This window comes from Impatiens glandulifera, chromosome 1 (assembly GCF_907164915.1).
Source record: "Impatiens glandulifera chromosome 1, dImpGla2.1, whole genome shotgun sequence".
NCBI lineage: Eukaryota > Viridiplantae > Streptophyta > Magnoliopsida > Ericales > Balsaminaceae > Impatiens > Impatiens glandulifera.
In genome coordinates, this window is record NC_061862.1 from 82075675 (window position 1) to 82219853 (window position 144179).

Below are 144179 nucleotides of genomic sequence, written 5' to 3' on the forward strand. Positions count from 1 at the left end.
TGCAAAGCAGATGGAATACGGACTCTCGTTCTTTTGTTATTGGGGAAATGCACATATGCCCGACGATAGAGGACTTTGCTTCAATCCTTAGGTGTGGTAGTTTTGCACTCATGATTTTGCCTGTCAATCAAGATCCTCATAGAGCATTCGAAATTTGCCACAGCTTCTATGGAGGTACAATGTTTGACGCTGTTTTATTTACCCTCCAACATGAATTTCTCAATATGACAAACATAGACGAGTACATTTGGCGTGTCCAGGGAGCTGAGAGGACCATCAGCCACACACAAAGCAAACTAATCATGCTTGTGGTTCTGGCTCATTTTTTTGTGTCCAGCTGCAGGACGACGGCCTACGGATAGGCTCCTAGAGGTAGTTCCTGCACTGATGGGAAACGCCCCAAACATGGCTAGCCTTGTACTTGCTGAGACATTACTTGGTCTTAACGAATTTGTCCTAGAGGCAAATAACTATTCCCGTCGTGGATCACCTTTGGTTATTTACCTCTGGTTGTTAGACAAGTTGCATTGGTTGCCCCATCCTTCAATTCCCTACCTTTCCTTTGCCAATCTGCAATTGCAAAGGGTCGCTGGAATCGTGCTTGAGAATTCTATTTCGGATATTCACCCAATTCGGTTCATTGTTCCGTGGTATCTCTTTAGTCAAATGATGTACGAGATGAGGGGTTCTCCATTCATCATTGTGTTGGGCCTGGAGGGAACTACCTCCTACTGCACAACTGTCATATATAGACAATTTGGCCTACGGAATCCCCTACCTTCGAATGGACTGAATCCTCCGGAGGACTTGATGCATATTCCTCATCATCTTTACCTACAGTACGCATCAATAATAGATAATTCTTTTACGGTTTCATTCCCCAATCGATGGATTAATGCTGTGAACGAAGCAATTCAGCTATACATTCCACTCGTCATCGAACAAGAGATCGTGTCGATGACAGGACCGATTGACGAGTCATCCTCTGATGAATCAGACTAGAGCTTAATTTGTATTTTTGAACCGCTATTTGGTTGCTTAATCTGTGTAGTACTTATGTAAACGGATTATGAAATGTTTTTGTGTAGTAATTATATTCTAAAGTTATGTTTGATTATATTCTGAAGTTATATTTTACATTATGTAGTAATTGTATTCTGGAGTTATATAAATCGAATCATTGTCGTTATGTTTGATTGTTTGATTGCAATTTGGATGTCATTTTCAATTCAAAGTATAATGTAAAACAACTAATGTGTTCATGTAAACCCTTTACAATGATATATCGAAGCGTTGTTCTCTTCATAACACCGTATCTAATCAGTAAATCGAACGGACGTATCTTCGTTTGTTTGTTAGTGTATTACCTTAAACCACGTGCTTGAAAACGAAGATTAATTCGCCTGATAATTTTATTTAAATAATATTGTATTTGTGACATGTTCATGTAAAACTCTAAATATTTTATGAACGAAGATTCATTCGCTTGTTAGTTTCTTCATTAAACCAACCCGTGTTAGGAAACGAAATACAATTCGCTTGATAATGATATTTGAAAACGACAACATTGAACGAATATGGATTCGCTTATATATTAAATCACATCCATGGTTAAATGATTGTGAAGAAGCGCCAAAACATTTTACATTACATGTCACTTCAGATTACAATTATGGCAATGATTACAATTATGGGAAACGTATACTTAGCCAGAAGTACATATTATAATACTTTATTATCTATGAAAAATTCGTGCCTTTAAATATGTTTAATGAAATCTGAAAGAAAATATATATAACAAATATTTTTTATAATTCGATGAACAGAATTTTATTACAACGTTTCATAAACATTTCTACGTTTCATAAACATTTGTACATTATAACAATATTCATCTGCATCTCCAACTTCAATGCATCTCCATTGAAGCGACCACAGCGGATCTCTCACGCATAACTGGGGTCATACACCTGTTGAGTTATCTCTTGAGATGTTTTCCATCCCAGGGAATCTCCCAAAGTTGGCGCTTCCCACCAGCAGTGGACACGAATGATCTTCATTTAATCAGTAGTTTCTAGTTGAAGTATGAAGAATTTGTAGTAACTGAAGATGTTTTCCACCAGTTGATCTTCATTGAAGAAGTTTTCCACCACATAGAATCTCCCAAAGGATAGATCCAAACAAAATCTCTTAAAAAAACACACACTCTCAACAGAAATGATCAAGCTCACGAAATATTTCATGTCGACCAAGATTGTTTATGTAATCCCTACATTTATAGCAAACAGAAAAATATGGTTTCTTAAATTTTTTTTATATCTATGGATTAAGAAAAAGTAATTTACCCGTGCTCAAATATCAAATCGGAACAGTATGCAGTCCTTTGTTTGGTCACATCATTAATAAATTATATTTCATTATTGAAAAAGTAATAACAATAGCATTTCTATGTTTTTGTATAAAACCCTATATAGAAATTATTTCATATCTATGGATTCAGAAAAAGTAATCAGCCCGTGATCATATATCAAATCGGAACATTATGCAGTCCTTTGGTCACATCACATAAATTATATTTCATTATTGATAAAGTATTGTTACAATAGCATTTATGTGTTTTCCTATATAGAAATAATTTTATCCATTAAAACAAATAATTCAATATTGTAATTAACATTATATTAAATAATAATTTATTTCTATATAGATAAAATTATTTTAATAAATAAGTATAAAATTATATTAAATATAATATTATTTCTATATGAACAAAATTATATCGAATATAAATAAGATTTAAAATATAATTAATTAAAGAAATTCATAAAATTCAATTATAGCGTCAAAACAATTTAATAACCCAAAAACTACCAAAATGAACATGAATTTTGAAGTTCTGTGTATCAAATGCTAAATAAATTAATTGGAAATGACATGCAGCGAAGAAATCTTCGCTAAAATTACTTCATGTTTACGTTTTATTTTTTTCAAACATTTTTTTGTACGGGGAGTCGTTCGGAAGCGAAGAAATCTTCGCTTCATTATTTTTCACATGTCCTACATGTAAACCCACCAACACAACCATGAGAAGACCGTTTGTCTGTCATGGAAATACACTTACCCTTGTATATAAAGGCCAAAATTAACATGAATTTTATATTTACATTTATTAATTATGAATTCAAATAATTAAAGATGAAATGCAGCGAACAAATATTCGTTTTTAATGAAAATTGTAATTTATGAGGAGCATATTTAAAGCGAATAAATCTTCGCTTTAATTATTTCTAACCTGACGTTCATGTAAAACTTCCTACCCTTCCATTAGAAGACCGTTTACCTCTGATGTAAGTACACCAACGCATGTATGTAAAGACCAAAATTATTATGAAAGTTATTTTTCCATTTATTAATGAAATTTATTGGAAAAGACATGCAGCGAATAAATCTTCGCTCGAATCACTTTAAACTTTTTTTTAATTCACACTTCATTCGTATTTTTAATTCATTAATGAAATGTTTTTTACGGTATATCATATCTTAAAGTAATCATGAAATATCAAATCGGACCAGTCTACAGTCTTTTTGACAGGAAACATCATTCATAATTTATATATTGTTAATGAAAAAGTAAAAACAAAAATTAGGTGATGTTTGATCTTGGTGTGTTTTTTTATAAAACCAAAAATTTCTCCAAATACACGCTCAATCTTCTAATCATAAATCAAATAATTCCATATTTTAATTAACATTATATTAAATATTAAATTATTCATATATATAAAAAAACATTATATTTATTACATCAGTGTAAATTAAAATATATATTGTTATTTATATCTAAAGAAAAATATATTAAATATAATTAACATTTAAATTATATTAAATTAAATAAATAAAATGAAGCGCCAAAACCTTTTTGTCATGTCAATTCACCTGTCACATAGTCTCAAGCTTTGTGACTACGGCAAGTCATTTCCATTGCTACCATCCAATCAAATGTCAATCCTTCAGATTTATACGATACGTTAGATTTGCTGATCGAAGATTTCTTCGCTTCTTCCGCATTTAGAAGCGAATAGTTGCTCACTTTTGGAAATTAATTTTTTTTATAATGTTGAATCATGTAATAGATTTCCTGAGCGAAGATATATTCGTACAATCCGACATTCAACACGAATAAATCTTCGCCTATTATAGTATGTTTTATTTTCATAATGCAGAATTATATGTCACATGTAATGCTTCGACTCATATGAAGTTCATGAAAAACTCGTTATTCATGTTTGTAAAAACCGATACGGCCTCATGAAAATACATTCACACTAATAAATAAATTTAGAAAATATAATATCTCAAGCTCGACTCCGGCCGTCATACCCCTAGGTTACTCTACTAATTGACCTAGCGCTGTCGTCTCCGGTCGTTCGACTACGAATCCATTTCTCTTCCGGTTAGTATCTTCTGCTGCTGCGAAAATGGTAAGAAGTGTTTACGGTTGCATGCGTGGGTCTTTTTCGTTTGCTTATTTTAGTTCGTTTGAATCTAATTGTGACTCTATCATTTCAGAATCAGGATTCCGATAAGCAAATAGTTCCATATACTGAATCGACGACGGAAGTTAACACACTGAGGTAATTACGCTAATGTTAGAAAATGTACATATTTGCCTCTTTTTGGATTATGTAGTTCATCGAATTTTTGGAATAAACGTGTGCACCATGTTAATGTAGTGTTCAACAAAGGAAAAGAAAACCCGAGGCATCAGGCACGCCCACGACACCACTGGATATTCTGGCCAACGCTGCTAATGAAGCACTTAATGAGAACCAGGTTAAGAAGAAAAGAAGAAAGACTCGTGACCCTGATGTTGATTTCAAGAGCAGAACCTCTCCATCGCGCCTTCATTACCTGATTAACAGGTTATCCGAAGAACAGAAGGATGCTGTGAGGGACATAGGATTTGGTTCCCTTCTTTCACTGGGCATATCAAAATGCCCACTTGAATTCTCACGGTGCATTGTGAGTCTCTTCAATCCCAGAAGGAGGAGCATCGTCCTACACAGTGGAGAGGAGATGCAGATTGATGAAGAGGATGTTCAATGTGTATTGAACATCCCTAGAGGGGAATTAGAATTGGCAGAGTGTTTAGGAATTCACACGGACGACAAGGTGTACAAGGACCATCTCACGGCGTGGAGAAGGAGATGGGGATTCGAGAACAGTGGAGGTCCTTCGACCTACCAAATGCCGGACAAAATTCTACAGAATACAACCGGAGACAGTAACTTCAAGATGGACTTCGTGGTGTTTGTTGTATCTAGTTTTTTGTGGACATCCCAAAATCCACAGTGCAGGTATACCCAAACAACCTAGCAATAATTCTGTAATTTCATTTAGAACTTCAATGTCATTTTAACTGATTTGAGTCACTCCTTTTTTATGTACAGATTCAAAATACTGAAATCCCTACAGGATGTATCTAAAATCAAAGACTACAACCAGTGCAAGTTTACGTTAGACGGACTAGTTGACAGTGTTTATAAGTGGAAAGAAAAAAAGACATCCTATTTCCATGGACCATTAACGTTTCTTTTGGTGAGTGTAGAAATCTATTTGCTGTAGGTTGTACCTTCATATTTTTTCATTTATTTTAACGTAACATATATTTGTTTATGCTAATGTATCAGTTGTGCTACTTGGACCGTGTGGTTGAGTTCAAGGTAAACAGTCAGATCTCAAGGAATTTTCCTATTTTGGGATATTAGGACGAGAAGAAGATGTACGAAAGGGTTGAGTATGAGGCTGCACAGGGGGGGTTTGGACATGGTAGGGTAGTTGCTCGCATAGCCATTCCGAATGAGCAACCACCGATTCAACAAAATGTGGAGCCAACACCACCACAATCTGGGGATGACAATCTTACTGAGCAGCCACCAATTCCACAAAATCTTGCATCATGTTTGAGGAAGGTTGCGGCCGCTGCAGACGAATTGGCACAAGGGGCTAAATATCTAAATGAGATGTACCAGATAAACGCAATGGAACTTGTACAATCTGCATTTGAGCCATTGACAACTGTACTAAACTCCCATTCAATCCTGAGGGAAGGCTTACAAAGGAGCTTGGACAAAACAAAACATCAGCAGCCAAGAGGAAGTGGCATTAACCCCAACACAAAAACCACCACCCAAGTCAAAGCCAACACCCTTCCTCCTACCACCGAAACCAACACCAAAGGCAACACCCAAGCCAAAGCCAACACCATTCCTCCAAACACCCAAGACAACACACAAACCACCCTCACTCCAACGGCCCAAGCCAACAAGAACACCATTCCTCCCAGAACAGAAACCAACCCCAAAACCACAACCACTCCAACCGCACAAGCAAAAGCCAACCCCATTCCTCCCAGAATAGAAACCAACCCCAAAACCACAACCACTCCAACTGCACAAGCCAAAGACAACCCCATTCCTCACAGAATAGAAACCATCCCCAAAACCATAACCACTCCAACCGCACAAGCCAAAGCCAACCCCATTCCTCCAAAAACGGAAACCAACCCCAAAACTACAACCACTCCAACCGCACAAGCCAAAGCCAACCCCATTCCTCCAAAAACGGAAACCAACCCCAAAACCACAACCACCCCAACCGCACAAGCCAAAGCCAACCCCATTCCTCCAAAAATGCAAATAAACACCAAAACTACAACCACTCCAACCGCACAAGCCATAGCCAACTCCATTCCTCCCAAAACAGAAACAGACACCAAAACCACCCTCAGTCCAACCGCCCAAGGCAAAGCCAACCCCATTCCTCCCAAAACAGAAACCAACACAAAAACCAGCAATCCAACCGCCCAAGCCAAAGCCAACACCATTCATCCCAAAACAGAAACCAACACGAATACCAGCATTCCAACAACCCCAGCCTCCTACCCAAATTATCCTAAAAACAGAAGAAGCTGGACCATCAAAGGCCTTAAATGTCTGCAGAAAAGTCCCCCGAAATTTAAAAACGGATTGGTTAACCGAGGTCATCAACACCGAAACCAATAACAACTCCCCTTCTTTGGCGATATTAAAAATTGAACCAGAAGAATGTATCTCTAGTCTACCACCGCCACTTCAAACTGCCTCTTCTCGTCCATAAATATAATTGAAAGAATGTCTTAAAGCATTGGAATTGCCTCTAGTATTGAAAACCCCATATTACAGTAAAATGTTTAGGGATGTCAAACAAACTACAAACATTCAGAAGATTTTTGTGGGTTTCATATTTGCTACAGGACTTGATCAAAGGTAATGTTTTCTGGACATACTTACTTATTCCTAAAAAATATAATTTGTACCCCATTCTGAAACATGTTTTTCTGGTTTTATGCAGTGAAATGTTATTTTTTGGGGAGAGACTAAGTCTACACGTGACGCGCGGGGACATGCTTACAATGGCTGATAAAACCTGGGTAGACAGTATGATTATTGACATTTGGTCGTACATGTTGAACGACCTTTGTAGGAGAAATGTAAAACGTCGTTACAATAAGATTTTCTACACAACTGCGCTCACCGTAAGTTGTACTAGCACTGTTGTTTATCAATTATGTTATTCGTGTGAGACTAAAGACTATGCTGTAAACAGATTTTTCGTGAAGGTGGGATAACTACCCTAAACCAATTCAATGAAAGGTTCTGTCGTGAAGGTCGGGCTTTCGACATTTCGAAAAGGGACCTCTTGGATGTGGACCTCGTAAGTACATCTCTTGCTGTGATATCTTATAATAGCATGTACAACTCTATGAAATCTAATTTGTTTTAATTCTATTCACAGATGTTTTTCCCAATCATTGATGACAGACATTTCTACTTGGTTTGCTATAACTTCATACAAAGGCAATTTCAAGTAATTGACAACAGGGAGTCACCTATGCAATCGCCCTTCGAAAGAAGATATAAGAATGCACAAATCTTGGTATGACACTAAACTTTGATTTTCAACTAGTTCAATGATTGAATTCTATTAGCACTAAATTACATTACATCATGTTGTTTGTAATGATGTATCAGGATGACTACATTCAACAATATATGAACGACGTAGACCCCGTTCTTGCTACAAAATATGGCAGTTTGGAAAAGACATGTTTGAAATTGTCATGGAAGGATTCCAAGAATTACACTGACTGCGGCATTTTTTGCATGAGACAAATGGAGACGTATGAAGGTCAGGTGAAGGGTTGGAAAAGTGGCTTCGGCGTTAAAAAAAATGTACGGGACCAAATAAATACCTTGAGGATGGAATATTGTTGGCGTGTCATTGGCTCGGAGCTCAACAGAGTCAGGAGCAAGGTCTACAATTCTTGCAGTGAATGGATTAGTCAATGAATTTGGAAATGTATACAGATTGTGTAATTAAAGTTTACAAGTAATTTTAATTGACATTTGTACAATAATGAAGATGCATACAGATTGGGTAATTAAATGATTCATATAATTTTAATTCATATTTGTACAATACTGAAGATGTTGTGTAATTTAAATTTTCAAAAAAATGTACTTCACATTTTGACAATAATGAAGATGTATATATACAGATTTTTTTTAATGAAATTTGATTTTCAAATACTTGTTCATTTATGTATTAAATAAATTAATTAATTGAAAGAAACATGAAGCGCATAAATATTCGCTTCAAATACTTTTTGTTTATTTAATAAATTATGATAAAATTTATATGTGAGGAGTCGAATTGGAGCGAATAATTTTTCGCTTAAATTACTAGTTTTTAGTTTGACAATATTATATGAAAACTTTGAATTTAGAGTAGTCGAATTCGAGCGAAGAATTCTTCGCTTCATGTTATTTTAAATCTGACTTTGATGTAAAACCCACACCCCACCCATGAGAAGCCGGATTACTTGACATGTCATTACACTTACCCTAACATGTAAATACCAAATTCTACAAAATATCAATTTCATGAAAGAAATATGAAGAGAATAAATATTTGCCTCAAATACTTGTTTTTATTGAAGCGAATAAATATTTGCTTCAGTTTTAGGTTTTAAATTCTCAATTTTTAATTAAAATGATAATTAATAGGAGTCGACTGGGGGCGAATAATTATTCGCTTGATTTATGTGTTTTTATTTTTAGAAATAAATTAGTGTTGTCATTCATTTGTTATTATATAAAACATTGCATGCATACATTCTACCTTCTTCCTGGTTTCAAATCAAATATACATACAAATACATATCAGATTTCACATGAAACTGGAATTCGATAGTTGAGATGACAAAAGAACAGTGAACGGAGTATTGACGTCCATGCTGAAACTTTCGTCCCATTGTTGAGGAGTTGAGAACTGAGGAGTGGTTGTTGGCATTGCATTTGATGGCTGGAAAGGTATATCAATTTATTTAAAAGTATGTTAATAAATGAATAGTAATAACCCAATTATTAGTAAAGAAGTTAAGTCAGCAAATTCATACCGGATTCTGTGATTCGCTTGTTATTCTTGTTGATTTTCTTTTTCTTGAGTTCTTCTCTAGTCTACCTTTCCTTCTCTTACCAGACTTTGTTGGCTTCTTAGTTTTGATTCCTTTCGCTTGAACATGGGCACCCTCGGCAGAACATGATACACCGATTGGTGGAGTTTGCATATTTATACTCTCATGTAATTTTTTATCCACAAACGTACATTGGCTAAGCATAATTTCTTTGACATGCCTATACGTGTCATCTCTTTCGGCTGTCTTGGTAAATAAATGCATGGACAAGCCACACAAATCTCTGTATCTTATGTTATGAAGCTCACTCGGATCAACATTACTATTGTCCACGATTGGATCAGTTCCAAATAATCCATCTTTGGCTGTTCTTGTCCACCTCTTCAATATCAACGCAGGAGGAATCTTCAATACGTCAATCGTAGTGAAAATCTTTAGGATGTGAGCACACAAAATCCCGCCAAATTCAAATTTACAGCAGCTACACTCGATATTCTTATCATCATTCTTATGAACTGTAACTGTATGAGAGCACCTCCTAGTGTGGGGTGTTACCTTATATTTTCTGTGTGTGTCGACATCCTCTAATATTTCTACACCACAATCATGCGACATAAACCATTGTTGTTCAAAGCACTTAAATACCTCTGGGATGTAAACTTTGTAGGCATCCTTTAAGATCAAAATTGGATAGTTCAGACTTGGTTGGCTGGTAATTGATTTGAAATCAGCCTTCAACATATCATATCTTCTTTCATCGATTAGTCTTTCAAAGTGTTTGAAAATTTCTAAAAACTTGTGTTTGTAGGAGCAGTACCTTTTCAACACACTGTTCATACTCTCATTTCTATGTGTTGTCGTCATATCAGCACAAAACATTTGTCGTCCATAGACTAATGCCCACTTTCGCCTAATGCAAAATATACGTTTCAACCAGTCGTTGTTTTCAAGCCCGTAGTTTGTCAACATTTGATTCCAAGCTTCAACAAACTCTATCTCTTCTTCAAAATCATATATACATGAAGAAAAATCCTTCGAAAATTCTCTAAAATTATGGAACATGGAGCTAAGATGTATGGCTGCATTTTGAAATATGTGTCAAATACATAGACGATGATTTGTTTCGGGCCATGTAGACGACAAGGCCTTAGCCATGGCCGCGTCTTGATCTATAAGAATGGTTTTTGGTTTTTTCCCACGCATAGCTTTGGTGAAAGTATCAAACAACCATTCAAAAGTCATTGCAGTTTCATCGTATAATAAGCTGTACCAAAAATAATTGATTGTTTGTGATGATTCACACCTACAAAAAGCGCAATTGGACGACCTTCCTTATTCTTCTTGTAGGTGTTGTCAAAACTGACAACGTCTCCGAAGTATGAATAATCAGACCGCATGTTGGAATCACACCAAAAAATATTCGTTATCAAATCGTCCACATCAAGTTGAAAAGCATTATAAAAACCAGGATCATTTGATTGTTTTTTATGCAAATACTCTAATACACCCCCTGTTTCCCCAAAATTACAGTCTCTGGTTCTTTTCGTTCGCAGGTAATTTTTGTAATCCTCAGGAAGAAAACCTAGATTCTCCCTTCCACCGATTTGTTTAGACATTAGAGCATGTGATGCCTTAGGAGGAATTCCCACGTTAGTGGCCATCTCGATATGTAGCCTGCAACTGCAGAAATATTCCTATGGCATCTATACAGGTGAGTTTTCTTTGGACTTACAAGAGGATGACAATGCTCACTAATAAAATTTACCACTTGGAACTTTCCATTATCTGCCCTCTTTATCCTCAATTTCACTTCACAACGGAACCTCGTCAAAGAATGGCTACGTCTCACATAGACATCACGTTTGTCTTTTACCCGTTCACCCTGTGCACTACAACAAAAAACTCTATCCAATATTTTACCATCGTTGTCAACATGTTTTGAACTGCGCCTTATACCAAATCCTATTAGTTTAGCGTATGCTAAATAGAATACGTAGCCTTCTTCTTCACTCTCAAATTCCCTACCTAAATGTGGAATTAAGTTGGCTTTGATGTCCTCCAAAGGTTTGCCGTTTCCATCGAAATTCAATTGACGGCGACAACTAGAGGATTCACTGTTAAATTTGAGAACACGTGGAAAATAAATCTTCAACTAACCAAAACTTGTAGATGATTGTAAAATGAAGGCAATATAAGAGAAGAGCGCATCACTTCAACATTAATCACATTGAAATATTAGGCGAAGAGAGTTTCGCTTTATAAGCTATTATCAAAAATCCTATAAGTGAAGAGATCTTCGCTTAAATATGAACGAAAAAAATTAGAGAAGTTAAACAATATACCTTAAATCATTAATATCATTCTCGTTCATATCATTCTCGCTCATGTGTATTCCTTCCTGATAATCAACAAGAATAGAACATTTCATGTCGAGTATTCAAAAAACATAAAAAATGTTGTGACGAAAAGTATAGAAGGTAGATGACATTAAAAAACATACAATTTTAATTTAGGAAGATGGATTGATATTATAATGAACTCTCCGGCGAAGGAGAGGTCGATGGTAGACAATGGAGTATCACTCTGGCGAAGAAATGGTCGACTGCTTCTCGTACAGGTGGGAGAGAAAATAGTACAAACTTTGTCTAGCTTAAAAGCATGGCTTGCTGCCATGCAGCATTTAATGAAAAGGTGGCGGTGAGGTGACTTGATAAAAAAATATTTCATTTTAATAATTAAATGAATAAAATTATTATGAATTAATATTAATCAATCAATCAGAAAGCGAAGATTGCTTCACAATATTATTTTGACAATTGTTTTAGAAATATTATTTTGACAATTGTTTTAAAACATATATAAATTTATCACATTAGGGGCGCTTAAGTTACATAGATTGCTATGTATTAATAAATGAATAAAAATTTATACTTCAAGTTATACATTATTTCATGTTTCAAGATTTCGTTTAATATAATGCTGCTGTTTAAAAAAAATACAATTCTAAGAACAAAAAAGAGAAATCTGAAATAAAAAATAACATTAACAAATTCAAGAATGCCAAATATTCAAATATTCAATTTAAAACCAACACATGTCTATTACAACAACAAAGGCTGCAAATCACAAGCAGCAATGGATTCAAGCAAGCTTGTGTGAGGAACACCAAATACATCCAAATATGTCGTCAAAGGATTCACTGCCTCAAATACCCAAACAAGTTCATTAACATCGTGCCGAGACTTGTCGTATACAACTATAGTTTTGTCGTCCTCGGGCTCAACAAATGGATTCTCCATTTCTTTAGTCGTACCTCCTTCATAAATTACAAACCCCATAAGATCCTGTTTGTAAGCCGGGATGAATTCCCCTGCAAATATAAAGGTGTAACTGTCGAACAGTTTCGGCAGCTGAAAGAAAATACAAAACATTTTTAGTAATCATGGAGAATTGAATATCATATGGAGGAGTAGGAATCAGACAAAACTTACATTGTTCAAATACCGCATTCTGCTAGCTCTTGGACCGCCCACAGTCCCATGATTATCTCGCTGCACCTCATACGGTTCCTCGTTCTCGTAACATTTAGATCTGATTGATGATTTTATCCCTGTACAAAAGCAATTGTTATTTTTAGTTTCATATATGTGAAAATGAATATTGAGTTAAGAGTAAAGTGTTAAGAATAACAGATTCTCACAATCAATGGTAAGGACCCAACTCCCGTTCAATATTGCCTTCAATACTTTGATAGTGCGACCACATCCACCATTAGCATCGGTGGATGCTATGACGTGGGTCACATCGTCTCGCCACCTCATTGTCACCGTGGCATCACATGTGTTAGCATATTGTTGCATCAAGTACTGTTTAAGAACAATCATAAATATTTCAGATAAACAGGATGAAAACTTAAACAATATGGAAAAAGGGATATAAGTGAGGAATAGTACTATATCTTCACTTGTTAATTGATTTGGGCATAAAATCCAGTCTTTGCCAAAGTTTTGGACGGATGCTTTTGCGGTTGCCTGCACATGCATGAAAAAAAACAGTCTTTGTTAGTAATTACTAGGGTTTCATGGAAATAATATCCTAAACCCTAACACTAGGTAAGTTTTACTAAATACGATGGATTTTCATTGAACGTGACATTTTGAGAGTAGGGTTTCCTAAAGATTAACGAGACAACGACATCACATAACATAATCTAGGGTTTAGTGGTTTCATAATCCTAAATATGAAAAGTTACTATTTAGGAGTACGTACCATTGTGGAGACGTGAAGATGTTGCTTCTGGTCTGGTAGACGGGGAGTCGGTTGCGAATCGCCGTGAAAGGAGGCAGGAAGAGAGAGAGATGAATCGGGCGGAAATGATTATAAAATAATCATATTAGGGTGTATATATATTCATGGAACCTGGGCGAACAGGTCTTCTCTCGAAAAACGACTATCCATTCCATTTCACATGACACCTAGACCAGGGGCGAATAAGTGTTCTCTTGAAAAGCGACTATTCAATCCATTTTACATGGAACATGGTCTAGGAGAACAAATATTCTCTCACAAAGCGTCTATTCATTCCATTGAATCTGGGCGAAGGGGTATTCTCTATGGAAATCAATTAATTGAAGCGAATAAGTCTCCCCGCAAAAAAAATTAATAAAAAAATAAAATTAGTGAAGTAATTGAAGCGAAGATTTGTTCGGTTGCTGCATGTGAATTTTAATAAATTGCATTAATATTTAATAAATGGAAATATAAAATCCATGTAATTTTGGTCTTTACATACACGGGTAAGTGTATTTACATGACAGGCAAGCGGTCTTCTCATGGGTGGATTGGGGGGTTTACATGAGGTTTTTATTAAAATTAATTGAAGCGAATAAGTCTTCGCTCCTGAGCGTCTCCCCGCAAAAAAAATTAATAAAAAAAAAATTAGTGAAGTAATTGAAGCGAAGATTTGTTCGGTTGATGCATGTGATTTTGAATAAAATTGAATTAATATTTAATAAACGGAAATATAAAATTCATGTAATTTTGGTCTTCACATACACGGGTAAGTGTATTTCCATGACAGATAAGCGGTCTTCTCATGGGTGGGTTGGGGGGTTTACATGAGGTTTTTATTAAAATTAATTGAAGCGAATAAGTCTTCGCTCCTGAGCGTCTCCCCGCAAAAAAAAATTAATAAAAAAAAACAAAAAAAATAAGAATGAAGTAATTGAAGCGAATATTTGTTCGCTGCATGTCATTTTTAATAAATTGAATTAATATTTAATAAATAGAAATATAAATTTAATGTAATTTTGGTCTTTACATACAAGGGTAAGTGTATTTACATGACAGGCAAGCGGTCTTCTCATTGGTAGGTTGGGGGGTTTACATGAGGGTCAGGGCTCCTGGGCGTGGAAATTTTCGCTCCCTTCGCTTCTCACCCTTCCCTCTGACATGGTGCCCGGAGCGAAGATATCTTATCCGGATCATATGAATATTATATTATTTTCTGACGTTAACAGGCCCTTCCGTTAACGGCGTCTAGTGTGAATCCGGAATGAAACCCGGATTCCGGATTCTCCGTCTCCTACCCAGATTGATTTATTAATATAATAATAATTCTACAATTTGATTGGTCCGCAACAGGGGAACACGGGAATTGGTATCAGAAAATCCGGATTGATAAAAAATTGATACATTTAATACTTTTTTTTTTATTTTTATTAAAAGGAAATATTTATTTATTTTAAAATTTTATTTATTAAATTATATATATATTTAAAAACTAAAATTAAATAAATCACTATATAAAAAGTTGTTTTTCTCTATCAAAATTTCTTACATGACAAAAGCTATTGTTTAATGTGCATAATTTATATAATATATTATGTCACAAATTTAAATACAATTCTACATATAAATTAAAAGATTGTTTATAAATATATAATGATAATAAATGGAGGTGAGAATATTGAGTATAATTTATATAATCTAAAAAAAGATAGATTATCAGCGACGGCATTATGCTATCGTCGTCGCTGATAAGTTATAATATCAGCATGACATTCTCATTTGTCATCGCTGATATTCGGATTTTACTACCGAGTTTTTGGATCAATTATCAGCGACGATTTTAAGTTATCGTCGTCGCTGTAAGTTATAATATCAACGACGACATTCTCGTTTGTCGTTGCTGATATTATGGTTTTCCTGCTGAGTTTTTGTATCGAATATCAGCGACGGCGGATGACAATGTCGTCGCTGATAGCTAACAAATAATTAACATGAGTGTGTCAAAACATTATTGTGTTGACACGATGATAAAATCTAGTTGGAATAACACGAATCATGAATTTAAACACGAGTTAGCACGACACGAATAAACTCGTAGACACGAATAACACGACACGAAAGAGTGCATGAATCATAATATTTTGAGTGGGTCAAGACATAATACAATACGGATAAGATTGAGACACGACACAACACGACACGATTAAGAGTCTAACACGACTTGCCCGAGTCGAATACGAACGTTTATGCACAATGCCCAATTTTAGTTCATACTATGAGTGTAATCAATTTTTTATAGACATCTATATAACTTATGATAAAATTGATGCTTGTAAGAATGATTGTATGCTCTTCCGTAAATAAGATAAAGATTTAAAAGAGTGTAAAATTTGTGGTGTGTCTAAATAAAAGATCAACCAATCAAGTGATACACTTCAGAAAAAGGTGTTACGATATTTCTCACTTGCACCAAGGTTGAAAATGTTGTACATGTGCTCCAAAACCGCTCCTTAGATTAGATGACTTGACATAATGATAATATTAATGTTGATGATGAAGTCTTAAGGCATCCATCTCATTTAGTGATAGAGATGCACGTAGAACAAGATTCTCTACGAGCATATATCGCTATAATTATGTCTAGGATGCCCCATCTAGGTTAACAATGATTGCCATTTTTATATTAATATTATTTGAGATATTTGTATTAATACGAATTGATTTTTAATTTTGAATGATTTTTTTGTTAATCGTAGTTGAACATGATATAAAATAGGTTAAAACAGGTTGCTCTCTACCAAAAATGTGTCAAAAATATTCACTATTAAAAAATTGATTTTTAAAGAAAGCAAAAACTCTCCGAGAAAGTGATAATGCATTCGGTGATAGTGTTCACCGAGGGCAATAAATGCTCTCGCAACATCTCGGTGATACAACTGTTAGTGAAAGAAAAAAGAGTAACTGCAAGAGTATTTGTAGCTCTCTGAAATAAATTATTACCGAAGGTGAAAGGCTTTTGCCGAAAATATTAATAATTATCGAGAGCTAAAGCTCTGCTCTCGATGAAAATGCTAAATTATATAAATTAAAACCAGAACAACAAATAGGATAACATATATTAAAGTCAAGGGTCCCACAACACAACTACATAATCATTCACCAAGTATCTGTTGATGCTTCTTATTTTTACTAGTAAGAGAAATTATTACCCATCTAGCAAAAACAAGGGTCTTGCAAAACAATAGAGACTTACATGATCCTACCCCCTGTCTTCAGACCAAATGTCGTACCTAGACCATAAACCTTAAAATAATCAAACCCCCATTCCAAATAAGCAACAACAACAATAAAGCAGAATATAGTTTTTTAAAGAGTAAAAAAATTACTAAATTTCCTAACAAAGAATAGTCCACAATCAGATATGTATCATTAACTAAAAGACTGATGGTTAAAAAACATTGAAACAACCCAATAGGATTAAAATAAATAGAAAATCATTAGGTCTAATTTGAAATTTGATCATTAGGATAAAATATGAAGCTTCTTAAGCTACCTATACACATATAGATTTGAGATAAATGTTCAATAAAAAAACACAAGAACTTGCAATAACTTTTAATCAAATCTGATGAAAAGATAACAAAGAATCATATCAATAAATACATATTCATATGGAAAATGCTACTAGCTCATTCCTATAAATATATATAATATGAAACTGGAAAACATTAAAAAAACATATAGAATAAGAAACAAGAAAAATAAAGGGAAAAAAGATGTGCAATAATTTTTTTAGTCACCTCTACAAGTTCCTTCCCCATATATTCATATTCAGAGTTTCTAGACTCATCCTCCAACAATGATTTGATCTGGTAAGAAAAATCTAAAGGAGTGTTACTAAGAAGGCAGAATTAAGGTCCTAATTACATGCACAATAACCGATTTAATTAAGCATCTAAGAACCTAACACGTGAAAAATCATGTGCAAACAAAACATTACAAAAAAATGATGTCTGCCTAAGAAAATTGATAATTCAACTTTCACATGTAAAGAGACCAAACAAGAAAGCAGCCATTAGAAGGCAAATCAGTGATTCTTGTTTCACTAAGGGGCTTAATGACACCATAATCAAAACTATCCATTCAATAAGTTTATACAAAAGGTGTTCTAGGGTTCCATATTGCTAAGAAGCGGAAATGAGTATATGAATGGAGTGATAGAAGATCATTGAAAATCAGATAGACATACAATCAAAGAAATATGAAGTTGTTTAGTCTGAATCACATAAGTTAAACATGTTACATATCTTATGATGATGAGTCATCTTTATTATCATCCCATGGGATATCTTCATGGTTCAGAGACGGTAGTGAATGAGAGATAATAACACAGATTAGTTGCCATGCTTAACCATGAGGCTTTTACAAATATGAACAAACCAGGTTTACGAGACTAATGAATGCTCCGGTATACCATACACAAAAGGTACAGGGTGGGTAGAAAACTTTAATCTAAGATCATCAAAAAGAAACAACTTTTACTAAAGTTAGTTATTTTGAGATAAACTGACAATTAACCTCTAGAAAACTGAAGAAACCATTAAAACAGATGAAACCATTTGATTTTGCTCGAAGAACAAAATAAGTTACTGGGATATGATGGAAATTTGCAAGCAAAAATTTTAGTATGTTATTGACGTTCAATTTTCAACAAAAATGCAAGTATAATAAAGCAGCAAACCACAACATGTATCTATCACTAAAAACGCATATTTTCATATAGATCAAGACAAGACCTTATGAAAACTTAAGGAAATACAACTTCAATCTTAAAACACAAATAATTAGTAAAGTCTATAGAAGAATATTCACAATAGAGTCTATATTCACAATAGAGTCTAAAGAGAGTAAATAAGATTTCACCGTATACAAGAGGAATTGGAGGTGCTCTTAACCTTAGACTGAACGAATTCAGATTTCAATCTGCCGAATCTATTCAGGGAAGTCAAACCCTATTACCATGCCTTGTGTTCATCTGTAAGACGGGGAAATCGGGGAGTTGAAGGAGGGTGGTAGAAATCGGGCACTAGCAAATAATTCCTCAAAATTTTAGTGGACAATGTGATGAATTCACCAATTACTCGTCTAAGAACATTACATACCAATTGGATACATAATTCACAGACTAAACTAACTAGAGTTTTGTCAATGTATAATCAGAAAGATAATGTTCAACTGAAGGTGTGTGAAAACTCAAAGAAAATCACTAAGTCCAAGATTACAAATTTACAAGTAGCAATCAACAACAAAATGCAAAACAAATTTGTTGCATGTTCAATCTTGAACTCACCAAAAAGTTATGATAGATGAAAGCCCTAAGTTCTTAAGAAATGATTTCCAACAACTACTTTTCTCTCTTCTCCATTTGTCCTGATTTCTATGTCATTATCAACCAATAAAACAAACATCTGAATTGTAAACTCATGCATAAAGGAGTGAAAAAAGAAAAAGGAAAAAGCAAAAAAACATACAAGAAGAGTTTAGCTTTACGGCCAAAGTGAATTCGATCACGGATCGGAGAGGAATCTTCATAAACAACAGGGAAAGAGAATTTTGAGAGTGAGAAGCATGAGGAGAACTAGATTTAAAGTTAGAAGCATGGAGAGAACAAGCGGGACAGTCGAGGTAGTCTGATACGAACTGTAACTACAAAGGATCCGACGGAGACTATGGAGCCATGTGGCAACATCATAGTAACCTGACGAAGAATATCATTTGTTTTTCTTTTTTATTGTCTTTTCTATTTTAATGTTTCTTTATTTCTGTTCCTGAACTTAATTTCTTTCTTAAACTCTGGTCCAATCAGTTAGACCAGTTGTCATTGTTATAACCCAAAAGAGAATATGTTGAGAATATATAATTAGTAACCTCTCTTTACAACACTATTAAGTATTTTCTAAATGAACGAGCAGTTGCTCATCTCTTTTCTCATTTTCTTTAATCTTTACTGATCTTCATCGTTGGGTGAAACAATCTCTTTTCTCATCTTCTTTTAAAAACGTATCAATTGGTATCAATTATTCCCTTAATTGATATGTTCTTTAGAAGATGAGAAAAGAGATTGTTTCACCCAACGATGAAGATCAGTACTACCTATATTTTTATCAAGAATTGAACCCTAATATTTTTTCTCAATCAATTAAAAAAATTATGATAAAATTAATTATAGATCAATAATTTATACACATTAAAAAAATAAATTAATCATCATTAAATAAACACAAATTATACTACACAAGTAAGAAAATTACATCAAACAAAAATTATTAAAAAGTAGTTTGTACACATATAATAGACAATGTATCAATTTTGAGAATTTTTTTACTCCTCCCACATATGATCATTTAATGCATTACGAAGTGCAATGTGAGTTTCTTTAATTTTTATTGTTTCATATCGAGATATGAAATTGAGTGCTCTCATCTATCACCATTTCAACCTCCCGCAAAAGCGTTTTCATTTTAATTTCAATAGGTGCATTAACACTAGTAAAAAAAGGGGTATCAGTAAGGGAAAAACTGTTACTGAAAGTCTCAAAAGTCGTTACTGATAACATTCTGTAACGGCGAATAAAACTGTTATCATTCGTTACAAAAATGAGCATTATTGATACTCTTCTAGTATCAGTAACGGATTTTGAAAGCCGTTACTGATACTCCTCTAACAACACTAACGGTTTTAGCCAAGGTTAAACCGTTACAGATAAAGCATTAGTAACGGTTTTAGTCAAGATTAAATCGTTACAGATAAAACATTACTGGTAACGATTTTCTTATTTATAAAACCGTTACTGATATATTACTAGTAACAGTTTTCTTATTTATAAAACTTTTACATATATATTACTAGTAACAATATTCTTATTTTTAATACTATCTAAAAACATAATCGTTTTTTTTAAATATTTTATATTTGTACCTATATAAACAATAATAATTATCTATTTTGCAAAACCATTAATATATTCCAAACCATAATCATCAATCCAAATACCATAATCATAATCCAAAAAATGTAACAAATGTACCCTACATTAGCAGTGAGAAAACAATTACAACATTAAACCAATCAGAAAACTTCTGAAGCACACCTTAGGATAATATGGCTCCTTATATCAAACAAACCATATAACAACCAAAAATGCAGAAATTTGTAACGTAGTGAAATAACAACAGAGAATATAGGTATAAACATAAGGAAATCTTGGACAACTTGAGCATCCTCTCTGATTCTTAGATTTTGTCCAGCTGGATTTAACAAGTCATTAATGACATGTGGTTGAAGAATGTTAAATCATGTTAGTATTACAGTTGTTCCAAGAGTAAGAAGTTACATCGTCGTAGATAGATTAGTTAAAACAGATACAATGAGCCCAACACATTTACATGTTACCATTGAACACAAAATAATTCAACACAGTAATGCAATGATTTAGAACAGATTACAAAGTCAACAAATAGAGAAAGTACATGTAGAAAACAGAACAGATGGAAACACAAAGACTAATTACCTCCTCTCCCAAGTGAATTTGGATACCAGCAATATATAAACAAGTGAATTAGCAATAGAATCAATCTAAGTCGGCAGAAAAAAGATAGAATCTTGAGCATTAACAAGGGGTTTCAAGTCAAACTAATGACTACACATTTCCAGAAAAATCATTGTCCAACAAAAATTAATAGTTCAAGCACGCAAATTATGTACATACTGAATTACTCACAAATACTTCTAATACATGATACGAAAACGCAAATACTACAAAGAAGAACCAAAGACCAATTTTCAAGAGTTTGACATAAATATCAGAAGATTACCTCGTTATATATCTCCAAGTATGAGACACAAAGAAGAAACTCACAATTTGGAGTCTGACACACATAATTTCATTGGTATTTTTTTTATCAGGTGTAATTATTGTAGGATTCCACATTACAAATGAATTACCTCTTGAATGATACTAAAAGTGTCTTTCACAACTAATAGAATAATACTCGGAGACCTCTAATCCCCCTGTTCAGTAGTAGCCAAAATGTCACTAGATTTAGATTATAGTTAAGAACTTTTTAAAAAATACACTAACCACATTTTACATTGGTCTAAATATGAAAGTGAGAAACACCTTGCTATTGCAATGCTAATACAATTGGACAAACCCAAACACAAATGTGATGATGAAAGGAAGAGATCTTACATGAATAGTGTGTGTCTTTCCACTGCTTGTCACACCATATGCAAAAATGGTGCCTGGTCTTAAGAGAAAACATAAAAATAATTACAGTTTACCTAGGTCAAAATCAAGAGTAGTTCAGGAGCAAGTTGCTAATTATCATGTGAAGCAATTTGTTGAAGACACAAGCTTCTGTATCCTCTGACAAGCTAATCTCTAACATAGACGCACTCTCTATTGATGTGGAATTATTAGCCCCAATACAGATTTTAAGGTCACTCAATAAGCCGCCTTTTTGTTGAGAAGGAACGTGGAATAACTTTTCTTGAATTGAACGACACAGATTCTCCAAATTCTCCAAGCTAGTATTAGTGGATTTCAACTATAAAAATGGAAAATAATTATTTTTGTATAAAGTGGGTTTGACATATAGATAGAGGGGAATAAGAACATGTTCAGTGAGATACCTCAAGCTCAAAATAATTCCCGAAATGTGATATTAGATGTTGAGGACTTTCAATGCATCTTAGCCGGCCACCAACCTTCAGATGTATCAAAGCAAAGAATGTCTGATGAAGTGTACATTTTGCATGATGATAGAAAATCAGTAAACAATGAACACCTAGTAAATCCATCCATTAGATACCATTATTCCAATTTTGGTGCATAGGGCTTATAAGAAAAATAAAAAATGTGTCACATGGAGTGGCCTTATAATTTTGAGTAAGTATAAACGCAAAAACCAAATGCCCGGTGTAGGATTAGAAAACTATAGTTCAAAAAGAAGCCTACTATATGATCAATAAAACTCCCAAGTTTATCCTCCTATACTGAAGGTCTGAATCGGTACTATTTGACAGCCAAAAACGAAGAAGTTGTTGTCTTAAGAAAAGTAGAAGACAATTAAATCATTTCTAGATGGCTCATCAAGAATAACTATAGGAGGAACTCCAATCATAGAAATTGCAACAGACAATTTAAATTTTTTTCCACCACTAAGGGAGAAAGAAGGCTTGTTGGCATGCTTCAACAAATCAAACTCTATTAATTTCTCTGTAACCACCTGCCAAATATAACTATCATTATCATTCATCATGAAACTAATATAAATACTAATGATGGTTTAATAACAAAAATACTAGGTGGTCTTTGTCTGCAGGACAACTTATCAATGAGATACATTAATCTAGCATTTGTCCCAAGTTACCTAATCAATGTGATTAATAATGAAACTTAGTTTCCTTTCTTGTTAGGTGCTAAAAAGTGAGATAGCTTAACCCTTAACTAAAAGAAATTGAGTTAATAAGACTTTTCCCCTCTAACATAAAATTTTAACTATTCCAACTAACATATTACAAATGTTATATAATCGCATTCAACAGTTTAATAGATGGTTCAAGCATTTCATCAAACACCTGGTAGACAAGTTTTACCATGTGCTATCAAATAGTACAAAAACCTCAAGTAATCAATCAATCATTCTAAAATAACTACTACAGTATCAAATCTAGCCAATGATGATTAAATGATTCCAGACTATTCTAAAAGTATATCTTCAAGATAGCGTCCCTGTTATAGTCGGCGGCGAGAGCTGTTATAGTCGGCGGCTGCGATGGATGAGAATAAGAGATACAGACCACCGACAGTGTCTTCTAAAATAAGATGTTATCCTTAGTTGAGATTTGAGAACGAAAGAGAGGCATAAATTCATTATAGTGGTTTAACTTTTAATATTTGTAACGATTATTCTTAAAACTGTTATTGATACTATGTAGTAAAATAAAAAGTGAAGTCATATCAGGTTTTAAGAATAACTGTTACTAATACCCTTATTTAGAAAAAATTAAAATTGTTAGTATTTGTAACGGTTCTTTCATATACCTGTTAATGAACATTTTCACCAGTAATAGTGTTATATAGCCGTTACTGATATCTTCATAACAATAACGGTGTACTATAATCGATAAAAATTATCAATAAGGGCGTTATAGCGTCGTTACTAAACTTCGTTACCAAAACTCTATTTTCTACTAAGGTCGCTTCATCCTTAACAATCATGTTATGCAAAATTATACATGTAGTCATATCATGCAACACTTCTTTTCTCCAATACCGTATTGGTCATTCTACAATGACAAAACGTGATTGAAAAACTTTGAATGCACGTTTAACGCCTTCTCTATATGCATTTTATTACAAAAAAATGTCTTCGGACCACGTAACTCATTAATTGTTTGCACAATGGTAGACATTTTGGATATATGCTATCAACTAAATAATAACTCATGTATATTTTTCTTTGGATTACATAATGAGTTGGAGGAGAAATAGATTGAGTTAGATCTGAGAACATATGTGACAACTCTAACACGTTTATATTGTTGTTGGTGCTTGACAAACTAAAATACACATGCCATATCCAAAGATTTTAATCTACTACAACTTCGAGAATGATCGTAGGATTTCCATTATGGACTGCATATTATCCGGCCCAATTAGTTGAACAATTTTTCCACCTCCAATGCATTCAAAAGTTGCCCAACATTCTAGAAAATCCACATTTCATGCCAATATAGAGAAGTCTAGAAACTACTTTCTTTATCACTTTTCTAGAAAGCACCCGACCAACAAGACATGTTTTAACATTATTAGTTCCAATTTGGCTCCACAAGCAAACCACTTTATGTGAAAAACACAGTTGACTATCACTGAAATATCATTTGATGTTAGCCTCTAAGATAACACTCGCTAAATATCTCAACCACAACTCGTCATAATCTTTTTATTCTTTCAATTGTAGTAGACTCTCCAATTTTAATATACTCATATGTGACATCTTCTAGAACACCATATGCCAACATATAAAAAACTGATGTTATTTTTTGTATTGGAGATAATCCAAATTTGTATGTGTTGTTCGATCGTTGTTAGAAGTAGCGATCATGATTTTTGATTGTGTCAACAATTCAAAGGAGCAACGAGTGAGAAATTTGATGTCTCCGATGGAACATGGTCTCATTGTAGAATGAATTATCTGAAAATTAATCATTATACAACCTACAATCAATAATTTCCCGATCACGATTGATAACAATATGTCAAGGACTAAACCACCATCTAATATTTGGTGGTTTTGTTGTTCAAGAAGTTGTTGGATGGTCATGTTATTATTAGTGATAACACGACATAACATTTCTTATTTTTGACGAAGAGCGTTCATGATCAACATACTATCATCATTATTTGAAAAAGAAGATGAATCACTAACAAAATTCATTCGAGAAAATTGAAGTATTTGTTAATAAAACATATGTTATAAGTTATGAGTTACTTAATAATATCATGATAATATATTATGTATTTATAGTAGTGTAATTGCAATATGATGGTATTTTAGTGAACATCGCATAACAATTATTGACAAGAGTGAGCATATTTCTAGTGTATAATTAATGTGTATCAGGTATGCTCAGAGATGAACCCATGATTTAGAGTTTGGATGAGCTTGAAAAATATTTAAGGCGTGCCTAAAAAAATAACGATAACATTTTGAAATAAACGAGTGGATAAAAATAACTTTTTTTTAATAATTAGATAAACAAACCGTTAATTATATTTAATTTTTTTAATAAATTATGGGATATCACATTTCTACCGTAAAAAAGAAAAAAATAATAATTTAAAATTCAAGGTGGGCTTCAGTCCCTACATAGATTCATCCTTAGGTACGCTAAGAAATGTTGTGACTTTTGTAGTGTATAGTCATTTTTGAGTCAAATATGTTAAGAAGCGTAATGTGTAATCATTTTAGTAATAGTTGTGTTGTGATGACCTTTGTAGTGTATAATCATTTTCATGTCAAATGTGTTGAGAATCGTGATAAACTTTATAGTGTGTAGTTATTTTTGTGTCAGATGTGTGGATAATTTTGATAAGTTTTATCGTGTGTAGTTATTTTCGTGTTGGATGAGTTGAGAAATATAATAAATTTTGTAACGTGTAGTCATTTCCGTGTTAGATGTGTTGAGAAATGTAATAAATTTTGCCGTCTCAAATAACTTTCATGTCTCTATTGTTGATAAGTATATAATAAACTTTGTAGTGTGTAGTCATTTTCGTGTTAAATATGTTGAAAAACGTAATAATATATAACTAAATTATATAGAATAATTAAATATATAAAATAACACCCATCAATACTGAAATGACCAATTTATAGTTTAAAAAAAAATAATTTAAACTGTTTTTCCTATATATTGTTTTTGTAAGGAAATGTTAAAAGTAAAAATAATATTTATAAAATAAACAACTTAAAATTAATTAATTAATTAAATATAAAAAAATAAGTTCAAAATTGTTAATTATGTATGTGTAATAAAAGCAAAAGAAAAGAAAAGAAGGGGTTTGAGCCTAAAATCTTGTTTCCGAACGGAGGAGCTCTCATAAGCAAAAGGAGGAATTTCAAGAAGAGGCTGAAGAATCAATTCTCGACGATCAGGAAAACAAGAAAATGATCGGAAAAGAAGGAAGTCTGGAACTGCTTACGCTGCTCAACGCCGGAGACCATCGGACTTTCAATGAAATCTTCAATGATTTCAGTTCCAGACTCCCTCGCCAAATGCATTTCAAATTCTGTTGCGCCCTAGCCACTCTCATCCAGGCAACTCCCTTTCTCTCATTCCTTCTGTATTTGATCAGGTTTCCATTATATATAGGGACTGATTAGTTATTTCCCTCTGACGCCTTCTTCACTTGGGTGAACATACACTTATTAAGGCTTGCCGTCGCGTTATAATGTTTTTAATGTCTATGTGTGTGATAGCTTTCTGTATCAGGCTATTTGAAAGGGAAAAAAAATCCTAAAAAAGTGCAGATTTGAAGTTATTTTGCTAGATCTATGGAAACTTAACTGAATCAACTGACACGCCTTTGTATAATGTAGAAACTTCTGGAAATTTTATCATTGATTGGGAATCGTTATTGTAGGTTTTTAATTGTTGAAAGTTGATATATCAACAGGTGATTAATGACTTATCCTTGTTTATGCAGGAAAAGGAGATGCTTAAACCTACTCAGCGGTTGGTTGCATTTTCCATTCTTTTTATGAACTATTCTAAGCAGCATCCGTCTTTTAATCCATTCATACATATGCTTGTAAATGTAAGTGGGTCTTCCTTAAATATGTCACAAGTTCAGTCTTTGCTTATGTTTACTTCATTTTTGGTTTACACTATGCTTTTGGTGATACATTTTCCCAGAGATTCATGTCTTTTGGAGACTTCTTATTTATTTATTTATTTTTTTGCATGAATTTACATATAGTAATGCTAAATATGCATTTTGAAATGTACCTCTATCAAGTGCATGTCATATTCATATCATCTACAAAGCTTTTTTTTTTTTTTCTTGTTATCTTCACTACTTTAGAATCAAGCCTTGGCATTATGAAGGCTCTGCATTTTTTTCTCTCCATTCTAAGCTTTGGGAAAAGGTCCATACATGTCTGTAGAGGAAACATTATTTGCTAATTCAAATCACTACTCTTTTTTAGTCTAGGTATTTTTTTTTATTATACTTGTCCACATAGGAAGCATTTTCTACAGTTCTGGATTAATGTTTTCCCTTTCGATCTATGCTTTCCTTTGTTGAGATAAATGGCGCTTATAGGTTTTCCATAAGATGATTAGGTCTGGATGTTATGTGACACTTGGTGATATATGTTTTATCAATATCAAGCAATGACTGTTGTAGATCACACCTCTCACATAAAACAAACAAAATTGAAAGGCTGAAATTTTGTTTGCCCAAAATTTATCTCTTGACACTAAGATTCTTTATCCACCATAGGCTTGGACTAAAGGGAAAAAGATCATCCATTAGATTGGTTGTTTTTCTATACTCATTAGATAGTCTCTTGGATGACTCAAATAAAATTTAAGGAATTTTATGAACATCATTGGACTGGAGTAGCTGTAACTGTACTAGTTTAGAAGTAGTATAGGTTCTGAAAGCATGTTGTAGGATTAATTTAGAACAATTTCATATACTATGTATGATATAGAGAAGTGGTCCATTGGCTTCTGTGATTGGTTTGAAATGCTACATTCTCCTAGGTATCCTGTCAGAAACCTTATCAAGGGAGAAGTGGGATTTCTTGAACATGAGCAGTGTGATACAAGGAAAAAGGGTTAGGCTAATACCTGATGGTGGAAGTGTACTGTTGGGAAACTTAACGGTATGGTTGAAGTATTCAGTTGGGAAATAAACCGGTTAGGATAAGTGGCAGTTAATTTTTTATTTTTGAAAAGGTGGGACTTTTCATTAAACACTTAGTCATTGTGAAGATCGTGATTCGTGAATAAACAGGAAACATGATTGGAGGGATACTCCATTACAGTAGACAAAACAAACGGACACAGACATCCGTTGGAGGAGAAAATTCTATCCTCAATCAAGAGAACAACAAAACAAACGACAAATAAAGAAACAAAACTCATTTGCGAAAAACGGTTACATCGCTCAATTGAAAGATGCAATATACTCAACCAATACTACGTAGTCCTGCTCCAAACAAGGATTAGCTCATCCATCCACCATCATAAAAATAATGAAAAAACACACCTCCTACTCAAAAGATGAGATCTTCACCAAACAGCCTTTCAAACCTCCATCAACTTAAAAGCCAAATTCTCATACACCAAGGGTCATCACATAAGTGGCGGTTATTAATATAGTATATACATAGAATAATAGTTGTTATATCTTGTTAATGAAATGAATTAGTTGAATACTCTTTGTTAGAGTTCGGAAGCAGAATCAGAAGTGATTACAGTGAATCAGATCGCAACAACATAACCGTCGAATTGCAAATCGCGGCGATCTCGCGATTTCAACTGAGAGTAAAAGACGAATTGCGACGACCTCCTCCTGTAGTGATTTCTCAAAATAGGTCTATTTGCACTTGTGCTGCTTCCAAAAGAGATTCTGACCAGAGAGAAGTAGTAACTACTGATTCCGCTAGTCTTCAGTTTCAATCCATCACAAATCAGGTTCTTTGATTTCCATCTAAGATTTATTCGACATTAGCCTGTACCGAAACAGCAATCAAGTAGAACTTAAATGAACTTTTGTTGAATTGCTAATTGAACTGAGTATCCCGATACTTGTTGTCAATTGATGTTGCAACACCATTGATTCATTGTTTTCGATTGTACTCCTTATTCTTCTAAGTCATAGGTGAGGAAGTTCCAACCAAAACTGATTCAAAGACTGACGAAAATTCTTCTGATAAATGGAGGTGAGGCCTGATTGTTTTTGATCAACAGTAAGGAAGGAAGGTATATGAGAAGGTACAAAAACCATCGGGACTTCGTGATTTTTTTATTCTAAAGCAAAGAACAAAAGAAATGTTCATAATTTGATATCATGTTGAAGTTGTGCATCAGTTGAGGCCTAATTGATTATCGATTTGACGTATTGTTGAGACTTATTGATTTAAAAAGCTTGTTTGATTTAAAATCTGTTTGACATCAATGGTTATTTAGTTGAAGGACTTTGAAACAGAAACAGATAGGTGCTCTGGTTGATAGAAGGTCTCGTTTGAAGTACAAGCTGCCCAAGAGCTCAACTCGTCTGAAATGGTGGAACTCTAAAAGATGCTTTTGAAAACGAGCTAAAAGAGATGCTTTTGAAAACGAGCTAAAAGAGATGCTTTTGAAGCTCCAAGAAAGTGATAAAAGATTGAATCAAAATGATAAACAACTAGATCGAATAGAATAAATAAAGAACGAGATGCAGAAAGTGATAAATCAATTAGAGGAAAATGTTAAGGGTGGAGTTCTATACAATCGATGGACGTATTAGAGAAAAAACATTGGAAATACTTTGACGGATTGAAGAACTCAAGTCTGATTCCTCAAGTGTCCAAACAAACAAGTGTTGATGTAGAAAAAGTGGAGACTCAACAAGAATATGGGACAAAATGTGACGATTATAGGTTTGGAGAAGCTATACGCGGTAATGAAAATTTGTCAGTTATTTCCTTGTAAATCCCAAAATTGGTATCGGAAAACGGTATGTTATTAATGGTGAGTAACAAAAAGGAGGTGCAATCGACATACGCTGATGCATATGATCGTGATCAAGTTGATCGAGGCATAACTCATTTTGCTTTAATAATTGATGCATTTGAGAGTATATTGAATCTTGGCCAATGACCCTTTGTTTCAATCATATCTTGATTCAAGGGAAAAAGTGCTGTATATCTTGTGGTTTCAAGAACTACCAGATGATTGGAAGTTTTCTTCGAAGAAGTATTTTTTATAAGGTTGATCAGTTGCAAATAGTTTCTATTGTTCTAGGAACCACCTGATAGTCACATGAATCAATTTCGGCGATTCATATGGTTTGAGGAACCACCGGGTGCTTTGGAGTTTCAATTGATCTTTTGTCTATTGTCGATCGCGGACGAACAAATTGAAGGAGAGGGTATTGATACAAGGGAAAAGGGTTAGGGCTAATGCCCTATGGTGGAAATGTACGTTAAGGAAGCCTAATGGAATGGTTAAAGTATGTGGTTGGGAAGCATACTGGTTAGGATAAGTGACGGTTATCAATATAATAGTATAAATAGAATAATAGTTAAACTCTTGTTAGAGTTTTTATTTCTTCCTCCTCTGTATTCTTTCTAAGAGTTAGGGTTTTATCTTCTTCCATTAATTCACAATTGCTCCTAGTTTGCTAAGAGCTCTTATCTTCTATTCTCTACTATCTTAAACTCTAATTCTCTTATTTATGTAATTTCAAGATTTATACCTAATTCTAATATTATTTTATTATTATATTCACTGCCAGACAAGGCTTAGAAATGTATTATTAGGGTGTAAGGACCTTTTGGAAACTGCAGTGCAGATAACTTCAATAAACCCTGCAGGCCAATCAAGGTCTTCTCTTTTTGGCTGAAAAATGGTGTTCTTGTAATGTGAACATATTTAATTCATTTTCAAGGCTCCAGAATTAACATTTTATGTTTGACCATGTAAATATTACTAAATAATGACTACTACAGAACAAAGAAAGCAACCTCATTGCTCTACTAACTTCAAATCCAAGTAAATCATAAGCTGGACACATTTCTTGCTACATATGCTCCACATATAGATTCAAAATTGGATAAATAAGAAAAGGAATCCAGTAATATACTTTCGTGATTATTTGTTGGGGAACAACTTTGTTTTTTATTGATTAAACTTCTTCCATGTGTAGATTGCATGTGATGATGGTGCTAAAGATGTTGAACGTGCGTTTATCTTGTGGTTTCTCAATCCAACAGGCGATCTTAGAACAGAGGTCATATTTCTTATCTGTGGTATCTTTTCTTGTTTTGGAGTCTACATGAAAAATCATCACATCTTCTTTTCATCTTTTTCCACTTTGTTGTCATTAGATGTAATAATTTTTCTTTCTTAATATTTGTATGTAATCGATATGGAGGCATGCCTTTTCTTTCATTTTAAAATGTTAATTCCCTTGGGAAAACTTTGATATTGATCCATTTGGATCATGATATTATGAATGGTTTTTTGATAAAAAAAATGGTCATCTTTGAGGAGTAACACTACACAGGACAAATTTTAAAACTAATTGTGGAAGCAATGGCTAGGTGCAATTTCAATTAAATTTGGTAGTGCAATTGCACATTTGGTAATTGTTTTTGATTCTTGCCTCGTCTAGTTATAAAAAAAACACAATTGAGAGGTATAAACATAGTTGTTTAACAAGTCACTCAATTATTTTGGAAGGGGAAGTATTTTGTTCTTTTTATAATTTATACTTTTATAGTAGTTGTGTCTATGCTAATGGATGAGTTCCATATCGGCTTGACATTATGTAATAGTTGTTGGTCACTTTACTTTGTTGGCCCATAATTGCAAAATCAACAAAGTTCCATTCTAGTTATGCTCTTTTGATTCTGTTACATTGTTGTAGACTACATTTCGTTAGGGAATGAAAAGGGAGTTGCCACTTAATGTACTTGAGAGGTTTCTGATTGTGGATATATTTGTGAACCTATCTCATATGGGTAGGTCAACTCATTGTTGTAGATGAAATAATGTTTTCTTATGGTGAAAGAATCAAGACTATGCCAACTTTACCAATTTTGTTGTTGTTGATCCTAGATGAGTACATCTTATCACAACATGGGGCGACTATCGACCCCATAAAATTTGCAGTAGACACACAATTGACAAGCCCAACAACATTGAAACAACTAAGGGAGTTCTAGGTCTTACAGGGTACTAACACAGATTTGTAAAAAAACTATGGAATCGTGGCTAGGTCACTTACAAACCTCCTCAAAAAGGGTGAGTTCACTTGGACCATGAAAGTCCGACATGCCTTTGACTAGCTAAAAGATTGATGCGAGAGAGATTCAAAACATTCTCTAATCACACGTTGAAACCCAACGCCTTTACTTTTCACAACTCAAACCTTCTTGCCATGTGGGGCAACTCTTCTATACTTCTCTAACCCACTCCTATCATTTCCAAATGAGACCTCAACTTTCATATTTGTCATTGGAGGCTTCAACGACTTAGTATCAAGAACATTCTCTCACCCTCGGTTGCTAGGCCATAATAAGCCGCTAGCCACCAACTTCAAGCTGATGACCCCACTTACTTGCCCAACTACGCACAACAAAGATTCCATTATCTCTTCATCAGGCTTATGAAAACAATCAACATTAGAATCCAACTGTACGAATTCATTCGTGAAAGATTTTTTTAAATACCATAAAAGCTCCACACATATTATCTCCTACATAACTCTCAAGGGACTTCGTATTGTCACTAACACATCCTATGAGACCATCCTTCTGAGAACTGATTTCTATTCATGAACTGTTAAACTTCCATTTCATCATCAAGAAATAGATCAACAACCACATCACTGATACAAATCAATCTAAGTCTAGGAGAATAATCGGGTCCGACGGCTCCAGACCTCCGTCCTTCTGCACCATCTCACCAAATGCCTACCAATCCGCCTTGAGATCAGACTACCCGATATGAGCCACTCAACTACAGACACGACCTTCTTAATTTTCTATGTTGATTTCATGAATAATAATCGTTTGCATGTTTGTTTATCAATTTCCTTTAAAACAGTTGTACGAGTCATGTATTACTAATGTTGATATCCTACATCAGTATAGTAGGTTAATGGAAGGATATAAGTCTATTATTGTGAGCCATTCATATCTTTTTTTAGAACGCTGGGTTCCGCTTCTTCTTCGGAGTGCGACTAATCCCCGCGGGTGAAGTACATAGCCTGCAAACACACTCAACTAATTTAACTAGAAGCTTCGTCTGACTGGATCGAATTCAGGACCTCAGGCTAGGGATACACTTTTGGGCTAGCTTATGATACTTATCATACCTAAGTGTACAAGTGTTAAATAGATTGAATAAGCCTCGTATAAGTCTATGAAGTTTTGATTGTATATTTTTTGCTCAAGGAGCATTTAAATTTTTTGAAGTTACAACATTTTTTCTCCATGTCTTCAATGAGTCCATCTTGTATGTACATAATGACTCCCCATATGTTTAATTTTTATTGTCCTTAACATGAGAATCTGTTGTTATGCAGATTCCTGGGATGTCCGCCACATTCTATATCAATGCGTTTGATCCTTCCTTACTTGTAAGCTTTAAATGCTTATATAAGAAGTTATCTTATATTATGTTATACTATATTTTCACTGTCAACCTGACTTATCTGATTTACATTTGAATGTTTTTCGTGATTTAATATGCATTTATGCTCCTTGGGATTATATCTGTTAGTTTTTTTCTTCAAACCATCTTCAGGTATTGCCTCAAAAAGAGCAGTTGAAGGAGCAGTACTGTAGGGAAGTACAACCGGAGCCTTTTAGCTTTTTCAAGAACACTTATGTAAGAAGTTTTATTTCGGATCCTGACTTGCCTCGTGGTTGTGATGCAAATTCACAAGAGTATGTAGAGTTCTTTGTTTGTTCTATTTTTTGTGCAATATTGTGTTTCATATTCATAGTTGTAGTGATTGAAAAGTCAGTACCATACTTATGCATTTCTCCCTCGTATATTATGTGATGGTTTTTGTAATGGGATAAAATTTTAGGTTTGAACTGCGTCCTGGAATGAAACCTAAGATTGGTTCTGGAGACCGAAATGAAACCTTGTCTGAGTTGTTGCAGACTTCATCATTGGAAGGAGTCGGTCCTCGTTGGATTAGACCTGTTCCACCAAGGCTTCCTGTACTAGATGATGAAGTGAGACATGCCATTGGTTATATTTTAATTGCTTTATGAAATTTATTCCTTTACAAACATTGGTGATTTATGTTCTCCTGGCAGTTGGTTTGGCTCAATCCTGATAATACTCATGAACTTTTATGGGATTACGGAATGTGTGCTGATGCTAGTAGAGGAGCTGCTGTGAGAGATCTAATTGCAAAAGCCTTAAAGGGGCCTCTGACACCTACTCAACTGGAGGTGCTTGATCTACATATTCCATATTCTTCTTTTATGGAATATTCCTTGTATGAAATATGTTTAATTCTGTTCAGCTACGATGCAATATAGTTGTGAACAAAATATAGTATCAACATAAGCATGATCAATACTATTAATTTTGTGACTTTAATGTATTTTATTATTTATGATGTTGATATATGGTTGCTATGGGGATTTTGGATCTTAGGCATTGCTTGTATTCTACTTTTCAGCAAGTCCTGGTGGAGTTGACAAATGATCCCAAGCTTGTTCATCACTGTGGTGTGACACCAAGAAAGCTTCCGGTATTATTTCCAAAGTTAATTCTAATGGCGTCTCTTATTTCTCATGCATCTTATGCTGCATATAGGAACTTGTAGAGAATAATCCCATTATTGCAGTTGAAATGCTTTTCAGATTGATGAATTCACCTGAAATCTCAGAGTATGTCCTACAAAGAGCTATCCAGTTTTTAATTTATAGTTTACTTTCATGTAAAATAATGCTCCTCTTGGGTTATTTCAGATATTTCACTGTTCTTGTCAATATGGAAATGAATCTGCATTCTATGGAAGTGGTAAATAGGCTGACCACGGCAGCTGAGCTTCCAACTGAATTTGTACACATGTACATCACACATTGTATTTCATCCTGCCAGAATATCAAGGTCTTCGTTTAACTTCGGTTTCTTTTTCTATTAGCATTTAACTGACTTACTTAGATGTTTGTTTTTGTTGATTAGGGGGGGTAGTTCCTTTAGTAGAGTCTTCATAAGCCTTTATTGTTAGTATTATGCACAATATTGATGCCTAGTTTCTGTAAACATGCATTGGTTAATTAGAGGCGAAATAGCAAAATAATAAGCCCCCTGCTTTAATTAAAAAGTTCATATGTTCTAACTAAGACAATTTATTCAAGCTGATTTCTACCAATGCCTCAATGAACATTAGTTGATCACTTGATCTGAGTTGATTCATAGTAAAACTGGAGGTGTTAAATATTGTGATATGGCAATTGCAAAAGAAGTTTAAGCCACTTCAGCTCCATTTGGGTGTCTGGACTGTTATTGGATGAATCACCTACTACGGCTCATTATTTTTGTAAAGGTAGAAGAGAGAATTCCAATAGTTTGCTGTTTACTTTACTTTTTTCTCGGCCTGGCTATGGTTTATATGTTAAATTAGAACTTATATACATATATATATATATATATATATATATATATATATATATATATATATATATATATATTATGAAATGTCAGAAAATATAACCTGTTGCTGAAAGTTACTTCAATACAAACAAGCCACGATCAAAAGAGAAAATAAATAAAAAGAAATAAGGGATGCAAAAAGAGCATCTACACATTACTAGGCAAGGAAGCTCCCAAGGACAGAAGCTTCAAGCATTAAGAGGTACATCAAAACATGATAGAAATGAAGATACTAAATTTCATTGACCATAGCTCCTCTCATCAATGATCTCAATTATTACTAGCATTAAAAAATCCAGTTCTTCTCGACAAATCAACACCATCAAGTCATGTTGGTCCAATTATTTCAGCTTAACCACCATTGGAAACACTTCATTTCCACAATTAACCTTTCCTGTTCCACATGCTGTTTAAAAGACCATTGATTTCCTGCTTTATCCTGATATCATGGCACAACTTCTGTTAGGTTTGTATTTGCTATATTCTTTTAATGTAGTATGCTTAAAGGGCGAATGTCTTGGCATTACTTAGTTGCGAATGAAACAATTGCATAGTATAATATGAATAATCTAGAGGTTTCTTGGTAGGCTGGTAGCCTACTAGTATCCTCCGTGCATGCTGACAAAACCCACTAAGGTAGCCCAGTGGTAAGAGTCGGCTTAAGAGACCAAAAGGTCACGGATTTGATTCTATCTGGAAACCCTTTGAGTTTAAGCGGAGGACATGGCTGTGAGATATCATTCTAGTTCTCTTTCATTCACAAAAAAAAAAATCTAAAAGGAAATAAGGCTAGGCATTTTAAATCCATGTATAATATACATTATGTGATAACGTTAATAATAATTGAATAAATTCAATTATATGAATGAATGGGGAGCTACCTCTGATGGGCATATAGAAGCGTGATGTTGATTGCATGATTTAGTGAAGAACTGATCTCTGTTGAATCAATTTTGCGGCTTTCTCCCCTTTCCTTTCATTTCTTGCGGCTACTCATGTTTGGTCCTTCTTCTAATTTGCAGGACAAGTTCATGCAGAACAGACTTGTGAGACTTGTGTGCGTCTTCTTACAGAGCATCATCCGCAATAAAATCATCAATGGTAAAGTTCCTGTACTGTAAACTCTTACTTCTTCAGTCCCTTTTTTGTGTGTTAGAAATCTTCAACTGAACTATTACATAGTCACATGCATATTGTTGTATTTCCAGTTAATAATTAGTTTGGCTGTTGATGTCATATTGTTGAAGAATAAACAAAAAATAAAGGGAAAAAATCATTATTACTTATGGTAATTTTACAACCTTGTGAATAACTGCTACTTTGTACCCTCCTTTTGCCACAAACACCCTGTGGTGACAATTGGATTTTTAAATCTATCGTGATCACTTAGGAAAACATTTTAGTTATTGATTTTTGTCTACTAAATTTTGTTAGTTTAACAAAATGTTGAACTACTTGTCTTTAAATATTGTATTCCCATGCATGTACATGAAAAGGTAAATAAACAATATTGATAAGATTTACTCAAGTTAACTTGATGATATACATGGCTGCTTTTGCAAGGATGAATATCCCTAGTTTCTAGGATTTAAATTATTTCTTGAGCTAGATAGGAATCCTTGCATAATTGGGGACACCTCTTGATTTCCAAGATTAGTTAATAAGAGTTTGATATATATTCTTTTCTCTAGATTCAATTTCGGAAGGATTATTTTAGCACTTATAAATATATGTAGATGTCTTTAAGTAACTTCTGTTTTTGTATGGATCTGGAAATGGAAACCATGAGATCGGTTTGAATATTTTTTTAACATGTTGATCTGTTTTTATGTCTTCATTTTGGTGACGTGGTGCAGTTCACGATCTTTTTATCGAAGTTCAAGCCTTCTGTATTGAGTACTCGCGCATAAGGGAAGCAGCTGGACTGTTTAGGCTTCTGAAAACCTTGGAGTAATTCTCTCCATTTTTGGCCCATATCTACTAGTCATTCCAATTTGATGTATATAATATCTTTTTTTCTTGAACCATTCATTGATTGAATTGACATGTGCAAACAATCTGCACATCCATTTGCTTCCATTGATTAGTTTGTTTGTGCCTTTTTGGTTCTCCATAAGCTCCCATACAAAATGGTGTAGGCATAGTAATAAAGAAGGAATCTCATGGTAGACTTTATGTTCTATTATCAAGGTGTCTCAGCCAGCTTAATGTGTGCATGTTTTGTTTTTTTTTGTTTTTTATTTATTTATTATTATTATTATTATTATTATTATTATTATTATTATTATTATTATTATTATGTCGTGGTGTTGGCCAAACGCACGAACTTTGTGCAACTTTAAACCCTTTTGGATCAGGAATTAGATGTTTTTGTTTGGAATGAAAATCATGGGTTTGATTCAACCTAAAATCTAGGTTTTATGGTTCAACCAAAAATTTAGTTTGTGCTATTGCACAATTTATTTCATAGAACTATTTATACTAAATAAATTTTTGAAATGAAGATTATTCTCTTAGGATATTACTATTAGTTAATAATTTACTAAAACAAAGCTGTTATCACATGGGCTCCATAAAAAAAAATGCAGCTTACAATGCTTTTTCCAATTGTATTATTTTGAAATTCGTACACCTTGTTTTCTTGTCAAAAAAATTACTAATTGTGTTAAAAATGTAATCTCATCAAGGATTCTAGTGATTTTCTTAGTTAGATATAGATTAGTATTTAAATGTTTTGGGTATGAATTTAGAATAGTGTAAAAAATGTGAATAGTTATAATTAAGTTTATTTTTTTTAATATATATAAATTTAGATAAAATATGAATTAAAATATTTTCTTTGTTTTTGGACATTGATCTTGGTCCCATAATCCCATTCACTTAAAAGCTGGTCCTTTCCATATGGTCCTCCAATAGAATATTAAAAATTAGTTGTGAATGAGATAGAAAATAATTGAAATGTTCATAAACAAAGATATATTTTTTCTCCAGATTCTGCATTATCACATTAAGATACAACAATTCTCTCGAATACTCTTCCCAACTTGTTACTTGTTAGATCTTTAATTTTAAATATACTTGAGTAAATTGGGACAAAGCAGAAAGAAAAAGTGACCAAACCAACTTTGTTTTCTCCTACAGTAAGAGAGACAGTGAATTAGGTCATCAATTAAATTTTACTTGAAGAAGTATGTTCAAGTATATGGGTGATTTGATCCTTACTTAAATAGTAAATTAATTTATAAGAATGATGGTTATTTTTAATATAAAATAAATAACCATAATTTTTTTCTAAAATTTCTTAGAAAATATCAGTTTATAGGTTGATAAATTAGCTACATAATGGTTTAAAAATTGTCATAATTGGAGTCTGAACCAAAATATCAAATAAATTAAATCTCTAAAGTAAAAATAAAAAACAAAAAAGTGTGACACGATTGGAAAATATCAATTTATAGGTTTCTGAATTAGGTATGAAACTGTTAAAAAATCGTACTAATCAGAGTTCAAACCAAAAAATTATTAAATAAACAAAATCTTCACCATTTGCACCTTATACATATCTGAAGCATCGTGTGCATGCTCTGTTCAATTGTGCAATAAGAGGGACAAGGGATTAGGTCAACAAATTAAAATTAAATTATACTTGCAAGAAATCTGTTTAAGCATATTGGGTGATTTGTTAATGTATAGAGAGTGATTGTTTCTTATTAAATAAATAAATAAATAATTAAAAAAGTTTTCTAAAATTTCTTGAAAAATATCAGTTTATAATTATAGGTTTCTAAACGCAACTATTTAAAATAACTGCAATCAAAATTTAAACGAAAATTTTATTAAATAAATACAATTTTTTTAATTGAAGGAGAACTAACATGACATCAAACCGACATAACTCCCGCTTAAACTCAAAATAAACTCAAAACGCTTTCAGATGAAATCGAGAGGATGACATTTTGGTTCTTTAAGTCGACTCTTACTACTGGGTATTTTGATGAGACAATAAATATCATACTTAAAAACATATAATAATATGCACAATACGATCTTGACCGTCACCATATCCAACACTACCACGGGTCATATTAGATAAAGATGCTCAATGACCTTTTCATTAATTGAATATTATTATTTTAAATTAATAAATGAATCTAATACTGGTTCTTTGATTTAACACTAGTGTCTTAAAAAAAAGATAAAAAATATTTTTTTTTTATAATCATTATAATAATAAGAAAAATAATAATCATTATAATAATAAGATAAATGATTGGGAGAGGAATTTAAGAAGTCAAAAAAATAACAAAATTTATTCCTCTTCTCTTTTCCTCACCTTTTATCATTTTTCCAACCAGTGATATAGTGACACATCATTCCCTCCCTCAAATTCTCTCCTCTATCACTCCTCTTCTAATAATGATCATAAAAATAAGTCACTTATTATATTTCATAATGTACATATATATAAATAATTCATAATTATAGGTTTTTAGATTGAATTGAATTTGATTTAATACGGATTAAATTAAAATTATTTAAATATTTAAATAACATATATTTTTCATATTTTTTACTTATTTCACCCCAAAATATTATTTTATAATTTTAAGGTCTAACATTTATGCAATATAGTTTTTTTTAAATATATTATTTCCTTTAAATTCTCATCATTTAGGAAAAAAAATATTTTTTTTTTCTTTAGGTAACTATTTATAAGCAAAATTTTATATTTTATAAATAAGTAATTTATAATATATATATATATATATATATATATATTAAACACTAATTAACAAAATAAAAATAAGATAAATATATTAAACAATTAGATAATATATATATATATATATATATATATATATATATATATATATATATATTAAAAATTAAATTATTCAAACCATACCCAATCTAATCCATTCTAATCTAATATAAATCTAAATCTAAATCTAATTCCAAATCTAAATAGGTAAGTATGAAAATTTGAAATATCCTAATTTATGGTAATGTTTATAATTTTAAAATAATATTTTAAAGTTTTTAATTTAAAATAATTAATATGAGATGTTAAAATTAATTATGATTAATTATTGTGATAATTAAATCCTAATTAGAAAAATTAATTAACACACCAAAAAATAATTTGAAATTAAAATATTGTATTTATTTTACTCAAATTAAACTAAAAAAAGAATTTAATTATAATTTTAGACATAATTTATGTGTAATTTATATCCTAAAATAATTAAATAAATACTCTAAAATACCTAAAAATAAAATAAATTAACATAATTTTTATTATGTTGTCAAAAATATTTGTGTATTAATTTGGTGAAGAAAAATGAAAGAAAATGGTTAAAATTCAATTTCAAATAACCATTTTATTAAAAATAAAAAATGATGATCTAGTGTGGCCGAAATCGGACTTTATTACAATAGGAATCACATCCATCAAATCAGGATTAAATTATCATCCAACGCCTCACATGCTTCCACCCAACCGGTTGTAGCTGAGTAGTAGTGCACCCGGGTTGCACATGATCGAGAAACGGACCGCTAAGCGTCGTTGGCCAAAACGCCTCGAACGATTAACAGACCGTCAACAGATCGCAACAGAGCGTTTATTTAAACAAAACAACGTCATTTTGTTCTCTATCTCCGTTGAAAAATCGTGAACGCTGGAGGCTCGTGCTCGACGCATGCGACCTTCTAGAAAATCCATCTTCGCTTTTTCTCATTCTTATCCCTCCAAACTTCACCAACGTGCACGTCTCTCCCTAGCCATCCTTACCCTTAAGGATTGAAGTCAAAACATATCCTAGAACTAGACTAGCGAGGACAAAACAGAAACGAAGAAGAAGAGTTTCCGAAGCCAAATTCAATATGAATTCAACTTCGAAATCGACCTAGATTGAGTATAAATACTCCATATGTCTTTTTTTACAAATCATCGAACAAAATCCAATAATCATGGCCTTCTTAGATTTTCATTGGAGCTCCGGTGATTGGTTTTTGAAGAAATCATCCTAGTGATCTAAGCTTTGATCCAAAGCTTTGGAAAGTATTCTTATGATCATTAGAGTGTTCACCAATCACAAGTAAGCTTCCAGACCATCTGTAATTCAAGTTATTATTCAAAGTTAAAAAAATTTCAAGCTTGATCAGGTTGATTTATTTAGGGTTCAATTTCAAGATTTTTATAGTTGAAATCAATACTTAGATGATGTCCAAGATTTCAATTGAAAAAGATTTCAATTGAAAAAGATTTCATCAATTCAACTTCAAATCAAAAAAACGAAAAATTGATTTGAAAATCTGGAAAATTTGAAATTCGTGTTTTTGAGCTTTTAAGCTTGAATTTTGATCCAAATAGTTGCCTAACGTGTTTGTAAACATGTTAGGATGATTTTCAAATCATAAAACATGTATCCCGGTCATGTTTGATCGAACTGGAAATTTTGAAATAAAAAGTTTAAATTTTAGTTTTAAAATTTGTTACAGAGCTCACTTGATATTCTTTTTTTGGTCATGTTCGATTGTAAACATCATTTCGAAGCTATTAGAGCAAGAATTAGACCATGAGATGGCAGAATACAAAAGTTCTCAAATTTTCCATAGAAATCATTTTGAAAAACAATCATCTTAGGGTTCGATTGATCGGTTTTAGGATTAGGCCCTACATCCAATGGAGTTGATAACAACTATCATGTTTTCATTATATGTATCAATTTTTATACCAAATGAATAACACTCGGTGTTCTTGGACCGAGTCTTATAGGATCGTGGACCGAGAATCCTCGATCTAGACTGAGACCAAGGATCGAGAAAATTGACCTAGGCTAAGACCAAAGACCGATGTTATTGAGTTAGGACCGAGCCCTAGGACCGATGTTCTTGAGCAAGAACCAAGAATGTCGACCGAGAATTTCACCTAGGACTGAGAAATATGACTAAGGACCGAGACTCTCAAACTTAGGACCAAGAAGTCCAACCTTGGGATCGAGCCTCCCAAACCCTCGACTGAGAAACCTAGCCCCAAGCTAGTCCAGGACAGATAGGCTTTTACACCTAGACCGGTAATTTCAGCCAAGGGCCGGGAGTCCTTGGCACCCTAGTCTAGGAACTCCAGTCCTCCGACCGAGTGTCCCGCACACCAATCGAGTGCACCCTCGGTCTAGACCGAGTCTCTCCAATTCCAGACCGACAAAAATGGACCCAAGCCTTAGGACTCCGGTCCTAAGGCCTGTTTAGTTCTACTTTTCAAAACCTAAAATTATTTTTGTAATTTTGGAACCCCAATCCATTTTTAAATAATCCCGAGAGGTCAGAAAATGATTTCAAAATATTTTCGGGATATTTCTCAAACAAATATTTTGATTAAGGCTCTATTTGGATTTTTTAAAATCCAAATACTTTTCTGATATTTTTAGGTATTGCAGTCAATCTTTCATAACCGCAATCACAGTTACGCACTTTTAAATAATTTTATACAATTATTTATGTAATCTAAACTTATCCTTATTTAGGACCCGTGAGCTACTGATTAAATGAAATAAATGTTATAAATAAGTCTTTTGATAGCCTGACCTTTAAAAAATAAAACCGTTTTCAACGACCACAAAGGACATAGCGCGAAAGTCCTTTCTCAAGCGTAACCAAATAACGAACCCCTTATGGAAACTCTGGTATAAAGTACGTTTATACATGTATATTTTACTAATTTTTCTAAAATTATTTGATGACTCTGTTTTTAAATAAATAATATTTTATTGAATTAATTATATTTGATTAATTTAAACTGAATTTCAAATTAAATTGTCATTTAGTTACATTAAATCCCTAAATATTAAAATTTGAATAAATTTAATTACTCTTACATAATTAATTTTAAAATTTGTCAAGTACTGTAATAATCTTTAAAAATAATGTTTTATTTCAAAAAAAAAGTCTGACACACAAACCAATTTTGAAACCATCGAATCTTGAGCTACTCTGGATCCCCGTATTGTCATGTGTCATCCAACACGTGCTAAGCTACGAACTAGAGATTTCTCGGAGGTAACAAAATCCAAATCCCAATCCAATCCGTAATATTGAATTAATATAATTTGAATTTAATATGGATGGAATAAAACAAATTAAATTTAATAATTTGCTATCATATTTTACGATTAGGTTTTCCTTGCACGTTTTTATAAGATACTTAGAAATTATTTTATCTCTTATAAATATTGGTTTAGAAAGTGAACTAGTAGACTCTAATTTAATATTACACGTAATTATAAATGTTTAAAAAATAATGTAAAACTACATAAGTAACCTGTTAAATACTATTAACATGTAGATATATGATAATAATACTAACAATAAATTTGACTAAATATATAGTTAAATATTTTATATAAAACTTTTATATAACTTATACATCAAATTAGGTATAAATGTGTACCTAGTAACCAGTTACAAAACAGTATAAAAAATATTTTCATATTTATTCTTATATTTTTATTATAATTTTTTCGGTAGAGAGCAAGGAGGTTTTGACCGTAGATTTGGTAGTGGTGGAAGAGGCGGGTGACCATGGAAGATGTAGGCATCATGGACCTCTTCGTGAGGAGGAAGAGAAATGGGTTTCTGTCACTAAGCTTGGACGATTGGTAAAAGAGGGAAAAATCTAAAGCCTTGAATAGATTTATCTCCATTCTCTTCTTATCAAAGAACATCAAATCATTGATACCACTAGTAGAAAATAGGTCTTCTGTAACGACTCCTAGTAACGGCGTTCGAACGCCCTTACTAATAATTTTTATCAGTAACGGTTATATTAAGCCGTTACAATTATCTGTTCATTAGTAACGGTTATATAAACCGTTACAGATAAGGAGAGAAATCAGTAACGGATTTGGAAACCGTTACAGAAAGCGAGCCGTCTTTTCAACATATCTTCTAGTATCTGTAACGGTTATTGAGAACGCCGTTACAGATAAGACTTCGTAAAGGTATTTGTTATGGATATCTGTAACGGTTGTTAGAAAACCGTTACAGAAAGCAAGCCGTCCTTTTATTTTCTTTCCTAGTATCTGTAACGGTTATTGAGAAAACCGTTATAGATAAGGTCTAATTAAAGCTTTTTGGCGAGTGATATCTGTAACGGCATTTACAGAAACCGTTACAGATAACATAGTAGTAACGGTTTAGGGTTTAACCGTTACAGATAGTGTGTCTGTCTTTCCAAATTCTATATAAGTATCTGTAACGGTTATTGGCAAAACCGTTACAGATACGCATTAATAAACCGCGCCTCCTTTCTTTCTTTCTTTTCTTTTCTTTTCTTCTTCCGTTTTCTTCCGCGCCCGTTTCTTTTATTCTTCCGTCTGAAGTCGCCGCCGGTTATCTTCTTCTTCCGACGATCTTCTTCTTCCCCCGTTTTCTGATTCCGTCGATCAACCGCCGCATTAATCAGGTAAGTTCTCGTTCTCTTCTCTTCTTCCCTCTTCTCTCTTCTTCTTCCCTCTTCTCTTCTTTTTCCCTCTTCCGCCGATCATCTGCCCCGTCCGATCACCGCCGCGCGCCGTTGCATTCCGATCAATCAGGTTAGTTCGAATCACTAATAACCATTCCGAATCAATGGTTAGTTATTGGATTACACGCTTCATTTACAACTTTTTATTGATATATATCTTCTGAATATTTGTTTCGAATCAGGTTAATTTGCTGTCTGTTGTTGGAAGCTAACAGTTTTGAATGAATCATAAGGTATTCCTAATCTTTTGACCTTTCTTTTTAAGTTCTAAATTCATTCCGAATCAATGGTTAGTTCTAAAGCTTGTTGATCTAGGATAACATTTAGTTTGTATGCAACTGTATACCATGATGATCAATAGCTAGCATTGATCCTAGGGCTTTTATAGCATTGATGCACCGAAATCTCATCAACTTCAAGATACCCTGAATCTCAAATTCCCAAAGATTCATTTTTAAGTGTATATGGATCTGTGTATATGGATCTCTTTTAAATTTTCCATTATAATTAATAAAATACAATAATAATGATGTTTTGTCATCTTCCTTTCTCTTTGCTGGAAGTGGGGACATCACACAAATGATCAAATATATATAGATTATGCATGCCTTCGTGTTTGATAGATTTCCATTAATAATTTGTTTTAAGTTAATTTCTTGTCTTATAAGCCTGCGATCCTCATATTGCGGTGCTGTAGGATTGGACGGTGGCATATTGCTTGATTCCTGCCTGCAATTCTAGCTGTTGATTTTCTCATCCTAAGGTTCGAAATTCAATGTTAATCTTTCCTAATTTGTTATGTTGGTTTGACTGACAATGCATTTTCTCTTGGGTGCAATGCATTTTATAAAATATACAATTGAGAATGAGTTCAATCTTATGATTTTGAAACATTTCTTAATAGGCTTTGAGTTCAATCCAATGAATTGTGATTTTGATGCAATAGTTTGTTTATTATCTTATTTGATATGTTTAAGCTAAGAAATCATGCTAGAATTGAGCATAGAGTTTTAAATAGTTAAACTAGGAAGGTGCACATAAATCTTATACTTAAATATTCAATTTTGGTGCATTATTTCTCAATACTCTTTTTCCTTCTATTTTGCAGAATATTCAATTTTAATCGAATTTGCCCTTGCATTTCCTGTCGCTGATTGAAGTTTGCCTTTTCAAATTCAGGTTAGTTCTTATTTACAATCACCGTTTGATTGTTAGATTAGTATATTATTGGATTATAACATTGTTAGATTAGTAGATTATTGATGTTAGGTTAGTGCATAATTTGTATGTTAGGATAGTTAATATTGAATGGTAATTAAATTAATTGATGTTAGATTATTGGATTGGTAGATTAAGTTAGATTATTTGTTTGTTACATTATTGATGGATTGTTGGTTTATAACATTGTTAGATTAGTAGATTATTGATGTTAGGTTAGTGCATAATTTGTATGTTAGGATAGATAATATTGAATGATAATTAAATTATTTGATGTTAGATTATTGGATTGGTATATTAAGTTAGATTATTTGTATGTTAGATTATTGATGGATTGTTGGTTTATTAGGTTATTGCATGTTTGGATTAGTTGATTAATAAATGATTTGGATGTTTGATTATTGATGTTAGGTTGTTGGATTATTAATTTGTATGTTAGGTTAGATGGAAATCCCAGACAAAACATGGATGACTATACTTCGTACTGATCCTAAATATAGTGAGGGGGTTGACAAATTCATAGAATTTGCTGAAAAGTCTACGGGTAGATCATCGATTGCATGTCCTTGTGTAAGGTGTGCAAATCGAGTATATGAGAATAAAAGCGTGGTTAGATCTCATCTGATTGTATACGGAATAAGACAAAATTATGGTTTTTGGTATTTTCACGGTGAAAAGAGATCAATTGAACGTCAAATTGTAAATGCTGTTACCAAGAATGTGGAGAAAGATGAATCAGATGATGAAATTGAAGACGAACCGATCAATGAACCACCAACTAACGCGACTATCATGGAAGACGGACCTGTTGAAGTTTGTGAGGATCATCTGATGGAAGATATTATTGTTGAGGATCATCTAATAGAAGATATTATTGCTGATTTGTACCCTAATGTCAACATTGATAATGAACGGCATAGTGAAAATGAGCCTCCCGTTGATGATGCTAATACGTTTTACAAATTGTTGGACGATTCGAAACTACCTTTGTATGAAGGTTCTCGCATTTCCAAAGCCTCAACTCTTCTTAAACTTCTTCACATAAAGAATGTAGGTCAGTGGACAAACACGTCATTTGATTTATTTGATTTAGCAAAGTTCTTTCGGTTGCTTTGTCAAAAAAGTTTACAACGCGGGCAATTGGAAACATTACATGACGACATTGTCTTGACACTTTGCAAATTGGAGAAGATCTTTCCACCTTCTTTTTTTGATATAATGGTGCATTTGCCAGTTCATTTAGCTTTTGAAGCTTGTCTTGGAGGGCCCGTTCAGTATCGATGGATGTATCCAGTTGAACAATATATGAGCACACTCAAGAAATACCTTCGAAACAGGAACTTTCCAGAAGGTTCAATCAGCGAGAGTTACCTTTTGAATGAGAGTATGAGCATGTGTGCCCGATATTTGGACGATCAAGAGTCAAATAATGAATCCATAAATACAAGTACAACATTCTCCATTTTCATCACTATGGAAGACTTATCTAATGGCACATCCTACACATATGAACCGGGTGATCGTGAGCGTGCTCATTGGTACATTTTAAAAAATTGTCGCGAAGCTGAAGAATATTATAAGTAAGTCCATTAATGTCATTATGAGGTATGATTTAAGAAAGTAATAATTTAATCTGTCATTTGCGCAGCGATTTCGTTCAATCATGCCCTCCTAATATTTCCAATGAGGCTCGGGATAAACAATACGTTAGATATTTCCAAGAAAGAGTAAGTAATCGTCTCAAAAATTTTCTTTTTTTAGTATATGACAATTAGTTTAACAATAATTTGTAATGAATATATAGGTGGAGCAACTAACCGATGAATCCGATAGGACAACGAATCTTAAGATTTTAGGACGTGGGCCTACATTGTATGCAAAGAAATATAACTCGTGCAAAATAAATGGGTACAAGTTTAACACTGAAAAACATGACGAGAGCTTGACTACCCAAAATAGCGGGGTTTTGGTTGTTGGTAATAATGGGACCGAGACTATTAACTACTATGGAGTGATCAATGAAATCATAGAAGTGATATTCTTTTGTGGAAGACGAGTGATTCTCTTCAAATGCAAATGGTTTGATGTTTATCACAAAGATCGGGGCATTAAAGTTGATAAGTATGGTTATGTTAGTATAAATATCAACAGGATTCTACAGACTCAATTAAATGAACCATTCATAATGGCAAGCCAAGCACAACAAGTCTTTTACTCTACAGATATGGCATCAAGGCTTGAATGGAAAATTGTGACACTAATAAATCCCCGTTATTCTAATTAAGGTTGAATTATTTTCTATGAAGGGTTACTTGTAAATTTGTCTTATAAACATTACATTCAATATTTGCAGCTATCATGGCACCTAAAAGAATGCAAGGTAAGAGTTTAAACAGCGCGCTACACGACCTTATACAAAGGACCGAGGAGCATTCAGAAGATCCCGTGAAATTGTGTAACTCTGTCGGGGAAATTGATTTGGACCTTGATGATGTCATGAATGTTGATAGTGTACCAAACACTATCCCCGGTGATGATGATGATGATGAGACACAGCCCCCGTCTGAGGAGCAAGATGGAGGTACTTGTGTTTTTGCTTAAGTTAGTTGTTGTGATCCTATATAATTTTTTGTTTAATTTTAGGATATATTTCGAGAAGGAGACGGGGCAAGAATAAGAATAAAGTTGTTGGTAGATTGCAAGCGGGGCAAAAGATGACTCTTCAATTTAACCCTGTTGATGGTAAACCAATGTGCGAGAATAGGACAGCTTGGTCGAGGCATATTGGGAGTGTCATTCGAGACTCCAATGCACTACCTCATAGGACTTTGCGTTGGTCGGACCTGAGCTCTACACAGCTAGATCACATATGGATTGCTATCACGGTAACTTTTTATATTATTAAGTTCATTATGTATTCAACACAATCTATAATCGTATTTTAATGTTCACTATTTAGGATCCTTTCGTGGCTGTGGGGGATGACATCAACAAATATCGAAGACAAAGTTTATTTCAAGCCAACAAATTATGGGATAGATGGAGATGTCATTGGAATACCATGTACATTAAATCCCGTGAAGGTAATGAGCAAGCGATTAGGGCAAATCCCCCTCCCGAGATCGAAATTAGTGATTGGAATTATCTACTTGATCGTCGCTTTCTCACGCCGGAATTCAAGGTAAATTAATGTGTTTATAAATAGCTCTTACATTAATCATTCATTAAACACAAATGTTTTCTTATTTGCAGAAAACAAGTGCTGTGAATGCGCAAAATAGGTCGCATGTTGTGTATAAGAATCATGCGGGCAGCATCTCATTTTCGCAAGTGGAGAAGCAAATGGTTCGTTTTATCATTGAATAACAAAGTTTATAATTTTATTACGTTTTTATTAATAATTAAATTTTTACAGGAGAAGACTACCGGTATGTCGCCTAATTTTGCGGAATTATTTCTGCACACTCATACAAAGAAACCGACTCTACAAGATCCAAATCCGGAGGTTCCCCCTATTATTCAAGAAAAAGTGGTAAGTCATGTTTATTAGTTATATTTCTTTTATTTATCATATGTATGTATGTAATCAAATGTAATTTGTGTTTGTAGACTGCCTTGCGAACTGCTATAGAAGAAGACCCGAATAGAAATGAATTGCAGTTGGCTGAGTGCGCATTCGGGTCTCAGGGACATGGGCGAGTTGTGGGTTTGGGCTCCGGTGTCACACCTAGATCTTTTAGACCTGATACTCGTGGTGGTACTAGCACACAGCGCAGTGACACGCAAAACACCCTTTTACTTGAGGAGATACAGAGGATGCGAGAGGAGCGTGAAGCTGAGAAGCTTCAGTCACGGAGAGAGCGCGAAGAGGCCTTAATGGAGCGTCAAATGGAGCGTGAGGAAGCACAAAGGCAGCGTGAAATGGAACGCGAAGAGTTATTGATGCAGCGTGAGGATGAACGTGAAGAAGCTCGAAGGGAGCGTGAGAGAATGCGGGATGAGATGCTTGAGTTGAGATCGACGATGAAATTCTTATTAGCCAGGATTCCCCGTGATCAACTTCCACCGGCCCCTCCCACTCGAGATGATGCCCCTCCTACTTAGAGATGATCCCCTTCCTCGTGATCGTCGCTTTCCCACTTCAATTCTGGTTAGTTGAAATGTAATTTGAATTACGTTAATTAATGGTTTTTGTGAATTTGTGATACGATTGTAGTTTTTGGATGGATTATAGTTTTTGGATGGATTGTAGTTTGTGGATGATTATTGTTTTGAATTAATGATTGTAGTTTTGGGTTTTTGGTTATTGATGATTGTGTGCTTTTTGGTTATTGGTTATTGATTGAGGTTTTAAATAGGTAAAAATTTGTAAAAAAAAAAATCTATTAGGGTTTAGTAACGGTTAAATAATTTCAAATACCGTTACTATAAATCTAACTGTAACGGTTTAAGAAATAAAAAACCGTCACAGAAACAACACAAGAATCTGTAACGGTTTTCGAAAACCGTTACAAATAAAAACAGCCTTTTAGTAACGGTTTTTATCCGGCTAAAACCGTTACTGTTGTCCCATTACTATCTGTAACGGTTTTCAAAAACCGTTACAGATTCTCGTGTTGTTTCTGTGACGGTTTTTAGACGGCTAGAACCGTTACTGTTATTCCATGACTATCAATAACGGCTTTCGAAAGCCGTTACTGATACCTGTGAAGTTTCTGTAACGTAATTTTTAGTAACGATTGGTAACGGTTTTATTTGCCGTTACAAATATCTTTCAGTAACGGCGTTCGATGCTTTCAGTAACGGTTTTAACCCTTACAAATACCCTTTTTTCTACTAGTGTACATTGGTATGTTTGTATCTCAAGGATGAAGTTATGTAGATCATGCCTATGCAGAAACAAACCCGAGCTGGTCAGAAAACTCGGTTCAAGGACTTCGTTAAGTGCAACAAAAAAAAGTTACAACTGGAATTCGTGGTGCTATAATCCATGCTGAATTATTTGTCATTCATGTTAGAAGGGGTTATTGGGGTAACAAGATTGGGAAGCCTCACACTGTACCATGTAAGGTCACTAGTAAATATGGTTTTGTTACTGTACGAATGGTTCCGGCTCCTCGGGGTGCTAGTATTGTTACTACTAGGGTTCCGAAGAAGGTGCTACAGTTTGTTGATATTGAAGATGTTTTCACTTCCTCACGTGGATCTACCAAGACCCTCAGAAATTGTGTGAAGGCTACACTTGATTGTCTGCTTAAGACTTATGGCTTCCTGACCCCGAATTCTTGAAGGAAATACGATTCTCACAATCTCTGTATTAAGAAAACTCATCACTCTCGTGGGTGGGTGAAACTTTGAAAGGGTTGATGCCTCATCTATATCAATCTGTGGATTCAATTAAATTTATATAAATAGAAAAAGAAAAGATGTCTTTTACACATAAACAACATTTTTATACTTTGAACCAAACACAAAATTATAAATAGGAGAATTTATTTATTTATCTCTTATTAATTAGACTAAATATAATAACTAATTCCTATATTTTCTCAAATTAGTTATTTCTCTATTACTATTATAAATAGATAAATTATTGTAAAGATTACTCAATAATATTATTTCAATCTTTTTCTTCAAGAACTCAATCAAATAGTTATTATTTATTTTATCAATTCTAGAAATCAAATTTGGTATCAGAGCTTATAAGGGAAAACTCCCGAAAACGATTTCAATGAAAGAACAATATCACTTCTCAGTTCTACCAATAATATCTGGAAGCGTAAAGCTTGATAAACATAACTATATCTATTGGAAATCACAAGTTAGTACAATCATGATAGGTTATGATTTTATGGATATAGTAGAAGGAAATCTTGAAACTCCTCCCAAATTTCTTCAAAAAATAGATGGTCAAAATAATACAATTCAAATCAAGAATTCAAAGTTTAAACAATGGAGTATCCAAGATCAAAGGGTACTTGCATGGATCTTTTCAACATTAACCGACGAGATTCGTCAACAAGTCTCAAAATCATCTTCGGCGCAAGGAATTTGGGAAACCCTAGAGAAAATATACATTTCTCAATCAAAAAGCCGACTATTTCAGTTACGGAGTCAACTCCTAAACGCACACAAAGGTAGTGACTCTCTTCTTAACTTCATTCAACAAATCAAAAACTTGTCAGATGCACTTATTGCTGCCGGACAATATGTTTATGATCAAGATTTATAACTAACTCTACTCAACGGGCTTGGAGACAAGTTCGAGCCGATGATATGTGTTCTAACTTCCGGAAAAGATCTGTTGTTTAATGAAATGACAAACATCCTTCTAAATCATGAACAATGACTCATATTTAAGAAAAGAAAATTCCATTTGAAAATATTTCGCACTCAAACGTTTCAGAGAATGTTTCTTATATTTATGGGCATGGAGGCATAAAGAACCAAAGACAGAACCGAAACAATAATCGTCCGCAATGTAATTTTTGTCATAAAATTGGTCATCACTCCGAAAGTTGTTTTTATAATCCATCTTGTCAAATATGTAATGTACAAGGACATAGTGCTCTCGAGTGCCCTCGTTTTAATCCTTCTACAAATCCTACGACAATGTTAGTTACATCGTTACTATTGTAGATCCTACTTGGTGTCCAGATTCAGGTGATACGACCGACCATATTACATCCGATCTTAATAATCTACACGTACATGCTCCTTATACAGGTACTCAAACTATTAAAGTTGGAAATGATATGCCTCTAAATATTTACAATATTGGTACCACTAAAATTTTAAATCAACAAAAATCTCTCTACTTACGTAATATCTTACACATTACGGATATTACTAAAAATATGATGAGTGTCGCGAGATTTTCATCAGATAATAACGTATTTTTTGAATTCCACCCGAATGTTTGTCTTATTAAAGACCGGGATACGAAGATGGTGCTTCTTAAGGATTACTCAATGACAGACTTTATTGCATTGAACCTACTGAAAGTTTGTTTTCAACATGTTCTAATAAACAAATATTTATTGGTATTCGATCTCCAGCTCAAATTTGACATTCACAACTTGGACATCCTTCTAGCACTACTACATCTTTAGTTATATCACACTTTAAATTATCAGTTTCAGTTAGTAATTCTATTAATTTTGTGGATCATGTCAATATGTGAAAGCACATAAACTACTTTTTTCGGCTTCAAAATCTACATTTATGGCTCCTTTAGACCTAATTCATTCGGATGTTTAGGGACCTGCTCCTGAATTTTCGTTTACTATTTGTCGTTATTTCGTACATTTTGTGAATGATTTTAGAAAATTCACATGGATATATATCCGCTAAAGAAAAAGTCTAATGTTTTGAATACGTTTATCAACTTTTTTTGACTTGTTGAAAATTTATTTAGTCGTAAAATCAAAATATTGCAAAACTGATTGGGGAGGAAAATATAGAAATTTCAAATCATTAACGGATAATCATGGTATTTTACATCGTTTATCTTTCCCACATACAAATGAGTAAAATGGTATTGCTAAACGAAAAAATCGTCATATTACGGAAACTGGTCTCACTTTATTGGCTCATGCATCTAGGCCACTACATTATTGCAGAGAAGCTTTTGAAATAGACATATATTTTATCAATCTTCTTTCTACTCCGACATTACATCAACGTTCACCGTTCGAGACTATATTTAACACTTCTCTTGACTATAGTTTGTTGAAGACATTTGGGTGTTCTTGTTATCCACTCACACGGCCGTACAATCAACACAAACTCAATTTTCATACTACTGAATGCAGTTTCCTTGGTTACAGCTCATCTTATAAAGGTTATAAGTGTTTTCACATTCTGTCTAGACGAATATTTATCTCTCGACGTGTCACTTTTGAAGAACTCACTTTTCCTTTCAAAAGTAAGGACCTTGTGCACTTGTCTAAACCACAAGAAGATAATGAGACTTCTCTTCCAACAACTATATTTAATTCATCAATATCACCTCTATTATCTCATATCACTTCATCGTCTCTACCATCACCCTCTTCGATCTCCATAACATCACCATGATGGAAAAAATTTATCAGTATCCTAATCATGAATATAGACTATAATTATAATGCAGCGGAAGCGTACCTGAAGATGATCCCATTGTAGATCCGGATTGATCTGTTCTTGAAAGGAACGACTAGGTCTTCCAATACTAAGTATTATCCGTTCTCCTCTGATATTGACGGGGGAAATCAAAGGACAAGAAAACGGAGGAGAGTTGAGAAAGAGAAGGCATGAGAGTTCTTCTTTGAATCTCCCTCTCCTGTTTCTTAAATAATACTTGTCTCAGGGACCTAACCCTAGTTGAAGCTCATATATTGTTAAAGCCCACGATATAAAAAGGCTCACCATATTATTAATACTTGTTTTTGTCACGTCACCAAATAAACAAATACTAAACGGGTATCTACAATTATTCATTTCATAATCATTAAGCCCATGACTTTAATCTAATAATATGTTCTACAAATATATTTAAATCCAAAATCCAACAATCTCCCACTAGATTTAATATGTATCCGAATGAACACATTATTCTTCAAGAGCTCAATTTATCAGTCAATAAAAATAAAGGGCTTATAACAATCTGGTCCATCAATCATAGAAACATAGGACTAAAGAAGCATTCGTCATATTTATGGCTAAACTAACAATAATCACTGATACTACTGCAATCAAACGACATAAATCAATTATGAAACATGTAGAGAGAAAATCACATTAATGTGACCTGAATATGTCAATTTTTTCTGGTCCAAACTTGATGAGATCGTTATCTTTGAATATAATGTACAAAAGTGTCAAAAAAAATAAACTTTATTTCTGATCAGAAAAGTGCTTTAGAAAACATCGCGCAATTGACAAAAAAAATTGTAGCATACTCTTCCACTATAATGAAGCTTCCTTAAATTGTAACACACCCATACGTGCAGTATGCCCGTAAAATACCATAGGTGTTACACCTTTAGTTAAGGGGTCTTCTAACATAGATTTTGTTCCTAAATGCTCGATGCAAATCTGACCACTTTGTACCATTTCTTTCACACGTAGGTACTTAATGTCAATATGCTTTGACTTCGACGAGCTCCTATTGTTATTGGAATACAAAACAGCTGAATTATTGTCACAAAAAATCTGAATAGGTCTTTCGACCCCTAGAATAATGCGCAGCCTTGTGACAAAATTCTTTAACCAAATTCCCTGATTTGATGCTTCAAAACATGCCACAAATTCAGCCTCCATAGTAGAGATGGTAACAAGTGTCTGTTTAGTACTACGCTAAGAAATGGCTCCTCCAGCCAATGCATAAACGCAGCCAGATGTAGATCTCCTACTGTCTAGGCAACCCGCAAAATCGGAGTCAGAATACCCAACGATCTCCAAATGGTCTAACCTCCTATATGTGAACATATAATCCTTTGTTTTCTTTAGGTATCTCATCACCCTTTTAGCTGCTTTCCAATGATCCATTCCAGGGTTATTGAGATATCTGCCTAACACACCAACTATGAACGCAATATCCGGATGCGTACATACTTGTGCATACATAAGACTTCCAACTGCAGAAGCATATGGAATCTTTTGCATTTCCTGGATGTCTAAACTCGATTTTAGACATTGATTTAAACTGAATTTGTCTCCTTTGGCAACTAGGGTATTTCTTGGTTTGCAATTCTACATGACAAATCGTTCAAGCACTTTATCGATATAGCTCCTTTGAGATAACCCAAGAATATACTGAGAACTTTCACGGTATATTTGGATCCATAATACAAAAGATGCTTCACCAAGATCTTTCATTTCAAAGTTATTCGAAAGAAATTTCTTAGTTTCGTGCAAGAAGCTCATATCGTTTGTGGCAAGCAGGATGTCATCCACATACAAAACCAAAAAAATAAATTTACTCCCACTAAACTTTTGATAAACACAATTCATTTCAAAACCGTATGAAAGAATTATTTGATGAAATTTGTGATACCATTGGCGAGACGCTTATTTTAGCCCATAAATATATTTTCTTAATTTACAAACCATTTGTTTTGGGTCATCGACCTCAAAACTTTCAGGTTGTACCATATAGATTGTTTCATCAATGTCACCATTCAGAAACGTTGTCTTTACATCATCTGATGAAGCTCCAAATCAAAATGTGCCACTAGAGCCATGATTGTCCTAAAAGAGTCTTTCGAAGAAACCGGAGAGAAAGTCTATTTATAGTCAATTCCCTTTTTCTAAGTATATCCTTTAGCTACAAGACGTGCTTTATACCTCTCCACATTACCATTAGCATCCCGTTTGGTTTTAAAAATCCATTTACAACCTACGGGTTTTGCACCTTCTGGCAATAGGACAAGTTCCCAAACCTTATTGTTTTGCATTGATTTATACTCATCACGCATTGCTTCGATCCATTTATCCGAATTAGGACCCTTCATGGCATGACAAAAGTTGATAGGATCATCCTCAGTCATGCCACCATTGTCCTCATTTTCTTGAAGAAATGTCACATAATCATTTGGAATGGCATTTCTCCGTTCTCTAGTGGATCTACGTAATAACGTTGGCTCTTGAACAATATGTTCTTGAGTTTCTTGAGTTTGTTCTTCAGCTACAACTTGGTGTTCCCGTTCAATTTGAATGGGTTCTTCAATTGTATCTTGAAACTGTATGGGAGTCAGAATGACTAATCCTTCTTGAGGTGTCAGGTCAATCACTTTGGTGATTTCTTGATCCTCTAAAGAAAAGTCTAAAACTGTATTTCTCCCCCCAAACTCAACATTCTCAAAGAACGTGGCAGTACCCGTCTCAAAAATGTTTCTTGATGTGGGATCATAAAACTTATACCCCTTTGACCGTTCTGAGTAACCAATAAATTGACTACTCATCGTACGAGATCCTAGTTTTGGTTCATTTGGCATATAACACCTTGCCTCAGCTGGACATCCCCACACCCTAAAATGACGTAAGCTGAGTTTACGCCCAGTCCAGAGTTCATAAGGTGTTTTGATTGTCGCCTTAGTCGGTACTCGATTAAGAATGCAGACTGCAGTTTTCAATGCTTCCCCCCAAAAAGATTTTGGCAAAGTAGTTTGACATATCATACTTCGAACCATATCTTTTAATGTGCGATTACATCTCTCTGCAACTCCATTCATGTTAGGAGAACCCGGCATAATGTATTGAGGGACTATTCCACACTCTTTAAGGAAGTCAGTAAAAGGGCATGGACGTTGTTCACCCGATCCATCATTTCTACCGTAATATTCACCTCCACGGTCAGATCTGATGATCTTAATGCGTTTGTTAAGTTGATTTTCAACTTCAATCTTAAATGCTTTGAAAATGTCCACTGCCTCAGATTTTTCCCTTATGAGGTAAAGATAGCCATATCGAGAATAATCATATGTGAATGATACAAAGTATTGTTGACCATTCCACGAAGGTGTGGAAAATGGTCCACAAATGTCTGTATGTATCAACTCTAAGACTTTTGTAGCTCGATAAGCACATGTTCTCTTCACTTTGGTTTGTTTACCTTTAACGCAGTTAACACAAATCTCAATATCCGAAAAATCTATGGAATCAAGGATTCCATCCTTAATGAGTCTTTCAACTCGATTTTTCAAAATATGACCTAAAAGTTTGTGCCATAATAAACTTGAATTATTTAATTTTCGCTTAGTACCTCTCGTTTGCACATTTAGGGTTTCATGATATGAAGTTAAAGTGTCAAGCATGTATAAATTGTCATTCAACATAAAAGTACCAAAACCAACCAAATTTGAATTCAAAGACAATGTAACTTCATTGTTTCCAAACGAACAATAATAACCGAATTTGTCCAAATAAGAAACAAAAACTAAATTTCGTCTAAATGACGGTATAATAAAAGTGTCTTTTAATTCAAGAAAATGCCCAGTACTTAGCAACAATTTAAAATTGCCAACTGCTTCCACTTCGACCGATTCCCCATTTCCAAAGTAAATGCGTCTTTCAGCATCAATTGGGCTGCGGTGGCTTAGGCAACCATGCATTGAAACACTGATGTTAGTAGTTGAACCAGAGTCTAACCACCAAGTGTTTCGAGGCACTGAAGCTAGATTAACTTCAGAACAAACCAAAGTAAGAACAATACCTTTCTTCACACACCAATTGTGATAGCTGGTACAATCCTTCTTTTCATGTCCAGTCTTCTTGCAAAAGAAGCAAAATTTCTCCATAGGACGAGCCTGAGGAGCTGGGACTGGAGCCTTAGCAGTCTCAATCTTCACGGCTTTAAACTTTCTTTTATTGCCGCCGACATATTTCGAGGTTCCAATCATATGTACCTCTTAGGTCCTTTTGTGCTTCATTCTTTCTTCCTCTTCAACATAGTGAGAAATGAGTTCATTAAGAGTCTATTTCTCCTTTTGACAGTTATAACTAACTTTGAACTGATCGTATTGAGCAGGAAGTGAGAGCAGGACCAATAGGACTAACATGTCCTCTGAAAGGTCTAATTTGAGTGCTCTTAGTTTTGAAGCGACATTAGACATATTAAGGATGTACTCCATTATGTTCCCCTTCCCGAGATACCTCATGGTAATGAGTGACTTAAGAAAAGTACTCATTTCCTCCTTATCGCTTTTAGTAAAGCGATTTTCTATCTCGATGAGAAATTCTTCAGCCTTAGTGATATCATCAGATATCGTACCCTGAAATATTTCTGGAATGCTTTTCTTTATGATCATCAGACTTAAACGATTAGACCTTTCCCACTTCTCAAACATCTGCCTTTGATCAGCAGTGCTTACATCCGTAAGAGGAGCGGGTTGGTCTATCCTTAATTCTAAGTCCAGATCCATACAGCCCAAATGAATCAAAATGAATTCTTTCTAGTTCTTAAAGTTGTCCCCCGATAAAATGAGGACTGGATAGATAGCAGATATCAAAGAACCAGATCCTGAAGTTAACAAAAAAAATATAAACACTCACATTATTACAAATATTTAAATAATAAACAAATTATGGTTAACCTCATCGCAAGATACCAAACACAGCATTAAAACCAAATCTTTGGGTAATAATTTTAATTATAAGTAGTACTCTTGTTGCAATATTAAAATCTTGACAATAAATTCTGTAAAACTAATAAATTTATCTTTAGATAAAAGTATAATCCACATGAAAACTTTATAACTGTCACATATTTATTACCACTAGTATGTTTATATTTCTACCAAGTATTGATCAACCTTTGTGTTAATAAATAAACGCATTAAATAAAAAAAAATATATAACCATCCTTAAGAATTTAAATAAAACAATTACGAAATAGAGGTCACTTTGGTGACATCTGGAGATGAAATTATTTTATTTAAATGGAATAAATATTAGATTATTAATATTATTATCTAATTTAATAAAACAGATTCTAATAATTCATTTCTTATCCGTTAATATTATTTAATATAATATAAATTCTTTATTACTGATGATAAAAATAAATATTATATTATCAATTCCTTATTTATATAATGATGATAAAAATAATATATTTTATTTATTATTAATTAAAAAAATAAATAAATAAACCAATCCAGATTCAAATACGATCATTATAAAAATTATCGATTCATAAATAGGATAGCTCTGATACCAACTAATAGAAAAAAATTTATTAGTATCCTAATCATGAATATAGACTATAATTATAACGCAGCGGAAGCGTACCTGAAGATGATCCCATTGTAGATCCGGATTGATATGTTCTTGAAAGAAACGGCTAGGTCTTCCAAGACTAAGTATTATCCATTCTCCTCTGATATTGACAGGGGAAATCAAAGGACAAGAAAACGGAGGAGAGTTGAGAGAGAGAAGGCGTGAGAGTTCTTCTTTGAATCTCCCTCTCCTGTTTCATAAATAATACTTGTCTTAGGGACCTAACCCTAGTTGAAGCCCATATATTGTTAAAGCCCACAATATAAGAAGGCCCACCATATTATTAATATTTGTTTTTTGTCACGTCACCAAATAAACAAATACTAAACGGGTATCTACAATTATTCATTTCATAATTATTAAGCCCATGACTTTAATCTAATAATATGTTCTACATATATATTTAAATCCAAAATCCAACACACCAAACACTATATCATCTTCTTCCATTACTATTATTGTTCTTTCAACACAATCAATTATCAGAACAGTTAATGCACTTAAATCTTCCACTCATTAGATGATCACACGCAATAAAGCACGATCTATGTCCTCATTAGCTCTCATTGCTACTTTTTCCGCTACTACACCTACATTTTTTTTGGGGGGGGGGGGAAACAGCTTAGTGCCATTTCATTAAAAAAACCCAAAAGAGGGAGAAAAAAATACAAAAGTTTAAGATCAAATTTAGACAATTTCTAGATTTGACAATGAAACAATAATTGAATTACAGACAATAACAATAATCAATTAGCACCTACAATGTTTTTACTTTTATTTTACTTGTGACCTTCTCAAACAAAATATCTCATATCTGGCAGAGCTTTTTATTCTCTTCATTCCTTTCGATTCCTCTTAAGGATTGAATGAGTGCATTTTCATCTGAAGTTATATCTCTCCAAATATTTTCAGAGGTTCTACTTTTTCCACTGTGAGTTCTTGAATTTCTTTCTTTCCAGATATTGTAGATTACTGCTCCAAAATAGCATTTCAACATACTTACATAGAATGATCTTCCTTTTACTTTATTCTTCATCCACTCTTGGATTTCTTCCCATATTCTTGGAAAGTTGATGATATTCGTGTTTGTAGCACATATCCTCCAGATTTGTATTACAAAAGAGCATTCCCTAAATAAATGATTTATAATTTCCTCAATTCCCGAACATAGGACACAGTTGATATTAGGAATGTTTATATATTTTTGAATTCTCTCTTTTGTTGTCAACCTTTTCCTGTATATCAGTTAGAGAATAAATTGGTGACGAGGAATAATTTTTGGAGACCATACCACATTATACCAATCTACTTCCTGTCCTCTTGTTCTAACAATTTCTCATATCTTTCCTGTAATAAACTTCTCATTGCTTTCTGTTTTCCAGCTTATTTCATCATTATTTTCATTGAGTTGCTTCTGCCTCATTAAGTTTAGGATTCTATCACCTTCTGGAATACGCCTCAAAAGTGAATCACATCTACCTTCATAGACGTCTCTAAATGAGTACTTGATGTATTCTCTTCTAACTCTGTTTCCTTGCATTTCTTCTTTGAATATAATGGGAATATTATCCAGCCAAGGATCATGCCAGAATAATACCCCTCTTCCATTTCTAATTGTGGTTTTCACCATTTGAAAAACATCTTTTCTTGTTTTTAGGATTTTCTTCAATGACCATGCCATTCTTTCGTTGATGCTTAGTGTTCAGATACTCTGTTCTTCTTTCATAAATCTTGTATGCACCCATTTGACCCATAGGAAGTCCGCTTTTTGCTCCAACTCCCATAAGCTCTTGATGGTGAGGGTTTTATTCTATTCAACACAACTTTTTATTCCTAGTCCTCCTTCTTTTATGGAAGTGCAAACATCCTCCCATTTGACTTTTTTCCTCCTCTGCCTTGTGTTCCCCATATGTAGTCTCTCATGATTCTATCGAGTTCAGCCATTACTTTCTTTGGGATGACTATCTGTTGTGCCCAGTAGCCAATAATTCCAAAAATGACTCTTTTAACGAGCTCGATTCTACCTGCATAAGACAGTTTTTTCGTAGCCCAACCCAAGACAGAATTTCTAACCTTTTGTACTAGTTGTCTAAAGTGATTGTATCAGAGTTGTTTTGATGACAGGGGTACTCCAAGGTATTTCACTGGTAGTTCACCTTCCTTGATTCTCATAATATTGAAAATGTTTTCTTTCCTTTTTTCATTAACCCCTCCATAGAAAGCCTGACTTTTGTCCTCATTGATGTATAGACCTGTAATACTCGAAAAGATTATTAGAGCTTCTTTGATTATACTAACAGATTCAACATCCGCATAAGCCACAAAAAATAGATCATCTGCAAAACATATATGGGTTATTACTTCTTCTTTGCAGTACGGGTGAAATTTGAAATGATGACTTCTCAGAAGATTTTTTTAAAATGCAGTCAAGAATTTCCATTATTAAGACGAATAGGTAAGGAGATATAGGGTCTCCTTGCCTTACTCCCCTTTCACCCTTGAAAAAACCTCCATGAATACCATTCACGCTCACAACAAAGTGAGGAGTGGAAACACATTGCATAATTCAATCAATAAAAATAATTGGAAAACCTGCAACAAGGAGGAATTCGTGGATTGATCCCCATCTAATCGAGTCAAAAGATTTTTTTATGTCAATTTTGAAAGTCACACGTGGCGATATGTTTTTCTTGCCATATTCATTCAATAAGCTCTGCATGAGTAGGATGTTATGGGAAATAAAGCGTTTAGGAATAAATGTTGATTGCATTAATCCTACAAGTTTATTAATAAATGTTTTCAAACGTTGCGAAATAATTTTTGAAATAATTTTATAAATAACATTGCAGCATGAAATAGGACGAAAGTCCTGAATTTTTTTTGGAATTGAATTCTTAGGAATCAAATTCAACACTGTGACGTTCCATTGCTTCAACATTTTTCTGTTTTTGGAAGAATTCCAAAACCCTTTTCTTACATCTTTACCCACTATTTCCCAGTTTTCTTTGAAGAAGTTTGCTTTTATCCCCTTTCATCGAAAACATAGTTTTTCTGACTTCTTCCATACTGACTCTTGTAATCAATTGGTTACCACTTTCTTCACTAATTTTCCTTTGCACAATCTGTTGAAGCAATCTTCGGCTGTCCTCTATTATTGTGCTCGTTTCTATTTCAATCAGCTCTTTGTAGAAACTTATTGCTTCCTCATGAACTGCCTGTTGTCCTTGTAAAACATCTCCATTTTAGTTTGTGAGCCTTAGGACTTGATTTCTGAAATTCTTTGATGAATATTTTTTTATAGAAGAAAAAAGTATTATTGTCTCCTAATGAAAGCCAATTTTCTCTAGATTTTTGCTTAGCAAAACTTTCCTCTTTAGAACAGAGGTCTCTGAATAGCGTAAGAGCCTATTTTTCCTCTTCCCTATTATAAGGTAGATTTGGGGCTCTTAGTGCCTTGCTTTGTATTTCCTCCAGTTTTGTTCTGGCTTCCTCTACTCTTTTAGAAATACCACTATATTTTTTCTGGTCTAGCTTATTCAGCTTCCCTTTCAGTAATCTTAGTTTCTCACAAACTCTGAACATCTTTGTTCCATTAATTCTGATGTTCCAAGTTACATTAAGGATTTTATTAAATTCTTCATCTTTCATCCAGAAGTTGAAGAACTTAAAGGGTCTTTTATGTTTTTTCTCCTTTTCCCAAAAGAATTTCAAAGGGCAGTGATCAGAGATACCTGGTTACAAAACATGGATTTGGCTTCTTAGGTAAAATTTCACTCATTTTTCATTCACTATGCCTCTATCAATTCTGCTCTTGCTCATGTTGTCCACCCCTCTTGTAGTTGACCATGAAAATAGATTACCTGAGAAAGACGGTTCAATGAAGCTTATGTCTCGAATGCATTCATTGAAATCTTGCATGTCTTGTGTTATGTCTGTCTCAGGCTCTCTTTCATTTCTGAATCTTATAACGTTATAATCTCCCATAATAACCCACGGTTCGTCGTCCGTAATGCTTCTTCTCAAATCATTCCAAAGTGTCTTCCTCTCTGTCCCAGAGTTGCTTGCATAGACTACCGCAAAGAATATTTTTACCCTTGTCACCAGATTGATAACCTCTGTCAAAATAACTTGTTTGCTTTCAAAAATTTTCTTGATTTCAACCCTTCTTTTATCCCATCCTACCCAGATTCTAATTTTAATCCCATCAGAGTTATGAATAAATTCTCATTCTTCTTTGAAGCAACCCTGGGCCAAATACTGTGATTTCATTCTTTTCTGCTATTCTTCTAACTTCTCTTCTTTTTATAGGGTCATTTAACCCTCTGGTATTCCATGTCATTAAGTTCATTAATGAAAAGAAGATGTTCCAGCTTTACTTCCCCTTCCTTTACTTTTTCTTCCTTTCTGTTTTTTCCATATAGCAGGGCTATAAGGAATTGTATTTTCCTTAATTTTCTTACCTTCCTGTTTTGGGATTTTTGTGTTTCTCTGGTCAACTTTCTTTTGAATTGGAGATTGTACAGTTTCAATCGATTCAGTTGCCTCTTCTTTATCTTTCCCATTTCCTTCACCCACTTTCCCTTTCTTGCTTTCTCCCACACTTTCCCTTTCCACAACCTCTTCAGTATTGATTCTTGCTTCCAGTTCAAGTTTCTTTGTTACCTCTTCATTCTCAGCCTTTGATTTTGAATCTCTTACCACTCTATCTTCCTTCCCCTGTTCTTCAAAACTATGTTCTGAATTTCCTTCCTTATCTTGATCCTTCTGCTTACTCAATACTGATTCTTTAGTAACCTTTTTCTGCCTTTCATTCTCAACCTTTTCCTTTTCCAACATTTCTTGTTCTTCTTTTTGTTTCTTTTCTGTCTCTGTCTTTGTCTCTTTTTCGATCTTCTTCTTCCTTTCTTCTTCAATTATTTTTGGGCACTTGTAACAGACATGTTCGAATGTATTACACTCAAAGCATCTATTCGGCCTCCACTCATATGAGATTCTCATAATTGTGGGTTCACCTTTTCTGTCCGTTACCGTCATCTATCATCTGATATGGAAGATTTGATCTCGGGTGTATCTCAATGCACATCCTAGAATAAGTCATATGCTCACCTTTTTCTATAGTTGGGTCCATGTAGAGTGGACTCCCCAATAGGCTCGCAAAGTGACTTAATGCTTCAGGGTTATACATGTGGGGAGGAATGTTGCGCAATTGGAACCAGATTTGTGCAGTTTCTTTGGGCTTGTTGAAGAGGTTCATACCTTCTGTCCATTTTTCGAGTTTCATTTAGTTTTTTCCAACAAATGTGTGCCCATTGATCAGAATACTTACGAGATCTGATCCTTCTTTGAATTTGAGAAAGTACAAGTCATGAATGTTTGATATTACCTTTTCTAGACCATTTTCTCCCAATTGTTCCATTAGAATTTTTTTGGTTACTAGAAATGGCACCTTGTTTCTTCCGATGAAGTTGCTCACTATGACATTCTTTCATGACTTTACGCAGTTTTCCTCAACTTCTTGGGGTAGTTTGAATTCAAACGGGGAACCGATAATTTCAACTTTTGGCTTAAATGTTACAAGGAAAATCTTTCCCTTCTCTTGAACTGGATTGTCAGCTGTTGTTTCCCCTATGTTCTTCTGCCCTACATTCTGTTTATGTTGTTCATTCTGCTCGTTACTCTGGTTTTGCCATGTTTTCTGATCCTTCCCTTGAGTTTTGCTTTGTTCTTCAGCTTTCTTCCAGACCTGGTCTACATTCCAATTAGAATTGTTCTTGATGAAGTAGACTCTGGTTTTGGGGCATTTAGAGAGCTCTCTCAAAGTTTCAACAGACCAGCTCACAATAGTATCGTACTCCTCTTTTTTTAGGAGATTTCAGTCTTGTAGGTAATGTAGGTTGAGTTGCTCTGTGTACTATTGGCTTTTCTCTTTTCTTAAAACGATTTGGCCTTTTTTTCCCAATATCAATAATTTCATTATCTGATTTCTAAGTCCTTTCAGATTGGCCCTTTCATTAAAACCAATCCTCCATTTCCTCGGGTATGTTTCTTTACCCATTGTTTTCGCTGTCATTCTTTGCATTTTTCCTGTTTCACCCAGATTTTCTGCATTAATTCTTTCTTTTTCCAATTCTTTCTGGATTACTTTCTCTACTTCTTCGTCTGAGTCGGTATCTCAATAGTCTCAAGTTGAATTTGATTCCCATTAGAATCCAAGTTAATGACCTGTGCATTTTTATTTCCTAAACTATTTTCCAGAACTACTCTATCTTTTCCTAGAGCATGTCCTAGACTATCACAATCTAGGCTATCAGCATGTATTCTACTAACAGTAATATTATCATTTTTATTATCCTCATGAGTGTTATTGGGATTGGTAGAAAAAAAATCTGGCGTGTTGACTGCAAAATCCTTATTATTTCTCTTGCTCACGTCAGTCAAATTTCCACCATTTCCTCCTGGCTTTGGAGACCCATGATTTTCAAAGAGGATATTCGTGTGATTCTCTCCTGAGCCTATGTGGATGTTAGTTGCATTCGAATTTTCTATCTTAGGATTAGGGGAGCATGTGTTGGATTCACCCATTGCCCGATTAAGAGAGTTGGTCGGGCTTGTACCAACTGTTGACAAAGAGGGAATTTCCCATACTGTTGAAGCTACGATGTTTGCAAAAGTCATATTTAAAGTGGTCGACACAGACGGATTCGTGTCAGCGAAGCTTTTAACAACTTTACAGTACACATAGGTTTGAAATTGATTTCCTGATGTACTCTAGTCTTGACCGAGAGATCGATGAGTAGATTTAGTAGATTTCTGCAAAAAAAAATGACCCTTCCGACCGAGAGATGAAATCATGACGCACACGGAACACATATCGCACAAATCGCACAGATGGCATAGTTCGCACGACAACGAATGGTGTGTGATTTCTTTGCGACTGCGATCGAGGGTTTCTTCAACGACTATTACCATCCTAATTGTATCCCATCTTGCAACAGGGACGAATACCTCTATATAATCAATTCCATATTGTTGAGCATATCATTTCACCACAAGTCTGACCTTTAACTTGTCAATATCACCACACTCATTGAGCTTTGTCTTAAAAATCCATTTAACTCCAATGCTTTTAGCTCCTTGAGGCAGATCCACTAGTCCACTAGTGTTCAATTACACCTACATGTTTTACCAAAGCTAATAAGGATCCGCAATGGCGTCTTACCATGACAAATGAAAAAAAATGCTCTTATTCAGAATAAAACATGGTCTCTTATTTCTCGTACACCATCTCATAATCTTGTTGGATGTAAATGAGTTTTCAAACTCAAGCATAAAGTTGACGGGTCTGTTGATCGACATAAAGCACGTTTTATGGCTAAATGATTCCATCAACAATAAGGTATTGATTATGAAGAGACATTCAGTCCTGTGGTAAAATCCACTACTATTCGTGTTATTTTTTCTTTGGAAATATTTTATCAATGGTTCATTCATCAACTTGATATTAGCAATGCATTTCTTCATGTGTCTCTACAAGAAGTAGTTTATATGGAACAACCACCCGATTTTGTCCATCCAGATTTTCCTAATCATATATGCAAACTTCATAAAGTAATATACGGTCTTAAATAGTCTCCTCGTGCTTGGTATACTACTCTCTGGACTGCTCTACTATCTCTTGATTTCATAGAATAGAAATCTGACACGACTCTCTTCACGTATCATGCACCTCAAATAACAACATACTTTTTAGTATATGTGGACAATATTATTCTCACAGGCAACTCTAAATTGTTTCTAACAAAAATTATATTTCAATTAAATAAATTATTCCATGTTAAATACTTAGGTCAATTACATTACTTTCTTGGAATGGAAGCCACTCATATCAAAGATGGCTTATTTCTTTCTCAAACTAAGTATATTGACGATATTCTCATTTAGGCTGATATGCTTCAATCAAAGTCATTACACACTCTAGTTTCTGTTGGCTCATCTCTTTCTAAACATGATGGTGATCTTTTATCTGATATGTTTCTCTATCGTAGTATAGTAGGGGCTTTACAATATCTTACACTAACTCGTCATAAGTTAGCATTTGTTGTTAATCGAGCTTGTAAATTTATGAAAACTCCCACATCTTCTCATTGAGGAGCGGTTAAACGTATTCTTTGATATCTTCGTCATACTCCTTGTCATGGGATCTTTCTTCGTCCAATTTACAATTCACTCTTGTTGCTTACTCTAATGCTGACTGGGCAGGATATCCCGATGATCGTCGTTCAAAAACTGGATTTTGTATTTTTCTAGATGACAACCTCATTTCTTGAAATTCTAAGAAACAACAAGTAGTTGTTCTCTCTAGTACTGAATCTGAATACTATGCTCTTGCATATACAACTGTTGATCTTTGTTGGATTCAATCTCTACTTAGTGAACTTCGAGTTTCAATTTTTCTTCTCCGGTTCTATGGTGTGATAATATTGGTGCCGCATTCTTATCAGCAAACCCGATATTTCATGCTCGCACAAAACATATTAAAATCAATTTTCATTTTGTTCGAGAAAAAGTTGTTCGTAAATAACTACTCATCCAATACATTCTTACTGAAGATCAAGTGGTTGATATCTTCACCAAAGGTCTTTCTTCTCATCGATTTGCTCTTTTACGTAGCAAGCTCACGATTTGTGCCTCACCTTTTCGCTTGAAGGGGGTGATAAAGTATTAAATAAATAATAGAAATGATATATCTCTTATTAATTAGGCTAAATATAATAACTAATTCTTATATTTTCTTATTTCTTTATTACTATTATAAATAGATAAACTATGGTAAAGATTACACATTCAATTAATAATATTATTTTAATCTTTTTCTTCAATAACTCAATCAAATAGTTCTTATTTATTTTATCCATTCTAAAAATCAAACTCAACCAAATACAAATAACATATATAACTTATATTTTTTTAATACCCTTCTACAACGTATAACTCATACAATTAATATCTATATAACTAATATTATATATCAAATGCTACCAGGTGTACATGTATTTGCACTTATAAAGATATAAACAAAATTTTATATATAATTATTTCAAATAAAAATAATATTATTAAAATATTTAAATTGGATTTAGTTTATAAAATTAAATTTAATTCAAATTTAATATTTACTTGTATTTATAAATTATTCAGTATATAAAGTTTGAAAAATATCTAAAATAAAGATATAAGACAATATTGATTAGGTGGGAATGAAATAGTTTAAAAAATAATCAAATATTGAATTTTGATTCTAATTAACAATTAAATTAAAGTTTCACTTGGGTCTAATATTCTTTATTATTATATATTTATTTAAAAATAAAAATATTTAAAAAATTATCTAATTAATTTATTTAAATTTTTATATTTATAATCATTTTAATTATTTAATAACCAAATTTAATAAAAATTGACATTATATAAAATAGAAAAATAAATAAATTGAATATAATAAATTAATATGGACAAATATAAAATAAAATAAAATAAATTTATATACGTATATAAATAATTTATAATAATAAATTATTAAAAACTATTTAAAATTACTATATGTATATATAAATAATTAAATAAAAAATATATGATAATAAAAAAATATTATTTTAGATATTTTAATTTATTGTTTTATAATAATAATAAATAAGTCTTAAATACATTTCTTAATAAATTTAAAACTTATCAAATAGTTAAATATATTTTTTATTTTTAAAATAAATATTTTTATTAATTTGTTTTACCGTTTTTTATTTTTAGTTTCAACCAACAATTTATTTATTTATTTATTTTATTTCTGTCTTTTTAATTAATAATATATTAAATATATATATTGATATTTTTCTTTTTAAATTTTTCGTCAATTCTAAACTATTATTTAAGTATATAAAGTCTTGTTTTTTTTTTATAATAATAAATAAATAAATAAAATTCGATTCACTTCAAAAACTTAACATATAGTTAAATATATATTTTTTATTTTCTAATTTATATGCATATACAGGAATCTTGTAAATTAAAATAACAAATATTTATTATATTTTATGAATTTATATATATATATATATTAATGATTTTAATACTACAAAATACATAAATAAAATCTCTTCACTCATATATATCATTTAAATTATCTTTTTAATATTGTATTATTAATCATAATTATTTTCAATTTTCAATATATATATATATATATATATATATATATATATATATATATATATATATATATATATATATATATATATATATATATATATATATATATATATATATATATATACTATGTTTTTTTTCTTTTGCTCACCCTCTGTGGCTCTGTGAAAGAACTGTGTAGTCTTTAGTGCGTTCTTAAACATTTGATTACACCTTTCAGCATGATCTTAGTCCCTAAATCACCCTCCGTTGACGAACCCTTAAGTTTTCTCACCAATATTTGTTTTACTCAAACCGACATTCACAACCTTCGATTACACTTTTCGGCATAAACTTAGGAATCACCCTCCGTGATGAACCTTTAGGTTTTCTCACCAATGTTTGCGTTACTTAATCTGACATTCTTGTTTCCGCTTCATCTACCAATGTTTGCGCACCCACATATAATAATTATTTTTAGAGAGATTCAAACACAGGTCTTAATTATGAAATGTTAACATTTTAATGCTAGACAACTTATGATTATTGAAATAATTTTATAATATTGTGTATGTATATATATTTTATAAGTTACAATTTGAATAATTATATATATTATATAAAATTTTCATACTCATACTAAAAAAATATAATAAAAATAATTATATCTCTTATCCTAATATTAAATAAAAATATTTTAGTTAATAATGATATATATATATATATAATATTATATATAATAAAATTAATTAAATTTCTTATCCTAATTTTATTTATTAAGAATGAGAGACATTGAATACATATTTTAAATTATTGTAATGAATTAATTTTAATTTTTATGTTTTTCATGTAAATCTCACGTGAATTTACCAGTATTTATTATAATGCTTAACTCAAACCCACATTCATAACATTTTATTACACCTTTCGGCACGATCTTAGGCTCTAAATCACTCTATGTGGACGAACCTTTAGGTTTCTCACTAATGTTTGCATTACTCAAACCGACATTCTCAAAATTCGTTTATACCTTTCGGCATACAATCTCGCTTCCGCTTCATCTACCAATATTCGCGCACCCACATATCATAATTAATTTTAGAGAGATTTGAACTCTAATCTTAAGTATGAAATGTTAACACTTTAGTCGCTAGACCACTTATGATTGTTGAAATATATATATTTTTATAAGTTACATTTTGAATAATTATATATATATATATATTATATAAATTTTTTATACTCATACACAACAATATAATAAAAATAATTATATCTCTTATCATAATATTAAATAAAATAATAATGATATATATATATATAACACCCAAGTTTCAATTAATCTCACATATATCGAAATTAACCACAGTTTTCGATCCCTTGACAAATTTAAATTAAACATTATTATATATATATATTGTGTTGGGTCAAATTATTTTGATTAAGTGTTGAAATAATTTGACAATTGGAATTTTGATGATAAAATGATTTATGCGTTTTGATGTAGGTGTATCGAAATCATATTTCATAAGACTTGGCTCTAATAAAGCTCATTAGACCGATTTGGCATTAGATGCACAGAATTAGACGTGCAGTCTAACTCAGTGGAGTTAGGCGTGCAGTCTAATGAATTCCGTAATTAGACGTGCAGTCTAACTCATGGAGTTAGACGTGCAGTCTAATAGATCTCCGTAATTAGACATGTAGTCTAACTAATATAGTTAGACGTACAGTCTAATAGATCTCAGAATTAGACGTGTAGTCTAACTCAGTGGAGTTAGACGTGCAGTCTAATGTATACGGAATTAGACGTACAGTCTAACTCAGTGGAGTTAGACGTGCAGTCTAATGTATACGGAATTAGACATGTAGTCTAACTCAGTGGAGTTAGACGTGCAGTCTAATGTATACAGAATTAGATGTGCAGTCTAATGTATACGGAATTAGACGTGCAGTCTAACTTAGCGGAGTTAGACGTGCAGTCTAATGTATACGGAATTAGACGTGCAGTCTAACTCAGTGGAGTTAGACGTGCAGTCTATTGGATTGTGAAGGTTAGACGTGAGTCTAACTCCTTTAGACAAGTCTGAAGTAGAACCGGAATTAGACGTGCAGTCTTATGGTTAGTGAATGATTAGACGTGTAGTCTAATTAGTGAAAGTTAGACGTAAGTTTAACTCCTTCAGACAAGTCTGAAGTAGAACCGAAATTAGACGTGCAATCTAACTCAGTGGAGTTAGACGTGCAGTCTAATGGTTAGTGAATAATTAGAAGTGAAGTCTAATTAGTGAAAGTTAGACGTGTAGTCTAACTCCTTCAGATTAGTCTGAAGTGATTGTAATTAGACGTAAGTCTAATCCCATTAGACTAGGTGGTCTAATGAATTCTGCTCTTAGACGGGGATGTTTGATTTCATTAGACGAGGTCGTCTAACTGAAATACGTCTAATGCTCAGCTTGAGCAGTATGCTTGTAGGTAGCACACGCCTACCCACGTGCTATAGATGTACTCTACTCCTGCTCCACTTTCTAGTGAAAATTAGTTCGATAGTTATATGCAACAAACCAATGAATGTCACGTAAGAGAATTTTCCTCACATTACTTGTTTTACAGGTACATCCCTGATGGAATATTCGGCGCACTACCAGTTGGCGTACGACCACGATCCTTGTACTCAGAATCTGTTGTGTACTATGGAGGCTTTCCAATAGAAAAGTGGCACGTATCATTCTAAAGATTCGACCGTTAGTCTCTGCCCAATATTTATCAAATTCTAAGGACAACGAAGTATCGGATTTTTTACAAAGAGAGAAACTATTAGATTATCTTGCTTACAGAAATCAAGCCTTTGAATATTTATACTGTGAAGTTGCTTTCCTGATTGTACTGTGTGTAAATCAAGAGAGAGCTAGAATCAAAAACACCATTAGCTGAGTGATATTCTTCATCTTGTAAATTAAACAGAGTGTGTTCTGTTTAATAGTGTGCTAAGTGTGTGCAAACTGTATTTGATTCTAATCATATTATAGTGAATCATTCCGGTGGTTGGAAAAAGGGGTGACGTAGGAGAGTTTCTCCGAACATCCATAAACAAACTGCTGTGTTCTTTCATTTCTGTCATCTTTTTCATTCTTCATCTTAAGCTTCAAACTCAAGTAAACAATTCCGCCTTGATTCTGTTTCAAGTGTTTACAAGAGTTTGCGTAAAATAGAAAGCGAATTAAATCTCTAACAGGATTTCTTTCAAACCGTTTTTCATAAGTCTTCATCAATAGCTAGACCCCGTCTTTATCGATAAAGTTGATCCTATCATATTGTTATAAAAGTCTTGTGTTCATTAAATTTTGTGTATTTTTTAAAATATAAAGTCTTATTAACTTAATTGGTTAAAGAGATTTATTTGTTTTTTAGTTCGAAACATATCTATAACATTTTTAATTTTATATTTAATCGGTTCAAATTTATGGGCAGATCAACTCATGATTCAACCTAAATATTCATTTACTCTCACATATATATTCAAATTAACAATAGCTCCCGACCTCCCGGTAAATTCAAATTTAGCATTATTATTATTATTATTATTATTATTATTATTATTATTATTATTATATATATATTTAAATTTTTTAAATAAATACATCATGATTAAATAATTGTTGTTTATTTATAATTACAAAAATAAATAAATAAAACACTAGAATGGAATACAATATTAAGTTATCATTTTATATATTTTTTTATTGGGATAATTTGTTAATACGAAATCAATCAAATAAACATTATAAATATCTTACAAAAATAACAATATTGAACTTGAACCATTAAGGGAATCATTCTACTATTAATTATAACTTTAAAACAAGTAAAATAAAATTTAAAATCTTATTGAAGTTTTGTTAAATTCATATGAATTTCAGAACTATATTTTTATTAATAAATAGAAGAGAAATTATTTGTAATTTAAATTTTGACAACATTTTAAGTAAATTATTCATTTTTAATTTGTTTTAATAATAATTTGGATATGACTACTTATCTTATTAACATAAATGTTTTTTTTAACTGAATTATAAGTCTCCATAACTCATCTTAATTAGGGTGAACATATTATTTTATTTTAAAAATGACATTTTAACTTGCTGAATAATTTAATTATGGAGATTTTTCTAATTAAAGGAGAGTTGATTGAGGGAGAGGTGGATACAAAATCAGTTAATTTATTAAATAGGTTGTTTTATTTTATATTTAATTATTTATATAATAAAAAAAATTAACTATATAAAATTTTATATACATTTTTAAAATTCATTTTTCTTAAAAAGAAAAGATTTCAAATGTCATTTTTTTAAATATTTGGAGTCAACAACTAATTCAAAATATATTTCACTCATTCAATTTTTTTTATTTTGTTTCCAAACACCTCAACAATTTAAAATTTGTTTAGGAATTATTTTTTAGTTTGGAAGAATAATTATTAAAAAAATGTTGAATAAAAGTATTTTTAATTTATTCATTTTATATTTATAATTTATTGTTTTATATAAAATAAATTCTATAATTTATTTTAAATAATATATTTAACTTAAATTATTTTAGAATTCATAAATAATATTTAAATTAAAATAAACTATAATCACATTAATTAATTATAATAAAAAAAAATTAAAAATAAGACTAATAAAATTTACTTATAGTTTTAACTTATTAATTATTTTAATATTTATAATTTTGTATTAATATAATAAAAACATGTTAATCTCATAAATAAAAAATGTGTTACACAAATCAAAATGGGTTAGAACTTATTAAATAGATAAACTAATTATAAATATATGTCAAATGTGTTAAAACAAATCATAAAAAACATATTAAAGAAGTCAAATATAGATATTAATTAAGTCAAATAGATAATTTAAATTTAATTTAAATTATATGTACATTGAATCTATCCATTTGCTCAGTCCAAGTCAAATTTTCGAAATTAGTTTTAAGCTAATCTCTACACTAATAAATCTTAATTTAAATTTCATATTTTCTAAATATCTTAGCAATATTTTGGAAATATAAAAAATATTTTAAAAGTGGAATTTGAGGCCCAAAAGTACTGTTTAGGGCGAAAAGTAAATTAAAATATTCCCTCACCGGTTTATATTTGGTCGGCCCTCAAAAAAAAAATTAGAAGAGGGTTTTTGGCAAAAACCCGAACTTTTCAAGATTTCACTTTCGGCTCTTTTCTCACTCAGTCTCTCCTCTCTGAAAAATCTCTTTGGGTTTCTTACTCTAGCTGTTCTTCATCTTTCTGTTTCGTTAAGGTATGTTTTCTTTCATTACATTCTGTTTCACTTTCCTGTTTATGGGTTTCTGAGAAATTCTTGTTTCCATAATGTATTAGGGCATTTTTTTTTATTGAAATTGGAGACTATTGTATAGTCATAAACTCATTTTCAGTTGGGTTTTCTCGTGTGATTCATTGATTTGTTAATGGGCTGGTTTTTTGTTCGATCTCTGATGATTGATTGTCTTCTTTCTGGGTTTTCCTTTTGAAGTTTGATCCTTTATAGCTGTATGGTATTGGTGTGTGTACATATGAGGGATGGAAATATGTTTAATCTGATGTTTCATTCATGCTTGATCTTTTAAGACATTCCAATTTTTACTTACTTGGGTAAATTATATAGAAGAAGTTTAATTCTAGAGAAAATCTCATTAAAAAAACCCTAGTTTTGTTAATACTTCTTTATGCCCTTCTATGTATTTCAAAACTTGCTGAAAGGTAGGACGAATGGACGTGTTAGATTATTTGATTTTTGTATGGAGAGTTAATATCCCATCCATTGTGATCACCATTTTGTAAAAGAAAGTTAGTCCTTGTTAGATTTGGTTTATTTGAGATTAATTCCAAATAACTCACTATCCAATTAATAATCTTACCATTCAAATCATTAACCAAAATATTCAAATACCCTTTATTCAAACTCAATATACCTACCTCAACGAGGTTTTATGGAAATAATCAAGCATCGCTCTATAGTTACTAGTTGTGTGAAACAATCATGTTTTTAATTGTCCTTATTGATATATTTTGGTTAATAGAAGAGATGAAATTTATTATATAATAAATTTGACAATAACAACTTGGAGAGTATTGAATGTTTTGTAGTAGCATATATTGCCCCATTTTCACGCTTATTAAAAAATTAATCGATTTCTCATGTGGATCCAGATTAAAAAAAAAAATGAAATGCTAAAGATTGTTCCATTTTGATAAATTGTTATCTATTTCTATGTTGGAAACAGCAGTTGTATTCCAAGTTCTGGGGTTTTGTAACTTGAAGGATGTCAGTTGATCCTATGTTTGCTGACGAGGATGCTTCTTCGGGGTCTGGAGATGATTTGAATATGCTTGATGGACAAAGGCGTAAGTCAATGTCGGGTTCAGGTCAACGTAAGAGAAGTCGTAAGGCTACTGGTGATGCAATAGTGGATGCCATGCTAGAAATTGCAGCTGCTTCGAGATTGAGGGCTTCCACAATTCTGAAGAATGGTGATCGATTTTCCATAAGCAAATGCATTAAACTATTGGATGAGTTGCAAGTGATGGACCAAAATCTCTACTTCTTTGCACTGGATCTTTTTGAGAATCCCAATGCGAGAGAAACTTTTGTAGCACTTAAGAGTGATAAAAGATCGATATGGTTGCAGGGAAAGTTCAACACTTCTCATCGTTCTGTAGTCTGATTGTGTTGAGGGATTGGACTGGCTTTTATATTACTTTGTTTTTCTTTAAAACAAATTTCTGAACCTATTTAAATTACAGCTCTTTGGATTATGCTAGTAATGATGATGATGATTGATTTATGCTTTTGTTTGTCCTGTCTTAGTAAGGGAATCAATGATGAACTTTTTTTTGTTGGTTTAGCTCTATTTCAGCTGAAACAGGAGACTAACAATATACATACCATGAAGCTGTAGAATCTTTGTTTAGAATAAGTAGGACTGATGTTAAGATTCTGATGGTGAACTTCTTATTTTTGAAGGTTCATGACAAAGTTGGCCATTGAATTAAATTGCATAAATAACTTTGGAAGAAGAGCCAATGAAATTCTTCAAGCTTTTAACTTAATTTTGTGTGGTCTTTATTTGTTGTCATATCTTGTGCTATACATTGAGTTGAGGAATCAAAACCTGCCATTTGCAATGGTTGAGACCCAAGTTGGATTACCAAATTAACCAAATGTATTAAAATTTCTTAAAACAAACACACACGCCTAGGGGTGTAAGCAAAATCGAACAAACCAAAATAATTATAACCGACTGAATCGAGTTTTGTCCGGTTTATAATTTTCTCTGCCAACTATGCCCGGTTCAATTGGCGGATCGACGATTCTAGTCTACTGATAAATAATGAACATAATGTTTTTTTTTTTTCAGGATTCGAATCTTGACACATGATTTTCTTTTTTCTTTTTTAAACTTATTTTTATTTATTTAATATTTTCTTTTAAATTAAATAATTATTTTATTACATCATTCATTAAAATTTTATTATAAAATTTAACTAATTTTTTCATTCTTTAGTTTATTATATTATATACATTTGTTATATTTTGACCCAACCAATTTTTAACGGTCAACCGTGACACCGGCGGATGAAAATTTTGAAAAACCGACCCCTTTTGATAATTTTTCGGTGAAAAATCAATCGAACCGAACCGCTTACACACGCCTAAGAAACAAATATTGTAAGTAAAAAAATAATTTCTTTCATCTCGGTTCATCAATATCATAACTTTCTCGCTGTAGCAAATCTAACCCATGTGTACGCCATGAATGTTTGCAGAAAATTATATAAGTCCATAATAGTGTTTCTTTTTTTTTTTCAATGGTCATGAAGAATTGAACTCTACCACTACCTGTGAACTATAAAAGTCATTCATAATAATTCTATAATAATATAACAAGGACATGCATCAACAAGTCTAATATTCTTATCTACTACACTAATAACATTATTAGAGAGAAGACGATCCAAAACACCTCATAAAGGAGATATAAAATGCGCACGAGCAAGAAGATACTCTTTTCCTGCCATGAACACGCCCGTTTGTGACCACTGGATATCCTCCCAGTCAAGATTCTCCTTTAATACCTGTTCATAAGTTGGACAATAAATAAAATGACTTGCAAAAAAACCTGTGAACAACTCGAGCAGATAAAAAAGTAAAACTTGTTTTGTTCAAGAATCAAAACATAAAAATACTTATCATTTACATAAAGTACGTAATCCTTAAGACAAGAGGAGGAATAATCATAACTATCAGGCTAAACCCACACAAGTTAGTTATGTATACACCATATTCTAGTTTCAACCTTGCCCTTCTTTCTCAAAGATAACAATCCTTACTCAAGGTTTTTACTTTAAAAAAAACTAGATCTGTTTCTCCAAAATAAAAGACCCAAGTATTTTATCCGATAATTATTCATCACCCAGAGTTTAAGACCGAAAGATGCATTTGATGAAGCTTGTATCTATTTACAGTGTAATTTTCTTGTGTACGTGTGTGTGCATTAAGAGAGAGAGAGAGAGAGAGATTTACTTCCACATGTTCAAGAGGCAAAGGAATCCCAACTGTTCTCATGACTTTCTGTGACAGGGGGCTCTTACAACGAGACCACCTAAAAACATCAATCGAATCCCCATCTGATCCACCTCCGTTTGCTGTGTGTATGCCATGTGTTTCTTCTGAATCATGAGTCTGGGAAGTGTTATTCTTGACTATCTTTTCTCCCATGAAACAGAGCTCATACCTTTCAATCACATCAACACAAGTTATTAAAGTTTCAAAACTTGTTATGCTCATGTGTGTATGGCATCTAAAATAAAAAACAATCACATCACAATAGACAGAGATATTGACCCAACACAGCCATCTTGCACATGGAAATTGACCCAATGACAGTCAAAACATACAAGAAGATTGATCTAGTTCTTCTCAAGACAAAAAACAAAATAAGTAAAATGCACAACCAAACAGAACTAAATATCTAGGAATTGGATTTAAAGAACATACCTCCTTGTATGAGTTTCTAGATACAAAACCTCGCCCTTCTTTAGTCGTGCAGATGTATACAATACTTTTTTCAAGCCCTTATCTGCTACAACGCTTATACTGTATTTAATCCTGAAAAGTTAAAAGTTAAAACAGTAAGAAATCAAACCAAAGGGGGGATCAGACAAAGGAAGGAGATTAGAACTCTTTGTAGGTTTCTGAAAATAATATATTTCTAGTACATTATTAAGAAACTATAAGCTCTATATATACATACTAAATAATCCCTCAATTTTGGGATTTTGAGAATCTCCTAATTGATGAACAATCAATCACAAAGCCTAACTAATTATGGAAAATAATCAATTATACAAAATTAGTTAGTAGATACATTGATTTTATATATTCCTCTCATATATGTTCTCCAAACTAAGGTAACCCATGAGTAGTTTGATTCAGCCAAATTAGGAGGCCCTGAAGGAAAAAGACATATAGTGTCATGCCACAACCTCATTTATAGCCAAACAATTTTTTTTGTATCACCGCTTTACATAAATTGCCCAACCCCAAACAACTTGTACCAAAATAATTGGTGTCTACTATCTAACATTAGGCTAATAAATTCACAACCAAAAGAATTTACAAGTATGCCTAATGTACTATAATGGAAAAGTTAAAAGAACAAAGATTTGAGCAATTTAAAACTGTACCAAGGTTCATTGCACAAATTGTATTGTATCGTCACTTCTCGAACAAATCTTTGTTGCCTTGAAGCATTCTGCGAAAAATTAAGACATGAAAGGCTAGAAGCCTATTACCAAACAACAAAACTAAGTGGAGTCAATAAGGCCGTACAGAAGCTGCAGCCCTTGTAGTCATTGTGTGTTCCACTGCAACAGGAGCAAGAGTTGGTTCCAGTGTCGATGTTTGCGTAAGACAAGGCTCAAGCTCAATTGTACCGCCTCCTTTCTACAGGAAAATAGAAGGAGATTTCATTTCAAAAGAACAAAAGAAGCTAAGGGAATCAATATGGTCCTTCCTTTAGTTGACAAACAAACTCCATAAACAAGTACTTGGGAATCTCATAATGGATAATAACATATAAATATATTTTTCTTTGAAAATCCAGGTCAATAAAACAATTACCTTCAGAATTGTAACTGATTTTAGATTGAATCATTCTATAGAAGAGGCCTAGAACATAAAAACTTGAAAAATTACACACCTTCAAAATGCAACAGCTTTCTACACCGTAACTGCAACTAATGCCAGCTCCCCAAGCTCTGGAGCGAACATTGTTTCTCAAAGTAGAAATGTAGCCTGGCAATGTAAAAATGGCACACGTTGAAGCCCAAGGAATGAGAAGCACGATACAAAGTAGATAGCAATCCTTTTATTTCAGCTAAAGGCAACTAATAAGTTGATCATGAAACTGGTTCAAACAATTCCCATATGATGAAGAAATACCTATGTATATTTTATTTCTTTCTATACATCACTAGCAAGCAAAGAATAAATAGCTGAAGAAGCTGGTAGATCTCATAGGCATTTATGCTACCATGGTTTCATTTGGCTTAAATCAGGATCATGAGTGGAAGAGTTATTGCATGATTGTGCATGAGGAGTGGAAAAGAGTTAAAGGAACGAAATTTCTACAGAGTCTTACTATCTTTTGGAGGTAGCACCCTAATAGTAGCACGTAACTCTTGAACAACTGATGGTGGAGCAGAGGCAGTTGGTCGGCAATAACCGGTGTGCATGAGGACTGGGAAATAGTTAAAAGGCACTCAAAATATGCTAATTATGAAGTTCTCAAATTTCAAAAACACCACAAAATATTGTACCAGCAACAAGATCTGAATCATTGGTGTAGATATCAGTTCCCCATAGCTGGCCACCTCTAACCTACAAACAAAGCCAAGGTATATTGAAAATACAAGTCATAATTGTCAACTCAGAATGCCTGTCAAGAATTAAACACACCCCCAGGTTAAAAACTTCACAAAGATAACTGAAACTCCAAATCCATGTATGTCAAAGCTCTTCCAATGATGAAAGAATAGACAATTGCAAAATGTTAAAAACACAATTTTTTTTTATGTAGGTACCCTTATAGCCAACACCCTTGTAAACCCCCAAGGGGTTTGCCCTTGAGTGTCTGATGTGGGCAACAAAGTTTCATCCAAGTTAAAAATATGTGCAACAGATTATAACACCTTGTACATCTTGTTTTTAAGTGTATTTAGGCTATCTGTGAACCTTCATAATTTGTAGATAAATAATCTCAAACCACCACCTAAGAAGACAACCAAATATCATCTCACCAACATTCCTCAGCATATAGCATTACACTATGCTTCTCGGTGTATACATGCCATTTTTTAATCATTAAACCATCACCATATATGTTTGACATAATTACATAAATTTATGTTGGGGGAAGGGGGAGAATGGGGAAAGGTTACAGGCTAGAGCTCAAACATACGAAAAGATATATTTTGTAAAAATCCATGTCAAGAACCAGTTCAGAACCATCGTGTTATAAATTTCCACAAATGTCCAAACAAAAATAATAGACATTTGTAGAAAAATGAAGAGTGAGTTTAGATTGGTATATTTTTTGATTGATTTGAAATATTAAACTATTACAATGGAACTACAATTTATAGAAAAATAAAAGGGATTAGTTAAATAAAGGAAAACTACCAAGATAGGAGGTATAAATGAACATTTTATTGGGAAGACAACCCCAAACACTTGAAGTTAATGTCTCTTGAAAAGACAAATTTGTTGTTTGGAATAAGACCTAGTTTGACATTTTCACAGCATTTGTAAACCACGGAAAATTGAAACACAGCCTCCAAAACTCATGCAGGAAGATTTGCAAAAGATCCAAAATTCTGCTGTCATTTTCAATAATATGCAAACAAGACGATATCATCTAGGTACCTCAAGATTAGTTTTTCATTCTTGATATTGCAAGGTTGCCAAATGAACAAACAAAGAACATGAAACCTGTCTTCTTTGCAGAGAGGAAAACTTAATAAATAAGTTTTATGCTACCTGCCGATTTGTTGCACTGACATGTTCAGCTGGTATGCGGATCTCAAGAGTTGGTCCATTTCGAGAATTTTCACCCAATTTATCTTGAGATGCCTCATATTCCTTCCACAATTTCAGAAGCTCTTGCATGCACTCACCAGCTCTATAGGTTACAATGGATACATCACATTTACCTGCAGTAACAAATGAAGCTCCTCAGTACAAAGTGCTCCATTGACAACTTTAGGTAAAACCACACAATGAACAGGTGCACTGTAACGGTCAAAGGCGTAAACTTGATAATCAACAAAATTCAGGAGATTAAAAACACAACCGTTAGACTAAAATATTAAAGTGTTAGTCATTAGAAGGTGTCATCAAGACCTCACTATCAAGATGCTTGATTCCATTGGTTCAGAGTTGGAGTATTTAGATAAACATTTATTTGGCTTGTCACAACATGCTTCAGATGCAGACTGAACTTATTAGTTTTCAAGTGCTGTTGTAAACAGATTAGCAATAGGACACGAGTGCAAATTCAGCAAACGGAGATTTAGTCTGCTCTTTTTGGAACCATTTCAATATCAGTTAAGAGTTTTTCTCAGTAATGGCAATGTCAAATTAACCAAATTTTCAAACTGAAAGGGGAGGTCAACTCCCACACAAGGAAAATATACAGCTTTGACAAAGACAGTGAAGAAAATTAACTGTAAGATAATACAGGAGTATATCATTATCAAAGTCCAAGTGAAGATAAGTAAGGAGTTGATGTCTTTAGAGACAACTGTTATGAGGATTTTTCCCCTTTTCTTTTCTTCTTAATTCTTAAATAAGTTGTAACTTTAAGGAACCAACTCTAAACTATCTAGACCACTTGGTTATTATGCAAGCCCTAAAACTTAATCAAGGACATTAGCACCCAAATTTTCTCCTTTGAGAAATGCTTTTATGAGGAAAATACAATACCAGAAGAAAAACAGTGCATAAAATAGTTATGCTCATGATGTTACAAAAGTGCATTCTTGTAATATAACAGGCTCCTGTTGAAAGTTGAAAGCAGCTTACCCTGAGATCTGCACATTAGGAGAGAAGGAAAACAATAAACCATCAGAGTGCAGATCAACAAAAAGTTGCAAAAATTAAAAAGGTGATGATAAAACTTGTGATATATATGAAGGATTAGGAAATAGGTAGAAGTAATTCTGCAAACCAAAAGAAAGATGCAAATCTGAAGCATGAACTTAGATCCTCTAAACCAGTAAACAACCATACCAGTGTTTTGGCATATACAGGAATTTGATAATAAGAGAAAAAGTAAATTTGGAGACAGAAAAACACAAAATGAGGAAGACATAAATCATTAGAAATTGGAAAGATGTAAATGTGATTCCTCCAAACCAACACGATTATCCAAGGCAAACAGAAACCAAAAAAATATCAGCAACTAAAGCAGGGAAGGATTGAGATAATGAAAAGAAAAGTGAAAAAGTATATAACTCCATATGAGAATAAAATAATTTTTCACTATAGTTCTAAACTTCAGCACAAGTGGAAATTGCAAGGATCATTAAATAACTTTTAGACAAACAAATTTAGCTTCTTGTGAAACACAGTTGCTGGTCAGAAACAGTACATCATTGAAAAAATAAATAAAAATGGCAGCATTACCCTTGAATTTCTTGTGTTCTGGATGACAAACACTGCTCACGGTTTGCTGCTTGAGGACTACCTTGTGGTCGAAGCGTATCCTTACGTTGTTGAACACCATAATTAAAGACATTTCTTTCCCTTTCACTGCCTGTTTCAGCATCTGGACAACCATCATCTGATTCTTTGCCATTGTACCTACTACGTTTCTCAGGTCTTTCACCTTCCATGTCAGCATCTCTTTCTTTCTTCCTGCTAGCTTTATTGGTATCTGTTCCTACACTTTCTAGCTCAGGTGTCTTACCAACAGCATCAATCGACTCCTCTCCATGTAAACCATCTTTCTCGGCTCCACTTGATACGTCTCCCTTATCAGGTTTCTGCTCCTGTTCTTTGGGCTTCTCCTTATCTTTGGCAATATTCTTCTTTTCCCTATCGTCCAACTTTTCAACTTCAAGTTCTTCCTTAACCGACTCTTTATCCCAATCTCTTTCTCCCCAATCACGTTGTTTGAATTCTTTCCTCTTCTTATCTTTTTCTTTAAGCATATCTTCACCTTTCAAGTCTGCCTTATTATCCCCAGTTGCTTCATGAACCTCCATGGGATCCCTCTGTTCAGGTAAAACTTCCTTCTCGACAACATCTCTGTCAATCTGTCCATGCACATTACTACATGATGGATTACACATCTCAGTATTAACACTCGGGGTACCTGTATATCTCTTTATTCTATAGTTCTCTTTACATTCTTTCGAGTACAAGTGACTATTACTACCTGAGCCAAAACCTTCCTTATCTACTTTCACATTTTCACTCTTATGCTCTAACGGATATGATTCCCTCTTAAATTTCAAGTCTTTACCTTCATCTCCTCTATTCCCCATCCCAGGTTCTCGGTTCTCAAATTTTGGATCCCTGTTATAAGGGTTTTCCCTCGGGTCTAACCTATGTTCTAAAACAGAAGCCGCTCCTTGGTCAGGATGCGAATAGTCATAGGAGGCAGTGGGTGGTCTAGGATGCACTGGAATCGAGGTTTGCCTCCTATCAGACGATTCAGAACGTGGAATCTTAGGCAGAACCCTAGGAACTGGGTGGGGAGCATGATCCATAGGTTGAAGATGGAAATGGGGATTAGAACCTGCGGTTGGAAGGAGCTTTGGAACACTACTAGGATACCCACCGCCAGTTTCATCATGCGGGTAGTTTGAAGAACCCGATGAATTACTCCCACCTCCGCCGCGACCCACGTCCTCATGCGGCCTTTTTACGGGAGTACCGCTCATTATCGCTGAATGTTGTGCTAGGACATTGAAACAACAAAATCAGGACAGTATCAGCAAACATGACACGAGACTTTCTCCATTATATACAGAGAGAGAGAGAGAGAGAGAGACTTACCAAAAGAAAACGATTACGGCTAGGTTTTGACGCGAGAAGAGACCGTGGATGGAGATAGAGAGAAGGTAGAGAAAATAAGTTCGATCCTGATGGGTGAATCAGCAGTTGTGGCATATAAAATTTCAAATCTTTCTGCTCTGGATTTTCTCTCTAATTGAGTCCGTCCGGCCGAGGTTTCTATAAATCCTTACGGATTAAGCAAACTTATTTAACTAATTTTACTCGTTTATGACATCAATAATTCTCGCGGATTAACTATATAACTTAGAAACGTATTTAAATTTAACTCGTTTCAGACATGGATAAAAAAAAAAAAAAAAAGACAATGTCTACTTGTTTATATTTAATTTAAGTCTAAGCAATGTATTTTCGTTTTCGGTTAGATTGTACTCAAAATAATTCAAATGACAAGAGTCGATGTCTAAGATATCAAATTTTACCTATTTAATCTTACTGCTATTGATTTTACATGTTCTTTATTCCCTTTACAGGAAAAGTAACAAATAAGTAAATGTAATTTTTTTAATATTTAAAACTGGGAGAAGAAACACAATAAACATGTTAGAGAATCACATTTATATAGAAGATTAAAACCATAGAAGATGTTACAACCGTTTAAAATTTTATTAACTTTTTAAATTAAAAAAATCTAATATTAAGGGCTTATTTGTCCACTTATATTTATACTTTCCAATGGTGCAATATCTTTACAAAATTATATAATTATATAAGAAAGTGAGAATGGAGTCTCTTTAGAAAATTTAATTATTTCATGTATCATAATAAAGAAATTGAGTAATATAACAAAATACAATATGGGTTGTATTTAAAATAGTAATCATATTAATTATAATTACATCAAATTTTATGAGGGGCAGTTTTATTATAGTTACCTTTTAAAAATAAATAATATAGATCTTTTGTCCATTCAAATATCAAACCGAACTAAAATATGTATATTATCGTAGTTTTAAATATTCCATTCAATTTATTTTTATCTTCCATATATAACATTCTTTGGATCTATCTTTATCTTTGTGAATAATTGTTTGTGAGAACATGTTATTCTTCCACGATAAACATATATATACCTCTTATATACAGGGTCGGTTTAAGCCTAGCAAGTCCAGGGCAGCTCATTTAATTAGAATGAAAACATAAGATTATTATTTGGTCATGGGTACTATTCTTACTAAAACTTAATTTTTTTAAATATTTATTTAACGGTCAAAATTCACGTTTTTTTAGGATAGAGCAACTTAAAATTTGGGACAACTCTACCTATATATAACATTGATAAATTCTCATTAAACAACTCATATGATTGAATTCTTACTAAAGATGATATTATGTTTTTTTTGTTTCTAATACAAATAATTAGAATGAGAATAACTAACTATTGAATTCCAAATACATCATAGTTTTGATAATACTATTATAGGTAGCTTTAGTTAAGTTATACTACTTTTGATATGATCTACAAATATTGTAGATATCTACAGTAAATAAGAAAGGTTTTTTCCTTGGTTAATAATTATATCTATAACATTATTTAAGTATAATTTATACTTTAAAAATTGTATAATATAGTACATACCATTACTATTACAAGAATATATATATGCATACAATAATAATAATGTAGATATGGCTGCGTTTGGTACGAGGTATAACATATTAGGTATAAACTATAAGGAGGTATAAATTGTAAGGAGGTATAAACTGTAAAGAGGTATAAAATAGTATAATTTATATAGATTATTGTTTGGTTGAAAGTAGAAGACATTATATAAATTATATAGGTTTATAATTTTTTGTTTGGTAGATAGTATAAAATTTAAGTATAAGAATAAAATAATTTTTTTTTTTTTTTGTTAATTATGTTTTTAATATTATTTTTAACTAACCTTTTTTTATTTTAATATTATATAAAATTTATTATAATTACTTTAAATATTACTAATATTATATCAAATAAATAAATAATAATTTAATTACGTTATTATTTTAAATTAATAATAATATATAAAAATAAATATTTAGTATTATTTAATAATTTTGTTTAAAATATGAATGATAATATATATTTTTTAAATGATTGAATTAACAGATAATAATTATAATTATTAATAATAAACGTTTAACTTTTTTTTGTAAAAATAAATAAAATTAAAATTATTTAAAATTTTAAATATTAAAATTGATAAAATAAGTTTATTTAAAAAATATTAAAATTGATAAAATAAGTTTATTTAAAAATATAATATAAAACTAAATTAAAAATAATAAAAACTTAATAATTAAACTTTAATGAAAAATTAATATTAATATTAAAAAATTAGAATTCAAAAATATTAAAAATTAATTCAAATTTTAATACCTTCTTATAACTGGTTTGAATAAGTACTATATTATACCTATTCAAAGTATAACTTATACCTAGATATCAATGTATATATAAATTCAAACAAACCAAATAAGTTTTATAATTTACTGTATATACAATAATACTATATATACAGTCTTATACCTTTTACCAAACATAACCTAGGATATTAGTATCTACAATAAATTTTAGTTAATGTTTAGTAAAAAAAATAGTATAAACAGTGAGGTTAAGGTACAACATATACCTTAAGTATAATTTTTTTAAAATTTTTTCTCTTTTTTTAGTCTTGTTAAATTTTCTTTCCCAATAGATCCTTTTCCATTTTCAATCTTCATTTTTTTTTTTTTTCTCGCACATTTGGATCATTCTTCTTATTTTTAATCTAAGTTCTTAAGACAATTTATTTTTTTTTAATTTTTTTTATTTTACTGAGGTGAAAACTATGGAGGGAGTTACTATTCGTGGAAGCCATCTTAACTCAACTGTAAAAGGTAAATAAATTCTTTGAATTTTTTTCTCTTTCAATATTATTTAAAGTCAAAATAAAAAGAATTGATTTACTTAATGAGTGTTTAACAAGTTAAAAGAGTCCAATGACTTTTTTCCTAGTCAGCATAAGTTTCAACAAATGTTATAGGTTTAATTTTGTTGTTATTTTGTTATTATATTAATAATTTTAGTTATTGATAAATAATATAAAAAATCATATATATATATATATATATATATAAAAAGAACTTATATGTATATAATTATATAACATTATTATTTATTTAAAAATATTTATATGATAATTAATTTTTTTATTAATTTAAATATAATTAATAATAAAAAATAAAATTAGATAAAAATAAATATTAAAACAATTTATATAAATACAAAGATGAGATAGTCTTTTATTCTTCTTATACCAAAAAACTAAACACAAAATTATAAAACTAATATAATTTATAATTCTTTTATTCTTCCAACCAAACATTAATAATTTATATAATTTATACATCTTAATACTTTATACAAATTATACCCCTTACTTTACACAAATTATACCCCTTACAATTTATATAAACGCCCAATAAAAATAAGTTGAGGTATAAATTATATAGAGGTATAAATTTAAATAACTTAATACAAATTTATATATATATATATATAGATGAGGAGTGATAGGGGATGAAATTTGAGGGAGGGGATTGGGAGAAAAACTACATACTAGTTTAGAAAAAGATAAAAAGTAAGGAGAGAGAAGAGAGATAAATTTTATTATTTTTTTGGTTAATCAAATTACGCCATATTATTTCCTCTCATATTTCCTCCCTCAAATTCTCTCCTAATCCTTTTTTATATATATATATATATATATATATATATTATATATATATATATATATATATATATATATAATCACCAACAAAACACTATTATAACTCCACTTTTATTTGATGGTCAAAAACTATATTTCATTATAATTTGCATCCATTTATTATTGTGATAAGAAATAGTTGAGACCATCTTAAATTATATTTAGATTTGTTTGTTACCTCTAGATCTACTAAATTGTAAGTACTTTCATAATCAATCAAAATATTAATTAGTAAGTCTTCAATAATCCAACCATCTTCATAATTTAGAAATAAATTTTGAGAAAATGTGTAGTTATTATTTGACTCATCTCATGTTGCTTCTATTAGCAAACTATCATTGTCTTAAGTGATTATGGAATCCATTAGGAACAATGTGTTGACATTTGTGTTTTGGCTTAAATTTTTTTTTTAGCTCTTTTCACAATGTTCAAATCTAATTGACGTTTTCTCTACTAAAATTTTAATATTTAAAAAATATATATATAAATAAAAATTGAAATCATAAATTAGGCACAACTGTAGTGAAAGATAAAGATAGGCTGAAGGAAGTTGGTTGAAATATATAGGTTGAACTATTAAGATACAATAGTCTATAACAAACTAACATTGGGGTTATAACCTTCAATCTTCATTTCATCAATTAACAATTCAATTACCTTATAAATCTCTTCAGAATATAAACTGTTGAAACAAATTCCAGCATGAAATTCGTGAAGCCGACCATCTACTTCAATCCAGCTACAACCCGGAGTCTTCGCAACACCTTGTTCCTTCATCAAAACTCTCATCTTAGCGGAATCATCCCATCTTCTCAAATTCGCATACATTTTCGACGAAATTATATAATTCCCAGAATTAGAAGCCTCTATAGTTAATAATAGTTTCATAGCCTTCTCACCCACATCTGTATTCTTAAATTTCTGACAAGCACCAAGCAAAGCACCTAATAAAACTTCATCAGGTTTCCCAGGCATCTTTCCAATTAAGTCCCAAGCTTCATTTAACCGACCCGATCTAGCTAAAAGATCAACCATACACGAATAATGCTCGACTTTAGGGACTAACCCAAACGATGTGCTCATTAAGTTAAACAAACGCTTGCCTTCATTTACCAAACCAGCATGTACACATGCGGATAGAACAGCCACAAAGGTGATATCATCGGGACTAACACGACCCTCCTTCTCCATACGTGTAAAGAGACTTAGAGACTCTTCAGCTCGACCGTGAAATGCAAGTGCAGAGATCATAGCATTCCAAGAGACTTTATTTTTCTCGGGCATTGTTTGGAAGATGGCGAATGCATCGTCCACACTACCACACTTTGCGTACATGTCGATTAAGGCGGTGGCTACGTATACTTCATTTAGTAATCCATTTTCAGAAGCGTAGGCACAAATGTATTTGCCAAGTTCAAGGGATCCTATTGAGGCACAGGCAGATAATACTCCAACTAATGTGATTTTGTTTGGTTTAAGTCCTGCAGTTTTCATGCTGTTGAATAGTTGAATTGCTTCGTTTGATAAACCATTTTGAGCATACCTGTAATGCATACACAAACATTGAAAGGATTATAAGAACAAGCATATTCAAAACTCTGGAATGTTTTCAGATAGAAATGATCAAACAATGAAACTAGACAGTGTATTAGAAGCACTTGCCCGGTGATCATGGCATTCCAGGTTATCACATCCTTCTTCTTCATTTCATCAAAGACTCTCTTTGCTGATGATACATCACCACTTTTCGAAAACATGCTAATTAAAGCTGAACCAATATAAGAGTTCACAGCAATATTGTTTTCTTCAACAAAACACTCAAGAGACCTTCCCATATTCAAATCTCCCAAATCACCACAAGCTCCAAGAACACTCACCAAAGTCATCTCATTAGGATGAAAGCCTTCATCTTTCATCTTTTGGAACAAATCTACTGCATCCCCAGCAAAACCCATCTTCGAGTATCCTGCTATCATCGAGTTCCATGAGACCAAATCTTTCTCAGTAATTTCATCAAACACTTGACGTGCATAACCCACATCGCCACATTGTGCATACATCGTGATCAACGAATGACTTGTATGGTCATCAAAGTTTAACCCGCATCTTAAGATCATGGAATGGGCTAAACGGCCATGATCTAGAGCCAAAAGATTTGCGCATGAAATAAATAAAAATGGATAAGTGAAATTATCCGGCTTCAAACCCAAAATTTTCATCTTGTAATATAAATTTAGAGCAATATCGTATTTTTTCCATGTAGTTGTCAAGCCACGGATCATGATATTGTAAGTGTATTCATTGGGTTTGGGTATGTGTGAGAAGAACAGAGAGGCGTAGTTGAAATCCTTGACATCAACTAGCTTAGGGAGAAGAAAATTGTGCTTATCTAGAGAGTTTACGAGCATTTGGGAGTGGACTTGCTGAAGAGTCTTGGTTGAAACGCATCGTCTCAAGAGAGCCAAAAATTTGTCAACAACAGGTTGTGCTGATGAGCACCCACCATGAAAAGACATCCGTTTTCCTATTCAAGCAGAAAATCAGTCAAGAATCTAGACGAATCCTCTAAGAACAGGTTACTGAACTTCCACAAATCAAACACTTTTTCAAATAAGAAGAAAATAGTAATTCCCTCTAAAATCCAAGCTCCCTTCTAAAAGGAAATGGCCTCCCCTCCTCTCTGTTTGATTCCAGCTTCATTTAAGCCTTTAAGCCCTCCAACTTTGGTTTACCATTTCTGCACAATAAAACCAAACAAATATTATCACCGAGAGCTCTTTTGTTTGATATAGTGGTTAATGAGATTTTTTCTAAAAAAACATGTTTAATTAAATTTTAAAAAAAATATATTTTTTTGGGAAATTTGACTAAATAACCCTAAAGATATCTTTATTTAATTTTTTTACCGGCTCATAAAATTAAATGCTATGGTGACACTTTTTTTTTTGGACGAAAATGTCCTAGTTGTAAAAAGTCTATAATTGCGAGACACAATCGGCAATCGCGAGAAGTAATTTTTTTTTTAATTTTTCCAAGAAAAAAATAAATTGCGTCTTGCGAATTCCGGTTGCGTCTCGCGAATGTCGGTTGCGAGACGCAACCGAGGTTGAGTCTCGTGATTGTAGACTTTTCACATGGCATTGTCGACTTTTCAAATGTCATCAAGTTGCGTTCCGCGACAGGGGCAATTTCGTCAAAAAAAATATAAAGATGTCACTAGAGCATTTAATTTTATGCGCTGGTTAAAAAATCAAATAATGCCATCTTTAAGGACATTTCGTAAAATTTCCCTATTTTTAAGGATTAAAATTTAAAAGTAAAAAATATTTTTTATATTTTAAAGATAAATTAATTTTATATAATTAAATAAAAGATAATTTTCATATTTAAATATAAAATAAATGAATAGATAATAATAGGATAGATGAAATAATGGCTAAGTTTTGTGATAAAATTTTAGAAAGAGCACAAGAAACACGAGCCTAAGCCTTTTATATATATAGTTTTGGTTTAGAATGATTTAATTTGGAAATAATTTTCTCTTCTAATTTAACGTGAGGGAGGAGGGAGGAGGGAGGAGGGAGGAGGGAGGAGGGAGGAGGGAGGAGGGAGGAGGGAGGAGGGAGGAGGGAGGAGGGAGAACTCTAATAAATACATATAAATTTATAACTTAATCCATATTTATGTATTCATTCTTTATAAAAATTATAAGTTAACTATATATATAAAAGAATGATGGTTAATTTAAAAGTGTCTGAATTGTCGAGTTACTGTGGTTAATAACTCTAATAAATACATATAAATTTATAACTTAATCCATATTTATGTATTCATTCTTTATAAAAATTATAAGTTAACTATATATATATATAAATGAATGATGCTTAATTTAAAAGTGTCTGAATTGTCGAGTTGATGTGGTTAATTTGAATATATATGTGTGAAAGTAATGAATACTTGAGTCGGATTGTAGGTTGACCCGCCTATAAACTTAAAACGGTTAAAAATAAAATTATAATGATATATATTATATATATATATATATATTTCGAACTTATAACTTAACAAAAAAAAACAAATATAACCTTTTAACCAAATAGGCTAATAATACTATATATTTTAAATTCAAAACTAAATTTAATGAATGCGAGACATTTTAACCATATAAGTTCAACTTTTTAACTAAAACTTTCTAAATATGTTAATGTAGTATTTTCTAGTCTTCAATTATATTCAATTATTTTCTAGTCTTTAATTATAATCAATTATTTTCTAGTCTTCAATTAAAATAATTAAAACACTCTTTTGGGTCTCGAAACCAACATTTCTTGTCCCGAAACCATGGTTTCGGGACAAGAAACAACTCTTTCAGGTCATGAAACCATAGTTTCGGGACAAAAAACCACCCATTTCGGGACCCATAACAACCAAACACAATATAACCACACTTTCGGGTCCCGAAACCACCCATTACAGGTCCCGAAACCAACTCCTCTTGCCCCGAAACCACCCTTTCAGGTCCTGAAACCAACTCTTCTTGTCCCGAAACCAAGGTTTGGGACAAGAAACTACTCTTGATCAAATATTCTAAGTGACAAAAACGTAATAATATTAAAAGTGACAACAACATGATCAAATAAGTACTATCTTCGTTAAAAGTATGACAAAAACGTAAAAATATTCAAAGTGACAACAACATGATCAAATAAGTTACTATCTTCGTTGAATGTTATCCTCACACGCATTATCTTCGACATATATCTGAGAGGATAAAAGTGATGTGAAGGATAATTGAGTCGAAAGTGGATCATTCCATTGTTGTTGTTGCTTGTTGTGTTGAATCCAAAACTGTAGATGTTGTGACAGTATTTCCCTTCTTTTTTGATCTCGAAGTCTTGGGGATTTTTTCAATTAAAGATTATTTCCTCTTTGTTGGTGGTCGTCCTTGACTTCTAACTTTGTTAGGAGAGTGTATCAAAATGGATGTAGCGGGAGATTGAAATGGAGATGGAGATGGAGATGTTTCTGTGCTTTTGTCTTTAGATGTTTCAGTGCTTCCATGATTAAGTGACATAAACCGTTCCATCAAGCCTTTTATTTCGTTCATCCAAAAAGAACAATTGACTTTAGCTTTTACTTAACTTGTTGAACCTCTTGCATCAATCGAGTTAGACTATTGTGACGTTTTTTTCTTCCACAGACATATCTGAATCATAAATGTTTGTGATATTTTGATACATACGCTTAATATCTTTACGCCACCGGTCCATTATATAATACATTGGTACCTCATTCACCCTCATTTTTTTTTAACATAACCATGATATGCCTACACAAAATACTTTTGAACTCAAACAATCGACATTGACATTTCACATTGCAATCTATTTCGTGTAATGTACTTTGTAAGAAACATCTCTTACATGTTCTTCATTAATCCCCAAAATGATTTCCTCAACTCTAAATATACAAGCCGACCCTTCTTCTTCAATGAATGAGATGTCGCACAACATCAAACCTCTAACTTTTTCTTGAACCAATCTAAATATATCTGGAGTGTAGAAGGTTTAGTATTGCCTTTCAAAGGCAAATCCACTAACAGTTGGTATCAAAGAATTAAACGATTGAAAATACAATTTCTTTTCTCTCTCGATATTTCTCAATAGAGCCCTATCATATTGCTTGACGAATTGTTTGAGGGATGTTTTGGACTGCACGTAGTCATTAAAGAAGGCGTTCATACTTTCACTCTGTTGAGATGTTGACATCCCGGCCCAAAATTATCATTTCACATAAACAGGTATCCATTTAGATCTTTCAAAATACACAGATTTCAACCAAACATTATCTTTCAACTGATAATCTTCTATTAGTCTATTCCAATCCTCTTCGCATTGTTGAATATTTATGGAGTTGTATACTATGTTTTTCAGCCTCTTCTTTATTAGATGGTATTTAGTATGGCTTCCAAGTTTTATAGGAAGTTTCTTCATTATATGCCACAAACAAAATCGATGATGAGTTTTAGGAAATACCTTCTCAATTGAAATCACCATGGATCGACATTGATTTGTGATTATAGCATTTGGAGGTTTATCATCCACACATTCCAACCAAGTTCTAAACAACCAAGTGAAAGAATTTGAATCTTCACTTGACAATAACCCACATCCAAGTAAAATGGATTGACCATGATGATTAACCCCAATAAACGGAGCGAACGGCATGTCATAGAAATTTGTCAAATAGGTTGTATCGAAAGAGATAACATCGTGAAAATCTTCAAAGGCCCTACACATACCATCTGCCCAAAACACGTTTTTAATTCGGGATTTCTCATCCAAATCAATAAGGTAGAAGAAGTTTGAGTTCCTGGTTTGCATTCTTAAAAAATAATTAGTGAGTGCTTCAGCATCCCCACTCCCTAACCTCCACCTTCGTGCTTCTGTAACGTAATTTCTACATGTTCTCTCATCGAAAGACATGTTTTCATACCCTCCAACTTCCACTACAAGAGATTGAAATATTTTGGCCATAGTTATTTCAGCTTCATCATTTGTATCCAATCTTCTCTTTATATTTCCGTCTATTACTTTGTAGAATCTAACATGAAGTATCCTCTTAGGGCTTAATGTATGGTTGTGCTCAAGAGAAATACTTGTTATCACATATTCTCATTCATTTCGAACAATAACATTAATCTTTGCTTTACAATCTGTCTTTGTTATTGGTCTAGGCTGATTAAACTTATTTTTGGCATTCGATTCTTTCATAAAACTCTTGGCACAACCAATGCTAAAGTATTTCCTCTTACCACCTACATTTTTGCTCCATAACTTGGTAATGTCGAATCCAGTTAAGTGGGCATATGATGTGTAGAATTCAATAAGTTGTTCTTCGGAGGAAAATGTCATTCCAACACTGGGAATGTGACTACAAAAATTAAGTGCAACCGTAAGAAATAAGTGGTAAACCACCCTTTCGGGTTCCGAAACCACCCTTTCTTGTCCCGAAACCACCATTTCTTGTCTCGAAATCACCCATTTCAGGTCCTGAAACCACCATTTCACGACAAGAAAGCATCTTTCCAGAGTGGTTTCGGGACAAGAAAGGTGATTTCGGAACCCAAAAGCGTGGTTTCGGGACCCGAAAGCACCCTATCATTCCAGAAAGAGTGGTTTCGGGATAATAAACATTCATAATGTGTCCTAAAATCACCCATTTTAGGTCCCGAAACCAACTCCTTTTGTCCCGAAACCACCAACGGTTTCAGGACCAAAAACCATGGTTTCGGGACAAGAAATACGGTTTCGGGACAAGGAAGGACCCTTTCTTGTCCCGAAACCACCCTTTTAGGACAAGGAAAGACCCTTTCTTGTCCCGAAACCACTTCAAAAAACCACCCTTTTGAAGTGGTTTCAGGACAAAAAAACACCCTTTTAGAGTGGTTTCGGGACAAGAAAGGTAATTTTGGCACCCGAAAGCGTGGTTTTGGGACACAAAAACACCCTATCATTCCAGAAAGAGTGGTTTCAGGACAATAAACATTCATAATGTGTCCTGAAAACGCCTTTTCGGGGTCTTGAAACAACCATCATGGGTTCCGATACTAGCTATTTTTAACCATAAACAATCAATGAGGTCCCTAAATGTTTTTGGGACAAGAAACCATCATTTTGGGACCCAAAATGACCCTATAGGGTCCTTAAACCAAACTTTCTGGTCCTGAAACGACCTCTTTGGTCCCAAAACAATAATTTTAGGTCTAGAAATGGTAAGTTAAGGACATTTTGATACATTGAAATATATATTTTTTATACCAATCGGGCAATCGGGTACCTTTCGGGTTCAACATGGGTGGATTTGTTCAGGTTCAGTTCTTCATTTACTGTGTTGTTCAAGTTCGGTGTTTCGGTTTCTTGAAAGTTCAAACAGTTCTGAAATAAATCCATAAACTTTTAGATCTTTAAATAAATAGATTTGTAAAATAAATAAACCCTAGATCTATAAAAACAAATAATCTAGATACTTAAAAAAAATATCATAGAGAAGTTTCAGAGGAAGAAATAAATACAGTCGGAGAAAAGAAATAAATACAGTCGGAGAAGAGAAATAAATGAAGTCGGAGAAGAGAAATAAATGACGCCGGAAACGTTTCAGAGAAAGAAAGAAATGCAGAAATAAATGAAGCCGAAAAATATAAAACTCTCTTTGGTGAATTATATATATATATATATATTTTGATTTCTCTCTCCTAGTTAGCAAGACACATACGATTTATGATGTTATTTTAGCTGACTTTTCGTTATATTTATCATTCTCACAAAATAATTATTTTACCCAAACAATAGCTTATGTAAAATATATATATATATATATATATATATATATATATATATTTTGAAACCATTCCAATAAATAATAAAACAAAGTACATTACTCTCTCTCACTCATCATTTTTGTATAGGAGAAAAAAGAGAGAAGATGGCATCACCGGTAGTGAAGGAGACATTTTACATATCTCATAGATCGCCGGCGTTGTCGATCGACGACTCAATCCCGGCAAGAAACTTCCTAAAATCCTTTACAAACACCGTTTATTGTCAAAAACCATCGTCCACCCTCGTCATATCCGCTCATTGGGAGACAACAGAGCCCACCGTAAATACCATCTCCGGCATCAACGACACTATTTACGATTTCAACAATTTCCCCAAAGAAATGTACCAGGTAGTAATATATTCATTTTATAATTTCGATTCTTTTCTTTTTGTTTCTCTTAAATTGCATAGAACTAATTTGAAACTTCAAGTCATAACCTTCCATTTTATTCAAAGAGTTTCAACGAGAATTTTAAAGTTTTTGTTTTATTTTAAATTAAGGAGAACTAACATGATATAAGGCGGAGTTAAGATTTAGAATCCGATGGGTTAAAAGTTTTTTTTTTTATAAAAGACTTAGAATAATATTAACAGATAGGAAACAAACAAAATATGTTTACTGTCGCTAATCACTTTAGCGATGGAAAACTATCAATAACGACGGTATTTTCTCGTCGTTATTGTCATTTACATACCAACTCTTTCGAGCTACCCTGGCTACCGGTTACCACCCGGATAGGTTTGTACATAAATCCACCCACCCTTGTATGATCTATAACCCTCCGTTTCTATTCAAAAAGATAAAATATCCGGCTCCGGGGGCTCCAAATCTGGCAAGAAAGGTAAAAGGGTTGTTGGAATCATCTGGTTTGTTCAATCGTGTCGAGGAGGATAAAACACGGGGATTGGATCACGGAACTTGGGTTTCGTTGATGTTAATGTATCCGGAGGCGGATATTCCGGTGTGCCAGCAGCTATCAGTTCAAACGGAAAGAGATGGAAGTTATCATTATGATATGGGGAAGGCTTTTAGTAGTCTTAAAGAAGAAGGTGTATTAATAATAGGGTCAGGATCAGCCACTCATAATTTGAGAACAGTTAACCGTGCAAACAAAAACGCTGATGCTGTTCCATGGGCTCTTGAATTTGATAATTGGCTCAAAGATGCACTTCTTAATGGAAGGTAATTAATTAATTCATTTTTCTAATGGAAATATTCTTGGCCAAATGTATTTGTCTTTGATCTCAAAATCTTATATTTTAATAATATTTTCTCAATATTTTAATTGAGATCAAAGATTCGCATAAAATAACTATTGTTTATTTTTAAAATAGAGATACCAAATTAGCTTGACCCACATTCATTATTTACATTTATCATTATTTCTTAATTGTATTCTTATTTTAATATACTAATTAACATACCCTTTATAAATAAAATAATATTTTAATGAAAAGTTGAGTTATTTTTGTAAATATTAATATTTATTGAATAATTATTTTTAATTAAAAAAAATATATATTTAGTATTATAATTTATTAATTTAATTGATAAATAGAAAGGTAAGAGAATGAAAAGTTATTTAAATAACTAATATAACTTAAGAATAGCTAGTTAACTTATTGTAGGAGATACTTTGAGCTATTTTTAAAAGTACAAGTTCATTTAAGTTAAAGAACGGAATAATTTTTTTTAATAAAAGTATATATATATATATATATATATATATATATATATATATATATATATATGTAATCCACTATAAATATAAAATGTATTTATTTAAAAGCTAAAAATATTAAATTTTTATTCTCATTAAAAATGTTTTAAAGGGAGTGGAAAGCCATGATAAACTATAATTTTTAAAATACAATTTTAATTTTTTTCAAAATTAATTTATAGTTTTTCAAAGGAACCTAATTGTAGGCTTAATTTTAGAATAGTTGATTTTTGATTTTTTTTGGTATTGACATATGAATGCCTTAGTTGCTTTTATTTTATAATAAGTTTATTATTTGATATGATATTATGAATTTGAGTTAAAATAAGAAGTAAAAGATTTATGTTTTCTAAATATATACCACTAAACTATTAGTTTATTATAAGTTTTAATTTTTTTTTAGATAAATACAAATTTTTTCAATAATTATTATATTTTTACTAGACCTAATCTTAGTACAACCTCTACATATAATGACATTAATGATTAAGAAGTAAACTGAGAATTGAAGTAATAATATTGTCAATTACGAAGACGTGAACAAATACGAAGAAAAGGTGTTGGAATTTAGACTATGTAGATTATTTCCATTATATGAATGGAAATGAGAATTCAAAAGCAATTCTGAGAATGGGTGAGTCCCAAGAATAAAATCGAGTTAGTGGATTTGTCCACATTGGTAAAATAGCAAAATGTAGCATTTTTCCATTAATCCAAGTGGGGTTTAATTTATTTGCATAATGCATTTTATTGCATAAAAATAAATAATATATTTGGATTAAATATTAATTGAATGAGTTAGTTAAATGAGTATTAATATCAATGTGCAAATGAGAAATTTTCAATCAAATGCAATGATAAATGCATACGTTTGAAACCTTTCACATGCAATTGATGAGAATGCAATTGATTACATTAATTGATTTTATTCCTACGTTAAAAAATTAGTCATTATATTGATTGACTAATTTATCTTTATATATCTCAATTGATAATACGTTGTTAAGAAGAGATATAACAATGGCAGAATTACATAGTTTATATCTTTCAATCACCCTAAATGAATTTTAATTGGTTTTATTTTCAACATCACAAGAAGCTAGCTACTTCTTAGTTTTTCAGAAAAATCTTCCATTGATCATTTTAATTGTGGCTTCACACAATTCTGCTTTGATCCCGGTGATAGTTCAGGTACGTTGGTCAAGTTCGTTGTGTAGTGATTCTGGTGCTGAATCACTACTAGATTCGTTGTACCCTGGGAGACAGCCATCTACGATAAGCTCCAGCACAAACAGGAGACGGTGGAACTGTTTTAAGAGAAATGTGCTAAGCACATGCCTCGAATCAACATCTCAATCGGTGATTTCGTTCTTTGTATATCTTATTTATTTTTATTTATCTGTAACACCATTTTATATATATTTTCTGTTATTTTAAGACAAGAATACTAACAATCTTAAAACAGTTTCTTTGTGCTAAGCTATTTAATAGCTTGAGCCATCGAATATTTTTTTTTTGTCTTTGATGTTTCAGAAATACGAGTCGTGGTGTTGCGAAAGAGATAATGCTCATTTCGGAAAAATGGAAATGATTCATCTTAAGAAAAAAAAACAACAAATAAAGATAAGTCTTTATTATATATAAATATGTTGATTATTAGCACATATGTTCTTATGGTGTTAAAACTTAATTTTATAAGCTAATATATTTTGATATAAAATTTTTCTTAAAGAACTTTAATATGTATATTCATTATATAAATATTATATATAAAATAAATTAGAACATAATTAATTTAATTTGTTCTAGTTTTATTTTGAAGATTTGTTTGGTTATTAAAGTTATTAATAATAATGAATAAAAATAAGAAAGTAACTAATATGTTAGCTTTCAATTTTTATAAAATTTATGGTGTTAAAATTAATTATAATTGAAACATATGGTTTCAGTTTTAAAATAATTAATTATAATATATACCTTCTTTTTAATTAAACAATATAATTAATAAGAATATGGTATGAAGATTTAATAAACAAAGAGAGATGATATCTTTATTTATACATTGTTTTATATATTACATTTTATTATGGTAATAAGTTATCGTTTTAAATGTGCATATATTCATTTGTTGACAGAGTCTAGTCAAATATGAAGCATAAGTCTTCTCTAGAAAGAAGACAAAAGGTCATAAAAGCGGTACAATAATGAAATGGCGCATTGGCGCAGTGGTTTGAAGTTCAGACGCGCAAGGAGGTGAAAGGTCGCATTGGTGAAAGGTCCTAGTTCGAATCTCTTTTAGCCAATGATTTCTTTCGTAGAAATCTAGTCACTTATGGTTTCTTTCATAGAAATCTGATGTGTTAAAAAATGACACTAGTCATTTATGACGAAACCATTCAAATTTCTTCTATAGAAATTATTAGATGAATGTGTTAAAAAAAAATGACACTAGTCATTTATGGTGGAATCATTCAAATTTCTTGTATAGAAATTATTATATGAATGGATAAGTCAATGATTTCTTGGTAGAAATCAGACTAGTTAAAATGACTTTAGTCATTGATGTTGAAACTATATTGAAATCATTCTAATTTCTTGTGTAGAAATAATATGAGATGAAGGATAGTCAATGATTTTTCTTAGTAAAAATCAGACTTGCTAAATTGACTCTAGTCATTGATGTTGAAATCACTGCAATTTCTTGCGTAAAAAAAAAATTGTAAAAAAAAAAATTGTGAGATGAATGATATCTGATATATGATTTTAATCATGGATGTTGAAATCATTTTAATTTCTTCTATAGAAATTATTAAATGTGAATTGGCACACTTAATGATTCCTTAAGTGTTGGAGCCATTCTAATTTCTTGTGTAGAAATTATAAAAATTTAATTTGCCAAAATGATGTTGTTATTAATATTTTGAGGCATTTAAATTTCTTGAGATTAAATAAGTTATTTGTGTTAGAACTTATTATAATCATGCATTTAAAAAGACACGACTATGTTAGTCGAAATTGTCTTTGTAAAAATTGCCTCGGTGAGAACAATTTACCCAAAGTTATTTCTAAGCATGCATAGTCGTTTCACGTCGATTATTGTTCAGAATATGGCAATGTAAGTGTTTTAATTAAGATATAAAATATATTTATAATTATATTTTATTTGATTACGTTGCTAAGTGATTATTTGTATATATATCATGCAAATTAGTTAATAATATGATGATTTGTGTTCATTCGTAATATGTTTATATAGCCATTAGTATACATATATGAATAACGATCAATTATAAATGTATTTTTTTTAATATAAAATTCTAAATGTTTTTTTTTTTCATAAAACTATTTGTCTTTTGGTATGCAAAAACTTTTATGAAAAGTTAAAGTCATATAATTAATTAAGAAACGGACGAATTGATGACATGAATAATTATTTATAACAATTAGTTATTTATATTTGATTAAAGATAAATTGTCAATTAATGAATTTTAGAAAGATATTTGTTTAATGATATATGAAGTAATTATAATATATATATGACATATTATTTGATTATGTTATTCAATTATATATTTGATATACATGGTTCAATTTCATCATAAAGACTTGTTTAATTTGATGTTTTTGAAATCTAATAACTGCAAGAAAATTTGTGTTTCATTTGAGAAATAATGTGGCAAATGTGCCGATATTACGGGATGCAAACGTGCAACCGGAAATAAATGTTTAAGCGACTTCGGTCAAAGATGCTTGAAACATTATGATTTCTTTGGTAAAAATCATGTGATATGGTGAATATTTATTTGATTAAATATTCTAATTTCTTTTATAGAAATTAAGTGTTGAAATAAATATTTTAATTGATTAAATATTTTTAATTTCTTATGTAGAGATTATGTGAAGAATGATTTATATATGAATAAACATTCTAATCTCTTGTATAAAAATTATATTTTATTTAATTGAATATTTATGATATAGTTATCTTATTCATTGTATGATGAGTATAACAAAAGAAATCTGTAAAAGAACTATGTGACAATTTCTTGATTAGAAAATCATTGATTTAAATCATACAAATGTGTGTGATTTAAAAAGGATACCAACACGAATGTGGGGGCAAATATTTTTTATTGATTATAACACAAAAATAATTGTGTATATTATGATAAATATAAAAATTATTTGTTGTTAGAGAAATATGTTCTCTATAAAAGATAAAGTTGCGCAACTTTATAAAAAGAAATAAAATAACAAGAAAATACCTTGTTTATATTTGCTGAGTTGGTGTTCAAATCGATATTTTAGATTTGAGGATTTTGAAATCAAGAGACGTGTCATATTTTGACATTATTTTCATAAAACTTTGAAGAACCAATGTCTTCAAAATGATTTTATGAAATAAATGAAAAAGAAAATTTATAAAGTCTTGATATGACTTATAACAAATTTTATAATAATGATATGAAAATTTGACCATACTTTTATTAAAAAAGTGGATGTGACAATTATATATATTATGAAGACAATGAAAATTATTTCATTACGTGTCTTTTGTACGATATTTCTATCGTTGAAAATTACGATAAAAATGATTAAATCCATAAAGGATATGAATTGCACTAAACAAAATATCATGTTGTTATCAAATGATATATTGATATTATTAAATGAAAGACTTTACGTCTTAAAGTGAATATGTTTACACTTAGAAGTGCAATCTACGTATGGAAATCTTCTAAAAATCTTATGATGGATAGATTAAACGTTATAATCTATATTTTTGACTTATGTCGAAAAATAAAATATTTTTATGTAAAATATATAATCGTTTACACGAAGGCAGAATAGTTAAAAGACATTTTGTCTACTAGTTAGCCAAGTAAACAATATTTTCATAAAAAAAATTAAATGATAAGCATGTACGAATGATATGCTTCTTATTAGAAGATGTTCCAAGGTTAACTAAGAATGTACCAACATAAATTTCTAATTATTGTGATAATAATTAGAAATTGGACAAGCTTAGAGTCAGTGACAAGTCTAGACATACACGTCTTAGACATAATGTCATTAGACTATACTCTCTAATAGAGTTATCAAATTTGACTATGTAAGTCAAAGATAACATTGTGGATCCACTAATCAAATTATTGAATAGAGAGATAGTTTGAAGTCTTTTGAGACATTAGCCTATTATAAGTTGGTATGAAGGAAAACCCAACCTATGTAGACTGGAGATCCCAAGAACTAGGTTCAATGGGACAACCTACTTGTACTAACTTGGAAAGTTATTGTTGAGGAATAATCCTATAATAAAACAATATATATTTTGACGAGGATAAGCATATCGCTTTTAATGATTATTTGTGAGCAAAGAGATCACCTATGTGAGGGAGAAGTGGGGCCGCTTCGAAGGAATTGCACGGCTCAATTCTAGACCCTCTCACAGAACCAGGCGCGTGTTCCATGGCCAAAATGGACACAACCATGAGAGCTTGACATGTATCAGGGAGAATTCTATGTGAAAGTGTGTAATCGTTTACACAAAAGGCAGAATAGTTCAAGGAGATCGAGTCTACTAATCAGCTAGTAAAGTTATATGCTTTCACAAGGGAAGGTTCAAAGGGTTACACCTACCTATCCTATGTAGAATTCAACTGTTGAACCTTCACCGGGTTAATCTTTCAATTTCCATTCATGTGGGGGATTGTTGGCATTTAGACTATGTAGATTATTTCCATTATATGAATGAAAATGAGAATTCAAAAACAATTCTGAGAATGGGTGAGTCCCAAGAATAAAATCGAGTTAGTGGATTTGTCCACATTGGTAAAATAGCAAAATGTAGCATTTTTCCATTAATCCAAGTGGGGTTTAATTTATTTGCATAATGCATTTTATTGCATAAAAATAAATAATATATTTGGATTAAATATTAATTGAATGAGTTAGTTAAATGAGTATTAATATCAATGTGCAAATGAGAAATTTTCAATCAAATGCAATGATAAATGCATACGTTTGAAACCTTTCACATGCAATTGATGAGAATGCAATTGATTGCATTAATTGATTTTATTCCTACGTTAAAAAATTAGTCATTATGTTGATTGACTAATTTATCTTTATATATCTCAATTGATAATACGTTGTTAAGAAGAGATATAACAATGGCAGAATTACATAGTTTATATCTTTCAATCACCCTAAATGAATTTTAATTGGTTTTATTTTCAACATCACAAGAAGCTAGCTACTTCTTAGTTTTTCAGAAAAATCTTCCATTGATCATTTTAATTGTGGCTTCACACAATTCTGCTTTGATCCCGGTGATAGTTCAGGTACGTTGGTCAAGTTCGTTGTGTAGTGATTCTGGTGTTGAATCACTACTAGATTCGTTGTACCCTGGGAGACAGCCATCTACGATAAGCTTCAGCACAAACAGGAGACGGTGGAACTGTTTTAAGAGAAATGTGCTAAGCACATGCCTCGAATCAACATCTCAATCGGTGATTTCGTTCTTTGTATATCTTATTTATTTTTATTTATCTGTAACACCATTTTATATATATTTTCTGTTATTTTAAGACAAGAATACTAACAAAAGGCGCCACATGCGAAGTTGGCACACCCACGACCAAAACACATATTTTCGATCCGTTGCATGTAGCGATGGGTGCAGCCGGTGAAATGGCGAAAGCCGAGCTTATCCACAAACACATGATTGCTGGAACTCTATCTTACGCATCATACAAGTTCACCATCTAGATACAAAATAAATCCCATAATTGTGTAATTCTGTTTTTGTTGGATTTAATAAATATTTTTTTATTTTGATGTGGTGGTATTTATATAAATAATTAATAATTTTATTTCATAGATGGAGTATTTTATTTTTTGTTTTTGAATTTAGAAAGTTAGCATCAAGTCAATTGTCTATAGAAGAGACATCAATTCCACATAATATAAATATTGGTATAGTTGAAAGTAATGAAGTTATTCTTAATTACACCCAACACATTATAAAAGAGAATGAAAGGTTCCATACAAAGAAAATGAAAAAACTTTCATAAGCTTGGAATATTTTGACATATTGGAGGTATAAAATAAAATAAAATGTAAATATTGTCAATCCCATTTTAATTTGATCAGGTAAGTCAGGAGCTATGTCGTCAAGTCTTTTGAGGCATCGAAAAAATTGTGTAAAAAGAAAAATTCATTTGTGAGAAGTTGAGAAACAGACAAAGTTGAATTTTATGCTCGTAGATGCAACTTTACCTTCTGTTTGCATTCTAGAAAATTTGACATGGAACAAATGAGGAAAAATTTGACATTAGATCTTGATGTTGAACATCCATCTACAATCCATAAGGAACAAGGGTTCAATTTAATGCAGAGGCAAGGAAATGCTGGAATGACAAAAAATTAGTAGAACGACAAGTAAAGTAGGTTGTATGTAAATCTACGAGATAGGGAAAAAGAGGTTGAAAAAAATCTTAAGTGTGTTGAAAAAGTAAGTTTGACAACAACACAGAGCACAAATCAACTACCTTAGTCTCATTGGTGAAAACTTAAATCCGAAATAGCCATTTAATGATAATTTCATTATCCAACAACGATTCTAGAGCAAATAGTTGTAAACGACTCCGCTCTTGTTAAGCTAAGCAGATCTTTCATCTCTGTGCTATATATGTGTGCTAAATATGAGCAATGCCCGGACAGATAGAACTAATTGTTGGAAATTAAAGACTAAAAAGATTGAATAAATTAGAAGTAAGATACTTAGTGCCTTATATGATATGAGTGGTTGTCCAAAAAGCCTCCAATAAAGAGCAAATCTTATGAGCTTTATCCCATTCTTCTTCCAAAGAGCAACTATCATAAAATTGATCGCGTTCTTTAAACATCTTAAAAGTTTCTCTAAACTTTAGTGCACAACTTAGCATCTAAAAAGTTAAATCCACCTCGTTTTGCAATCACGAACCAACTTTTTATCCTTCAATTGCAATTATTGCACACACCTTGTAAATTGGACACGTCTTGCCTCTAAATGATTTACATATTCTACACTGTCCCTTATTTTGCCAATGATATCATCAATCTCCCTCAATCCATCTTAAACGCACAAATTCAAATATGTGCACAACAATGGACATGAAATAACATTCCTTAAAGTATTATCTACTGTAATTGTAAAAACCTTATTCTCAATGCCCCAATCTTTCATGCATTTGAAAATAACGTTAGAAATTTGAAGACCTCCTCGTGGTGGTGGAATATTTATAAAACTTGAAACTTTTTTTTTTTTTGCAAATTCCAATAAGAAGCAATCTAATGTCCGGTGATGGTCATGTATTCAATCTTTTGAGTGATTTTCAACAATCAGTTGTCAAACTTACCTTTTCAACGCACTCAAGACTTTCTTTCAACTTCTTTTTCTTTATCTCGTAGATTTTCATATAATCTGCTTTGCATGTTGTTCTACTAATTTTTTGTCATTTTGACAATCCTCGCATTTGCATAAAATTGAACCTCTATTCCTCAATAATTATAAATGGACGTTCATGCATCACTATCCAATGAGCAACTCCCTCCCTCATTTTTTTACGGTGAAGTTGCATCAATGGTGAAATGAGCCATGAAATGAGTTTTACCTAAGCTCGAATTCGTCTTAAATCTTAAACGAGCTGGCTCGAGTTCGGCTCAAATTCGATTTTAACCGAACTCGAATCAAATTTTGACTGAGCTCACGAGTGGCTCTACTCATCTGCCCCTATCTTCAATTTTCTAATTAAATTGATTTAATAAAAACAATCTCTAATGTCAAAATAATTAATTTATTTTTCATGAAATAGCAAGAATTTTGTCTAATTTGTTGTGATAAATGAGTTGAAGAGCTATGTTAAATAATTATATTTTTTAATAAATTTAAAATTCTTAACATTTTTAAAATAAATAAAAACATTATCAAAGTGTTAGAGACTTTTATTATAGATAAAAATGACTGAAAAACTTCAAAGCTTTCACATTCATTAAGCCAACAAACTAAGAAAAACTAATTTATTGAGAATGTTTGGTGCGTGGTACTAATTATATAGATATAAATTGCAGAGTATAACTTGTATTGGAGTATTAAGATATATAAATTATATCAATTATTAGTGTTTGATTGAAATGATATAAGTGGTATAAATTATAAGATTTTATAATTTTGTGTTTGGTTGATAGTATAAAAAAGTAGTAAGAATTATTTCATCCTTATATTTATATAAGTTATTTTAATATTTATTATTAATTATATTTAAACTAATAAAAAATATTTATTATCATATAAATATTTTTAAAAATAAATAATAATGCTAATATGATAATATAATTTCTTTATAGATATATTTTATTTCCTATAATTAAATAAATATTTATTAATAATTAATATTTTTAAATATATAATAACAAAATCACAAGCAAATTTATAAACTTGAATAATTTGTTGACAATTACTTCTTTCTGGAATAGATTATTCTATGTTGTGGAAGTTTAATAAGAATTGAGGTAATTATGAAGATGAAAATAAGAATTTGTTCTATTACTTCTAAATAAGACTAATTAAAACAAAACTACTAAAACCAATCTGACTTATTTAATGTAATATAATACAATAAAAAAATTGCAATTAACTTATTTATAGATCTCTTTTTTTTTTTCTAAATAAATCAATCATTTTATTTGTGATGTTTCTATTTTTCACTTGCTAGATATTATTTGTCAAGATATTTTGAAAAATTCAAAAAAAAAATTTACCTTTTAAATGATAAAGGATGTCCACTCCCACATCATCCTAAGATGAAGAAGACAATAATTTAGGTTAAAGACAATAGGAGGATTCAAATGTTATAGAAGAGAGAAAAATTATAAATTAATAAGGATAGAAAGGGAAAGAAAAAATTATAAAAATATATGTTACAATTTTATACATCATTCTAGGTATAAATTATACTCTTAATAACACTTTAGATATAATTTATTTTAACTAAACATCAAATTAAAGTTATTTTAGATATCATTATCCTATATCTATAATACTGTATCTCCAATCTAACGGAGGCTTATTTCGTAGTTAGTATAATTTTTTTCATTCATCGTTGACAAAGCAAAACAACAAAACTATCAACTTTCTTGCAAAACTAGATAAGAAAATTATTAGTGATACATATCCACAAAATATTAAAATCCCAGCAAAAATATTTTAGGATTAAAAATTCATGTCAATTTTCATTTTTATTCTACCCATTAACAAAAAAAAAAAAAAAAAATCAATCCAAAACTTAAGAAGATCTCATTTGTATCAAAGATAATCTCCTAAATAATTTTACTTTCGGATTGAAGATGACATTAAAATTAATATTTTGAAATGACTGATGTATTCATTTTCTTAGCAATCTTTAACTACTACTTCATCTTAGTTTTCAAACTTTCATTGTGCTCCAAATTATGATTAACGAGATAAAATAAAAAATATTAATTATATTTTCATTATACTTAACAAAATTAATCTTATTGACCTAATTAATGTGAGAGAAGAAATCTATTGGAAGGAATTTAGTACAAGTTAAATGACGAAAAAGTGTAATTATTTTTAGAGTAACGATAGAGGTAGCAAAAATTTTTGTAGTGAAAGGGTAATGACGTATAGCTGATTAAACATGCTAACTAAGTATATATTTATTTATCTTTTTTTATCTCAATTAATAATTTCTCCCTCTCTTTTCAATATTTACATTTACTCTATCTTAAATAAAATAGAATGCATTTAATAAAAATTTTACAAATTTTATTATTAAAAAATACTTAATAATTTATTTCTTTAATTTTTTTTATTATAAATATATATATTTTTAATTATTGTACATAACCAGTAAAATAACATTTTAATTATTTCTCTTTAAATAATTTATTCTATTTTATTTATTAAAAAAAAAATTAGTAAAAACTATGTTGGAAAAAAGGAGAACTCTACTAAAAGTTTATTTTATATATTTTCTTTTTATCTATTAATTTGTAATTATATATTTGAATTAATTAATTTATATATTTGTAAGATAATAATTAGAAAAATTAATAAAACAATAAAAATACATATGAGAGAGAATAAGAAGTTAAATATAAAAAATATTAAATAATAATACGGAAAATGAATAAATCAAATTAATAATATATATTTTACTAAACTGTTAATTTTTTTTATTTTCTTTACTTTATTTCTTTTTAATTTTTTTTTATTTCATCTTTTTATAAGATTTATTAAAAATTCATTCACTTGTCATATAATATTAAAATATGTTCAGGGTCAAAAGAGTGTCCAAGATCTGGGATTTCTATAAACAACTTATGGGTACAAGAAAGCAGCATCAAAGTCACCTGAATACCTTGTATCAAATTATTGATAGGAAAATCTCTGCAGAAGATAGTCGCGAGTTGATAAGGGTGGTCACGAAGGTTGAGATTAAAGGATCTCTATTTAGTATTGATGGGAATAAAAGCCCGGGTCCTGATGGGTTTAATGCACAGTTCTTCAAAGATAATTGGTCGGTTGTGGGTAAAGATGTTACTGATGGGGTTCTGGAGTTTTTCAAAAATAGGAAGATGTTAAAGCAATGGAATACAGCGGTCCTAACCTTGATCCCCAAAACTGCGGTACCTGAGAAAGTACAAGATTTCAGACCAATTTCCTATTGCAGTGTAATTTATAAAATAATTTCAAAAATCATTTCTAAACGTTTTAAAAATATAATAGGAAAAATAATAAATCTTAATCAATCTGCATTCATCCCCGGTAGTACAATCTCTCATAATATTCTTCTCATGCAGAGCCTATTAAAAGGCTACGGGAAAAAGAAAATATCCCCGAGAGTGGCTTTCAAAATAGATATCAAGAAAGCTTTCGACTCTGTTAGATGGGAAGCCATTCGAGACTTTCTGGTTGTTTCTGCTTTTCCTATGATTTTTATCGATTGGATTATGCAATGCGTTTCATCATCCTGCTTTGTTGTTAGCGTCAATGGAGTCCACAGAGGCTATTTCAAGGGTGAAAACGGGGTAAGGCAAGGGGACCCCCTCTCTTCTTACCTTTTCGTAGCTATCATGGCGATCTTTGAGAGCATCTTCGCGATATTCCGAAAGAATCGTCCATACATCTTTCACCCATTCTGTGAGGTAGAGGAGGTAACACATTTATGTTTTGCTGACGATTTGTTCATTCTAGCGCACGCAGACGTTGATTCCATTAAAACTATTAGGGCTGCACTAACATTCTTTTCTGAGGTAACATGTTTAACTATTAATGAAAGCAAAAGTGTGGCATTTTATGGAGGCGTGAAGGACGAAACAAAGCAGGACATCTTCAACATCATGGGCATCAAGGAAGGTAGTTTTCCCATAAGGTACTTAGGAATTCTGTTAACTGCGAAGCAGATCGAGATCTCACACTACAAGCCGCTGATTGAAAAGGTAAAAAACACGATATCTGGCTAGGCATCAAAAAAACATTCTTATGCAGGGAGGATCGAACTTATCAAAACCGTGGTTATGGGCATAGTTGGCTATTGGGCGCAACAAATGGTCATTCCGAAGAAGGTAATGAAGGAACTCGACACGCTGATGAGAAACTTTATTTGGGGTAGTAGTGGAAGAGGAGGAAAGAAAGTCAAATGGACCGCTCTCTGCAAACCGAAGGACGAGGGAGGCATCAACTTGAAGAACTGTATCGAGTGGAACAAGGCTCTAACCTTCAAGCATCTGTGGGCTTTGGAGCGCAATCAAGAGTCACTATGGATCAAATGGGTGCATACGAGGTTTATGAAACACGAAACCAGCATCTGGACCTACAAAATTCACGAAGGTATGAGCTGGTCTCTAAAAAAGATTCTTAAACTAAGAAGCGATATTGTAGATCTTTATGACATCCGACTAGGGGACGGGAAATGAACTATATTCTGGCATGACCCTTGGTTTGAAAACCAGTCTATCTTCGACAAGGAGGAGTTTCAAAATACTCGTATCAGAAGGGACTGCGCAAAAGCGAAAATCAGAGACATCAAAGACGGGAATTGAAACTTGCTCTTGAGAAGAATTCTAGAAGGAAAGAGAATACTTGATCATATAAGTAACATACAACTACACGATAGACCGGATATTCATGAATGGAAAGCTGAGGACAATGGGAAGCTGGTATTGAAGAAAATATGGGAGGTAATCCGGGAAAAAGCGCAGAAAGTAGAATGGGCTCCTCTTGTATGGTCAACGAAGATTATCCCTCGACACTAGTTCATTCTATAGTTTGCCTTCTGGGAAAGACTCAGCACTCGTGATCGTATCAGTAAGTATATGAACATCCCGGACGCGAGCTGTCTTCTATGCATAGGAAATGAAGAAACCATAGATCGCCTATTCGGGAGCTGCTGTATTGCTTCGGAGCTTTGGGACAGATTCTATAAAAGCCTGGAGCTGACTAGTTTCCCGAGCGAATGGAATGAAATCAAAGAAGCAGCACTACTCAAAGCCAAGGGAAATAGATTTGCAACAAGTGTGTTCAAGTGTGACTTTGGAACAGTGGTGTATAACATTTGGCAAGAACGGAATGCAATGGTATATGACAGAACCCGCAGGAGCATTGACGAGTTACGGAAAGATATTGTATCGAATTGCAGCGCCCTCGCGGGAACGTGGAGAAGAATTCCAAGCACGGAGCAGAACTGAAATATCTGCAAGAACTGGAATTTACCGTTTTTTAAACTCACTAGAATTGAAAGCATTATAAACAAATAATTCATTTACGTTTTTAGCTTTTTAGCTTTTATTCAGAATGTTACGACTTCAAAATCATTCTAGGCCTGTCTAGATTGATCTCTTAAACTCGTGGTTTTTTTTCCCGTTTTGGAGAATTTTTAATCAAATGACGCTAAGTCGTTTTTCCAAAAAAAAAAATTTACTATAAAATTTTTATTTTATCTAAATTGAATATTAATAATTTGAGTTATATTTATTAATTTGTAGTTTAAATTGAATAATTTATCTGATCCAATTTCAAATGAAGTAATATTTATAATAATTTTATAATAAAAAATTAAAAAGAGAGAAATTATTAAATATATTTTTAAAATAATAAAAAGTTAAATAGAAAGAAATTATTAAATATTTTTAAGTGACATGTATAATTTAAAATTAAATTTTTCTATGGTGCCAGCCACATCATTCGCTACCTATATTACTATTATTTTTATTTTAAAGTTTGATCAAAACTAAAGATATAATTTTGATTGGAAATTAAAAATTCATAATAAATTTAAAATTTTTATTTTAAGAATTTTGTTTGGTGCATTCCAACTAATTGCAAATTTTATGATTGATCAAATTTTATTGTTCCTTTCATTAGGATTTGACTTCATTAACTGAATTTAAAATATATATAGCTCTCCATCCTTGTGAAATTCTGAAATCTTTTAGTTTACAGAAATTTCTATCTATCAAATTTGAAAGTTTAGAAATTATTTTTTAAATAATGGGTACATAGAGTTTGAGAATGATCAACATTTCCCTCTTTTAGTTTTTGAATCTCTAGTTTTGCTTATATCATTGGCCGGCCAAATCTTTGAATAATGGGTACACAGAGCTTGAGAATGATCACCATTTCCCTTTAATCAGTGCTTTGAGGTCTGTGGTGCCTACTCATTTTTTTTTTTAATAATTTGTATTATCATTAACAAAAACAACATGATGTGACATGAGGTTCAAACTTTATTAGTGCAATTTGTTTTTGTGCGGTCCTAAGGTCACTGCCTAGTTGACCTGTCAGCCCCGAGGTTTGGTGTGCCCTAAGCTGAAAAAAAAATTGTTCTTAATATAATAATTTTTATTATCATTAACAAAAATATCATAGTCAGATTGGTTAAATATTATGTTGATAAATATTGTAACCTAAAGTTCAAAATTTATTAGTGTACTTTTTGTATGCTTGTGGGAAAGGGTGGTCCTAAGCGCCGCCGCTTAGGTGACCTTACCTTCAAGCCAACTCTGAATATGTAAAGAGTGAGAGGCTAACCAAGTTATACTATATCATTGGTGGAGTTTGGATATTTAAGGACATGGGAGCAACAGGGTTATCATGTTTTTATGACACTCTGGTCGATCATAAGGCAAAAGAGGATTTATGGGTTATTGATGTTATTTTTTTGGGAATTTAGTGAGAGGCTAACCAAGTTATAATATATCTTTGGTGGGGTTTGGATATTTAAGGACATGGGAGCAACAGGATTATCATGTTTTTATGACACCCGAGTCGATCACAAGACGAAAGAGAATTTATGGGTTATTGATGTTTTTTTTTGGGAATTCAGTTTCGTAAAAGAATTGACAGTTTTAGATGGACATGATATTTTGAACTCGCATCAGTGGCAAAAATCTTGTATTGTGGGGATATGAATAAGGTTCGAGTTCCTGACAAAAGTGTAAAGGGGATAAAATATTAGCCATAGTTGTTTTCTGTTTCTGATTCATTGATCTTCCTATGGAAGAAATCAGTTTACATGGAGTAAAAATAATGGTCATAATGAAATCTTAATGACCAAGATGAAATGAACTTTTTAATGATAACAATCAACCTATCAAACCCATTCATAAAACAATTTTCAATTTTTATTGCAATTTTAATGTTGAGTTGTATGTAATAGGTTAGTTCTCACATTTATTATGTAAGTATTAAATTTTGTTATGAGTTATCGTTGTGTTATGCAATTTTACATTTTAGTAATGCATTTCATCACATTAAAAAAAAAATTCAAACTTTATTAATACATTTTCTTTTCTTCAAAATGCTTTGAATATAGACAAACTTAATTTATTTAACTCAATACCATTTTACAAAATTTGGATTGAAATGAATTAATCCTATCCTAAATCATTTGAGAAGAAACGCACATTAAAACCTAGCACACCTATCCTCTTTTCTGATGTCTGTAAACATTTTGTTCAATGAGATCTTTCTATTGTTTTTTCTAGCTTACCAAGAAAATGAATCTTTCTAAGAGTTCAATTTCAGTACTATTACAGATTCTGTATTTGAAGATGAGCTTTAAAATCAACATTGTTTTATAGAAACTTAGTCATCTATCAAAACTTCCTTCCCCATGAAAGCTTGATTAATATTTTGTTAAATGATGCATCTTCAACATTTAACAGTTTTTCGCAAACATGGCCAAATGCCGACATATTTGGGTAACCCATGGATTTATCGCAATAGGAGTTTGTTTGATTTGGGTTATTTGAGGAGTTTTTAATGGGTTTTTACCCAAATTTTTGTTTGATGAAAAAGTAAGTTATTTGAATTTTTAATTGGTTGAATTACTATAATATCCTTTTATACTTAAAATTTATAAAAAAAATAAAGTAATGGATATAAGGGTTTTGGAACACTTATCAATATCTGAATATATCTTTCAAAGTAAACACAACTTTATCAGCTTGAAAGTTCAAAGTGAACTAATAGCCAATAATGTACAAACAGAGATTTAACTCCAAATTGTTATCAAATAGGCTCAACTAGAGTATTATTTCTTCTATTTTTCCCTTAGAAATCGAACTCAATTTGATCATATTCTTCTGACTAGAATAGATAGCCTTCCTTCAAAGGGACATGCATCTATTATTATTATACAAAGGCAATGTGAGGGTATTAGGTGCATTAGACCACATGAAGAGTGACATGTCTCTCTTCCAAAAATACAACTCAAGTCACGACACTAATATGTTAGGGTGAAAAATGGCTCCAAGTGTTGGCTCAATCAAAGTAACATTGAACATACATTGAAAACGAGCATCTTTTCCATGCTCAAGCTACAAACCATCTACACCATTTTCTCTTATTCCTAGTGATGTATATGAAACAACACGAGTACCTACACTAACAGAAAAAGTGGTTTGTTACATGCACAAACTAGCTACAAACCTTGAACACCATTTTCTGTTATTCATAGTGATGTTGAGGGACCATCACAGATACCTACACTAATGAAAAAATGGTAGTTTGTTTCATTTAGTGATGATCACACACGTCTCGTCTCACTTGGACATAAATCCTATGTGCCACACATTAAAAGAGTTATATGTATTGATCCAAACTCAATTGTAAAATCATATAATATATATTTTAACTCACTAGGGTAACTCAAATGTCAAGAGTTAGTGCTAAGAGACCAAAGATCACGAGTTCAATTCTCACTTAAAGTTGAAGTGGGGTCATGATTGTGGGTCGTACTAGCTTTCTAAGTAAAAAAAATAAAAATAAAAAGTGGGTGTTTCAAAAGAAATATTTTATTCTCTTTTTTTAAAAGATACTCACATTTTGATAAATATGTATGGATAAAGCAAAACTACAAAACAACATTGTTTGTATGAGAAAATCAAAGTGTCTCTCTCACTCTTCAATCATTCCTCTCCTCCAAAGGCATCCTCCAGTTCAACTTGTGTGTTAGCACTATCACAATCAAAGTGTCAAACACAAAAACATCTACTTGAGATATCTCACACTCACATAATTTTCTCAAACACACTATAAACTAGAGATCACACTTTTTGGATGACATTGGATGAGCTTAAGACATTTTATTTTGGATGACATTGAATGAGCGGCTTAAAGTCACTTTGTTGTACCCGGTCTCAATAATATGGAGAAGATATGTGTGTAAGTCTTCTCTTTCCAACACCACACTTCTGAGTAAATGGTGTTGGAGGTTTCACAAGGATAAAGACAACCTTTAGGCAACTACCATTACAAATGAGTCGTACTAACTTTTTAAATAAAAAAAATGGGTACAAATAAAATAATATTTCATTCTTTTGATAAATATGTGGATAAAGTAAAAACGACAAAACAACATTGTTTGATGTCTCACATATGAGAAAATCAAAGTGTTTCTTTCACTCTCCAATCATTCCTCTCCTCCAAAGACATCCTCTAGCTCAACTACTGTGTCAACACTATGAACAAAATGGAGTGGTCAAACACAAAAACAACTACTTGAGGTATCTCACTCTCACATGATTTCCTCAAACATACTATAAACTAGAAGCATACAATTTTTGGATCATGAACTTAAGGCATTTTATTTTTGAAGACATTGATGAGCAGTTTAAAATCACTTTGGCGTACCTGATCTCAATATGGAGAAGATATGTGTGTAATTTCTCTTTCCAACACCACACTTAGTAAATGGTGTTGAAAGTTTCACAAGGATAAAGAGCAACTACCAACAAAATTAAAAAAACAAGTTAGCATTGTTTGGTCTCACATATGAGAAATCAAAGTGTCTCTTTCACGCCCTTGCTCAATTTGGCTCAGATCTAGATGCTGCGAAGGCATACTCAAGCTCAACTCATGTGTCAACACTGTGAACAAAATGGAGTGGTCAAACACAAAAACACACGATAAACTAGAGGTCACAATATTTGGATGACATTGGATGAGCTTAAGGCATTTTATTTTGGATGACATTAGATGAGCGCCTTAAAGTCAATTTGTCGTACCCGATCTCAATATGGAGAAGATATGTGTGTAAGTCTTCTCTTTCCAAGACCACACTTCTGAGTAAATGATGTTAGAGGTTTCACAAGGATAAAGACAACCTTTAGACAACCACCGCTACACCAAAGTACGATCTTCCAGATTTTGAATGGGTCTCTTTCAAGTGAGCTTCTTTATGAGCGGGCTTTTAGAGCAGTATTGGCTTTTGGACCACTATTGTTAAGTTATGGTATCATTCTCAAGACGAAATGGAAAGAATGTTGTAGAATTATTCTGAAAGAAAAATAATTCCAAGAATGGAATATTGAGAAAATCGGTAACAAATCAATCAATTAGACTAATTGATTTGTAAATCAATCAATTAGACTAATTGATTTGATAATTGGCCGTTGATTATCAATTACATGATTTTACTATTTAATTATTTCCTTTTCTACAAATGTAATCTTACTATTTAAGCACTAGAAAGTCTTATGTAAGAATAACAACAAAAACACAAGCAATAAAATTTCTCTTTTTTCTTCATTTTTCTACATGGTATCAGAGCGGGTTTTTTCATCTTGAAGAAACCGACTCACAATTTTCCGCTGCCTCCTCCAATGGTGGAAATAGCCATTGGAGGAGAACTCAAATGATTCTATAACCTCATAGTTCTCTAAAACTATTTATCACAAATTCCAGTGCGTTTTTTTTTTCATAGTTTAGTCGAATCTGTATCGAGCATCGTCTTCGTGTCTCGACAAATTTCTTTCAACATTTCATTTGTCCAAAAATTATTATTTTTCACTTCAAGAGCTGAGCCAAGAGCCAAGAGCCAAGAGCCAAGAGCCAAGTGCCAAGAGCCAAGAGCCAAGAGCCAAGAGCCACTCCTCTAACTAAGTGAAACATGATTTTTGAATCAGTCAAATTGAAAGAATGTCATCAACAATTCATCGGCAACACCCTCTTCAATCTCTGCCAAGGCTCTATTACACTCCTCTACGTTACATCTCGCAATCAGGTGGCTGACATACTCACCAAGCCGACTCGAGAAAGTATGTGGCAAATTGGGCAGTCTCAACATCTACTACCCAACTTGAGGGGGAGTGTAGAATTATTCTGGAAGAAAATAATTCCAAAATGGAATATTGAGAAAATCAGTAACAAATCAATCAATTAGACTAATTGATTTGATAATTGGCCGTTGATTATCAATTACATGATTTTACTATTTAATTATTTCCTTTTCTACAAATGTAATCTTACTATTTAAGCACTAGAAAGTCTTATGTAAGAATAACAACAAAAACACAAGCAATAAAATTTCTCTCTTTTCTTTATTTTTCTACAAATGTTTTTAAGGACCCTTGACTTCCAAGCAACATGATCATAAACGTTTTTCATGATCTTTATTATGCCTTTAACAAAAAGGATTCAAGTGTGGCAGATTTCTACAAATTTAACATGGATCATTATGAGTGAAAAGTCACTTTCACTTGGCACTTTCTGTTTGATAAGGAGAACAGACTCTCTAAGCGTGTTGACGTAATTTGCATGTCAACATCAACACCTCTTTCAGAAGACAACTTTGAATGGAAAGATGACCACATTTTTCCGATGAGCGACCTTTATCATTCTTCGGTCCAAGGAAACATTATTAGGCTCCCTTGGGAGGATGTCTTGAATGCAAAGGCACCCTCAATATTTTTGTATTCCTCTTATAAACTCAAAACGAAGGAATTCGACTTGGATGGGGTCCTAGCCTCAGACATTTGGAATCCTCTTAAAAGCATTCTTGACGTATTCTTAACTTACGTCGGTGGTTATCTATGCCGACGAGAAGAGAATTCCCCTCATTTAGAAAGAGCATAACAAAGGACGTTTCATAGAAATTAGGTGGGATCAAAGGTTTCTTTCTCCACACTTTCGTCTCACTTAAGAAACAAGGGAACTGCACTTTTCCGATTTAATATTTTCTTCTTTTGTTATGTTTATATGATTTTTTGCCTTCATGTTCTTTACTTGTAAAAAAGTGAACGCAATTCGAGTTCACGATTTTTTAATGTTAAAAAAGTTTACCTTCTTTCAAGAAATAAATAAATATATGGAGAGTATACTTAAATAATGCGACTCATTCACTAAATAGATATTTTGCATAAACATTTATCCAAATTCACCTTTGCTGTTATTTAGCTAGTATAAACAATGTTAATACTTTCTATATTTTATTTGGGTTGGCGGTATGCAGAAAACAAACTTAATGATAAAGATTACTCCAAGGAAAAAAAAAATAGGCAGTCAAAATATCATCTAACTCATTCAATATAGATGAAAAGTTCTAGAAAAGACAGCAGATTGCATAAATCATGCCTAGGAAAGAAAAAGACTTATACTTCCTATATTTTCACATATCAATATCATTCTTAACTTTATGTGAAATTCAAACACATTAGATGTCTAAAGCAAGGCAGACAATAGAATACAATTTATTGGCAACAAATAGCTCATAGGACATACCAAATAAGTGCTCCAAACTCCAAGATGATGGCGAAAAGTGTCAATATCTTGTTGTGGACCTGTTTGATTCAGCAAAGCAAAAATGTGATCATAGCATGAGGAATCCAAATCAGGTTTAAGCTTGTGGAAGAGCAGTCCAAGCAAGCATTCACTCACATAGAGCGCACAAAAGAGTGCTATTATCATGCTTGCAAAGTATATGGCCGTTGCGTAAATGCGAACAGGGTCCAGCATCATTGAAAATTGTCTTTGTGGGCCAATGAGAAATGCTGTGCTGTCATAAAAAATATTCCAGCTGAGTTCTGAAATATGTAAGACTTGGAAACTTGGAAAACTATACCACTAATAGCATGACAAAAAGATTTGAATGCAACTTTTAAAGAAGAAAACAAATAAGCATAAACTCCGGATATGGTGAGCCTCGGGTCCAAAACAAGATGCACTCTGCAATTAAAAAATATTATCACATGCTCAAATCCTAAGAATGCCATCATTGCCTAATAAGGTAAGAATTTTGGGTAACGTTATTCTTAAACAACACATGGTTTGCACTTGAGTCATTGTGTAAAATCTTAATTCACTATGGGCATGATTATAGCAAATTGTTTTTCAAATGATTATGGAAAAGGGAAACTAAACTAACATGGCCTTGGGTTACAACTTTAACATAGCAGTTCTTCAACTCCAACTTGGGTTAAGGTATTTGCTCAATTAACACAGTAGAAGTGAAATTGTAAAGGGCTAGAAAGTGAGAAACCGGCTTATATTAGTCATTTTTTTTATTGAATGAATTAAAAATCATGTACAAACTACTACAATATATGCAACAAGGAAAGGAGAAAGTGGATGGTTCCAACTATACATAATCGAACCCACTTAGTAACTAGACTCTACCACTACATCATTTATTTATCAATACAATAAAACATTAAATATATCTATACTCCCATCAAGTTAGGTTGTACAAATGTGATATTTGGTAGACCTTAGTGAGTGTGTCTGCTACCTAAAGTCTCGATGGCATATGAGAGCTATCAACTATACCACCATTGTCTTTCTTAAAATAAAATGTATGTCGATTACAATGTGTTTTGTTGACATTATTCTGTATTCTTAGCAATACTAATAAAAGCTAGATTGTGGTCTGATGGGCTTATCATTGGTTATGCCGAGATCGTTCAATAATCATGAATCCATTACTCTTCAATCTTCACACAATCCGAGAGTGAGTGCTCTTAGTTCTGCTTCTACCTATGTTGCACGAATACTCGAAAAAAAATTGGAGTATCGGATACGAAAAAACAGGTATTGTTGACTTTTCATAGGGTTGACCAATCCGATAAGGCTGGGATCCGTTTTAAAAAAAGAAATTGAAGTATCAAAAAAGGAAAATTTGAAGGACTTCAATAATTTAACCTAATTACAATATCTTTCATTTCTTCCCTTCTCTGCCGTAAGCCCGTACCCATTTCTTTCTCAATCGTTCAACCCCAGCTATCAAAGTTCTTCTCCGTCGCCTGCCCCTGATTGATAGCTGCCGCCCGCGATCGACAATCTCCTCTTTCAAGGTGCTTAGGTAGGAGTCCTAACTAAATCATAAAAGAGTTACCTAAATTAAATCTAACTCTTTCAAGGTGATAGACCAGTATTGTGAGTATATATATATATACTGTAGCTGCTGCAGTGTGTTGCTACTTGACTATATAATCTTAATGGACCATATGTATGTTATATAATCTTCCTTATTTAGACATTAGAAAGTTATATCTCTCTCAATTATTACTTACTAATAAATATATCTTTGATGTTCCTTTATTACTAAAGGACAAACCGTCTTTACTCCTTTTCTTTATTCCTTTTCTTTATGATAGTAGATTTAAGTACATCTTTAAAATCAGGTTAGGTTCAAACCTTTTGAATATTTATAATGACAAATATTCAAAATGAGGAGTTAGATGTTAATCATAATTGTTCTTTATGGAGATTTGTTACAAAGATTGAAAAAGAACCAGGTGGAGGAAATGTTACATGGTCATGTAATATATGCACTAAAGTGTGCAAGGGATCATACTCAAGAGTAAAAGGCCTTTCATTTTTAGTAGGTGACCTTTCACCTTTGAGTACGATTCCTTGCACACTTTAGTGCATATATTACATGACCATGTAACGTTTCCTCCACCCCGATCCATTTTCAATATTTGTAACAAATCTCCATAAATGGTAATTATCATCAACATCCAATTATTTTGATTATTTGTCATCACAAATATCAAAAAGGTTTGAACCTAACCTGATTTAAAGATTTAAGATGTAGTTAAACATACTATCATGAAGGAGTAAAAACTAAGGACAAAATATGTTGGTGCAAAATGAAAATAAAGCATATACTTATTAGTAAGTACTAAATAATAATAACTAATAAATAAATGAGAGTAATAACCGTCTAATATCTATTATAATAATAATATACACAGATTAAATAGACAGATTAAATCCCGTTAAAACTTTGGATTATATAAGGTTGATTATGACATGTTTATGATCAAAGAGGTGGGGTCTTTAATTAATTAAGAAAGATTATATAATATATATATATAAAACTCTTTAGATAACTGGTTTTATCATTTAGTGAGGACTTAATGATAGTTATTCTACCCTTTGGAGAGCAGTTTACTTTTCTAAAGAGTTAATCTTTTCTCCATTTTTTCGATGATGGGAATCCATTATCGTGACTTTTGATTTTTTTCCTAACGGAAGACCCAAATATTTGGTTGGAAATTTCCCAACTTTAAAGCCCATGATATCAACGAGGGAATGATATCAACGAGGGAATGATGATCTGGAATGTTCCCAACAAAGAAAATTACAGACTTGTCTCTGTTGATCTTAAGGCCCGAGCACGCCTCAAAAAGGATGAAGATCCTTATAAGATTGGAAATTTCAATTGACGGTTCTACGAAACAAAGAGTGTCGCCGGCGAATAGGATATGCATAATAATGTGGGGTCTTCTAACTGTTCCGATGTTAATACCCGAGAAGATGCCAGAGTTGGAAGCTTTCTCAAAGAGTCTAGAGAGCGCTTCCATGACGATGGTGAATAGAAGCGGTGAAAGGGGTCCCCTTGACGTAACACCCTACTGCTATCACATAAATCGGTTACCTGTCCATTAATGATGATGGAGAATTTTGGCTCGAAAATGCATGTCTTAATCCACTTGATCCATTTATCTCCAAATCTCATTCTCTTTAGCAGGTAGGTCAATTAACATGATCAAACGCTTTTTCGATGTCCAATTTGCAAAAACAACCCGCAATCTTCCTTTTAATAATCAAATCATAGTTCTCATTATCAACTAAAGAAGCATCAGTGATTTGTCTGCCTTGAAAAGAAGCATCAGTGATTTGTCTGCCTTGAACAAATGCCATCTGATCGGGAGAAATGATATTTAAGCGAGAACTTTGTAAAAACTTGACACAAGGCTAATTGGCCTATAGTGTTTTATTTCACTAGCCCTGAATTTTCTTGATAAGGACAATAAAAGTTGCATTCCAGCTCTTTTCAAAAGAGGCAGTACTGATGAAATACTAAATTTATATATATTTTTTAACAATTGGCGTATCTTAAACGTATTTGTATAGCTTCGGAGGTAAAGTTAAAGGAAAATCGAAGACGTCGGGAAGGGCGACCAAGCGTCGTGAATAAAGCGTAATCGATTGCTTGGCAGATCTAACTTGGTTGAAGCGTCACTAACTGTTTATCCTGACGCATGTTCAGCATCAAGAATTGTTGATTGTTTTCGTCAATTTTATTTTATTTATTTGGCGGTTCCTTGAATCTTATCGACGTTTCCGGTAACTACCTGTAACCGTTTCCGGTAACTACCTGTAACCGTCATCGGTAACCGTCAATAACTCCATTGGAGTTATTATGATGAACTATAAGAGGTAATCGCATATTATGATTTAATAGCTTTGAGATTATGGAATTTTTTATAAACCTTAGAATTTCCAACCGATCGTGGGTGGTTCCATCTTTCAACTAGACATAACCAAACCCACCCTACTAACTAGACTCTACCACTACCTTATTTATTTATCATTACAATAAAACATTAAATATTATGCACATAGTAGAATAATCAACTTGGAAGAGGCAATGAACAATCCAATACAAAAAATCTGTTCAAATACATTTTCATGCAATAGATAATCAAAAGAATACAGCTTTCTTGAAAAATGAATAAATTCTGGCTGAAACACAAAATGTATGCATAGGTAACACATACCTCCCAAGTGACATTAAATTGCCAAATGTGAAAGTTATTCCAAATTTGATTGGGTTGAAGAAAACAAGCAGTGACTACAAAGAAAAATTAGAAAATGGTAATTTAGTTCTCCAATAACACCAATATCTTCTAAGTTCTAACTCCAATAAACATAGTAGAGTAATAATGTTGTTGAATCTCTTCTTCAATCACACAATACAATATGGATACTATAGTCCACTGATATAAACAATTCATCTTGATTTGTATGAAAACAATCAACTAACTCTGGCATAATCATTAAGGTGACAAATCTGTATATAATAACTTGCACAGCTTTATAGGTCAACCCTTAGAAATCAATCTAAGATTTGAAATGAAGTGGGATGCGGATGCAAGCCAATAGATACTCTCATGGACCCAATAAACAAACTTAGCTCTAAAGAAGATCAGCTACCTACAAACAAAGGAAGATCCAACGTCTAGTAGGTCGATGATATGAGAGGTTCTCAGGGTTAGAGTTTCTAACCTTAACAGAGGCTGACATGGCCAAAAAACTGAGTCAGCAATGGAATAAATTGTTTTAACAGCAAGAATTTATTTTCTGTTAATAACTACTTGGCAGTCAAGCCAAGCATCTATTGTATGTTAATAATTACTTGGTGGTCAAGGAACAATAATAAGACAGTTACAGCCATATTTAATAAAGGAAGGAATACGATAATATTATCAGATATTCAATAATAAGGCAATTACAACCATATGTAAGGAAGGAAGACAAGAATATCATCAAAAATTTAAAAATAAGACAGTTACAACCATATTTAAGGAAGGAAGGCAAGAAATATCATCATATCATTGAATAATGTTTCTCTTTCAAGGTGTAACCTAACTCATCTCATATCATTTAATCTCTTCTCCTTACCTATCATTGTTCTAACATTCTCTCTTCATCTTTAATATCATCATAAAATTATTGATTCTTCTCTCAACTTATTCGCTATCATTCTTCTTCAAGGTAGAATCCCTAATTCAAGCTAGGTTAACTGTGGATTTTAATTCCTAACATATCAGTTGACTACTATATTTATACACAAGACCTGGCATCGAAATCTAAATGGGTTACATGAATTACCTGAGCCGTATACAAAATTCTCAGATACCTAAAGGGTCTCCGGGAAAAGGATTACATTTTCGAAAAAATTGACCACACTGACATAAATGTTTACACAGATGAAAATTGGGTAGGAGAGATTAATGACAGACGATCCACTTCAGTATACTGAACATAGTAATGGGGAACCTAGTAACATGGTGAATCAAAAAAAGTTGGTGGTAGAAGTAGTGTCGAGGCAGAATATAGAGCCTTTATGAATCACCCCACTGAAGAACACATTAATTTCGTGATCATAATTCCCAGATACCTAAAGGGTACTCCCGGAAAAGGATTGCTATTTAAAAATACTGAACACACTCACATAAAAGTTTACATAGATGAAGATTGGGCAGTAGTGGTAGCAAGAATTAGTGCCGAAGCAGAATACAAAACCCTTGCATTCGAAATATGCAAAGAAATATGGATCAAAAAGATTCCTCACAGAACTAGGACTCTTCACATAAAAGCGATTGAAGTTGTTATGTGACAAACAAATAGCTGAGCATAGCAAAATATTCACTACATCACCACAGGATGAAACATGTGGAAATCGACAGACAATTCATTTCCAACAATGTGGTGTACAAAGACATGAACCTCTTATACATCCCATCTAAACACCAAATAGCCGATATACATACAAAGGCATTTCCGCAACCTACATTTGAAGGGAAAAACAACAAGGTAGGGTTATACAACCTGTACAACCCAACTTGAAAGGGGTAAAAATATGCAAAGAATATTCATCTAAAGTCAAAGGAAATCCAAGAATGGATTGTTACCGGTGGACTAATTGATTTGTTGTTTGATTGGAGATTTGCTAATTGATTGTCAATATAATTACAATTGATATGATCATTATTTGATTCATTGTATAAATCATATTCTTTCCAGTAAATCTCTTTTTTCTGTATTTAACATTACTCTCATGCAATACAATTACACCGACCAATTCTAGTGTTTGCTCTCAAATCTCTCTTCGATAATATCTTCAATGAAAAAATGGGTTTTATTCCATTTTAATGAAATAACTAAGTAGACTAATTGTCTTTATCGCCCAAGAGATCCCGCGGGTTAAAGGTTCCTCCATCTTTGTGCCGCCTTCTCAGTTTGTCTTCTTTAGGCTGCTGAGAATTAACTCGTCAGGCTTGAGAACAATTAGATGCATCAAATCAAGACTGTCCAATCAAGGGCGTGTTTAGTCTTCACCCAGGTCACTCCACAATACAGTTAATTGATTATAGGACAATCATCACCCAGGTCACTCCACAATACATACAGGACACAGTTTTTTTTTCTGAATTTAGGAAGCTAGCACGACCCCCACAACCATAGCATCCACTTCAACTTAAGGCGTTCTTAGTGGGAATCGAACATGGGACATTTGGTCTCTTAGGCACCATAACTTAAAGAATATTGGTTTTTGATAGCAATTTTAAAAGTTAGATTTTTCACAGCAGTTATTATTGGGAAAAACTCGAGTTAAATAACACGAGCCATTAGCATAAACCTTTGCAGACTCTTACCACTTAAGCTAACCTAGAAAACCAAGGATGACAAAACCCCATAAAATTTATGTTACTTCAAACTTATAAATGTTTTGAAAATTTAACAAGACTCCCTACCTAATTAGTACCACAAGATAAAAAAAAAAAGAATATATGTCATCCACTCCTAACAAAAAAATATGAGTTATGGCCATAAGCTATTGGAATAATACAGAGAATTCAAATGATTAGAATGTAAGAGTTTGGTAAAGTATAAAAGCAATGAGAATTGTTGAAAAAAAATGTCATGGCTGCAGAAAACTAGCACATTGTCAACAATCAAGAACTTACCAGGAGGGTAAAGGTCAAACCCGAAGCCAAGCATATTGCAAACCCATAAAGCCTCTGTAAATATGAGAGTCAAAGAATGGTCAATTTTCAATATTTTCTTCATCAAATAAGAAAAACAATCCAATAATGCATCTGCATATGGTATTACAACTAGTGCAAACTGAACAAATTCTAATCCTTGCTAAATAAATTCTGAACCATTAGTACTTCTCTAGTTAATTAAATCTTCGACTAGAATATCTAAGATGGACTTCCATATTGGTGGATTACTATTATTTGGTAACTGAAGGAGATGATCGAAGGAGCCAGTTATCCAGATGATAATACTTGACTCTCTAAATCAAACACATTAATCAACACCAAAATTTTCATATAAGTAAAAGTGAGTCAAATACTTTTAGTTCATGGGTTTCAGATTAGCCAAAAGTCAAATCTAGAAAAGTTGCATGCTAATATCATTCAACAGTCCAGTCAATTGAGAACTACTAACTGCATAAACCCTATAAACTTGCAATCCTTCCTGATTTTATCAACTAAGTGAGGCCAGATGGTTTTGATTATCATACAGTAGACTCCCATGCTTAGGAATTGACTAGAACAGAGATTTCCACGCAGACACTTGATTTTTTTATGTCATTAATTTGAGCAGATTGATCTTCCATACTACAATCCAAATCCTGTGGACACTTGACTTTTGGGAAGTTGTCACATTTTAAATTCAAATCTCACCTAATATGTTGTACTTTTAAGTCGAAGGATTCACATAAGTTGGTCTAGGGGAGACCATAGGGAGTTAACAACCAAAGCACACACATAATTTGGTGCATGAAGAGACCATAGGAAATTAACCAAGTTGTATAACTTTCTTTTCGATAGAATTCTCAACTACCTAATGACTTATCTAGAAGTTGGAAGATAAGTAGAATCTAAAGACACTAAACAATGTGATTTCAGCACTTACGGTATGAATATATTCCCCTCTTAGGCAACTATGATGATAACTAAGAAATTGAAGTGTCACTGTTTAGAGAAGGTTGGGAGCCATGCCTAATTTGTTAGGCCGATTTCGTCTATAGGGATAGACCATATCACGAGGACACGATAAATCGTCCTAAGAGGAGATCATGAGTAGACTTACAGTTAACATCCCTTCTTATAACACAAAAGGGAATAATTTAAATTCTTTATGTGAAGCCTCGTAAACTTCCCTCACTTGCATATGCAGTCATGACACAATTCATAACTAGGCCATTCTTTGCTCCATTAGAAGCCAAATGATGATTCGTGTAACACTTTGCTCTAGTAAAGATTAAGACTATGATTTTCTAAGCCTTTTTTCTGTTCAAGGAAAGTTAAGCTACAACAAAAAGTGGTCACTATAAGCATTGTCTTTAACTCATTTTCAAAAAAAATTAACATAAAAGCTGGTAATTTAAAAATGAAAAGCCTTCACGACCTTATTTTGTCACATATCCTGCTCTCATATTTTATACCCCTATTACAAATCCAAGGGTAAAATACTTGTTCAAGTGTAGGAAGCTATAATCTTCCATATGGATTGCAATGAGGACAATGCATATCAAGTAGGAAAGATTGTAATGTCTCACATTGAAAAATCAAGGTATTGCCTTTGAGTTTAATTAAAATGGGTAATTCCACAGCACTAGCTAGAATTTTACGAAGGAATCTCTCAGTGTATGAGTATCACCTGAAACAGATGACGGGAGAGAGAGTGGAGTGTACCTGCTTGGTAGAGAAGGTGCAGTTGCGATTGAAGTCGTCTATGAATGCGAAAGAGCTCTCTTCTTGAGCCGGTTCTTCTTCTTCGACCTCCATACCAACCAAAATCTTGACCTTCTCAAAAGCATGATTCATCTTCTCCATTCTTCCGTACAGAAAAACCTGATTCGATTTCTCTATCTTGCTCACTAAGAAGCTGGCAGGTGAGAACTGTTTGAAGAAATAATTTTGCTTCAAGATTCAAGAAGACGGCTCAACCTGCACTGCCTAGCATTTTTTTTATTTTGAAATAGAAAATAAGTATTTCTATTTTTATTTTTACAATTTTCAATTAATTATGTAGGATATCTCAAACTTATATTATTTAAATAACTTAATTCCCCAATTCAAACAAAACATTACATATCTCAAACGAATAAGACAATGAAACTGAAAATGAAAATAATGTCACTTATGCAATAAAGAAAACAAAAATAAATCATACTAAGAGAATAATAATAAATTTAAAAAATGATTATGTTAAAACAAAAATGGTCATGTTCGAGAAATGGTAATGTTCATGAATGAAGTAATGCCACAAAATGTCCCGACCATAGTCATTTTCCGAACATGATCATTTTTTAATTTATTATTATTTTTTAGACATCATTTTTTTCTATCTTATGCATCTGTGACAAATAATGTTTGATTCGTAACTTAACTTTCGTTATATTTTTGTTGCCTAAATTATTTCTCAAAAGTAAAAAAAAAAAAAAAAAAAAAAAAAAACAAAGTGAAAAGATGTACTCCTATTTATCGAGAATATTTTCCGTTTTGTTCAAGATCAGAAATATATGCATCATAAGTCAAATAGCTAAAAACTTAAAAACTAGCAACTTCAAAGTTGAATCAACACGTTTGCCGTTGAATCTGAATGCATAGTTTGATAAATTGGTTATGATTGGTAATAATTATAAAAAAAAATATTTTATATAAATCCTTTTTAAAAAAATAATATATAATAATTATTAAGCATCCAGGTTTAAAGAGATCTTCATGATTAGGTTAAATATTTTTAAAATCTCCTATTTTTTTATTATTATTATTAAAACTCTTAACTTTGAAAATGTTACAATTGTATAACCTAAATTTGAGAACAAACAAGAAAAATTCTCACTTTTAAATATTTTAAGATAGATTGCTTCTTATGAGAAGTCCTCATACAAGTTCTCCAATTAGGTTATATTCTCTCTTTAAACTATTCTTATGGTTGTAAATTAAATTCGTTTGTGCTGAGAAATTGAGAGTTTTTAACATGGGTCTAAAATAGGGAAATAGATTATTTTTAACTTTGAAAACAGACGGATCAGTTAAAAAAAAAATAAAAGTATAACTAATTTGCAATGTTTAATAATTTTATATTAATATTTGAAATATTTTTGAAGATTATTTTATTTATTTGATATTAAAATGATAACATAAAAAATGTTACGACCATAGTTTTGAAACCTAGTTCGGTCATTAACTCGGTAAAGAGACTGAGTCACTGGGTACTAGTTCGGTCATTAACTCGGTAAAGGGACTGAGTCACTGGGTTATTAGTTTAGCCCGTGGGTCAACTGGTTCAACTAATGAGTTTCATTAAATAATAAAATAATACAAGATAGTAAAAATCTATCAAATTGTTTATACATCGGTTAGGGACCTTCGATTTTTGGATAACTATGATTTTATTTGGAGAAGAACCTAGATTTATGTTATGACTTACAATGACACCTTAAATCATTTTTTAATACGATAAAAATGGAATCAGTTATGAGGTGGAGTTTAAGGTAAATGAAAGAGTTTGTCATTTTTAGTGTCTAGAATTAGAAATTAGTAGTTTACTCACATGTAACTAAAAATAGGTAAACCCAATAGGAAAAAAAACAAAAATAGAGGAACTGAGAGAGTGATAAGTGAGAAAGAAAAGAAGTGATTTTTTTTTAAAATATGATAAATCCATTAGGTTACGGGCTGTCGGATTTTTGGTCCAACCAACGGGTTGACCGGGTTTAACTAAATTGATTGCATTTCCGATTTTTTCATCAATCCAACTTAGTTTGATGACCGTTCACCGGGTTTACCAATTCGACCAATGAGTCGGATTGAGTTTCAAAATTATAATTACAACAAAATAAAATAAATAATTTAATTTAATTTAATTTTTGTGTTGTACATTTTAAAAACTAAAGAATAGACAAATAAAATAAATATACAAACAAAAAAAATACTATATTAAAAATACAAATAAAAAATTAGGTTACAGCAAAAGAGAATTTATTTTTAGAATTTGTATTTGGAATAAAATATAATAAGGATATAAGGGTTTGGGTTTACTTTAAAATTTATTTAGGCCTTGTTCTCTTTGGGTTATTTTAAAAACCCATACAAAATATATTTTCCAATCAATCACTTCTCATCAATCAATCACTTATATCATTAACTAAAATACAAAAATATCCTCTATTTTAAATTATTATTTTTTATTTTATTTATATATATCAATACCATTTAAGTCTTTTTACCAAAAATAATCATTACTTTCTCAAAATCATCACTCATCATCCAATCTTTCTCTCACTTATTTTTTAAAAAATTCACAACCGAAACAAAGTTTTATATAAATAGGTATTTTATTCATAATATTATTAATCACATTATTTAATTTATTAATTAAAATATTAAAATATATTTTATTTTAAAAAATAATTATCCAACCATGATATTTCATATAGTATTACCCTAATAATAGTAAATATTGAGAATTTTTATAAAATATTGTAATAGAAAATAATATGTTATTTTATGAGTGGATTGTAAATATAATAATAAAAAGTTTTTTAAATTTTATTACACTCATGAAATGACGAAATCATTCTCTAATAAAATTTCTTACATTTTTTTTTAACATGTATCATTACTCATTAATATTTTTTGAACTCTTATACTAAAAAAACTCACATTTTTAAATTACCACCATCAATTTTTTTTAATATACTCCAATTTATTTAAACATCCTCTGAGTGCTGGTTTGATGTAAGGTTCTTGAGATTTATTTTTAAAATTTTATATAACTTTTTATAAAACAAAATCTATCACATCAATTTATTCTAACTCAAATTACACATCTTATCAACTAAAATAATTTTAAATTATCTTAAAAAAAAAATTTAAACTTTAAATATAAAAAGACCGTTATAATAATTTAACAACTCAAATAACCTATTTTTTCATCAAATAAAAAAAGAAAACCAATATGAAACCTGCCATAAGCATATTTTGAATATACATTATCCCTTATTATTGAGTACTATTATTGAGTACTAGGAGAATAAGAGTTCTAAGAAAATTTGAAGAAATTTGAAGAGGTTTATTAATATATAATAATAAAATAATAAATATTAATTTAAAATAAATAATATTTTGATATTTTGATTCATAATTAGGTAATGTGATGGGAAATTTGACGAAATGATCCCAAAGATGATAGGGTTATTTGACCTGGTGGTCACTTGATAACTTTATTTGTTCTTGTGGTCATTTTGCGTTTCGCGAAAGGATTTTTTTATATAAATACTTAAATTTTTTCATTTCGTCATTTTTTTCTCTCTCTTCTCGCGACGGCATAGCGGCGGCGAAACCCTAAACCTAACTGAACACATTATACCGATTGACGACGAAAACACATTCTAATATCAGGTGATTGAATCAATTTATGTTTTGTTTTCATTATATTCATCTTCAAACCTAAACCATGAGGTTTCTTATTATTCATCTTATTGTTCATCGTGGTTGTTCATCTTGTCGATGATGAAGTTGATGATGCTCTGATTCGGTTCTGTTTCAAGGAAGATTCATTTAATTCTCGCGACTTCACGTTTCGCAAAAGGCTTCACGTTTTGCAAAGGGCTTCACGTTTTGCGAAGGCCCATCGCGTTACGCGAAACGACACGGTTGACTCGTGAAGCAGCACAATCGGCACGCGAAGCGGCGCGGTCGTCACGCGAAGGAACATCGCGTTACGCGAAGGCACATCGCGTTACGCGAAGCGGCACAGAGTTGTACTTAGATTTGTGTAAAACATCAAATTCGATTCCTAATGTCATACTCTTCAAATAATCATTTTTTGCTTAATTTCCTTTTCAAATCGAACATTACAATCTCATTTATGTAGCAAGTGTGTATGATTTGTATAGTGTGAATGTTTTTGCATGTTGTTTTGTAATTTTATAATTTTAACTAGAATTCATTGGGTGGTTCTTTATCCTCATTTGGTATGTTGCTTAAACGATTATTTTATATACAAATCTGAAATAAGTTACGTAAAAATAAAATCTCATCTTCTCGGGACCATAAGATAATATGTGAGTGTGTATGTTTTGAGTAAATGGGCAAGAGTTGACTTGGATGTTAAGGTGCAAAAAAGCTAGAGAAAGTGAAGAAGGGGGTATTGGCCAAAGAAGAAAAAAGAAACATTGAAGAAGAACTTGCTTTTATAAAGACAACAATTACTCATTCCAATTTTCCAATACACAACAGAAGCAACAAAAACAGCCTTATATAAATACATCTGCAGTGAAAGCAAATGATTGAAGAGAATCTAAGTACAACTCTGTGTCGCTTCGCGTAACGCGATGTGCCTTCGCGTGCCGTTTCGCGTGTCGACCGTGCCGTTTCGTGTAACGCGATGTGTCACTTCGCGAAACGCGAAGTACTTAGCGAAACACAAAGTACTTAGCGAAATGCGAAGTGAATCTTCCCTGAAACGGAACCCATATGATCTGCAAATATCATCATCGACAAATATGAACAATAAGATGAACAAAAATATGAACCAATATAAACAATAAGAACAAATTAAATTGATTTAGGGTTAGAGTTTGATTAAGAACAACATAAATTATTTGAAATGAAGATAATAGAAATAAGAACAGTATGATGAACATCGATTCATGAACAAATATGAACAATAAGAATAGATTAAATTGATTTAGGGTTAGGGTTTGATTAAGAATAACATAAATCGTTTGAAATGAAGATAATAGAAATAAGAACAATATGATGTTAGGGTGTTAGAGTTTTCTTATCTTTGATGTTTCCGCCGTTGTCGTAGCCTTCGTCGCCGCCGTCGAACAAGAGCAGAGAGAGAAAGGAAATGAATGAAATGAAAAAAATTGGGTATTTATATAAAACCCTAATTCACTTCGCAAAATGCGAAGCCCGTAGCGTTACGCGAAGAGGGTAATTTCGTCCAAAAAAATAAAAGTAACCACGAGAGCAAATAAAGTTATCAAGTGACCACCAGGTCAAATAACCCTATCTTTGAGGTCATTTCGTCAAATTTCTCATGTGATGAATGAAAAGAAATAAGGATGAAATAATGATTAATTAATTTGAATTATTTAAAAAACTCAACCATACAATACTTAATGAAGTGAGTTGGAATGTACCAAAATCTTATAAACACGTCATTCTTGAAACCAAACAAACAAGTTCAATTAGAAGTTTATAAATAATTTCAACATAATCAAATCATTTCATTCAACTCTCATCAATAATATATTTACATTAATCGATTTATTAATCAAAATACTAAAATATACTATTAAAAAACTATTATATATTTATACTTTTTAACTTTTTTATCAAAAATATTTTATTTCCTCAAAATCATCACTAATTATGATTTTTTAATCGATACATTATTTTTAAAATGTTAAAATAAAAAGAGGAAGATTGTATTGATTTTTTTTAATGATTACATAGATTATGTCTATTATATAGACATTATAATTGACATATAAAGAAACTAAATAATATAATATTGATATTATCACAACTAGCATGTATCTCGTGCATTTGCACGAGTAATAATATAAAAAACAGTGAAAAAATATTACGGTAAAAATGTTTATGGCGGGTCAACCCACAATTCGACCCAAATATCCATTTACTCTCACATATATATCCAAATTAACCATAGCTCTCGACTCGGCAATCCGGACACTTTAAAAATTAAGCATCATTATATATATATATTAGTTAGTTAAAAAATTGAACTTATATTGTTAAAATGTCCCGCGTTCATCAAATTTGGTGTTGAATTTAAAATATAAAGTGTTATTAGCATAGTTGGTTAAAGGATTGTACTTGTTTTGTTAGGTTGCAAATTTGAATCATACTTATATCATTTTATTTTTAACCATTTTAAGTTTATGGGCGGGTCAACCCACAATCCGACCCAAGTATCCATTTACTCTATAAATATATCCAAATTAACCACATCTCTCGACCCGGCAATCTAGACACTTTAAAAATTAAGCATCATTATATATATATAGATTAGTTAGTTAAAAAATTGAACTTATATTGTTAAAATGTCTCGTGTTCATCAAATTTGGTATTGAATTTAAAATATAAAGTGTTATTAGCCTAGTTGGTTAAAAAGTTGTACTTGTTTTATTAGGTTGCAAGTTCGAATCACACCTATAACATTTTTAATTTTATTTTTAACCGTTTTAAGTTTATGGGCGGGTCAATCCACAATCCGTCCCAAGTATCTATCTACTCTATAAATATATATCCAAATTAACCACAGCTCTCGACCCGACAATCCGGACACTTTAAAAATTAAGCATCATTATATATATATATATATATATTAGTTAGTTAAAAAGTTGAACTTATATTGTTAAAATATCCCGTGTTCATCAAATTTGGTGTTGAATTTAAAATATAAAATGTTATTAGCCTAGTTGGTTAAAGGGTTTATTTGTTTTGTTAGGTTGCAAGTTCGAACCATACCTATAATATTTTAATTTTATTTTTAATCGTTTTAAGTTTATGGGCGGGTCAATCCAAAATCCGATCCAAGTATCCATTTACTCTCACATATATATCCAAATTAACCACAGCTCTCGACCCAGCAATCCAGACACTTTAAAAATTAAGCATCATTATTTATATATAGATTAGTTAGTTAAAAAGTTGAACTTATATTGTTAAAATGTTCCGCGTTCATCAAATTTGGTATTGAATTTAAAATATAAATTGCTATTAGCCTAGTTGGTTAAAGAGTTGTATTTGTTTTGTTAAGTTGCAAGTTCGAACCATACCTATAACATTTTTAATTTTATTTTTAACTGTTTTAAGTTTATGGGCGGGTCAACCTACAATCCGACCTAAATATCCATTTATTCTCACATATATATCCAAATTAACTAAACTCTCGACCCCGCAATCTGGACACTTTAAAAATTAAGCATCATTATATATATAAATTAGTTAGTTAAAAAGTTGAACTTATATTGTTAAAATGTCCCGCGTTCATCAAATTTTGTGTTGAATTTAAAATATAAAGTCTTATTAGCCTAGTTGGTTAAAGGGTTGTGTATATTTTGTTAGGTTGCAAGTTCGAATCATGCCTATAGCATTTTTAATTTTATTTTTAACCGTTTTAAGTTTATAGGCAGGTCAACCCACAATCCGACCCAAGTATCCATTTACTCTCACATATATATCCAAATTAACCACAGCTCTCGACCCGTTTACTCTCACATATATATTCAAATTAACCACAGCTCTCAACCCAACAATCTGGTTATTTTAAAAATTAAGTATCATTATATATATAGATTTATAATATTGTGATAATATCTTACAAATATATTATATTATACTCTAACATCCCCACTCAAACTCACGATGCAACAACAATAAGTATAGAGAGTTTGACAGTCAGAAAACGAAAGCGCGAATAATAAAAAGTTTCGCATCATTCTTAATATTCTTCTCTTCCTTCTCTTCTCTCTTCTTCCCAATCCATTGACCATCCAAAAAAATAGATATTCTTCGATTCAGACCAACCAAAATTAACAACCAAACCAAAATCAATGAAACCAAGTTTCACAAACTCCTCCAAAAAAAACAAACTGAAATCAACAACCCACAACCACCAAACCAAAACCAATCAATCTAAACTTTACAAACATAGGGAAAACCCAAACCAAATTGAAATCAATAACCAACAACAATCAAACCAAACCAAAACCAATCAATCCAAACTTAGGAAAAATCCAAACCAAATTCAACTCCCTATTCTAAACAACAACCAAAATCAAAACCAATCAAACCAAGTTTCACAAACATAGGGAAACATCAAACCAAATTCAACTTCTTATACTCAGCAAAGCAACCAAAACCAAAATAAATCAAACAAAGAACAATCAAACCAAGCTTCAAAAATTAACTTCTGATTTCCTCTCCTCCAAGAATAATAATAAAATCAACATTCTTCTAAACTAGCTAATTCAACCAAATCAATCTTCGATCTGTATATATTACCCTCCTTGCTTAAGAACAAAACAACCAAAATCATTTCCACCAAACTACCAAAATTCCCAATCCAACTAAACAAAAACAAATCCACTCAAATGAAATCCAAAACCCCAGATAAGCTACTTAAGACCACCGACAAAAATAATATCAATAATAAATTATTAGAGTCCTCCATTAATGGCTAAGGTAACCATTAATGGAGGCAACGAAAAACTATCACTTGATTGACTCAAGAACGATAACAAGACTCAGATGTCATGTTAAACTTAAGAGAGAAATATTATATTGAATTGTTATTCATGGTTACATAGATTATATCTATTATATAGACATTATAATTGACATATAAGAAAACTAAATAATATAATATTGATATTATCACAATTTATAATATTGTGATAATATCTTACAAATATATTATATTATACTTTAACAAAAAAAAAAAACTCATTACCAACAATGCTTTATATTTATTTATTAATCTCTCAATTATTTTTATTGAAATAATTTTTAGACTAAATGCATTTTTTTCTCGGTTATTTTCTTTTTTGGAAATGGTCTATGAAATATGAAAAAATGGGAATCCCTCTTAAATATTTTATGTACCATTTTTTTGGTTATTCTTGTTATACACAATAATCACCTATTAGCTGTTTTGTTTTCACCAAATATGTTTGTAAAAAAAGATTTATATATATTGTAACGTAAAAAATTGACCATTTCTGAGAAATATTTTCGTTACTATATAGTCACACCCCATAACTCACTTTCCTTTCGAGTCTCGAGTGAGACGAGAAATCTGTTAGATATCTTGTCTTTAAATAAATAGAAAATATATATTATTGATGTTACAAATAAATTAAATAAATTTAAATATACAAAGAACGAAATCACCAGAATACAATATTGATTCGAGACATGTGCTTAGCAAACATTTCCCTTAAAATAGTTTCACCGTCTCCCCTTGTACTGAAGCTAATCACAGATGGCTGTCTTCTAGAGAACAACGAATCTAGTAGTGATTCAACACTGAAATCACTACATAGAGAGCTTGACAAAGTACTTGAATCAATCACTAGGTTTTAATGGAAATATAACGAGTCAAAAACTCGAAGAACACTCGACTGAGTGAAAAACTCGAAAAACACTCGACTGAGTGAATACTTGAAGAACACCCAAGAAAACAAAGAAAAAACTTTCGAATTCTAGAGAGATAATGAAATGAGTGAAGAAGAGATATGAGCTATTTTTAGAATTCCAACATGAAGGGATATTTATAGCCGAAAATTAAACCATCACAATAAATTCATTTATCAATCCAACGACTAATAATTAATCAAACAGCTGTCATTCTTAGACTCTTGACATTTCAAGACTCTTGGCATTCGATCTTATCCATTGCCATTAAATTTCACTAAAAATTCAAATTCATATTTATTTGGATTAAATTACATTTAATTAATCTATCCAAATTCTCATTTTTATTTAATTAATGGAATTAGTTTAAAATTCCAACAATCCCTCACATTATTGGAAATTGAATGATAAACCCGGTGAAAGGTTCAACAGTTGAATTTTACATAGGATAGGTAGATGTAACCATTTGAATATTCGATTATGAAAGTATATAACTATACTATTAGATTAGTAGACTCGATGTCCTTAAACTATTCTGTCATTTGTGTAAACGATTACACACTTTCACATAAAATTATTCCTGATACATTCAAGCTCTCATGGTTGTGTCTGTTTTGGCCATGGAACATGCGCCTGGTTCTGTGAGAGAGTCTAGAATTGAGCCATGCAATTCCTTTGAAGCGACTCCACTTCTCCCTCACATAGGTGATCTCTTTGCTCACAAAGAATCATTAAAATCGATATGATTATCCTCATCAAAATATATATTGTTTCGTTATAAGATTAATCCTCAACAATAACTTTCCAAGTCAGTACAATTAGGTTGTCCCATTGAACCTAGTTCTTGGGATCTCTAGTCTGCATAGGTTGTATTTCCTTTCATACCAACTTATAGTAGGATGTCTTAAAAGACTTTTAATTAACTAACTCTCTATTCAATAGTTTGGTTAGTAGATTCACAATGTTATCTTTGACTAATATAGTCAAATGTGAGAACTCTATAAAAGAGTACAGTCTAATGACATTATGTCTAAGACGTGTATGTCTAGATTTGTCATTTACTCTAAATTTGTCTAATTTCATATTATTATTGCAATAATTAGAAATTTCTTTTTCGACAATCTTGAAATATCTTCTAATAAGCAGTCATTCATACATACTTATCATTTAAACAATCTTTTGTGAAAATATTATTTACTTGGCTAACTAGTATACAAAATGTCTTTGAACTATTATGATTTCGTATAAACGATTACATATTTCACAAAAAATATATTTTTCATTAGAAGATTTTCACCCATATAGTTTCACTTTCAAATGTAAACATATTCACTTGTAGACGTAAAGTCGTTCATATCACTTTATCATTTAATAACAACATGATACATCGTTTAGTGCAACTCGCATCCTTAGTGAATTTAATCATTTTTATTGTAATTTCTAACAATAAAAATATCGTATAAAGACATGTAATAAAATAACCACTTTCATTGTCTTCATGATATACACAATTGTCATATTTATTGACTTTTCAGTTAAAATCAAAATATGATCAAAATTTTCATACCATTATTGTAAACATTGTTATAAGTCATACAAAATTTTACAAGCTAAATTTTCTTTATTAATTTATTTCATAAAATCTATTTTGAAAATATTTCCTCTTCAGATTTGTATGAAAATAATATTAAAGAAAATCACATTCTTGATTTCAAACCCTCATAAAATCAAATTGAGCACTAACTAAGCAAATTTAAACAAGACATTTTCTTTTTATGTTAAGTTGCGCAATTTTATCTTTTGTAGAAAACATATTTCTCTAACAATAGATCATCCTTTTATTTATCATAATATACACAATAATACTTTGTGTTATTATCAATTAAAATAATTGCCCCCGCATTTGTGTTGGTACCTTTTAAAACACACATATGTGAATTAAATCCAAACTTTTTTTTTAATTAAGAGATTGTCACACAATCTCTTATTGCGTTATACTTATCATTAAATTAATAAGATAACTATTATTATGAATATTTAATTGAATAAATTATTCATATATAATTTCTATATAAGAGATTAGAATGCTTTTATTTATATATATATATAAATCACTCGTCACATAATCTTTATATAAAAAACTATAATGTTGAATCAATTAAAATATTCATTTCAACATATTATTTCTATAGAAGAAATTATAATATTTAATCAAATATATAGTCATCATGTCACGGAAAAAGATATCATAATGTTTCAAGCATCTTTGATCGAAGCCGCTTGAACATTTATTCTTGGTTGCACGTTTACATCCGATGATGTCGGCACATATGCCACATCGTTTCTCAAATCAATTAAGATTTTTCCTTATAAGACCAAATCAAAAGAGGACTTATTATTAAGATCTAGAACCAAGTAGGCCCTCAATGGTGCATAATTACGGGTCTTCTTTTTTACTCTTCAAATCTAAGCTACAGATCTCTTCAACGTCTTAGCCTTCAGCTTTATTATTACGACCAACTTTATTATTATGACCTTCTATTTCCATTAATTATAAGAATTTATTCTTTTTATTTGACTCAACTCTGTCAACAAACAAATATATACATATTTAAAAATGATATCTTAATACCATAATAAAATCATAGTATATATAAAATAAATAGATCTCTTCTTAGTTAGTATTCATCATCCCACATTCTTATTAACTATCGACGCTTAAATAATAAATGTATATTATAATTAATTATTTTAAAACTGAAACCATATATTTCAATTATAATTAATTTTAATTACTATTAATAAATGAGAAATGATTACGTGAGGGAATTTGGTAAGGGAATGACTTGGCATAATCTTATTCGTTGAAAAAATCAAATAATTTTCTCTTTTTCCTCCCACTTTTACATTTTCCAACCAATGAAGGTGATCCCAAGTCATTCCCTCAACAAATTCTCTCACTAAATTCCCTCTCTAAATCACTCCTCATTAATAATTATAACCATTAATTTTTTGAAAATTAAAAACTTACCTTTTCATTTATTATTAACAAGAATTTTAGTAACTATCAAACTTTTAATTAAAAAGAAAATAAATTATTGTTTTCTAATTTATTTTTAAGATAATGTTTGTATATTTAATATACAATTTTTCTTGAGAAAATTTATATGTCAACATATATCAGCTTATAAAATTAAGCTTTTGACAACACAAGAAAAAATGTTAACAATTAACATATAAAGACTTATCTTTATAGTTGATTCTTCTTCTTATTAAGAAGAATAATTTCAACTTGTCTAAACGAGCCATAATCTCTTTTGCAACATCGCAAGTTGTATTTTTGAAACATCAAAGACAAAGATTTTTGACGGGAAAGCTACTAAATAACTTAGCACACGAAAACTGTTTTAAGAATGTTAGTTATCTTGTCTTTAAATAAACAGAAAACATATATTATTGATGTTACAAATAAATAAAATAAATTGGAATACACAAATAACGAAATCACCAGAATACAATGTTGATTCGAAACATGTACTTAGCACATTTTCCTTAAAATAGTTCCACCGACTCCTCTTATGTTGGAGCTAATCACAGATAGTTGTCTCCGAAGGTACAATGAATCTAGTAGTGATTCAACACCGGAATCACTACACAATGAGCTTGACAAAGTACCTGAATCAATCACCGGGTTTTAACGGAAATATGACGAGTCAAAAACTCGAAGAACACTCGGCCGAGTGAAGAACTCGAAAACCACTCAAGAAAACAAAGAAAAAAATATTTTGAACTCTAGAGAGATAATGAAATGAGTGAAGAAGAGATATGAGATATTTTTTAGAGTTCCAACATGAAGGGATATTTATAATCGGAAATTAAACCATTACAATAAATTCATTTATCAATCCAACGACTGATAATTCATCCAACGACTGTCATTCCTAGACTCTTGATATTTCAAGACTCTTGGCATTCGATCTTATCCATTGGTATTTGATCTTATCCATTGTCTTTAAATTTAACTCAAAATTTAAATTCAAATTTAATATGAATTTATATTTATTTGGATTAAATTACATTTAATTTATTTATCTAAATTTTAATTTCTATTTAATTAATAGAATTAGGTGTAGTTCAAATTCGGGTTATTTTAAAAACCCAAAGTAATTATTACCAACCGGGCGTACATACTATTTAATACTAAATATTTTCCTTTTTTTCCTTATTTACTCCTCCTTATTAATTGCAGTTTTCTTTTCCCAGATTTTCATCTTCTTTTTTCATATCATTTATTAAATATAATATAATAAATAAAAACAAGATGCATTTATAATAATATAGTAAAATATACTAAAATAAATGAAACTAGGCCTTAGTAAAGAATATTACAAAAACAAGATGTATTTATTAAATTAATATAGTAAAAAATAAATGAAATGAAAAGAATAATTTTTTATTATAATTTAATATTAAAATATGTAGTATTTAAAATATAATTTTAAAATGAAAAGGGTATTTTAGTATTTTGGAAATTGTTTGAAATGATGTGATGGATAAGAGGGGATTGATTTGAAAAGTGATTTGGTGGAGATTAAAAAAAACTTACAAGAACAAGGCCTTAGTTTAAAATTTTAACAAAATCAAAATGGTAAACTTGACTAGAGTGTATTTAAAAATCTTGCTGAAGGATCTAGTTGAAGGGTCATTGGGATTATCAGCTCCTCGTCTAAGACGATTTGATTCAATAAATTAAAGATTTCGTTTTCTTTTCGAAAGAAGCTTATATTGTTCGTTGTTAGGTTAGGATGTGTCGGGGGAGAGAAGAACATACAAAGCTAAAAAGAGAAAGGATTGTGCCTTCCGTGTGTTGCCTAGGTGTAGGCGTTTTCTAGATCGTTAGGCAACTGTTGGGCTGCGTTTGCGGACCAGAGCCAAAGCTCGTTGGGCCTTCCGCTTCCTTGACAAAATATTGCATGTTGACCATGTGTTGGATTCCTCCCCTAGGATTGTTTAATTTACTTCTTTGGGGTTTGGGCATCTAGGCTGGACACTATTTGATTAATATTTATTATATTTTATTTTCTAACTTGTAAAATAAACATACAAACAAATTAAATTAAAAATAGATAAAAAAAAATAAGGCCAACAATTTAAGTC

At 31.9% G+C, this 144179-nt stretch overlaps 8 protein-coding genes and 1 pseudogene across 9 annotated transcripts; 4 read left to right on the top strand and 5 right to left on the bottom strand.

Annotated features, from left to right (window-relative positions):
- The first annotated feature begins 26450 nt into the window (after window positions 1-26450).
- Window positions 26451-37961, top strand: LOC124921880 (CCR4-NOT transcription complex subunit 11-like). The gene is made up of 12 exons (XM_047462580.1): window positions 26451-26694; window positions 27084-27194; window positions 31299-31382; window positions 33684-33737; window positions 33905-34047; window positions 34194-34344; window positions 34429-34566; window positions 34800-34871; window positions 34937-35010; window positions 35092-35233; window positions 36802-36880; window positions 37636-37961. The coding sequence occupies exons 1-12, from the start codon at window positions 26545-26547 to the stop codon at window positions 37731-37733; spliced, it is 1296 nt and encodes a 431-aa protein (XP_047318536.1). The 5' UTR covers window positions 26451-26544; the 3' UTR covers window positions 37734-37961.
- A 6398-nt stretch (window positions 37962-44359) lies between these two features.
- LOC124934243 lies at window positions 44360-51827 on the top strand (annotated as a pseudogene).
- Window positions 51828-55859: 4032 nt separating this feature from the next.
- LOC124934254 (secreted RxLR effector protein 161-like) lies at window positions 55860-56168 on the bottom strand. The gene has a single exon (XM_047474758.1). It carries the CDS (start codon window positions 56166-56168, stop codon window positions 55860-55862), a length of 309 nt encoding a protein of 102 aa, XP_047330714.1.
- A 2810-nt stretch (window positions 56169-58978) lies between these two features.
- On the bottom strand, window positions 58979-59425 carry LOC124934273. Its single transcript, XM_047474780.1, has one exon. It carries the CDS (start codon window positions 59423-59425, stop codon window positions 58979-58981), a length of 447 nt encoding a protein of 148 aa, XP_047330736.1.
- Window positions 59426-75625: 16200 nt separating this feature from the next.
- LOC124921881 lies at window positions 75626-77323 on the top strand. Of its 2 annotated transcripts, none has more exons than XM_047462581.1 (2): window positions 75626-75775; window positions 76764-77323. In XM_047462581.1, the coding sequence occupies exon 2, from the start codon at window positions 76800-76802 to the stop codon at window positions 77199-77201; it is 402 nt and encodes a 133-aa protein (XP_047318537.1). In that variant the 5' UTR covers window positions 75626-75775; window positions 76764-76799; the 3' UTR covers window positions 77202-77323. The 2 variants fall into 2 exon arrangements, with proteins under 2 accessions (XP_047318537.1, XP_047318538.1); XM_047462582.1 differs by having other exon boundaries at window positions 75632-75775; window positions 76761-77323.
- Window positions 77324-78296: 973 nt separating this feature from the next.
- On the bottom strand, window positions 78297-85747 carry LOC124919098. Its single transcript, XM_047459256.1, has 12 exons — window positions 85601-85747; window positions 84224-85502; window positions 83621-83628; window positions 82577-82749; window positions 81358-81418; window positions 81180-81278; window positions 80739-80833; window positions 80369-80482; window positions 80224-80291; window positions 79535-79645; window positions 79061-79271; window positions 78297-78612 (listed from the first exon to the last, which is right to left on the bottom strand). The coding sequence occupies exons 2-12, from the start codon at window positions 85483-85485 to the stop codon at window positions 78502-78504; spliced, it is 2313 nt and encodes a 770-aa protein (XP_047315212.1). The 5' UTR covers window positions 85486-85502; window positions 85601-85747; the 3' UTR covers window positions 78297-78501.
- Window positions 85748-89824: 4077 nt separating this feature from the next.
- On the bottom strand, window positions 89825-92030 carry LOC124921882 (pentatricopeptide repeat-containing protein At2g34400). Its single transcript, XM_047462583.1, has 2 exons — window positions 91015-92030; window positions 89825-90895 (listed from the first exon to the last, which is right to left on the bottom strand). Exons 1-2 carry the CDS (start codon window positions 91866-91868, stop codon window positions 89944-89946), a joined length of 1806 nt encoding a protein of 601 aa, XP_047318539.1. The 5' UTR covers window positions 91869-92030; the 3' UTR covers window positions 89825-89943.
- A 5806-nt stretch (window positions 92031-97836) lies between these two features.
- LOC124934283 (extradiol ring-cleavage dioxygenase-like) lies at window positions 97837-98920 on the top strand. Its single transcript, XM_047474789.1, has 2 exons — window positions 97837-98082; window positions 98534-98920. Exons 1-2 carry the CDS (start codon window positions 97837-97839, stop codon window positions 98918-98920), a joined length of 633 nt encoding a protein of 210 aa, XP_047330745.1.
- Window positions 98921-120075: 21155 nt separating this feature from the next.
- On the bottom strand, window positions 120076-129779 carry LOC124921884 (vesicle transport protein SFT2B-like). The gene is made up of 5 exons (XM_047462585.1): window positions 129531-129779; window positions 127788-127841; window positions 124815-124888; window positions 120685-120802; window positions 120076-120587 (listed from the first exon to the last, which is right to left on the bottom strand). Exons 1-5 carry the CDS (start codon window positions 129669-129671, stop codon window positions 120516-120518), a joined length of 459 nt encoding a protein of 152 aa, XP_047318541.1. The 5' UTR covers window positions 129672-129779; the 3' UTR covers window positions 120076-120515.
- Window positions 129780-144179: the final 14400 nt, after the last annotated feature.

Bases quoted from the DNA above. Each gene is read 5' to 3' on its own strand.
- LOC124921880 (XM_047462580.1), top strand. From the start codon at position 26,545: ATGATCGGAAAAGAAGGAAGTCTGGAACTGCTTACGCTGCTCAACGCC. The intron at 33,738-33,904 runs GTAAGCTTTAAA...AACCATCTTCAG, and splicing joins CGTTTGATCCTTCCTTACTT to GTATTGCCTCAAAAAGAGCA. The intron at 34,048-34,193 runs GTATGTAGAGTT...ATAAAATTTTAG, and splicing joins TGTGATGCAAATTCACAAGA to GTTTGAACTGCGTCCTGGAA.
- LOC124934254 (XM_047474758.1), bottom strand. From the start codon at position 56,168: ATGCAAAAGATTCCATATGCTTCTGCAGTTGGAAGTCTTATGTATGCA.
- LOC124934273 (XM_047474780.1), bottom strand. From the start codon at position 59,425: ATGGATCTGGACTTAGAATTAAGGATAGACCAACCCGCTCCTCTTACG.
- LOC124921881 (XM_047462581.1), top strand. From the start codon at position 76,800: ATGTCAGTTGATCCTATGTTTGCTGACGAGGATGCTTCTTCGGGGTCT.
- LOC124919098 (XM_047459256.1), bottom strand. From the start codon at position 85,485: ATGAGCGGTACTCCCGTAAAAAGGCCGCATGAGGACGTGGGTCGCGGC. The intron at 81,279-81,357 runs GTACAATATTTT...ACTATTTCCCAG, and splicing joins TGATTCAGATCTTGTTGCTG to TCCTCATGCACACCGGTTAT. The intron at 79,646-80,223 runs GTACAGTTTTAA...TTAACTTTTCAG, and splicing joins AATTTGTGCAATGAACCTTG to GATTAAATACAGTATAAGCG.
- LOC124921882 (XM_047462583.1), bottom strand. From the start codon at position 91,868: ATGTCTTTTCATGGTGGGTGCTCATCAGCACAACCTGTTGTTGACAAA. The intron at 90,896-91,014 runs GCAAGTGCTTCT...TATGCATTACAG, and splicing joins TGGAATGCCATGATCACCGG to GTATGCTCAAAATGGTTTAT.
- LOC124934283 (XM_047474789.1), top strand. From the start codon at position 97,837: ATGGCATCACCGGTAGTGAAGGAGACATTTTACATATCTCATAGATCG. The intron at 98,083-98,533 runs GTAGTAATATAT...CTATTCAAAAAG, and splicing joins TCCCCAAAGAAATGTACCAG to ATAAAATATCCGGCTCCGGG.
- LOC124921884 (XM_047462585.1), bottom strand. From the start codon at position 129,671: ATGGAGAAGATGAATCATGCTTTTGAGAAGGTCAAGATTTTGGTTGGT. The intron at 127,842-129,530 runs GTACACTCCACT...TCATATTTACAG, and splicing joins GCACCTTCTCTACCAAGCAG to AGGCTTTATGGGTTTGCAAT. The intron at 120,588-120,684 runs GTGAGTGAATGC...TGAATCAAACAG, and splicing joins CACTCTTTTGTGCGCTCTAT to GTCCACAACAAGATATTGAC.